Source organism: Chrysemys picta, chromosome 10 (genome assembly GCF_011386835.1).
Source record: "Chrysemys picta bellii isolate R12L10 chromosome 10, ASM1138683v2, whole genome shotgun sequence".
Classification (NCBI taxonomy): domain Eukaryota; kingdom Metazoa; phylum Chordata; order Testudines; family Emydidae; genus Chrysemys; species Chrysemys picta.
The window spans coordinates 6,110,319-6,254,497 of NC_088800.1; the positions used below are offsets into that span (position 1 = coordinate 6,110,319).

General features: G+C 41.7%; 3 protein-coding genes across 6 annotated transcripts; 2 read left to right on the top strand and 1 right to left on the bottom strand.

Annotated features, from left to right (window-relative positions):
• The first annotated feature begins 12,337 nt into the window (after positions 1-12,337).
• On the top strand, positions 12,338-96,444 carry DENND4A (DENN domain containing 4A). The gene is made up of 30 exons (XM_065559023.1): positions 12,338-12,576; positions 31,908-32,237; positions 33,190-33,439; positions 37,662-37,731; positions 39,635-39,804; positions 40,592-40,833; positions 43,900-43,966; positions 48,305-48,363; positions 53,663-53,807; positions 54,417-54,592; positions 57,458-57,558; positions 60,416-60,634; positions 61,016-61,161; positions 69,306-69,439; positions 70,295-70,430; positions 75,347-75,553; positions 75,640-75,768; positions 76,062-76,241; positions 80,943-81,210; positions 84,165-85,249; positions 86,734-86,950; positions 88,771-88,865; positions 90,953-91,128; positions 91,228-91,374; positions 91,965-92,175; positions 92,442-92,696; positions 93,345-93,462; positions 94,196-94,358; positions 95,408-95,472; positions 96,167-96,444. The coding sequence occupies exons 2-30, from the start codon at positions 31,930-31,932 to the stop codon at positions 96,301-96,303; spliced, it is 5,676 nt and encodes a 1,891-aa protein (XP_065415095.1). The 5' UTR covers positions 12,338-12,576; positions 31,908-31,929; the 3' UTR covers positions 96,304-96,444.
• Positions 96,445-102,028: 5,584 nt separating this feature from the next.
• Positions 102,029-121,804, bottom strand: SLC24A1 (solute carrier family 24 member 1). Its single transcript, XM_065559192.1, has 9 exons — positions 121,676-121,804; positions 118,891-119,983; positions 116,719-116,781; positions 115,843-115,951; positions 109,586-109,698; positions 108,454-108,654; positions 107,024-107,113; positions 105,645-105,811; positions 102,029-102,463 (listed from the first exon to the last, which is right to left on the bottom strand). Exons 2-9 carry the CDS (start codon positions 119,893-119,895, stop codon positions 102,214-102,216), a joined length of 1,998 nt encoding a protein of 665 aa, XP_065415264.1. The 5' UTR covers positions 119,896-119,983; positions 121,676-121,804; the 3' UTR covers positions 102,029-102,213.
• Positions 121,805-126,924: 5,120 nt separating this feature from the next.
• On the top strand, positions 126,925-144,077 carry INTS14 (integrator complex subunit 14). Of its 4 annotated transcripts, none has more exons than XM_065559194.1 (12): positions 126,927-127,151; positions 129,231-129,465; positions 131,437-131,544; positions 133,417-133,572; positions 134,863-134,981; positions 135,589-135,731; positions 139,038-139,130; positions 140,708-140,852; positions 141,101-141,234; positions 141,332-141,450; positions 141,822-141,887; positions 143,047-144,077. In XM_065559194.1, the coding sequence occupies exons 1-12, from the start codon at positions 126,952-126,954 to the stop codon at positions 143,296-143,298; spliced, it is 1,770 nt and encodes a 589-aa protein (XP_065415266.1). In that variant the 5' UTR covers positions 126,927-126,951; the 3' UTR covers positions 143,299-144,077. The 4 variants fall into 4 exon arrangements, with proteins under 4 accessions (XP_065415267.1, XP_065415266.1, XP_065415268.1 ...); XM_065559196.1 differs by having other exon boundaries at positions 126,948-127,151; positions 129,206-129,465; XM_065559195.1 differs by lacking the exon at positions 131,437-131,544 and having other exon boundaries at positions 126,925-127,151.
• The last annotated feature ends 102 nt before the right edge of the window (positions 144,078-144,179 follow it).

Below are 144,179 nucleotides of genomic sequence, written 5' to 3' on the forward strand. Positions count from 1 at the left end.
TTTAGAAAAGACTTTACATATTATTTTTAAGTTACAATTTTGCACATATGCTGTTCAACAGCTGCTAGTATTAAAGTCCAAGCAAGGGGTATCAGGAATGCAGGATCTGAAGGTTTTCAGCAGTTGCTGAAGGCAAAACCTCCTGAAATGGTAACAGATGTTGCTTACTTCCTGTATACTTATCAACCACTGTAAAAATGTTTCTCCTTTGTAGTTGTTATGTTGAGCATAACTATGGAGATTCAACACAGTCTATGCAACACTGACACATTGAGTGATTTACTGTATATTTGGTTTTGAATAGTCAACCAAAGAATTGTTCTTACTAGAATCTCCCTGAACACTTTGAGGAAGTTCATTAGTCACTGGACTTGAAATCTAATGACAATCAAATGACAGTACAGGAAATAAGTCAAATGTTACTACTATATTCAGTAAAGATGGGTTTAAATATCGCAGATTTACTGTTGCTTACTGCACCTACAATGGAATCCTTTTAACTGAAGACCTGATAAGTAAGTAACACGCCCATTTCATTCGGACAATTGCCAGAGCAGAGTCAGGGTAATGCAACTTCATGATACTAAACAATTGGTAAATGGCATGGCTAGTCTGTTTAAATGGTGTTAATTGCAAGCTTGTAATTAAAAGATGTGAACTAGCATTTGCTTGCATAAATTTCCTGCTGTGCAACCCATTATTAACTTCAGCCTGCTTGCCTGCACTTTTATGGTCACCAAATGTGTTAGTTTGGTCTTAATGTGTTAATTCTTTGTATATTGCTTCTTGCATGCTGAAATAAACAGCAATATATCCCAGACCAGTGTGTTCTTCTGAGGCCTTGTCTATACTAGAAAAGAGCATCCATTTAACTAAATCAATTGAAAAATCAATTTAGTTACACCAGCACTAGCCCCTAATGTAGATGCACTTAAACCGGTATAATCCTTGCTTATGTGGATTTAGCTTCCATTCATAAATTACAAGTTTAATTTAAATTGATATAAGCAAGGATTAACCAAGTGCATCTATATTAGGGGCTTGTATCAGTTTACCTAAATTGATTTTTAAACTGACTTAGTAAAACCAAGGCATGTTCCTAGCATGTGATAATCAGGCTGCAGATAATCAGGACAACCACTTCACAAACACTTTTCTTTTCCCTCTCAGAAGTATCTGCCATAACTTTCTGCTGCAATGTTTTTTGCTTTGAGATTTTAAAAGTTAAGTTCAAAAATAGTTTTGGAGTGGTTCCTCTGGCTCTGTAGACAGAGGTTGATGTTGGAGATCAAAAATAACATCTTGTATCTGGCATGACTGTCTGAGACATGATTATACACTGTCCATGGGAAATGAGAGGTTTCGGAGCAACTGCTGCTCCATAGGTGTTTATAGTGTTACACGTGATGTTATCAGGAGAAAGGGCACAATTCATTTCACTTTTGCAACCTTCCTAGCAGCTGGGGCATTGGACTGCAGCCTTGAAGAAGAGTTCTTGCATTGACTGTCACTGTAGGTATATAGACATCTATTGATGAAATTATTATTATATGTTTTATTTCTATAGAACTATAAAGTTACATGGCACTTTACAAACATGGGCCCTAATCCTGCAAAATTATACCAGTAATGCTTACTACCTTGAAGCTAATGGGACTGTTCATGGTAATAAGCCTGGGAGTAGGTGCTTAAATGTCTGAGGATCTGGGCCTAAGAGCATGTTGGCTCAGACCTATAGATAACCCACATTCATTGCCCTGAAGAGACAAGTTAAGCATGTACAAGACAAGACAAGCATTGAGAAGAGGGAGGTTGTGGAGATGAGTGGTGAGGAGGAGAAGAGATAGGGGACCATTTGAAGAGGAAGGATTTTCAGGGGAGTGAGGACACTTGCTGGATGTGGACAAGGAGACTGTTTCAGACATAATGGAAAACACCATAAAAGGTGGGAAAAGCGGAAGGCTTAGGAAGAGCTGTATAGTAGGTGGGACAAAATTCTGGTGAGGAATCAGAGCTAGACTATAATGCATGCAAGTAGCCCTCTTCCTCTGCTGTGGTTAGAGTCCTTGCTTTAGTGAATGACTGGTACATCTAACTCATATGGGGCTCAATCCTGAAAGGTGCTAAGCACTCTAGCCCCAAAACCAGCAAAGCCCTTAAGCACTTACTTAACTTTAAGCATGTGAGTAGTCTCATTGACTCAAGTGTTTTGCTGGATCAAGACCAGCGTGATCAGCACCGTGCATGGTAGAACCTTGGTTTGCACAAGAACAGTCCTATAGGAGTCACTGAAATCTAGTCTATTTCAATTGGGAGTATGTCTAATGGTTAGAGCAGTGGACTCCTAGCTCCTGTTCTGTTCTTCTGGGGTTTGTTCTTTCACTGACTTCGTTCTTGACTTTTTGCAAGGCCTGTGTTAACACCCTGTAACACAGTCTAACCCATTTGTAAAATGGAGATAACAATATCCATTTTGCACACATGGGAGTCTTAAGGATTCAAGGCATGCTATAAGTGCAAAGAAATGTTAGTATGAATGGTAATGATAATGAATATCTGTACATAACTGATAGTTTAAACTAGATATTAATACTTAGACTGGACAAACCATTAGTAAATGTACAATAGGAGATAGTCTTGCACTGTCTGAGAGACAAACTAGATGGTCTAAGAGGGCTTCATTTTACCAAAAAGGATTTAGGTTTAATAATTAATTCTATTTTAATAATAATTAATTCTATTTTAAATGGGCTTTACTCTGCATGCTTCAAATTTTGGAAAAGCTGCTATTCCCTAGCCCCATTGTTAGTGTTTTAGCAGCTGTTTTCCATTGTTTTCTCAGTAAGAAAAATACATATCACTAACAGGAACTATCAGCAGCGTGAAACAAGCTGACTTGCCAAGAACATTTCCCCCACTATTGTTATTTATAGTTAATTTTTTTTTTTTGTACAGCAAGTCAGACTGTGATTCAAGGAATTTGCCAGATTTCAGGGCAATTTTGTGCCACAAACGGATGGGTGTGTTTCACACACAAGCCACAGTTTTCCATTAATCTTCACCCAGATAGAAGTATAGTTTATATAGCTCCTTCAGTGTGCAAGGTATCCCATAATGCTACAGGGTCCTGATTCACAAAAGCATCTCTATTCAGAACACTTGCCTGCATGCCCAAGTGCTTTCCTGAATCAGGGGGCATACTAATACTCAGGGGTTATTTCAGCCAATTGTACATGTTTGAGGAAGTGTACAAGCATTCACTAATCAATCCATAACACCCCTGTCTGTCTGTGCTATTACATGATGCTCAAAACTGTGGTATCTGAGTGCCTCCCAAAATTAAGAAGTGTCCACATCTTCTCCCAGTGCTTCGTTTGTAATGAAAGAGGTACCAGGGCTCAAGCAATTTTTTTTACATTCATAACTGATGCAGCAAGCCCAGTGGTGCTAGAGCTATGAACTGCCAGAGGTACCAGGGCTCAGCCCTGCAAACCCTGGCACAAAGTAAGCACTGCCCTCCTACAGTTAGCAGGGACTGGATTTTGAGGATACTTTGGTTGGGTTTTTCTAGGGACGAGCTAGCAAGGAAGTTATGGTGTTATTTTGGTTGGATAACTGGGTTACATTTTATTCTGAAGAGGCATTTTCTTGGAAATCATCCATGACAATTAGTCAGAAGAGGCATCCAGTGTTTTCTCGCCATAGAAAATAATTGTTATGCTCAGTGATGTCATTTGGATGGAGTGCTCTTTGTGTTTCCAATGAGGTGTCCTGTTCAAGCTTGTTTGGAAGAAAATAAAAGGCTTCTTATCTGTGTGAACAGTTATAAACAGGGGTCGCACATCAAAACCCAGCAACAAATCTCCTGGTTGTATCTTAACAGCTCTCAGTCTGATTTTTAGGTGTCCTGAGTTTATAATTGTCAGGTTATACCCCCCAGATATGTACAGAAATGGGGTGCTTTATACTCTGAATAATTAATAAATTAGAGACGAGTCATGATGTGTTGTGTCTTTGAGTTGATTTAGTTAGTTGATTTTGAGTTCTGTATTATTTTAACATGCCATACATGTGGTGGAGACTGTTTTATAGATTAAAGAAAATATGTTCTTTAAGTGTATCGATCAAGGCAGAACAACAGAAGGTTACTATCATAACATACCACATAGCAGTAGTAGTAAATGGAGACCTGGTTCTCAGTATAGTTTTAAGATTGCTCAGCCAAAAACAGTTTTACATCTCACTTTTCCCCATGCCAAGATATTAGCCTATTATTCATAAACAGGAGATTGTAAATTAATAATGATACTTCTATAGTGGCTTTCTTCTGGGGATTTCAACATGTTCTACAAACACTAATTAATTAAGCCTCATAAAATCTCTAAGAAGTAGGTAAGTGACACATATAATTCAGTTAACCCACTGTGATATATAGTAGTCTCTGGAATGCAGCAGCTATTTAAAAAGTTATTAAAGCTAATGTTAAAAAATTATGTAATACATAGGTTGGGAAAAGAATGTCTGTACATCTAGGTATAGTGCTTATCATCCACAAATATAAAGTTAGTTTTTAAAAGTCATATGTTACACAGAGTACATAATCAGCAATAACCCACATTTAGGTGAATAGATTTAACAATACAGTTTAGATATTAGAATCCAAATACTCGGGTACATCACTCATGAAAAGTTGTACAGAGATTTGGTTGTGGAAAGCAAAATATAACAATGAGTGGAGATTGCCCCTCAGTAATTGAGAATTAGGTAGGTTGTCCATTTAAAAAATACAGTCCATGAGGAAAGTATTTCAGTCTAACATTGCACAAAAGTTTAGGATGGAAAATGACTATCTTGACCAATGGAAATTGCATGGAAAGTTTAGATATAGAGTGTAATTACATGGACTGGGATCTGGCCATGATTCTGGAGAGAAGACTTATTCTTCCAAGAAGTAAAAGCATGAGATCTTTAGTGAGCAAAGGTGCTCATAACCCTTGTTTTGTATCTCCTCTCTAAAGGATGGTATCTCCCGCATGGTGGTACCTCCTAGCACTGTTCTGGGCAGGAGGTTCTCTACTGACTCAGAGAAAAGAATGCCACCTGATGAATCACCTACATGCCTTCCCAGAGCACACAGTTCTGAACAGTTTTCCACCTCAATACTGATTTGGCCTTTCTTGTGTGAGTTGACAGGAGCACAGCAAAGATGGTGTGGATGCAGGCTGCTATTACATATGCTTCATTCTCGTGGAAGGTCTCCCCTTATCACTGACATTGAAGGGGCCATTCAATTAGTATGGTCCAGCTGTAGGTATTTATAGGCCAACAGCAACAAGAAGTGAAGATGTATGGCATCCAGTAGGCTCAGTGTCACATTAGCCCAATGTCCTATCATAGCCACAAAGCTAAGCACAATGGCAAAACTGGCCCCTGTTTCCCTCCCATTAGTGCACACATCCTGCCAGTGTATTTGGACCTCCTGACATTTGCATGGAGAATGTTGCAAAGCTGGAGCAGTTTGCAAATAGTTCTAACATTAGTGGAGAATAATTTCCTGGTGCTCGCTCTAAAAGTCTGAGGACATAAACCCTCACTGTACAATGCAACAAGAGTGAGTTTTTATCAGACTCTTGTTTATAGAAAAGACAGAAAGAAATTTAGGTCACTTCTTTAGAGATATTTTCCTTGTTGTTTGTGTTTCCCAGTCCTTCTGCATGTCTGCGTCTGTGGCCTCCTTTACTGGCTGAAGTCCTGCATCAGTACTCCACAGAAAGCCTTGCCAAGGCAATCTGCTCACGAGGGGACATGTCTGCTCATTTTACTCAAGCAAGCACAACCACTGAGTTCAATGACTGGAGGGCCAAACCCTGACAAACTAAATGGTGGAGCAGGCCTTGTGTTCTGCAGTGACACGGCATGGTTGTCCGCTCCTGGCTTCCTGCAGAAATGGCTCCGACGACACCTCCACTTTATTACCACTGATGTGTACCTTATTTGTGTTATATCAGCCACCACCCTTTTACATTTCAATGCAACAAGGCTATTTACAGTGACATATAATTATTATCCCCTTTTACCAGAGAGGAGAAATCCATCCATGCAAAGATCTCTCCTGATTAGCTACGTGCTCCCTACTCTCCTGTGTTCATCCTTCCTGTGTTCCTTTTCTACTCATCTAGTTAAGGGGCTAATTATCTCCTTAGATCCCCCTAGCTCAGGCTGATCTAGGCCCTCTTGGGATGCAGGGGGGTGGGACTAATTGAATGTACAGTGACCAGAGTGCTGCTTCAGCTGCTGGTTCTCATTATTCTAGCCCACATCCCTGTGCAGTAGGGTGGTTGTCATCCTTGCTCATTTGGGGCAATATTCTGCACTGTTATTTGCACTGCAATCAGGGGCAAGAGACGTATCACTGAAGGCAGAAATTTGTGCTTTTGTGAATCAACTGGTTCATGTCATAAATGGCCTTAACCATACGGACGTGATCCAAAGCCCATTGAAATCAATGGGCGACTTTCCATTGACTTCAGTGGTTTTTGGATCAGGCCCTGTGTTTGATTAATTTATTCACATTTTTCGCTGCCGTAGCACTTTCCAAGTTTCCATATCTGGAGAAGTGTTTGAAATCTTTTTTTTGTTTTTTTTTTTGTTTTTGTTTTTGCATGCACAATAGTCTGTAGCCTCTTTTATAATTTATAGGCAGTGAGTGTCCCTGCAGTTTAAAAGCCTTTCTGAAAAACACTGCATTGAGAGCAACCAAGTGAAGGGTGATTGCACCAGTTTACTGCCACATCATAACATTTTAATACTCTATTTTGTCCCTCCTGCTAAAGTTTAATCATTCCAGCCAGGGAAAGTCAAAAGGGATCAATGCCAAATTTTCAAACAGGCTTATTTTTTAAAAATTCCTCATGAAATTGCTGCCCAATTTTCAGTATGAATATAGTTTGCCAAAACCTCCATTTCAGTGCATAACCCTCAAGATATAGATACATTATTGTATTGCAAGTGGATTACTGGCGAGAATAAGGTAATTTATCATCTGAAATGCAGAGTCTTGTTTTGTCAGTTACAAGTTTTATAATTACCCATTATCATTATCTTTATAGTTATTTTTTCCAAGGTTATGGATATGTCACATCTTTTAAAAAGATGTTCTGTCAGGTTTTTGTTTGTTTCAACATATTGAAATCTGATTCTCCTTTCACATCAATGTATATCAGGAGTATATACACCAGAACCAATTGAGTTCCACAGGAGTAAAACCAGTGTGAGTGTCACCAGAATAAGGCCCCAAAGTTCCAGGTTAAAAAAACCTGTCATGCCAGTGAAAAAAACAATTTCTATAGGGAAGTAATAATAGTAGTAATAATAATGTGCATTCTTAGCACCTTTTAAACCCATCACAAAGATTAAGGAGTTAAGCCTCACAACATTGGGATAAAAATTTTTAAAGCAGGGTACTGGGACGCACGAATTCTCGGTTGTATTCTTGGCTCTTCCACTGACCATCTGCCACTTAACCTCTGTCTCGCTTCAGTTTACCCATGTGTAAAATTCACTTAAAATAAAATCCATGCTCTGAAAATGACTTTAAAACCACAAGTTAGAAATTTTGGTTTGCAGCATGGACAAGAAACGGTTCTGTGGCTGCTGGCTCGTCGAAATTCCCTGGCTGCCCTGTTGAGAAGGCTAAATATGATTGATGAGGCTCCACCCAGTATTTCAGACTCTGAAATGCTAGGCTGTGGAATCATAGAATCGTAGGACTGGAAGGGACCTCGAGAGGTCATCTAGTCCGGTCCCCTGCACCCGTGGCAGGACTAAGTATTACAGTACCACTTTAAAAACAACAAGGAGTCTGGTGGCACCTTAAAGACTAACAGATTTATTTAGGCATAAGCTTTCGTGGGTAAAAACCTCACTTCTTCAGATGTATAGAGTGAAAGTTCATCTGAAGAAGTGAGGTTTTTACCCATGAAAGCTTATGCCCAAATAAATCTATTAGTCTTTAAGGTGCCACCAGACTCCTTGTTGTTTTTGTAGATACAGACTAACACGGCTACCCCCCTGATACTTAGTACCACTTTAGGCACTCATGTTTCCAGCCCACTTATGTGGCAATTGTTCCCAATTTACTTACTATGCACAGTAAGAATGTAATCCAAAACTCACTGGAATAAGTGGGAAGGTACCTAATGACTCAGTTAACTTTGAATCAGATTTCATGTGGGGGCAAGATCTGTCTAGAGGAAATTCCAGGAGTTTTCCCTAGAGTTCTCTAATGTTCTGTTGAAGGGAAGGGCTTTGCACAACTGACTAACAAATCACTTCTGTGTAATGAGCCTGCAAGAGCACTCTACTCACTGGTTCTGATTATCATTGTTACAAATACAGTATTATACTCATTGTCTTCACATGTGGCATTACACAAGGCTTTGTAGAGAAAGTAAATGACAAGCCAAACAGAAAAGTTTTTAAGGCTCGTTTTAAAGTGGGAGAGATGGCTTGATGGCTCAGAGGAAGGGAGAATATTCTGAGTACCTGGGACTGTATGAGTAAAAGACTAAATCTTTGTAGCAAAGAGCTTGGGGCAGATCTGAGGGTACCCTGACTGACCAAGAAGTGAGAGTGGTACGTGGGTCAAAGTCAGAGAGCAGGTTGGAGCTGAGTGGGGTGATCAGTGTACACTGTATTTGTATGCTGCCTACCACAACGGGGTCCTGCTCCATGCAGCGGGGGGCTCCAAGATGTATAAGAACATAAGAATGGCCATACTAGGTTAGACTAAAGATCTATCTAGCCCACTATTCTGTCTTCCACAATGGCCAATGCCAGGTGTGCCAGAGGGAACGAACAGAGCAGATAATCATCAAGTGATCCATCCCCTGTTGCCCATTTCCAGCTTCTGGCAAACAGAGGCTAGGGACACCATTGTATTCCATGACAACAAAATTAGCCATAGACTCTTCCCCTTGCTAAATAATTGTCTTCAGAATCTCAGCTTTCATTACAAATATAAATTTCTACTCCTAGTGATGGAGTGTTGTGGAGACAACCTCAAAGAGCTGATCCAGTTGTGAATCAATGCAGAGATGGTCTGCATGAATGCAGAAAGCCTGGAACAATAGCTCTGAGAGGTGTGAAATGCTCCATTAATCCCAATCAGGTGTTAACTGAAACCTGAAGATGACACTAAATTGAAAACTCAGCATGTGCAGATAGGATAAAATATTCTGAATGTATTATCAAAATAAATAACATAGGTAATTGCATAGATTGTGTTATTCATGTTCATATTTAATTAAATAAAAATTTCTATTAAAATATATCTTGAGCCACTACAGAATTTTGAAGAATTTTCACCAGAGCACTGCACAGTCTGAGGACATTGCTGCAGAATGTTCATCCAGTTTGCAGCAAACTACAAGAGGCTTTGGATATAGATGTCTTGTTTATCCCATTGGCCCAGATCCTCAGAGGTATGTAGGCTCCTAACTTCTATTGACTCCGTGCCTGGAACATTGTGTCTAGAAGAGGCCCTAAAAGGTCTTTGTGGTGAGGCTGTGCAGGTAGCTGGTGTTTTGTATTCCTTGCTCAAAACAAGGATTTATTATAATCTTTAGCACTGAACAATGTCAGTGCCTATTCTTTTATACTTTTGATGTTACAACCTGATGTGGGCTGTTAAGACTGCATAAGGTTCTCTGGCTGCTTGTTCATGTGTATTGAAGATAGCTGACTCCTGATTAGGTGCTAATTGGTTTCACCATATTCAGGTGAGTTCAGAAGCCACAATAAACTTCTAGGGTTAGAGATAAAAAGAACAGGAGTACTTGTGGCACTTTAGAGACTAACAAATTTATTAGAGCATAAGCTTTTGTGGACTACAGCCCACTTCTTCGGATGCATACCGAAGGGTTAGAGATGAGTTTATTAGATCTCTTATGCAAAAGAAGCAGCTGTCTACATGTGGGCTTAGAAATAGGAATCAGGGAAATTATCAATAAGTCATATTTTAAATTTTATCATGTATTTTTCTTAAGGTATAGTTGCAAGTCTGCTGACTTGGAAGGGGCTTGGTGAAGGAAACTGCTTGGACAGTGAGGAGTCCTATACAATATTTGTGTTGTTCAGGGGCTTAGAATAAGAATTAGGATTGGTTTTGTGTTGGAAAGAACATATGTAAAACTTCAGAATATAGTCAGCTGTGTTGCTATCTATCTGAATCACTTGATCCTGAAAACCTGTTCCCACAGGGGAGAGACTGTTGGTTTTTTTTCTGCCCCAGGCCTTGCTGCAATTGTGTTGAGAAAGCATTTGCAATTCCATTGGGGACTAACCAGAAGAACTACTACTAGTTCTGTTGGTGTTCCTGATAACAGGGGCAGGAATTGAGAAAGTTGTGTTGAAGTTGAGTGAGGTATGCTTCTATCAAGAAACTTTCCCTACCTTTGATCTTCAAGAACTATAAATAGAGGGAGGGCAATGAGAAAAACATCTTGTCTTACTATAGCACTTATGACTACTATGTTAAAGCTTCCTCAAACCCATTTGACGGTACAGCACTGTAGAATTCTAGTTGTCAGTGTACACAAAGTATCCTGCTGGGGTGAAATTTCAGGGAATAATTGTCCTGACTTCTCTCTTGTAAGTGAGCTGGGTCAGAAGGGAGGTTACTTGTCCCTGAGCCATTAATATCTGGTCTGTGGGTACCAGAAGCCTTGGCTTTTATTGTTGATGTGTTCAGCTGTAGGAAGGTCCTACTAATCTAATGATACAGATAGTGTAATGGCTAGGAAAGGGTGGGATGCTTTTAAAGGTGAAGTAAGTCTAGGGTGAATTTAAGATTGATTCTTATCTCCTTCTCCTGGTCCCTGCCCCATGTACTCTTAAACCCAGAAATGTGTAAAAACTAGCCAGTATTTCTACAGAGCGCAGACCAAGTGGGCATAGTCTCTTCAAGGAGCAGGCAGTATACAGAGAAGTGGTAGGTAGCTGAAGACTAGACTCTACAACTGATGAGAATAGGGAACAGCACGGACCAACCTTGTGTAACTACAAGGAGAGGGAAAGCATGGACTGTTCTTGTACAAACCATTCTGTCTCCAGAGGGGATGGGGATTGTCTCTCTAGAAGCTGGGTGAAGCTATACTGCCCATCTGGGTGTGAGCTGGTTTCAAATAGTTTGTAACAGGCAGGTCTGATTGGGAGGGGGCATTAAGGGGAGAGACAAGTGCACCTGTGCCTGAGCTCAGGGGACACCCATCCCAAAGTCTGTAATCCTGTAAATAATGTAAAATGGTGGGGAGTGGGGCCCTAAAGTTCTTTGGAGGGGCCTGGTAACAAGCCAGGGGCTCTTACTGAATCAGCTAGGCCAGTGATTCTCCGACTGGGGCACCTGAACTGCAAGTATCAGAGGGGTAGCCGTGTTAGTCTGAATCTGTGAAAAGCAACAGAGGGTCCTGTGGCACCTTTTGAGACTAACAGAAGTAGTACTACTAAGTACTTCTGTTAGTCTCAAAGGTGCCACAGGACCCTCTGTTGCTTTTGAGCTGCAAGTGGCTCTTTAAAGCAGTGATTCTCAAACTTTTGTACTGGTGACCCCGTTCACATAGCAAGCCTCTGAGTGCAACCCTCCCCCCCCTTATAAATTAAAAATGCTTTTAAATATATTTAACACCATTATAAATGCTGGAAGCAAATCGGGGTTTGGGGTGGAGGCTGACAGCTTGCAACCCCCCACATTATAACCTCACGACCCCCTGAAGGGTCCTGACCCCCAGTTTGAGAACCCCTGCTTTAAGGTCTCCTGTAGTTCTTTGCAGCATACCGTATTAAAACACTGTGTGATTTAATTATTAGCCACTCCGGATGTTTTATTAGGTTACTAACCAACTGTAGTTGATACAGTTGACTGGCCAAATATTATTGTAAGACTAATATACATGTATATAAAAACTCAATAGTTCCCCTGGCTTGGTGTTTAAAGCAGACTATATAGTCCTAGTGTTTCATTTAGTATGAAGTCCAGGACTGTGCCTCTTTTGGGTACTGTTGACTGTTGGGTACTGGTTTCTGAGGCTCCCGGAGCTAGGAGAGGTGTCGGTCTGTGGAGGCGGGTGCTGCGGGGAGCGGCAGGGGGCACAGCTTGCCCTGGAGGTAGCGGGGAGAGGGGCACTCCTCGCGGGGAGAGGGAAGCGGTTGGGGGCGCTGCTGGCCCCCACCTGAACCCGGCTCTCGCCCCGTGCGCGGGAGGGGAGCCGAGGGCGGCCCCTACGGCCACATCCGGCGGGCCCAGCCCGAGCGCTGGTCTCGCTCCCCTCAGGGCGGCCGTCCCCCTCCAGCCAGGCAAGATGGCGGCGGCAGGAGGCGGTGCTGAGGGGAGGGGGGATCCCGCCTGAGACACCCACGCGGGCGGGCGGGGGAGGAGGCAGCGGCGGCGGCTCGGGCTCCCGTTAGGATGAGATAAGGGCGCCGGGGCCGGCTCGCGACGCGCTCGCTCTCTCCATCGCGCAGGGCGGGCGGAGGAGGATCCAGCAGCCGCCCCCATGGGGAGCGCAGCCCCGGCCTGAGGTGAGCAGCGCCGGCCGGGTGCGGAGCTGTCACCGCCGGAGGGGAGGGGTGTCTCCGCCGCCGTGGGGCGCTAGCCCAGGGCCGGGGCAGCGGGGGCCGTGTCGGTGAGGCGGGCAGGAACCCCTGAGGGAGCCGGCCTGGCGATGACGACCGGGGGGGGAGGCGACATGACTCGGCTGCAGCCCTCGAGCAGGCGGCGATACGCGAATATATCCTGCCCCCTGCCTGTCGTTGGGGCTAGCGATTGGGGGGGGGGCGATCCGGGGGTTCCCGAGCGTGCATGGGGCGGGGGCGGCTTGGAAGCGTGTGTGTGTATCCCGCGCCCGACTGAAGGCAAGCGGTGCCCGCCCGTTAGCTGCCGGGGATTTGGTGCACCCAGCGAGGCGTTCCTTCGCCAGTCCTGTCCCCTGGGCCGTTCCCGGCAAGATCGTGCCAACGTGGGGTGGGCGCTCCGGCGAGCGGGGGTCTGGCTGCACGGCAGCAGCCGCAGCGCTGTCTGATGCGGACAGACGTGTGACTTCCCCAAAGGGGCGTTAAAATGGCCCTGGTGTAACGCCGCTGTGTAGACGTGAGGGCCTCGCAGCGTGCAGGGGCAGCGATCCCCTGCTGCGAGAGATCGCGTGTGCACGGTGAGTTGGAGCGCCTGCTGCCCTGCCATGTTCCACACGCAGGGCAGGACCGGGAGAGCTGGCTTGGGCAGCTGCAGGGGAAGAAACGGGTTGAGATTTCCGTTCACGGAATCTGTAAATTCCCATTCACTTTACTAGATAGCTAATGGGGATTACAAGCACAGATCTATGCTATCCCCTCCTCCCCCATGATTTTCCCTTGGCTCCATACAGGTTACTGCAATTTTGTTGAATTAGTGTAACATCCAGCATCATGGTAAAAAAAAGTAGTGTCTAGAGCCCTGAGATTTTTATGCTGTCTTAATGTCAGAATTTACTACAGACTCAGTGGGCCACATGCTAATAATGTTTAATGGATTGTTATTTATTTTGATGGCTTTGAGCCACTGCTAATCTCAAATTCTATTTAAAGAATGCATTCGGTCCCAGCACCCCAATACGGGTCTGTTTACAATGGAAATTAGGAGATGTAGACTTGGCAGTTAGATCTGATGTTTAATGTTTGAATTAAACTGATCAGAAGAATAATGTTTTGGACAGCTTTTTACTTCATTTCACAATTTCTTCTTGAACTGTTGCTCAGCCAGTGTTTTCTGTCAAACAATAAAATGTACTATACATAATCTTTCACTTTCAGAAAGATTAAATATTTCTGTGTTTAATCATGTTATTAGGTACTCTGGTTTAGGGAAACTATTTGAATCAGTCTAGCCAAGAAAGGGGTCGAGGCGTACATAGGTGAACTTTGGTTTGTGCTGGATGTGCAAGCCCAGCTTTGCAACAATCTTTTAACCGATAGGTGTTCAGAATCATGCTGCTGAAAATGAATCAACTAGTAGGGATCTTGAGTATAGTTTTATTGTAAAATGAATGTGAAAACCGAACTGTTTCCTTGACAGCTTAATCCCTCTAAACACATTCAGGTTTCATTGGGCTGTTCATGATTCCTGGCATTGACTTCCTATTTATTTATAGGAAATAGAGCCTTAAAGCTTTTGTGGTCAGTTCTTGCAAAGACTCACATAGTCTGCAAAGAGATACAAAGGACAAAAAAGGATAATGACCTACAGCCTTTGCATGGTTTCTGATTATTAGATTTTTATTATGCACATCTTTTAATCAGAATTGATTTTTAAATAATGTAGTCTGAAATTTAAGGGCCCACTGATGTGAGGAGTCTCCTGCAAAGGTGCTGAGGAGCTTCCATCCCTTTGAAGCAAGTTTTATCTAAGAGTCTAATCAGGTCAGGAGAGTGTCCACTTACTGGAAACTAGTGTGGACAAGGTTTTCCGGCTTATTGTAGGACCAGAACTCTTTGTGGTTTTCTTGTTCAGTATTCATTCAAAAGTAACAATTATCTATTGATAAATACTTCTATATTAAGAAGATTCATATACTGGAGTTCTTGGATTATTTTTGTATCAGTATCAGCCACACTTTAACATTCTTGCAGACTACTTGCTTTTCATTTGTGATTATAAAACATCTCTGGGGCAATTTCTGTCTGTGTGGAGGTAATTCTATATCTGAGCAGACTTAGCTTTTGACACTTTTATCCTTGTCACAGGTGACAGAGCCTTGTCTCCACTAGGGCTCCCATTGGTGTAGCTGCTCTAGTGATAGCATTGGGGGACAATTTTTCTGTTCTAAAATAATTGCTAGGCAGCAAACACACAAGTCTGGCCAACCATTCTTTCTTTTTTTTGGAGAGGATGGGGCCCCAGTTCATTCTTGTTACTGTGGTGGATATATTAAAGGTACATCAGGGAAAATTCTACATGCTGCCACCCCACATCACTTTTCTACTGGGAACTGTGGCCACCATTTTGACACGAGCTGCCACAATTAAATACATTAAACAATTTATTTACTGTAGCATGAATTTGTGCTACAGGGTCAGATGAATAGTTTATCACTGAATCATCTATATGCACATTTTCTAGTCTGAATGTTGTCATCTGGTTAATTTGAATAACTGTAATTGGATTAATAGGTTTCTAAAGTTGAAATCTGAAGTTATGACAAACAAATATTATACTTAAAATATAGAAAATCTCTCCTCTTCCATTCCCTTTACATATATTTGTTGAGAATTGGAACTTCTTTTGCAAGTCAGGACAGGTTGTAGTACTTCATAAAACAATAGCTACAGAAGCCAGTGTAATCATGGAGAAAGTTAAATTGGTATGTTTCAGAAAGAACGATTCTGAAAGGACTTCTGCTAACTAGTGAAACTAATACTTACAGAAAATCTTCTGTTTTGTTAGATTACCATTTATTCACTCTGCTGTGAACATATTTATAAGCACAGTGGCAGCATGCTTTTGAAAAGTTGGAGGTTAAAGCAAGTTGCACAACTTAAGTCAGGTCTAATAAAAAAGAAAAATATGATGTAATATGTGTTCAGAAACAATGGCTTAGCTCCCAGTAGCAAAATAGCAGTTTCCTAATATCTTCCTGTTTGACATAGGAGGGAATTTAAGTACCCTAGAATAAATTCTACTGCCTTGTGAACAAAGCCTTAGAGGGGAAGCATGCCATTGCTCATACAGATCTAATAAACATGCTCTTCTGGTCAAGTCTACACTTCCACTTTCAGCACTAAAACTTTAGTCATTCAGGGGTGTGAAACTCCCCCCCCCCCCCCCCAAAGTGCCAGTTTAAACAGCGGGTGGTTTGGTGTTTTGTTTTGTTTTTTTTAATTGCCAGAGAGAGCTCTCCCCCAGTGATAAAGCGTGTCTACACTGCCCACTTCACAGCGCTGCTAAAAATAACCCAGCAGTAAGTGTAAGGCATGAAATTGATTAATTTGTAGGCAAATAAAAAAAAAAGTCCGAGGGAAAGCCCCTTTTGCTAAAGCAAGCTTATACAAGTAAGCAGAAAATGACTGTTGGGTCAGATTCTGATTTTGGTCACGCTTCTGTAACTTCAGAATGAGCTCATTACCTTCAGTGGAATTATTGTGAAAATACAGTTGTGTGACTGGGCCAGATTCTGAGCTGTCCGGTTACAAAAGTAGGTAGCTTTGGCTGTATAATTGCATAAACTTAGTGAAAAAAACCCAACTCCTTTCAAATGCTGCAAGTGCAAAAGTAATTAGATCCCTACTACAGTCATGCTAACCAAACCTATATGTAGAAACAAAGTGTGCACTCCTGTAGTCAGACTGCATACTTGAGCTCTTACTCAGGCAGGGAAGGAAACCTCTACAGAAAGACTATTTCCTTGTGATTTTTCCACCAATTTCCTACCATTGGATCACTTTTAAAGAACGCACTCAGAAGATCACTATTCTTGGCCAAAGATGGAGAATGGTGAAAGGATACTTAGTTAAATTTTAGGCAGTGTGTTCACATTCATTAGGTGTTTGGAGGGTGAGTTTCTCACTACAGCTTTGGCCTGGACATTGCGTATTTTTTCCTTGCTGTACATGTTTACTTCTGCTTCTGGCTAGAAGGTGTTGAGTGAATTTAAGTTCTGGGCAATGCACATGTTTTTTATCTTCTGTATTTTTAAACGTACAACTTTTTGTACATAACTGAGCTACTAAACTGAAAATAAGAGATGGGTCAAAACAGACTTTGTATTTTAAGCCTCACATGCACTTCCCGATAGAGCTGGGTGGAAAATGGTAGATGTTTTCAAGTCTTTTTGCCCCTCCCCCCCCCCCCCAAAAAGTGTGTTCTACAGGATTAGAACATTGAAAACATTGAGAGCTCTTAGTTCTGAAAACTTGGAGTATGGGCAAAAAGAAGAACAGGAGTACTTGTGGCACCTTAGAGACTAACAAATTTATTAGAGCATAAGCTTTCGTGGACTACAGCCCACTTCTTCGGATGCTACTCTGAAACTTGGAGTATGGGGGATTTCATCCTTTTCCTTGCTCGCATCTTCTTTTTCTCTGTTATCCATTTTGCCCAAAAAAAAGGGACTAAAAGGAAAACCAAAAAATACAAAGCTTTTCTTCCCTTCTTTAATTTTTTTTAACAAATTTTCATTTGAAAAATGTTAACCAGCTTTATCTTTGAACTTTGGTTTGGATTAAGTCGCACTTGGATCTGAACTCACCTTATGTGACATTCAAGCATGCAGGCCACCTTTCACACATTCCCACAGCCTGGACTCTTATGTACTCTGCTGGGGTGCAGAAATGTCCTACAGAGCTGCACAAAACTTGACATGTAGGCTTGCCAATCTACTCACTGGCTCTTTGTATACTAATGTGTTTCTTAAAACTTCCCGCAGTTGTTCCACCTCCAGTTCAGCATTGGGGAAGAGGGAGCTTAGTCTAGGCTGGCCCCCTGCTCAGAGGAGACCTATACCGTGTAGTGGTTTAAAATCAAACAGTGACCATCTGAGCTCTCTCTGTGTTGGTACTTCTCCCTATTGCTACCATTTGTGGAGCTGCAGCAGCTTAGTCCAACTGTAGGAAATTTTAAGAAAAAAAGCAAATGTAGACAGTGCATAGTGAAAGGGTGTTGGGTACATAAGGAATTCAGGGACAAGCTATCTGGAGCATAGGGGTGAAAATAAGGCATTGGGGTGGAGAAGGATGGCAATCCGAATTCGTTGTTAGCCTACCTGATAAGGTGAAAGCCACCTACTCAAGATAGTTAAGTCCAAAGCAGACTGCGAAGAGCTGTATGTATAACTTCCTCAGAGTTGGGCTTCAGCAGGCATATTTTGCTGTTTGTAACTAGCTGTCATGGGATAAGAGGGAAGGTCCTCTCATGGATCAGTAACTGGTTAAAAGATAGGAAACAAAGGGTAAGAATCAATTATCTGTTCTCAGAATGGAGAAAGGTAAATAATGGTGTCCCCCAGGGGTCTGTACTAGGACCAGTACTATTCAACATATTCATAAATGATCTGGAAAAAGGGTAAACAGTGAGGTGGCAAAATTTGTAGATGATACAAAACTACTCAAGATAGTTTAAGTCCAAAGCAGATTGCGAAGAGTTACAAAGGGATCTCGCAAAACTGGGTGACTGGGCAACAAAATGGCAGATGAAATTCAGTTTTGATAAATGCAAAATAATGCACATTGGAAAACATAATCCCAACTATACATATAAAATGATGGGGTCTAAATTATTCGTTACCACTAAAGAAAGAGATCGTGGAGTCATTGTGGATAGTTTTCTGAAAACATCCAATTAATGTGTTGCGGCTGTCAAAAATCTAACAGAATGTTGGGCATCATTAAGAAAGGGATAGATAATAAGAGAAAGTATCATATTACCTCTATATAAATCCATGATATGCCCACATCTTGAATACTGTGTGCAGATGTGGTCGCCCCATCTCAAAAAAGATATATTGGAATTGGAAAAGGTTAAGTAAAGGGCAACAAAAATGATTAGGAGTATGGAACAGCTTTTGTATGAGGAGAGATTGATTAAGATTGGAACTTTTCAGCTTGGAAAAGAGATGACTAAGGAGGGGGGATATGATAGGTCTGTAAAATCATGATGGGTGTGGAAAAAGTAAATAAGGAAGTGTTAGTTACTCCTCATAACACAGAAACTAGGGGTCACCAAATCAAATTAATATGCAGCAGGTTTTAAACAAACAAAAGGAAATATTTCTTCACACAACACAGTCAACCTGTGGAACTCCTTGCCAGAGGATGTTGTGAAGGCCAAGACTATAACAGGGTTCAAAAAAGAACTAGATAAATTCATGGAGGATAGGTCCATCAATGGCTGTTAGCCAGGATGGGCAGGGGGGCTTGTGTCCCTAGTCTCTGTTTTGCCAGAAACTGGGAATGGGCGACAGGGGATGGATCACTTGATGATTACCTGTACTCCCTCTGAAGCACCTGGCATTGGCCACTGTCGGAAGACAGGATACTGGGCTAGATGGGCCTTTGGTCTGACCCAGTCTGGCCGTTCTTATGTTATGTATAGGACACAGCAGTACATTTCTCTGGTTTTGGTTGTTGTGGTCCTATTACCCTGGCTTCTCTACCCTGCAGGCTCCTGCTGTTTTCAGAGCCTTCAATGGGAAGGGCTAGGGGTTTGAACCATCCAACATATCAAAGCTCCAGGAGGCTGTTTGCACTCTGACACCACACATTTCTTAAGGCTGCTGCAGATGATAACGCTTTTGCTTAATTATTCCCTAAAGTGTGGTTTCTCTCATCTTATTGGACACTTATATCACCTCCCTTCCCATTTTTAATAGACATGTGGGGCATAATGGGGTCTGAGAATCTGGCCGTAACATGTATGTTTATTGTGATTGCACATGCAGTTGTGGAAAGAGCACAAATTAGCAGTTACGCATATAATTGGCCATTTGCATATGCAGTTACCAAAACTGCCTGTAGTTACATTTAGTGTGCATACATTCATTCTGAAAAATAGGGTCCGTCACTTAAAATGCATCTTGATTACCATTGGCCCCTATGCGGTACTCCATCCTCCGTTTTATAATTATGCCACATTTGTTTATCTTTTAAATACCCATCTGTTTAAATTGCATTTTAACTGTTCAGTACCCCACATGCCTCAGAGTGGGGGACTTGATGCACATAACTGAGCTCTTATTGGCCCTCTGTTACTGGATGCAGAGATGATCTGGATCAAGTGCATCTCAGTGCAGAATATTGTAGTGGCTGCTTCGCGTGCTTCTCCTTCCCTCAGTCCTGCGAAGGAGGCTTTTGTAGATATACCCTGGGGTCAGTGCCCTACCAACCAAGGTGGAGTGGGCATTACCTTACACTAGTTGTGTGTTAGTCATGAAAATTCCTTTGCGGTGTTGGGGGCAGTGCACTGAGCCTTGTTTTCCCACAAGTGAAGTAGTGGTCTGGAAGCTTTGTGTAGTCACTGTTCTTTGCAAGTGTCCTGAAAACTTCATGTCTGGATGGCAGAACTCTTTACTCATTCCTTAGGCAGGGCAAATTACTCCTTAATGGAAGGATTGAGTTGAAACACACAAAGAATTTCTTCCTACAGTTTTCTGCTCTCACTAGCCTTGTCTATGTTAGACTAGTTTCCTCAATTCTTCCACCTATGCAGCTCCACCAGTGGTAGCAATGATAGAAATGCTAGTATAGATAAGATGCTGGTCAGTGCCATCTTTTTAACCGCAGTGTTGTCTAGACCAATTCTGGTCAAGTACACAGTGGCTAAAATGCTGATGACCAGTTGACACTGGATCTTCTGCTGTTACCACTGAAGGAACTGTACCCTTGGTAGCAATGGTAAGATGAGCAGGGCAAATCTAGAGTAAATATAGCCAGTGGCCTTCATTCATAGGGAGAGGTTGGCCCTCTGTATTATTTATTCTTCTAATGACTAAGTAAAATTGTTGCTTATTTCATCCAGTGTAGAAATAGGAAAGTGAAATAGTTTCCTTCTGTAGTAGTGAGATGTTGCAAAGTAATTGGAAGTAATTTCTGTAGTGAGTATTTGGAGAATATATTTAAAATCATAATTTGTTTACCTAGCACTGACAGGCATTACGTTTAAACTACAGCTACTTATTTGGAAGAGGCCATTCCTAGCAAGGACATGGTTATGCACATCTATGAGATAAGTCAGCTGGAAATGAATTGCTAATCGAGGGAATATTTTATAAAATGTAATTACATGGTTTGAGGGGTCTGCCTTTTTCCTAAAGCACTGAACTGTTTTCTTAGGAATGAACACTTAATTTGGAGACACGGTAATGACAAAAACTGGGCTGAAGTCAGATGATGCACAACATGGAAACTTACTAGTAAGTAGAAATCTAAATGGATTAGGGCCAACACAAGTAGTTTACATTTCAAAAACTTATTCATGTGTATGCATTTTTTTAAGTACAGTGAAATCTGTCATTAACTCTGCAAGTGACCCCACCCCCACCCCCTCCAAATAAAATCAGTTTCCTGGCTCAGGCAGGTTTATCACTAGAAATGTCCCAAAAGCTTAGGGATACTTTAGAGTGGCATTCTCAATCTTGGATCCATGGAGCATTTCTGTTTGTCCACAGAAAGAAACATTTTGAGAACTAAGCAGTGGAGGATGAAAGCCTCTGAGTATGTCTCTTATGAAGTGGTCTTCAGAATAGCAATGCTGTAGAATTACTGCCTTGAGGCATTTACATATAACAGAGGGTTGCCTGTTGGAGGTGACCTTTCATGCATGTTTCATTGTAAAATAAAAGTTAACACTTATTCAGTGAATGTGTCTAATCAACTCAATCTTTAAATATATCAGAAGAGATCATTGAGAGGACAGTGAGATAAATAGTCTAGAATAGAAGAACAGGAGTACTTGTGGCACCTTAGAGACTAACAGATTTATTAGAGCATAAGCTTTCGTGGACTACAGCCCACTTCTTCGGCTGTAGTCCACGAAAGCTTATGCTCTAATAAATTTGTTAGTCTCTAAGGTGCCACAAGTACTCCTGTTCTTCTTTTTGCGGATACAGACTAACACGGCTGCTACTCTGAAACCAGTCTAGAATAGAAATATGCAGACCAGAAGAAGAGCTCTGTGGGGCTTGAAAGCTTCTCTCTCACCAACTGAAGTTGGTCCAATAAAAGATAGTACCTCACCCACCTTGTCTCTCTAGATTAGAAATAGTTAGACTGTACCACATCTGAAGAACAACTAATCCCATCTGTATAATAATAATGGCAAATGGGCAGGAAGCATAAAAGTACTAAACTAGGGGCAGACTAGAGGATAGAGAATGTGTATTGCTAACAGGATGGAGGGATGAGATGAATCTGCTGGAATATCAAGATCTTGAAAAGAGAAATGACATTGTAAAGTAAACCTCAAAAGAATATTAACCCAAGCCCAAAACACACTTTCATTTTAAAATAAGTGCAAAAAAAAACACTTCAGAGAGGAAGATAGAAAATTCCCAAATAGGATGAAAGAGCATTTGGGATATCAGAAGACAGTGAAAGAAGTGAAATCAAATTACAGTTATGTCTACACAGCAGAAGTTGTGCATGGGCTAGCCTACTCAAATGAGCTTGAATCCACCAAGCATGGATAACAATAGCAGTGAAGACAGCACAGTGTGTGAGAGCATTGCTAGAAAACAGAATAGGTAGCCAGACAGGAGAGGTTGATGATATTTCTATCACATTGCTATTCTGGTTCCTGGATAACATTGGTCCCTGGATAACACTGGCTAATAAGTTTGAAGCTCCACTTCTTCTGTAACTTTTTGGGGGGGGGGCAGCAAGTGAGGAGAGTCTCTGATACGCATTTTTTCCAAAAAGAATGAGGAGTACTTGTGGCACCTTAAAGACTAACAAATTTATTTGAGCATAAGCTTTTGTGGGCTAAAACACACTTCATCATATGCATGCTGTGGAAAATACAGTAGGAAGATGTATATACACAGAGGACATGAAAAATGGGTGTTGCCATGCTTACTATAACAAGAGTAATCCGTTATCAGCAGGAGGGGAAAAAAAACTTTTGTAGTGATAATCAGGATGGCCCATTTCCAACAGTTGAGTAACAGTAGGGGGAAGAGGGGGGAAAAATAGCCTGGGGAAATAGGTTTTACTTTGTGTAATGACCCGTCCACTCCCAGAATCTTATGGCTGCTGATAGGGATTATTTGTATGGGGCCTCTAGTACTCTACCTCTCACTCGGTGTCTCTTTTTTGCCACAGGAGAGTTGGGGTCCTTTGCTTTGAATAACTGGAGTTCCTCATAGTTTCACCAAGTTGCAGTGCATAGTGACATGATTCATGACAATGTTACTTCCCATAAATAGTTCTGAATGGCCACAGTGAAACTGACCAGTTCTTGTTAATTTCACTCTCCTGCTGCTTGGCAAAGTTATCAGCAGCAGTAAAGGCCCTGAAGTATTCTGTTTACATGCTTAGGAAGGAAATATTGCATTTGGTTCCTCTTTGGAGGGCTCGAGAGCTACTAGAAGCTTGCAGACAAATTTCCAAAAGCAGCCACTGCCTTCTTTTGTGTTTTTCAATTTTTGGGTATCCAAATTGAAGATTTTTTTTCTTTTTTAAGACTGCAGTATTAGTGAATATGCCTGAGAACTTTGGCCTTAAAATTGTTTGTGTGGTTTGTTTGTTTTTTTGCTAAATTAAAGTGTAAATTATGTAGAAACTGACGATGTAGTTTTCCATGTTTTGCAGAGAAAGTTTCCTACTTGCTAATGGAGATTTTTATTCCCTGTTCTTTGGTAGAGCATCACTCTGCAGCTAGGCAAACAAAGAAAACCTCTTCTACTTCAGACATATTTAGCAGAGACAAATACCACTTGGCCCCTAACAGGAAAATTTAGTTAATAACAAGCTGTTGAATATTCTCAAAGGAAAATGCAGGCAGGAAGGGGAATCAGGACAGAAAGATTAAAAGATGATCTTGCAAGATCAGTGGGATCACTTAAACTATTAAATATGTTTGTTACTGAAGATCGATTAGTTGGTGAACATTTTTCTTAATTTCTTACTTGAGAATGTACATAAACTGGTTTGAGGGCCAGCATGCTGTCTAGATACCCACTAATTCAACTGTTTTGTTTGTGATTTTTCTTTTCATTTTGTTTGAATGGAAGCTGCAAACAGTTCTAAAAAACAACAGAAAACCACATCTTGCCTTTATTGGAAGTGTAATGGTGAAACTAGTATGTGTGCAGTACATTGTAATCCCAGTGATATTTCACTTGTCTTAAAAGGGTCAGCTTTTTCTGTATGATAGGTATTGTAGTAGTGTATTGCCATTTGCCATTCTTTTCTGGCAGCTTCTGAAACTACATGATTTTTTTTAAAATTACTTTTTCCAGTTGTTAAGTTCCTCGTCATTAAGGCTGAAAAAGTGTGTCTATTGTGCTGTCCTACGCCTCTAAGCATCTGTTTATAACCTCAGAATGTTTCACGCCATACACATGGTAGCCTGGTTTCTTTATTCAGCACTAAAATAAGATGCATACATTTAATGAGTCTTAAAATGTCTTATCTTTTCAAGACTCTTCCTTTTGCGTAATTGCCATCAGGTCCATAATAATATTGCTGCTTTTTGTTTGAGAAATAGTGTTTGCTTTTTAACTATAAAATAAAAAAAATTCTTTATGCGTTAATCTAAAAATAGATTACTTTAAAAAGTAAAGCAGGGTATTAAGCACTAGGGAATATCGCCTTTTGTTGTTCTCACCTGTCACAATTAGTGTTTCCTTACCTTAAAAAGAAGCTATATCGGTACACTCTTAGGTATATGTGTCGAACCTCTGATAGGGCTCTATTCTTTTAAAAAAAAATTAAAAAGGAAAATATCCCAAATCTGTATAATTTAAGGCCTGTTTTCAAGCTTTAGAGGCTACATGAATGGAGTGGAAACCCATAGTTACCTCCAGAGAGCTCTGTAACAGGTTACATTAAGACCATATGGCTTTCTTCATAAGAGCTTTGTCTCAATGTGCTCATATCCACAAGTGTTGTGCAGTGTGGTGTGCTGTACCTTGTTTCTTCCCTCCATGGGATCTACTTGCAGAATGGTATCGTATGTATATAGTTATGAAGTACTTTGGAGTCATTTGGCATGAAAGTTGCTATAGAAATGTTTATTACTCTGTTAGCTATATTGTTACAGTTGTTCAGATTAATCTGTGTGTGTACTATATTTGCCCAAGGACTGTTTACTCTGCATTACCTGAGTATTACCCTTTTCTCTCCCCTTTTTGAGGACTGAAGTGTACAATTCATGTAATCTCATCACATCAAAAACTGCATTTGAATCCTTCTCAGCAAATCTATAAGTATAAGAATCTGTTTGAATAATCAACCACTGAATTAACTTTTGACCTATTTTTTGTTTTATCATATATTTAATAGCTGCAAGGCTTTGTATCAAGAAAAATAAAGATCTTAAGGGGAGCGGTAGCATCACTTAGACTTATTTTTTTAATTTTCCAAAAGTTGCAATTAAATGACAGAAGTAGCATATAAGAATCATCGAGACTTGTGCTGACCTGGGGAAATAAATTCAGGCTATACTAGGCATACAGTATGTGTGTGGGGAGGGTTAAGATAAGCCTTGACATGGAAAAGATTTATATAGAAAATGTGTATTATAAATGGGTAGCTGTTTGCCTCTGCCTTTTTGAATCTGTCTGTCTGGGATTAAATGTATGCTACTAATTTGGTTAGGGGATTCTTAGATTTTGGGCAGAGCATCAATAAAATAGAAAGAGATGTTTAGCTTCACAGATGTGTTAAGACGTAATTTATAATGAACCTAGTGTTCAGTGAGTAGGAGCGCAATTAATTTGATCACATATTTATATGGAACATCTCATTGCCAGCACCTCTCCTTGGAGCTGATAGTTTTTTGAATATAACATAGTGCTGAAATGACTCTACAGAAGGATCTTAAGTGAAATAAATGTGATGCTTAGATGTTAGAAGGGGATATCTACAACACATTACCATCTGTACATGCGTATTCTGTGTATGTGTATGGTTTCTTATTTGTAGTTTTAACAATCATAGTGTGTATGTTATTTGATATGATAAAGCAACATTTCAATACTTCCACTATAAATGAGCACTACAAATTGCTATTGAAGGTGACAGAAGAAGGCCATAAAATAATGTAAATGTAAAATTTGCAGAACTCAGAAATCTAGCTCTCTAGCAAGCATTACATTTCAGTTCAAAATCTAGTTTTGTGCTAGTTTTATTCAGTCTCCTGAAGTACATCTTCAGCATTCCTTTCTGCTCGCCCCAAAAATGGTTGTATGGTGCGGGGTCACTATCCTTCCCAACTTCGTAAAAACAAAATATGAATGAAAAATATCCCTAACATTTACGAAGATCCACAATTTTCAATTTGGCCACTAGGTTCAGTGGTAGCAGCTAAAGTCTCAAAGGTCTCACTTGTGCAGGGAAGGATCCCACCCAATTTAGGGGGCACCCCCACAGCCTTAATTTTCCAAAAGTTGCAGATAAATTACAGCCGTCTCAATGAGTCTTATATGCTACTTGTTCTGAATGGGAGAAATAAATTCACACTATACTAGGTGTAGGTAGGGGAGGGGGGAGATAAGCCTTGGCATGGAAAACTGTTGAGAGGAACCAGACAGAGACTCCAGCTTACATGGGCAGAAGAAGCCAAAGCATGTACTGTTGGGCTAGAGGCAGAGGGGATAAAATGCGGCTCTGCCAGGGCCACCCCTCTGGACCCAGAACTTTGCAGCAGAGACTTTGAGTTTGCAAGCACTAGGACCCAGGTGGTGGCTTCCCAAAAATGTGGCTTTGTGGGGGAAAACTGTGGCAAGGAGCCAGACATAGACTCCAGCCAGTAGGGGCAGCAGCAGGCAGAGAACACCTTTTGGTCTTAGATATGGAGAACTTTCTTCAGTTTTGACTGGGCTGTGTCTGCCCAATGCTGATTGGCTGTCTGCTGCAACGCTTCCACTCCTCTTCCCTCAGAGTCTCTTCACCTCACCTTCACTCCAACCTGCCCCTTCATCCTCTTCTCTCCTGCCTTGTCCCTCTCTCTCCCTTCCTTTCAATGTCCTCTCTCTCCCTTCACTTTTCTTTCCATTTAGCTGATCTCCTCTTATCTAACCTCACTTCCCCCCAAAAATTGTTGCACTAACATGCCATTTTCCATCACACATTGTTTACTTTACTTGTGTGGTATAGCCCTTCCCCCCCACCCTGTGTCTCTCTTATCTAGTTAGATTGTAAGCTCTTCAGGGCATGGGTCTCTCTTACTCTGTACAGTGTCTAACGGGGACCCATTCTTGGTTGGCCTTTAGGCACTACCATAAGAAACATGATTAATAAAATATTCTCTTGGAACAACCTGCATCCCAAGTGACAATGACCATAGGTGTGATCTTCACAGCATCCTCTTATGAGGCCTAACTTCCCTCACTTGAATCCTTGGTTTGACTCCTGCAAGTACCAACAGCATTCTAGGGGGATGCTCTGGTTGAGAATTTCAATGGCTGTAGAATGCTCAGAGAGATGCTCTAGGCAAGAACCCCCTGCATGCTAAATGGCAATATAAATATAGAGTCAAGCATAGGTAGGAGAACATTGATAAATAAATGTCTGTGTCTTAAATGTACATTTAAAAAACAACAACAAAAAAACCCTTATATAAGACAGGCCCACATCCTCAGGTCAGTGCTTTGACCACGCTTACCACCACATTTTCATAAAATCCTTGGGAAGTGCTATTTCAATTCTGTTTTGCATTGATAATAGCTTGAGTGACACTTCCCAGCCTATCCAAATTAAAGACCTTTCACAAACGTATATACTACTTTCAACTAAAAATTGACTCTTTTTTATTAAACTGATGATCATAGTAGAAAGTGTCCTCCACTTTTCTGCTTAACTGATTATTCAACACAGCAGCTATGCTAATTTTATACTACATTTAAGTGTTGATTGAGCTTAAAGAATAACATTTATTTCTGTATTCTTTATTGAATTTTAAAAAATGCTTTATAATATACATTGCAGGAAAAACAGTCATTTGTATTATTTAATGAGCATGTGTGAATGTGTGTGTCCTGGATAGCAGCCACTTCCCCCTTCTCTCCTCATGCGCTTTTGCCTGTTTGACAACTACCTGTTCTCCCATCTTCACACAGCCATCCTGCAGTTTTCCTTTCTGGATAGCCACACTCCTGCACAGTGTAGGAGTCTTGCATCTGGGGAAGCAGCCTGCCAGAATTCTATGCACGCTGGAATATAAATTCAGGGAGATGTTCTTTGCTACGTAACCTAAGTCTAATGTGTTGCCTATGAGGTGCGATGTAGCTTCATTCTAGTCTATCCAGCAACACCAATTTACTGTGACATGCTGATGAGATTTTATTGGCTTATTAATAGCCTGGTATAGCATACATATCATTTAGCACCTTAAATCTCAAAATGCATTACAAACTATGTGTAATATTACACACACAACCCCCCCCCCCCCAAAAAAATGTTAAAAGGCTGTTAAGGTTGCAAAGTCAAGCACTCAAAAGGTAGAAAATGCCAGAATTAAGTCCTGTGCAACCTTAAATATGTCCCCTTTGTGCGTATGCATTAATTACATGATCACATTACTTACATTAATTCATGATCACATACTATTTTTTCCACCCACAGGGCCCCTGCCTCATTCAGTGTAACCCTTTTGCTCTTCTTTGTTCTTCAAGAAATCCTTTCTATTATTTACCTGGTGGACTCTTTGACCACTATTACTTTGTGATCTCCATTATGAAGCATGCATTTTCCTCTTGATGCGTTTCTCAGTGCACTCTCAAAAATGATTTGATATTTTTAGGCAACTGCATAAGCTCTTTTGTATGTTTTTATGCTGATAGTAACAGATGTTTGTGTACTGTATCCTAAAAAATGTTGTGATCATTCATTCATTGGTTCAGAGTGGCAGCTGCTTGGTAAAAGGAGAAAGTTTTCTTCTCTGTTAATATTTAATATACAGTAGGGAAGTTTTATAGAGGATGATAGTATCACAATATGTACAGTACTTTATTTGAATTTGCATAACTGCAAAATATTAGTGTTTGGAATTAAATTAGGTTAGAGACACTGTGTTAAATCGCCTTATCTCTCTAAGTACTGTAGCTAGCCTGTGCTGGTTTTATCGAGGGCATCAGATACAGCACATATTACATTATTATTGAACTTGTAAGTCCTCAGATGTATTCCTTCAGCATCAGGTTCTGACTGAGTTTATAGAGTCATTACTTTCATATATATCTTGTTAGCAATACCTTCTCTCTTATTCTCCTGATTCTATTATTTATACCAGAACCCTGATTTATTTTGATCAAATTAGTCCTGAAGGTTGAACTAAATAAAAAAGATGTTTATTCTCTGATATAGGTCAATATCTGTCTAGGTACTTTAAGGCTTAGTTAGATGTAACTATTGCACTCTATTACGAGTGCCGTATCTCAAGATTCTTTATTGCACTTGTGGGCATTAGTTTCTCAGTAACCATGCGTGACTTTAAACTCTTTTACTTCATTTACTCAGTATACAGGAAAAATTGCAAGTTACAGCCAACTTTGTTTCACAACCCTCATCTTAAACTATGGAAATTACAACCAAAAGATTAGAGAGAGAAAGTGGGTGAAGTAGTATCTTTCACGCTTATGCAGAGCTCTTCCAACATGGCTACAACAACATTGCATACAACCAAAAGATTCTCAGTTTACGTGCAACTTTATAAATAGGTCAAGTCATTTGCTCCACCCGAACGCGGAAAAGATGATGGGAGAAGGAAAACAAAATTTGAATTTCTCTTCTGGTCAGGTGGATGATGGGGGTGGTTTTCCTGTTATGGTTCTTTCCTCTAGTCGTCTGAAGTCAGGTTGGAAAAGCTGGATCAAAGGTACAGTCTCCACTTTGGACAGAGTCGTCTCACTTCTCTCTCCTCTCTCCCTCCTTTCCAATGCTAGATGACCAAGCAAAACAAATTTAGGACTAGCTAAGGTTTGTGAGTAAGACTCAATAAATATCATGATGTGAGGCTTGATACCCGTAACCTGGAGCAGAAAATAATGAAAAGCAAAAGAAAAAACAGCCACAAAGCAATCAAAACAAAACTGACAGAAATAAACAGAAGACCAATGCTGTTCCATGGTCTACTGCTAGGTTCTTCACAGCAGTCCCTTACAGGGTCTTCCAGTGCTATTTCTGACACAGATAGCTCAAAAACAAGAGGACCTTGAGTAATTTCAGAACATGCCTCCCCTCACAGCCCCAGAACAAAGTGACAGATGTCTAGTTCTTGAAACAAGCTTTGGCAAGGTTTCAGCATGGATTGGGTGGTTTCTAGTGTGCCTTTGATAAATGATTTTTAGGCAGCTTTCCAAAGGTTTATGCTAATAGTCCATAATGACCCATTACACCAGGGGTCGGCAACGTTTGGCACACGGCTCGCCAGGGTAAGCACCCCAGTGAGAAGCCGCAGCCAGCACATCGCTCGCCCGCACCGCTTCTCGCCGCCCCCATTGGCCCGGGACGGCGAATCGCAGCCAGTGGGGGCCGCGATCGGCCGAACCTGCCGCGTCAGCAGGTAAATAAAACTGGCCCGGCCCGCCAGGGTGCTTGCCCTGGTGAGCTGCTTGCCGACCCCTGCATTACACAGTATTATTATCTTTATTTTGCAGATAGAGACAACGAGACACTGAGAGGTTAGATGACTTGCCCAAGGTCATTTAGGAATCTATGGCATAAAGCTGGGAATAGAACCTAAATCTCTAGACCAGGAGTCGGCAACCTTTCAGAAGTGGTGTGCCGAGTCTTCATTTATTCACTCTAATTTAAGGTTTCGCGTGCCAGTAATACATTGTAACGTTTTTAGAAGGTTTCTTTCTATAAGTCTATAATATATAACTAAACTATTGTTGTATATAAAGTAAATAAGGTTTTTAAAATGTTTAAGAAGCTTCATTTAAAATTAAATTAAAATGCAGAGCGCCCCACCCCCCCACCCACCCCCCCGGACCGTGACCAGGACCCGGGCAGTGTGAGTGCCACTGAAAATCAGTTCGTGTGCCGCCTTCAGCACGCGTGCCATAGGTTGCCTACCCCTGCTCTAGACATCTAGTCCCCGGACTTAATTTCAAGGCTATCCTTTCATCTTGCAGGGATCACTTCATCCTGCACTAAAATTCACCCACCCTAGGGTAGAAAATGACAGCTATTTAAACACTGCACAATAATACTATGCAAAACAAATTAGGATTGGATGTGAAGATTTCCTTATTCAATTGATATAATGGGGTAGTTTAGGTAGATAGACTATAATTTCCCAAACTGGGATCTGGCCAGAACAGCAGGATTAGCATCCCCCACTGTTACGAAAAATTCCATGTGATTTTTTTTCTTTCTATACTGATCATTTGATTGTTGAAGGGACTAGATGTTCAGGTTCTTGGTTTTACATGTCATCCAAAGGCTCACCTCTCCAGCTGCACAGTAAATCTAGTTGTATTCTGGATACTCTGTGTGAATACAGGGAGCTGTATCATTTATTGAATTGGTACCAGTTATTAGGACACCAAAATATTCCTTGCAGGTCTGGCCTTAATCCTGGTTATGTTGTAAGATCTGATGAGCTCATTGTGCAAGGTGATATGACTTCAAACATAATATAACCTACTGTGTTTAGAATATGGAGGACATTTCCTGCCCATGTGTATATATATTTAAAAAGTAAATTAATTGACGAAGATTATACAAAAATAAATCCACTTTTGTGATACATATTGAAATATGTGAGCATATGCTAAATATGTGAGCACTGACATTTGGCTCTGCAGCGAGATTTAACTAACGAGCTATTCCCAAACTGCACATTCTTGCTTTCGCTGATGATGCTGATACACTAGTATGTAAATAACAAAAGGAGGCCATATGAGTTCTCCTTTCCTTTAGAAAGATAAAAATCTGTGTCAAATTGTATTGATTTTTGGCTCATACTCACAAAATGTGAGAATTCTTAAGTGTTGCAAACTGGTAATTAGAAATGAAAAATGTTACAGCAGTTAATTTTAGGTGTGGGTGTCTCTTTTTAGTATACTCCATATTGTGGCTTGTAGTTCATATTATGAAGCAAACTTTTTGATTTTTTTTTAACTATATAGTTATAGTGATGGTTTTTATTGCTTAATGTGCTTTTCTTACATATTTGAGAATTTTCTATTTCCAAAAACATATCTATATTTATTACTTACCAGATATAACTTTCTGTGATGGAAGATGGAAGACAAAGGCGCTCGTGTTGCTGACTACTTTGTTGTAGCAGGATTGACAGATATTTCAAAACCACTAGAAGAAGAAATCCACTTCAATGATGCTTGCCATAAAATAGCTAAACCAAAAGAACCCATCACTGACGTGACAGTAATTATTAAATCTCTGGGGGAGGAAGTGCCTCAGGGATATAAATGCATAGATGTTACTCCATCAGGACTATCAGCAGATCTCAACAATGGGAGTCTTGTGGGTCCACAGATATTCCTTTGCTACAGGAGAGGAAGGGACAAGCCTCCACTTACTGATCTGGGGTGAGTAATTTTTTTATTAGTGCTATTGATTCGAGTAATTTTAAGTGGTACCAACGATTAACAAACATAGTACATGTTTTACAAAAATACATGCAATACTAAGAACTTGATGTATTTACACATATAGGACCCGATCCAATGCCCTCAAAGGAAGGGATCCTGTTGACTTCAGTTGGGTTTAGATCTGGCCTCTATTGTAGAAGAACATCATACTTAGTAAATGTTGGATCCTAGGCCTTGTCTGTGTGGCAAGTTAGTGTGCAGCAAGCTGAGGTGTGAATCTACCGTGCACCAGCTTGCTGTGTACTAACTCACTGTGTGACCCTGCTACAGTTCAGTAAAAGTCTGGCGCTGGTGTCAAAAAGCCCTTAGTTAATGACAGCAATACTCCTCTACACTTTTGGGGGGACTTGCAGCATTTTACAAAATTAAGCTTCACAACATGTTCTTTAGATAGGTAAACATCATATCTCATTTTCTACATGAATGAGGCACAAGCTAAGTGATGTGCCCAGGATATCACATAAAGCAGTAATAGAGTTGAAAATAGAACCAAAGAAGTCTTGACACCCGTGTGCAAACCACTGGGCGATGGTTCCCTCCCATATGTCAGGAATAGTGATCTGTTGAATTATGAGCACAGTTACAATAATGAGAGCTTTAGCTACAGCTTAGGAGGCTTTTAGTGGTTGAAAACTGCATGTGAATACACATTAAAGAGTAATTATACACAAAGAAAATGGGAATCTAGCATCAGAATGGAAGTTTCCTGTTGAAACATGTTTTTATATAATGTGAACTGAAGTAGCTTTACTTTTCTGTGAAAATATATTCTGATCAGAGGCACGACAGGATTTGTTCTTAAACATATAGTCTTAAATTACAGTTCTGGATCAGTCTTCACTGTGTTTAAACAATTACTTTTGCCCTTTGATATTTTTTTTTAATATAGGGTTTTATATGATGGGAAAGAGAGATTAATACAGGGCTGTGAAATCATTCAAGCCACTCCATCTGGTCGTCCTGCAAACATTAGTGGCAGTGCCTCATCACAAAGAGTATACATCACTTACCGAAGAGCCTCCGAAAATATGACCCAAAACACCTTGGCTGTCACAGATATATGTATAATTATACCGAGTAAGGGAGAGAGCCCTCCACATACATTCTGCAAGGTTGACAAGAATCTTAATAACAGTATGGTAAGATTACATGTCTGGATTTGTTCAGTTAACATTTAACGCTTTAATGTTTATAGAGAATTTATACCAAGAATCTTTGAGAGACACTGGTGAATAATTGAACTGATTTACCTCTAGCAAGTAATTAAAAGGTGTTTTTGGAAGGGGGTAACATTTCCTTTGTCCCTATGTGGGAATGTCTAAAAATGCTGGATTATATACACCTTTACCTCGATATAACACTGTCCTCGGGAGCCAAAAATCTTACCGTGTTATAGGTGAAACTGCATTATATCAAACTTGCTTTGATCCACCAGGGTGCGCAGCCCCGCCCTCCCGGAGCGCTGCTTTACCGCGTTATATCCGAATTCGTGTTATATCGGGTCGCGTTATATCGGGGTAGAGGAGTATGTTGATTTCAGTAGGCTTTAGGTCAGGCCTTAGAGTACAGTCATGTACAACTGTATAGCCATGTGCAGACATGGAGGTATGTAGTGAGTTTTCCAACACAGTTACCCACCCTCAAAGTAGAATGGGATTTCTAACTCTGAGAACTGTGCTTCTCTAGCAGTTTCACTAGCACTATGCTCAGAAGAAAATCTTGTTCCACATAGTTCCATGTTAGACTACTGCTAGCAATAACCGTGTTGGAAAATTTTTATTAGCAGTTTTGATCCCCATTTGGGTAGAGGCTCTGTTTAATTACCTAAATAAGACAGGATTCATTAATCAATTCAAGAACTGAATTGAGTCTTTATTTCTGCCAGTTTACAAATATTTAAGAAGAAAAAAGTCACTAGCTGAATTAAAAAAAAGGAGATTATGTATTATATATTCATGGTTCTGGTCATGGATGCCAGCCACCTTTCTCTATAGGTGCTAACTGATGTCTAAGTCTGGCATAATGTTGGTGAGCACGCCAATATTATGGTTATATTTTAATTTAATATTTAAACTGCAGCTTGGCAAAATTAAAAAAGCTGCCTTAGTTGTTCAGTAAATCTTCTGTTCCTGAGATGAGTGAAAATTTGACAGTGTCTTCATAAAAGAATGCCAAAGTTTGTGACTGTGTGGATAAAGCGAGTGGTGAATGTGGAACACTTGTAAAGGGATGAAAGCATACTGCTTCTATATCTATTAATCTCTGTTACTCAGCTAAACAGCTGCATACTTTTTTTATTTAACTTGCAGACTGAATACTGTTTGGTATATGTTACTATTAAGTTCTTATTATTGTTAGTTTATTGTGCAGAAAGGCACTCAGACACCACAGTGATATGCATGGTGTAAAGATAGCTGTTGATATATTTATTTATAATTATTTTGATTTGAGGGGGGGGGATCTTGTATGTGGTGTATGTTCTGGATAGTAGTAAAGAGAAAAAACAATTTCATGGACTTTACAAAAAAGAAAAATAGGTTATTCTGGGCGTACCAACTTTGACAGTGTCTCTTTAATAAAAGATGAGCTTATTTATTGCTTAATGTTGCAGAGGTAAACTCTCTCTGAGCAGTGTTTGATCCTTTTTGGGGCAGCTGCTTCAAAGAATGACACTCAGTTTCTGGATTAGAAGAGAAACACTGCTGTTATGATAGTTGATAACTATTTGAAGCTTAAATTAATAAACTGTCAGCAGACTGTTAACTTTCTGAGTCTAAGTCATTATGCTGCTTAGTCTACTGTTTCATGTTGTGGCTTGTGGTCAGGCAATTTTCCTTCTTTTTTTTCCACGTGAGAACTTTCTAATGGCTTGTCTACACTGCGCCAGGCATCTGATTTGTAGTGTGTTGGTCTCTAACTGCCCCGTGTAGACTTTGCTGGTGCCTTCTAAAAGATACCTAGTTCGTGTTCACGTAGTCCCATTTCAAACAGGACATTAACAGAAACTAAGTGGCTTTTAGAGCGTGCCAGCAGGGTGTACACGAGGCAATTAGAGTGCAGTGCGGTAGTGCGTTTTACAAATCACAACCCTCTATCACACTTTGCTGGGCCATGTAAACAAGCCCTCAGGCTTCATGTAGGTTGATCCTGCTCCCATCAGTGGACATTTTGTCATTCGTTTCAATTGGGCATAGGCTCAGTCCCTTAAATAGTAGCTAACAGTGCAGAAACAGCTCCAGCAGGTGTGTAAGAGCCAAACATACTGGGTTTTGTTGTATGCTGTATCCACTCTTTACTCTGAAGACAGAATGCTGTGATCAGGTTTTCAAAAATGTTTTAAAATTATGCCTCCAAATTTTGCATATATGAAAATCCATGTTTGAGCATGCAGATTGGATAGGCACATAAAGATGGGGTTTCATGTGCTGAAAGGCTTTTTATTATTTTTAAATGTGACCTTTGTTTCACATTGTGATCCTGCTGTTGCCCTGCATGATATATGTTGGTATGACAGCAAAGAAATACTTAAAAGCAGTTGATTCTGAAAGAGCTGATGGTTACACATCTGTGTAAGACCGGACTTTCCACTCCTATTAGAGGAAGTGAGTATTAGTTTCTTGATTGAGGAAATACTGGGTACCAGCGCCCATATTACAGATACAATATTACAGTCTTAAACATGGACCAATGAATATGTAACAGGAAAGATGACTGCTAAAATTTGAGTATAATGTGGCTTTCTTTGTGTTGTGAATAATCAGCATGTAGGGTCAAGTAATAATGGCGGAAAACATGCATACAGGTCTGTCGCATCTTACGCGCATTTAACATGCACGATTTCAACTTTACGTGGTCGGCAAAAACAAAAAATAAGAGAAAAATAACAATTTTAATACTATACCTGTAGTGCGTGCAATTCCGCCCGCCATTGAACTCAATGGAATTTTGACTATAAACAGTTTTCGTTTTACACGCTAACCGCGGAACGGAACCCCTGCATAAGAGGAGACAGACCTGTACTTGGTATTAAAGGGACACTGTCAACTTGAAATCTTGTCAGTTTCGAGTTTAAAAGTAGTTTCTCTGAGCCCATTGCCAATTTTTGTGGTTTTACCGACATTTCCTGTTCCTTTTTGTTTGGTTTTTTTTGTTTTTTTCAGTTTCTCTTCTCTACTGCTGTTTGGGGGGGGAAAACCCACACAAACAGGCAAATAATATTGACTCTGTACACTGAATGTTATCATATGCAAAAAAAACCCTGAAAAATCAGACACTTTCTCTGATCTCTGTGCTAAAGTAATTTATTGGTATTACTTTTAACAGTAGCAGATTTTTAAAAACATTACTTCTGGGTTTTTTTTAATTGATTGTCCCTTTAATTCTCAATGTTGCCTTATCGACTGAAATTTATTAAAGAACAGATATTTTAAAATTGCTCCTTTAGTTCTACCAAAGTCACTCTGTCGACTTTGCGTAGTTGACACTTAAATGTCCAGTGAGCTAACTTGCATGCGTCCTCCCTTTCCTCCCTGGAAGATTTTCTATGTTCTGCATACATTCATTAGCAGACCTGGCTCTTATTTCTAAGGCCTTCCCATTTAGGAGTTGGGGCACGAAAACACTTTCCTTTAAGTGAAAAGTTATAATTATTGTGGCTTAAAAATCACTACCAACAAGAGAACTAGTGTTGTTTGAAAATTGTAAAATATTATGACATTTGTGCTGAAAATGTTTCACAGAGTGTGAAATTACAGGTTAAGTGGAGCAAGCCTGTTAAGACTATGCGTCAACATGATTAGTGGAAAAGCTAGCAGAGAAAAATCTATTACTTTATGGGTCAAATCATGCTATTATACTGACTCATGTGAGTAGTTCCCACTGAAATCAGCATGACTGTCAGTGTGAGTAAAATAGCATAATTGAAGCCAAGAGTTTAGCAAAAGGGATCAGACCTGCGTCTGGGTACCAAGAATATCTAGAGTTTTATAGTTAATGCTAAACAAAATTAGGAAGGGGTATTAAACCTCATGCTTTGACCCTTAAGCCAATTTCTAACTATAAGAGATAGGAGGAGACCTAAAATGAGGGGCAAATTCTCTCACATGTGCTCCTGTGTGGTCCTTACACCTTCCTCTAAATTGTCTGCTACTGGCCACTGTCAGAAATGGAATACTTGATTAGATGGACCTTGGGTCTGATCTAATATGGTAATTCCTGTGTTCCTAGCACTACTCTATGAAAGATAACGAGTTGTGAGGAGTCCTTCCCTAAACTAGTTCTTTTCTCTGTTTCATTTCTTTTTTTTACACCTTGTCAAGTAAATCAATAAGAATGTGTTGACTTTTGTGTTGTTTTTTACAGTGGGGCTCAGCAGTATACCTATGTTACAAAAAGTCTGTGGCAAAAACCAATACCATATCATATAAAGCTGGTGAGTAATTATTTTATAGCTTTGTTGCTCTCTTAAGTTACTGATATGTACACTCAGCCATACCTTCATCTTGACAGAGTTTTGTGTGGGAATTATTTATCTAAATACAGGCATTGTCTTTGGCACTGTAAAAAATATAATAAGCCTCTGACCCAAAGAGCTTTCTAATAATAATAAAAAAAAAAAATCCAGAGTACTGTCTTGTACCATTATGTCTTTCATTTTAAAAAAATCTGTATTTAAATATAGGCTTAGTCATCTTTGTGTGTGTTTCTTTTTAATTCATTGTAGTGCTCTGTCTTACTGTAAATTCCCATTTCTATTGCAGAATATGGCAAAGGTACTGTAATTACCTTTTGGGTTTAAAACCAGGCCCCATGGAAATCAATGGCAAAACTCCCATTGACTTCAATGAGGTCAAGATTTCACCTGATGTTTTGTAATAGTCTTGTAATTTTATTTAATAAAACATAGTTGATTTTTCATTTTGTCATGAACCCCTCCTACTGTAACCCTGAGTGCATATACCAAGACTTTTTGACCATATCAGAATAAATGAACTCAATTCTGAAATATTTCTTTCACATTCACACTGCCTGTGGCAGAAGTTGAAGGGAATAGAAGAGGCTTATGTAGTGCCCTAAAGGTCAGCTGGCTTGTGATCTGTTTAATTATACCGTATTTTGAAACTTCCTGTTTTGGGGAGGAAATATAATTCACTGAGGGCCTGATGATGCATGGGGATAAGCATCCTTGTTTCCCACTGAAGTCAGCATTAGATGGGAGTGATTTTCACCATGCAGAACTAGGTCTTAAATGCATTTGTGTTTTTACCGGGATGTGGTAAGAATATGCCCCACGTATGCTAGTGTAGGTTAGGGCTCTGGCTAATAGGTACTTACTAATGTAAAAAAAAAAGATACATTTTTGTGCCTCTAGTAATAAATTTACACAGATTTTTTGTATATATAAAACACAAATGCTTTCCTGTTAAATTTGATTGAAGGAAAATATTCTTTGCTAATTTACAGTGCATTATACTTCCTGAGACTAGCCTTGTATTATAGGGTTTCATGTTTCTCTAGAACACCAGTTCTCAATTGTTTCCTGTGACCCCCAAACGCTCCCAACTGTCTAGTAATAGGGAAAGGACAGGTGGTTGCAACTCCCTGACACCTGTTCAGAACCCCCAGGCTGAAAAACCTTTGCTCTAGAACTTGATGTATTTTGAAGTTGTAGCTAGAAATAAAAATGGTTAGTCTCATATATCTTAAAAACTTAGAGTGAGATCCTCAGCTACTGTAGATCAGCATGACTTTATTGAAGTCAATGGAGCTATTCCCATTTATGTCCCCTGAAGAGCTCTCTGGCTTTTAATTACCATTAAAGTTTATATAAAGTTAATATAATTACCATTAAAGTTTTTTTCCCTATATATTTTTTAAACACATTGTTAAATCTTACTAGAAGACTAACTTTTATTCAGACTTATTACCTTTATTCATCACATTCAGTTTTTTTTTTCTTTGTGGATCTGAAATTTAATTTGTTCATTGATATTTGTGATAAAAATTGTATAATATTCATAGATGAAAATGTACTTAAGCCTGTAGGTATGGAAAAATAAATTAATAAGATTGTTTACTGTGTAGTACCTAGAGACTCAAATAATTCATAATATTGTGCTTAGCCATGTGATTCCTGTTCTTTGGAATTGTGCTGTTAACCTGATAATCATACGGTAGGCCTGACATTTTGAAACTTCTTCTAGATCTCCTGACGTGAATTTGTACTTTTATATAATTAATGTGTTAATGTGAAATCCGTTCATATATACACACACTCACACACTTCTAACATAGGATTTGTTCTGTAACTGCCTTTTTAACAATTGCTTTAATAGGTTTAATATGCAGATATCCTGAAGAAGACTACGAGTCATTCCCATTACCAGAATCAGTGCCTCTTTTTTGTCTACCCATGGGTGCATCTATTGAGTGTTGGCCATCTAACAGTAAATACCCCCTTCCAGTTTTTTCTACATTTGTACTAACTGGAGCTTCGGCTGAAAAGGTATTGGAAAAAACTTAACAAATATTAAATTTTGTGATTTTTTTTTTTATAACCTTGAATAGTTAATGTTCAGAAAAGTAACCGATCATAAGCACAAGAAAACTACATCAGTAAAACATTTTGTTACACAATTTGACATTTGTTAGAGTGATAATAAAAGACACTCACCCAGATAACTAAAAAAACCTTGAATCCTGTTCTTTAAGAGCTTGACTGAAAGACTATTAAAGACAACAATGGGTCTTTCTGTTGACTTCAATGGGTTCTGGATCAGCCCCTAAAACAAAATTCCCTTCCTCCCCCTTTTTCAATTACATTAGTGTGTGAAAACAGAAATCTAAAAGAGAGTAAAGTAAATTTGCATGGATGCAGCCAGGATTTTCATATTGTATGTGTCACATAATATAAGATGGATTTCAGGAGAGCTTTATTGAAGAGTTGTGTCTACTACTTTGAGTTGCTTATAGAGCAGCCCAAAAGGTAGCTTAAATGTCAGTGACAGAGACAGCTGTACTCTGTATCATTATTTCCTTGTCTACCCTAAGAACAGTTTTTAACTTTGCCTTTTCATATATGGCTTTATATTTGTTTTTTTAAATTCATTTAAAAGGGTCTGGTTCATATGTGATCATAAGAATATTTTTAAAGAAATTTCAGAAGATACATATGTCCAATTTATCACACTATAGAATACTCTTGATTTGCTTGCAACTTTAGGATATGTTGGCTTGCTTTAAAGATTTAGGCAGATGTACGTAGCTGTAATCAAATATATTATTTTTTGCAGGTATATGGTGCTGCTATTCAATTCTATGAACCATATCCTGAGGAGAATCTCACAGAAAAACAGAAATCTCAGTTAGGGTTAGCAACTACTGGAGATGGAAAGTCAGATAATTCCAAAACAGTTCAGACTAACAAATGCATTTGTCTGCTCTCTCACTGGCCTTTTTTTGATGCTTTCAAGAAGTTTCTTACCTTTCTTTATCGTTATTCCATCTCTGGTCCTCATGTCCTCCCTATTGAGAAGTAAGTTATTTCACAGAAGAATTCTTGCTGATAATTCAAGTTGTTGTGAATTTTCCATGTTTCTTCGATAATTGATTAGACTTTTTGTTATATTAAAGTATTTTGTGTTTAATTCTCAATTCTGCTATTATAGTGAATCAAATGCTCATTTTTCCCATGGATAAACGTATCTCTTTGATGTACTCTTTCTTTAAAAACCTCTTTTTTGTTTTTAAAATGTATTTTATCTCCTATCTACGTACCACTTAAGCCATTCATTTCTTTTTAAGATTGTCTAAGTGGCTCCAGGATCTTTAAACATTTTGTTTAGGAGAACAAAGATTATAAACCCTTTGTGCTATTGTCAGATACAATTGGTCAAAAAGATTATAAAAATGCTTATTCACATGTGCATGTTTAGGAGGATAAAGGAGTTCGTTTTATAATATCTTTGGCCCTTTGGAGTGAGTAATCTGTCAAACTCAATTCTAACACAAATGAGAATAATCCTTAGCTGTTTAAAGTGTGATATGACTCCCTATACCTAATAATAGTAATATCTATAATCTGAATGAAGATTAAGCCTTGATCTACACTTAAGTTATGTTACTGTAGCCGCATTGGTAATTGGTGTGAAAAAACCACCCTTGACTGACATAACAGTTCTGACAATCTCCAGTGTAGACATGTCTATGTCGATGGCAGGAGGGCTTCTTTTGATGTAGCTAATATCTTTTGGGGAGGTGGTGTTCCTACACTGACAGAAAAACTCCTGTCAGTGCAGGCTGCATCGCAGTAGGGAGCTATGCCAGCATGGCTATGCTGACATAGCCATCATAGGCTAACATGGGCTCTATAGTGTAGGCATACCTGAAGGAGACACTTTTAGGCTAGGCAAAGTGTACAGCACAACAGAAAATATTGAAGCTGAGATCTTCTTTGTTCTTTTAAATGGAGTGTAGTTGTAGCCATGTGAGTGCTAGGATATTAGACAGACAAGGTGGGTGAGGTAATCTCTTTTATTGGACCAAGCTTTCAAGAACTTGTCTCTCTCACCAAGAGAAGTAGGTCCAATAAAAGAGATTACCTCACCTGCCTTGTGTCTCAGATTTTTTAAAGGTATTTAGACGCTGTTCCTCTCAGCATTGCAACATCCAACTGACTTAAGTTCTTAAGTTCTATTTTCAAAAGTGACTTAGGCACTCAAGTCTCTTCAGCTTCTAACTGCGTAAGTCGGTTTTGAAAATAGAACTTATGAGCCCCTCAGTCAGTTGGGTGTTGCAATGCTGAGCAGAGCAATTCAGGTATCTTTAAAATCTGTGCCTGTGCCTGTATATGCACCATTTTTTTCAATTAAACTTCAATGTAATTTTATAAAATTATTAATGTAAATATATTTCTCACAGTTTAGGGTAACTGCACCTGTATTCCCCCTCCGTGGTTCCTTGAGGGCACCCACTTGGGTGGTTTCTGTCTTGGGTGGAGACCCACGTCTCTCCCCTTCCTGACTGGGGCTTTTAAGGATGCACAGCTCCATGTCTACACTGTGATATCCCCAGCAAGCCAGTTTACCTATAGGCCAGTACCTGTGCTTCGCTTTCTCTAAGAGCGCTATTAACAGTTTTGCCAGCTCTTACAAGTTACCACTCAGCTCTTTCTAAGCAAATACATTTATTCTTAAAGTAAAATCATTACAGAGAAAATATAATAACAAACAGATTTAAATACACACTAAACCTAACAGGAGTCACCCATCAGTCTTATGGGACCCTAGTAGCTAAAGTATTTCCAACTGTTCTGCAAAGGTCGGGACCCCTCTTGGACAGAAGGTCCTGCCCTGTGGCAGTTTAAATGCAGCCTTTTTATGCCAAAATCCATTTATTTGTGTTAGCCTCTGAGAATAACACCGATGAAGCTCTCCCATTGCTAATAATAGGAAATCTCAGTACAGTATATGCGTTAGTTTCATGTGCAATATGGAGACAAATGAATATGAAAATTCCAAGTATTTTTGTGAAATACATAAAACTCTTACAAGCTCTTTCAGAATTTTCTATTTCCATTTTGAACAATTTCCAGGATTTCAAAGTTTAAAAAAAATTTACAGTTTAAAAAAATTAATAGATTTATAGTCATGCATTTGACAAGACAATGTCCTACTTTTTTTTTTTTTGCCTGTCACTGATCTTTAGGTACAGTTTGTGTCTGAAAGCTTGAAAATAAGCAGAAGTTCATTAACCTCATGGTTTTACCTAATGTTATTGTGCAAGAATAATTTGCAAATGGTTTTAACAAAGTAAACAGACTAAAACTATGACACTGAAATCTAGCTAGTCTCTAGGGTTGCCAGTTTTGGTTGGACGTATTCCTGGAGGTTTCATCACATGACATCTTTAATTAAAGATTAATCTTAATTCCTGGAGATTCCAGGACAGTCCTGGAAAGTTGGCAACTCTACGATAGTCTCTGAAAAGTGACGGTATAAAAATGATGATATAGATTTCAAGATCAAATATTTTTAGTTTACAAATGGAAAGATTTTTGTAACTGCCAGCTTGCAAACTCAATCCTGGAGTCTGAAAGATGCCCTGAGTTGCTGTCATCTTGCACACTAACATCAGCAATATAGGTTCTGAAGGCCAAATTACACCCTCTGTGATGCTTGTGTAATCCCATTGCCTTCAGTGGGCTTGCACAAGTGTAAGAGAGTGGTTCTTTGGTTGGAATTTTATAACCAGGTGAGTTGATTCACAAGAAGGAATTAATACAAGAGTTTTCATTGCATAAAGGTGTTCAAATACCTCAATGATCAGGATATAAGAACCTAAATTGAATCTACTTCACTCTGTTGGCTCTGTAGTACTAACAAGAGTAATAAATATCAACAATTTATGTTCGTCATTCAAATAAGCAAATATGACTGAATATGTTCAGGGAGCCAATGTACTGAGCAAGATTGTGCCATTTTATATGGCCACTTTTCATGTTGCCTGCAGTAAGCGCTTGAAGTGATGTACAGCATTTCACAAAGAGTTTTCAAATAGTGATTTCTATTATGTTTAAAGTTAGTATTTTCTTTTTCTTCAGACATATTTCACATTTTATGCACAAAGTTCCTTTTCCATCCCCTCAGAGACCAAGAATTTTAGTTCAGGTAAGTTTAAAATCTTTCTTGCCTATCTACAGTATCGGTCATTTTATACGGCTGCTTGTATGTGGAAAATATAGTACAGTTTTCTTTAAATATTCATATAAAAAAGAAGCAACATCTACAGCCAAATTCACAAATATTTCACACTTAGAAATAATTGATGTTGCATGTTTCCAGTTTAATTTAGGACTATAATAAAATATTTTCTTAGGCATTATATTTCATGAGGCATATTTGATTTTGTACTTTAAAAAAACAAAAAAACCCTATGTGCTAGTTAAGGGATAAATTGCAGAAAGCCAGGACGGCTATGCGAGTCTCTCATAGTTCTTGAAATATTTTCTTCTTTTTATTTTATTCAGCTTAAACAAAAGTGAGATCTGTAGGCTAGACCTCTGGAGTATGTTCTTCATGACTACTTTTTTTTCAAAGGGCCTTATTCTGCCCCCTGCATGTGTATGGTTCCCACTGATGCATACAAGAGTTATGCACATTCAAGAGGCACAATTTATGAAACTTACGACTATGGCTACGTTTTAGTCATGGATATTTTTTAGTAAAAGTCATGGACAGGTCACGGGCAGTAAACAAAAATTCATGGCCCGTGACCTGTCCATAACTTTTACTATATACCCCTGACTAAAACTTGGGGGGTAGGGCTCCATGGGTGCTGGGAGGGGGGCGGGACTGGGGCAGACCTGGGGCAGACTCCTTACCTGGCTCCTGGGAAGCGGCGACCTCCAGCTCCTAGCTCCATGTGCTGCCTCCACTCCACCCCAAACTCCGTCAGCACCATCAAAGGGAAAGCTTGAATCTGAAGTTGGCATCTCAGGTTGGCACCTAGGTTACCAAACCCTGGAGCTGTACTATTTCACTTCTAGGTGTTTCTATCCAGGGTTACCTTGAGATCCTGCAGCTGGAATCAGATCAGGCAGGTGGCCAGGGAGTCCCTTGGACCCGACACCTGCCCAGTGGCCTTTTGGAAGCTATGGAGATTCCTCTTAGTTTCCAGGTCCTACACAAGTTATTCCTGCTCTGTGTCCTAGGGGAGACATGGGGACTATACTCACCAGGTGCCATCCGTTTGTGAGTCCGGTACTGGGCCTGGCACTGAGCAGGAAGAAGTGGTTCAGGAGGAGCCTGCTGAACAGTTAACAGAGGAAGGACAGCTTCAAACTGTGCTGACTTCATTGTCTTCCTCCCCTGTTGAGGCAGTTTCCTTGGGAGGCATCTCACCCCCTCCAGCCGATTGTGGAGCGCAACAAGAGCTATTGAAGAGGGTTGCCTCAGGTTTTGGGGATCCAGATGGAGGTGGTTAGGGAGTCTTCCCATTGCCTCATTGACATTTTGGCTACTACCAGGCCATTGCGGGTGACCTTACCAATTAATAAGGCAATTTTGGAGCCTGTTAAGTCAATATGGCAGACTCTTTCATCCCTTTCTCCCACCTTAAGAAGAGCTGAAGGTAAATATTATGTTCCTTCCCAGGTTTTTTCTCCATGAGAGGTCTTGAGGACTCCTGTTTTTTCCACCAATTTCCCTGGTCCTCAGATAATGTCAAGGATTCAGGAGACAAAGCTATGGTCATCATAAAAGTCCCTTGCTGACTGAGCAATTTTATCTGTTGGTCCGGCTGCAGCTCTCCACGCGACCTCTCCTTCACCTCCTGGCCTGCCCAGACATAATATCTCAGAATCAAATTCTGATCTCCTCATACAAAGCAGAAAATCCTCCACTAGGAAGACTTATGCTTAAAGTAGAAGAGATTTTTTCCCTTTGGGCATTTATCAAGGGAGGGAGGGAGTGTTTTGGTGTCCATGCCCAGCAATACCGCCTAGCAGTGAGAGTCTGTGTCCGTGTCATCCAGTGGCAAGGGTCAATGGCCAGGGGTAGGGGAACCCGGACCCTCCCTGCTCCACTGGGTTCTCATCCAGGGCCCAATGAAATGATGATTCAAAATGTGTGGCATAGGGGGTGGGCACCCCTATGCTTGCTCCCTGGGCTATTTCCTACTCTAGCTTTGGTTCCTCTGCTGGTACCATTGGTTTACTGCTGAGTTCCCTCCAAGTGTCCTCTCTGGTCGTGATCTGGAGGGTCTTCCTCTCTCAGTTGGGGTTCGTCATTGCCATCCTCCATGGTTGAAGGGCCTGTTGTGGCTTGGCAGTGGGGCCTGGCCCCTGCCATGTGGGGCCCCAGCAGTTTCTTGGCAGGAGCCTACATCACATAACTGCTCTCCTTCTCGGACCACCTAAACTGGGCTGAGCTGCTCCCCTTTGAGCTCAACCTCCATTGTGTGCATGCGCAGCAGGGGCGGCAGGGTGTGGCTTTCTGGGCCCAGAGCTGCCCCTTAACCCATCCCTCACCAGAGTGGGGCTTGTACATCCCATCACAGGAGCTCAGAATGATCTGGATCCAAATGAAAGCACTGCTATCAAAGATCCCGAATTATGTGCTACTCCTGAAACAAGCAGGCCTGGCATTCAATTACCTCAAGATCCACCTTACAGCAGTATCAACATGGTATGCACTCATGTGTTCTCAGTCTTTTCACACCCAGCGGTTAACAAAATTCCTTAAGGGCTGTCTCCATATTTTAATTAAGGTTTCTCATAAAACCTTAATATTGTCCTTCTGAAGCTCATAGAGCCTCCATTTGGGCCACTGTCCTATTGTTTCATATACCACCATACTATCAAGGTGGTCTTGTGGCCATCACCTTAGCTCAGTCGGTGAGCTCCAGGCTTTCATGGCAGAACTGTCTTATACATCCTTTCAGAGAGACAGTGGTGTTGAGACCACACCCCAGTTTTGTCTCCAAAGTGGTCTTGGATTTTTACCTGAACCAGGTGACTTCCTTGCTAACCTTCTTCTCACACTAGATGCCGGGAATGAAGAAACTGCATAACTTGGATGTATCCAGATCTTTGGTGTATGACCTTAAATGGACCAAGTTTTTCCATTAGTCTCTCTGCTCTTTGTTACCATTTCTGGTCCATTTAAAAGCCAACTCATCTCTTTACAGAGAATTTCCAAATGGATCACACAATACATTTCCACCTGCTACCAGCTGGGTGGCAAGCTTCTCCCTTCGAATATCAAGATACATAGTAGCACAGCACAATCTGCATCTACCGCCTGCCTCAAAAACATTCAGATCTCTGAGATCTGCAGGGCTGCCATGTGGAGTAAACCACTGGCTTGTGTGAAACCCCGTGCCCTTGACATGGGATGCCAAGTTTGGGAGAGCAGTACTTCAATCATTGTTTGACTGATTCAGCTGATATTCCTCATTCCCACCATCCAGAGGGGATATTGCTTGCCTGTCACCTACAGTGGGATCCACATTGACACATACTCGAAAAAGGAAAAATAGTTACTTGTCCTACAGTAACTGTGGTTCTTTGATATGTAGTCAGTGTGGATCTTGTGACCTGCCCCTCCTTTCCACTTTAGGAGTCCTTAGTTAGCCTTTGATTTGTGAAGGAACTGAGGCAAGGTCGCAGCTACTCTGCCCTTTATACTCTTGCATGAGGAGGCATAGAGCATGTGCCTGGCCCCAATGGACTGTGCTACACAAAACAAATTCTGATTTTGTTTGGATGTGCACCTACAGTGGGATCCACAGTGACTACAACATCGCGAAGATCTGCAGTTACTGTAGGTAAGTAATTGTTCTTTTCTGGCAGTGTAGTTCCTGAGTTTGATTACTGAAAGATACACTTCGTATTTTATATATAGGGTAATATAATAATGAAAATAATCTTCCTGTCTTCATTTTGAGTACATGTATGGTCTCTCTTGATGCCATCGTTGAAGTCTTTGAAAAGAGGATAAATGTATTAATAAATTCTTGGGTCAGATCCTCAGCTGGTGTAACCTGTCTTAGTTCCAATAAAATAAATGGAGTTGAACGGATTTACACTAGCTGGGGATCTGGTTCTCTTTTCTTATAGAGAAAATGATACTTTGAAAAAAGTCTTGTAGTATCTGAACTGTGGCTCCTCACTTATCCCAGAATATTAATGAATTGGAGCGTTAATAAACTTCCATTGAGTTGTTATGCAATGTTTTCATCCCTTTTTTAAGATAGGTAATATGATGGATCAGCTTTCTGTTTAAGTGCAGGAGGCAGAGAAAAAGTGTCACCTATGACTTATCTATAAATAAAACATAATGAATGATGATTTTGCATGTTACTGCTTCATTATTTTACATATGCCTGAGCTACATAATGTTTAATATAGACTTTTTTAAAAATGTTCAAATTATAATTGACTGTTGTACAATTTCTGTAAAATATTAAGGTCCAAAATAAAAAGTATATATGATTTTTTTTTTTAGCTATCGCCCCATGATAACCTGATTCTTAGTCAGCCAGTGTCATCACCTCTACCACTGAGGCAAGTAGAACAGCTCTGTTTAATTGTGAAACATACCTTGATCCATTAGTGACATGAAGCTTTAAAGCTTCGAAATTTGAAGTAATTTTAACAGTCTACTAAATTTTGTAATTGATGTATCTGGCAGTGATTTGATTTTTTTTTTTTCTTTAACCAATTGGCTGTTTTATAAAGCCATGAATCTTAAGTCTTCATATTTTATAACTGTATCTGAAGTATTGTAAGTCACTCTTGCAACAATAACAAAAAGGTGTATATGTATTTTGGTACTTCATATTTAATCCTTCTCTCAAGATAGTTTGCCTTATTTTTTTAAAATCTCACTTGCTACTGCAGAAACCTCATAGTCCATACAGCTTATGAAAATCGTATGTTTTTTTATATATATGGATAAAGTTCTTAAATGGGCTTTAATATCAGGCATAAGTTCCTGATTTAGTCAAAAAGTAGGTGGCCAATCAGTCTGAAAAGAACACAGAAGGTTAACTTTTTTGCACATTGAATTTTCTGTTCTGTTCTTGTTTGGTTTCTCTTTATAATATTTAATAGGGCCAAAATTCAAAAGTCTTCCTATCTGATGTGTCCATTGCAATCCTAGATTTTCATTTTTGACCAATAATCTCTTAAACATTTTACCTACACAAAACTTGCCCTAGAGAGCTGGATTCTGAGTGTTGCCTATGGGCTTTTGCTTTTATTTGGGCTTTGTTTTAATGTTGGCTTTAGAATCATTATTTAGCTATTCCCCATGTTGCTGTAACAGAAAGTTTATATGCTGTGTACTCAAACCTGAATGGTTGGGAGCCATAAAAACACAAGCCTGTTTGATAGGGAGTCAGACGCACCCAATACTTTTCTATCAGTAATTACTTTTCTGGCAGATTTTATCCTAAAATGAAAGTGGTTTTGTGCACAGTTGCTGACAAATGAAATAGTCTCCATCTGCTGCTGCATTTTGCCCCCTCTCCCCCCACTTGTATCAAATATCTCCAACCACTAGTGTGGGAGGAGTAATCTGGTGAACAGAAGGAGCAAAATGAAGTAGAGTTCAGGATGCAGAGAGAGATCTGTGTTGTAGCTGCAGTAATGGTAAAGGTGTTTGCTTGTGTGTGGAGTGTATGTACTCTTAGGTAGCTTAACTTTTCACTTCCTTGCTTTTGTGGGTTTATGTCAAGTAAGTGTGTGTGTGTGTTTGTGAACCCTAAGTGCTTCACAACAAAGTTATATGTATTTATTAATTCATATATTTATTTTATGTAAAATATATAATTTTTTCTAAATATTCATTTAAACAAAAATAGTCCATACTTTTTATATGACGAATAAACATGCTGTTAATATTGAATGTTAACTCACATGAAGAATGCATTTTTGACTGGGGGAGATAAAGATGTATATTGTTGTATAGTCCATGAAGAGCAGTTAGCAAGGTGAGAACTTTCTTTCTAGTAGAATAGCATTCACATAATAGCTATGTGATTGTAGCACAAACCTGAGGAACTGAGCATTTCCCATTATATTGAAGGGAAAATCACTAGACCCTCCGGCATTTGTTAGAGAATTACAGAACAGTTTCATAAATGTCACTGTGTCTGGGTATTAAAGTTTTCTTTCATGTCTGGGAAATATCAACACACTAATTCCAAGTATTCGTCACACATTTTAGAGTACTCTGTAATCTGAAGACATTGGTTAGATTCGTATTCCATTAAGTAAGACTATATTGTATGTAAAGCAGCTTTTATTATTTCAGCTTTTTAGTGAAATAATTTGACATCCTTTGAGTGTGTCAGTGTGGATCCCACTGTAGGTAGGCACGTGCCTCATGAGCATGAGATAAGAATCTTTTGAATAGCCCTGTGTGTCAGGGCCCACATTTGCCCTGTGTTTCATCATGTGCCCATGTCTAGGCATAAAAGGCAGTGCAGCCTTGACCCTCCTTCAGTTACCTCTTGCTGCCACTGGCAGAGATGGAACTTAGTGAATATTCAACCCGCTTGTCATTCATTCTGGCTAAGCTCTTCAGAAATCTTCCGCACTCTCATCTGTTTGCTCTAGGAAACAACAACAAACAAACATGACCCATCAGGACTTATTCTTGGCAGTTAGACCACCTCCCCTGTAGGGTAATGGTCTTAAGACCTATCCTGTCTGTGATGGACTAGCCCTGTTAACAGATGTACATATCAGATGTCTCTTCTGCTTGGTTGAGAGCCAGACAGATGCTTGGTATGCTAACACCTTTTTCCAAGATTCTCAAGTCATGCGAAGCTCAACTGAAGTGCTGCTTGCTAGAGCAGTCTATGAGAGGGTCTTCGGACCTTGAGGAGTCAGGTACCAGATCCAACCAGGTATTGGAGAAAATTACATCCATGAGTGCCCCCCTTCAATAGACATGCAGAGCTCAAAGCCAGCACTTTGCCTGTTGCCCCTGAACTCTGGCTAGGTCAGTGTACTCCCTGTCCAGACAGCACGTGAACAAGCGGTCACAGTCCCACCTCAAGTCCTGCAAAAGCTGAGATGGTGGCTAGATCCTGAGAAAGCATGAAAGGAGTTCCATTCTTGATTCCCTCTCTGAAAATGACTCGTCACAGACCCACCAGGAATGGCTTGGGGAGCCCACCTGAGCCATCTGCAGATGCAGGAGTCCTAGTCCCAGGACATCTTGAAACTCCATTTAAGCCTTGCAGAGCTCAGGGTTATCAAGACTGTTTTGTATGGCATTCCTGCTTGTTCTATGGAAGTCCAAGGTGCAGAGCTCAATTGACAATACATCTGCAATGCACTACATAAGCAAGCAGATGCTCAGTCATCACCCATCAGCCTATGGATATGGGCTCATCACCCTGGCATAGCCCCATTGACTCGGAACCTTCCAGGAGTCACAAATCGCCTAGCAGACTTGAGCAGACATTCAGTCACCAACTATGAGTGGTCCCTGCAGAAGTCATCATAGAAGGATCTTTGATCAGTGGAGGGAGTCCTGCAAAAGGCCTTTACTCCACCAAAGACAACAGCAACTATTTGAACTTCTGCTCCAGAGGCGGCATGAGCCTGAGTTTGTAGCCAGATGCCTTCCTGCTATAAGGGACTTAAGCCCTCCTTATATGCCTTTCCTCCCATCATCTAACCCCCAGGTTGATGTTCAAGATCATATGGGACAAAGGCCGTGTTGATCCTCAGTGTTCCTTACTGGCCAATGCGGTTTTGGCTGTTGTACCTACTTCAGGTGTTTGTTCAGCCCCCCCCCCCCCCCCCCCCCATTCATCTCACAGCCTGCTCATACTCAAAAGCTCAGAATCATGTCAGATACTGCAGCCAGACCCATAGTCATTGCATCTGGCTGCTTGGACTTTCATCAGTTAATCATTACCAAAAGAGACAGCTACTGATAAGCTCAGGAAATTCTCATACAAAACAGAAAGTTATAGAAACAGTTTTCCACATAGACAGCTCAGCACAATCCAAACCCAGCAGAAGCTCTGATACCAAAGACCCTTGTCTGCATGCTACACTTGAGGGATGTTGCCTAACATTTAGCTATCTGTTATTACTATCCAGTAATATTGGTGGGTCACACTCTGACACTGTTGTGTTTGGTCATCTCTCACCCAAAGATATCCAGGTCCCTTAATGGTCTTCTGCGTACCTACCCACCAGTTAGATATCTGACTCCTGCATGGGATCGCAACATCATCTTGTTCTTCCTACAGCTCATGGAGCCTCTTTTTGAACTGCTGTCAAATTGCCGTTTATACCATCTTATCCTGAAAGTAGTCTTTCTGGTTGCTATTGCCTCAGCCAGAAGGATCAGTGAACTCTATGCCCTCATGACCGGTCCTCCCTGTACCTCCTTTCACAGGGACATGATGGTGCTGTGACACCATCCCAAATTCATCCCTAAAGTGATTTCAGAATTCCACCGGAACCAGTTGATTGATCTGCTTTTCTTCGTCTATGTCAGGTGTGGTTACAAGAAGGTACAGAAGCTACACACACTGCATTTCCCCAGGCTCTACTCTATTACACTGACAGGACCAAGCCTTTCAGGCTGTTTCCTCATCTCTTTGTGGCCATTTCCAGCCTTGTAAAAGGTCAAGTTATCTTGTCACAGAGAATCTCTCTAAGTGGATCACATGATGTATTTTCACCTGTTATCAGACAGCTGGCAAATCTCTTCCTCCAAATTTTTAGGTGCATACCACCGGAACAGGCAGCAGGATCAGCCTGCTTCAGGACTGTGCCAGTATCTGAGCCCTGGTCTACACTAGGGGGGGATCGATCTAAGTTACGCAACTTCAGCTATGTGAATAACGTAGCTGAAGTCGATGTACTTAGATCGAATTACTGTGGTGTCTTCACCGCAGTGAGTCGACTGCTGCCACTCCCCCGTCAACTCTGCCTGCGCCTCTCGCAGCGCCGGAGTACAGGAGTTGACGGGCAAGTGCTCAGGGGTCGATTTATCGCGCCTATACTAGACGCGATAAATCAATCCCGGCTGGATCGATTGCTGCCCGCCAATCCGGCGGGTAGTGTAGACATACTCCCTGTTGCTGCCTTGCAGATCTCAGGGTAACCCACTAACCATAGTCAAACATTATGCCCTTGACTTAGTGGGTAGGACAGATGTCAAGTTTGGGATTGGGATAGTGGTGCTTCAATCATTATTAGAGTCAGCTGAAACTCCTCATGACCACCAGCCAGTGAGGATACTGCTTGCTAATCGCCTAGGTTGGGCTGCATGCTGACACATTTGAAAAAAGGACAGTTACTAACCCAACAACTGGTTTTTCAAGATGTTGTAGTCAGTGCGGATCCTCTGACCAGTCCTTCATCTCCACTTTGTGGAGTCCTTAGCAGAACAGCTTTGAATCCTGAGGGAACTGAGAGGGGCGTCATGGATGCCCCACCCTTTATGCCCTTCCATAGGAGCACAAGATGCATGTGTGGCCTTGACTGACACGAGAATTCAAAAGATTCCATTCTCCTCTGCTTGAAGTGTATGTACCGTTACAGTGGGATCCGCACTATGACTACAACATCTCAACCACAATTACTGTAGGATAAGTAGGTGTTTTTTTACTGGATAGTGAAACTAAATGAAATTGCCAAGTTTTTCTTATTAACAAGAATGCAAAAAATAGAAAAATGGAAAACTAAGTTTGCAATGTGTTTACAACACCCCAGCTTAAATTCAGTTATGAATTCTTTGTATTTGTTCATATTTTCAGTGCAGTATATTATAATATTTTTCTGCCTAATTGTTTGATATTCACCAATGTTTTATTTTTTGTAACAGTGGTGGCAAGTTTTCTACACTGCTTCAGAACCTAGGGCCCGAGAATGCAGTAACTCTACTTGTATTTGCTGTAACAGAACATAAAATTCTCATCCATTCCTTACGACCGTCTGTCCTTACTAGTGTGACAGAGGCATTAGTCTCGGTAAGTAGCATTATCTCTTCCTCATCATATTTTTTAGTGAGAGAGAATATTGTTCAAATAAACTGTAAAACAAATATATAGTACTACTTCTGGGTTTGTGTTGTTTAGAAAATAGGGACCAGATTTCCCCTCTGAGATACCACAGAAGTAATTGAGGTTAAATGAGTTGAGGGTAGAATTTAACCCTATCTTTAGCTTTTGCTTATTGCAATATTGTGCCAGTCACTATCATATGTAGGCACTAAATGCACAAATTCTTTAATTTCCTAAATGCCCCCCCGGTAGGCCTATAGTCTTTGTTTCTACCCTCAGAGGGCTTGTAGATGTATATTATTTTTATGTCCTTCTTCTCACAGACCAGTGTTAGTGCCTCTACTGAGAAATGGCTAGTATGCAGAAGATTTCTGTTTTTACAGATAAAGTAAACTAAAAATTAAGAAAAATTAAATTGCCTTTTTAATTGACAGCAGCTATTTAATATTAGAGTTTACAATTTCAATCATATGCTGTTACTTTTCATGTTAAATGTTTTTATAATGTGGAAAATATTCTGAGATTGTATCCTTCTATAAATGTTAGTTGAATATTATGTTTGTTTGTTTTTTAAAGATGATATTTCCTTTCCATTGGCCATGCCCATACATTCCTCTTTGCCCCTTGGCACTGGCAGCTGTGTTAAGCGCACCATGTCCATTCATAGTAGGAATTGATTCAAGATACTTTGATCTGTATGATCCCCCACCAGATGTTAGCTGTGTTGACCTAGATACCAACACCATTTCTCAGTAAGTATTTATTACTGATTTTCATGTATGGTTGTGATATTTGTTTTATTTCCTGTGGCAAAAACCTGAAAGATTCCATTTGAAGTTTGTTTTTTAGCCATTATGTTTCAATTGTGTAGCAGCATCTTAACACTATTTCTTCTATGATGGGTCTGCTTCTCTGGCCAGAAGCAACAGCTGATTGATATTTCTGTCCAATTCAGCAGAAAGGAGGCAGAGTCCTCATTTACCATCATCACTAGGCATCATCTATCGGTCTGTCTATATATAGCATAAGTAGTTAAATTCAAAACTCTGCTACACCCTAAAAATTATGGACTGAACACACAAACTGGATTTATGGCTTATTACAACAATCTGTAACACACTAACCCCTTCTTTTTTCCTATAACTGCAAAGGTCTTAATGGACCAGTTTGCCTTGAATGGTCCCTTAGACTATATGCTAACTATTTATGCTAAACCGTCTGTTCCACCTTCTAAAAACGTTAAACTGTATTACTGGCACACGAAACCTTAAATTAGAGTGAATAAATGAAGACTTGGCACACCACTTCTGAAAGGTTGCCGACCTCTGTTCTAGACATTTGCAGGCTAAATGGGGCCTGGACAGGCTAGAGAGAGAATTTGGATGTTGCTGAAACAAAAAATAGGTCTGTGTATCTTTGTGTATAAATCCAGTGTCCACGTATCGTCCACCAGTGAGAACTTTTGCACTGAAAAAATTAAGCTTGGTACAGTGCTCTGGGATAACCCATAAAGATGAGACACTCTATTTGAGCAATATTGTCCTAAGGATAAAATTTGAATAAAATGATTCAGAATTAGAATCCTAGAATATCAGTGTTGGAAAGGACCTCAGGAGGTCACCTAGTCCAACTCCCTTCTCAAAGCAAGACCAATCCCCAACAAAATCATCATTAAAACAAACTAATACTAAGTTACTCTAAAAAGACCTTTGGAACTATTGTGTACTTAATAAAGCTTTATATAACTTTATATAATACAAAAGTTTTAAGACAAAAATCAGAAGGAAGCAGTGTTCATCAAATATCAGTTAAATATATATGTATGTCATAAATTTTAAGAATAGTCATTTTTTTATACCAAAAGTCTGATCAAGTTTATTTTAATGTTATCCGACTGATAGCTTTTCTTGTCAGTATCATTCTCATTTATTCTTTAACTAAAGAAGCTGGTGAATTCATTAACCTTTCTTTGTTTTTAATTTATCATTAATAATTATGGAATGGTTATCTGTCTAATTTTGTCTAATTTTTTAGTGCAAATTTATGGCCACAATTAAAAAAAAATCGTTGTGAATAAAGATTGTTAAGGCACCTATGCTGATCTCAGAGATTTTGTACAACTCTCCTCTACTCTGCATTTTTGGCAGTCAATTGAGAACGGACTGTGATGATCTGTTTTTTGTTGTTTGGTTTTTTTTTTCTTTCCTTTTTTTCGGGGAAGGAAGGGTTCCATAGAAAGCAGCATTTCTTTCCCACTGCTGTCTTTTTATGTTAATATTTTAAGTTTTCTTTACTTTCAGGCTTGTTGATTCAGCCTCTTATCTTCTGTTTCTCAGTATTGCTGTCTTCATGCTTCTCCTGGCAATTACTAGTTTCAGATGCATTTTTTTTGAGCATGTGAAGTCTGTGGATATCATGTACATAAACTGTTTGGCAAAAAGCTGATGGACAAATGGTTGAGATTTTTGTGGTTTTGTGCCTTTGATATGGTCTAAAAGACTTGCCACTGCCCTCTGTTGACTGTGAAACAGTGCAACTTTTATATCACCTCAACAGCATGTTGTATGCGGTGAAGTGTGAAAAATCAGGACAGGAGCCTATATAAAGAAAAAGCTCCAAATATTGGGACTGTCCCTATAAAATCGGGACATCTGGTCACCCTAGCGGTCACGTCTACCTCAGCTCCCAGCAAAGTGGCTTTCACCTCATGTATTAATTTATCCAGGTCATTGCGTAATTTCAGTCATCGCATCATTCCAGTCATTTCCACCTTCCAAATCTAAGTCATCATAATTTAGAAAATAACATATATAGTTGCCATATTTCATAATATTTAAACCATTCCTGTTCTGTGCAGCAAAACCATTTTTAAACTTTATGAAATAGAAAGTCGATAAATACAGAGCACAATAAATAGTATGCAACCTTTTTACCTCTTTAAACTGCAAAGGTTGTGGCTACCAATAGGGCATGGCAATCAAGGTTTTTTCGTTCGTTTGGTTTTTTTGCCGTGGTTTCTGGGCGCAGTCCTTGAGCTAGATAGTTTGAAGTAAAATGTTTAAGCCCTACTGTGCATCATTGGCTGTGTGTACTACAATGACCTAGAAGTAAAATAACAAGAATATTGAGGTGCCCCAGTGGAAATTTCTGGGAAAATATATTTAATCTTTGCCGACACTATGGTTGGCATTAGGTATTGTTACTAATACTCTGTTTTCATGTGCTATAAATGCATTACTATTTCTATCTTTTTAAAGCATAATTTCTCCCATCACTCTTGGGTTTGGCTCAGAACGTGTGGATAACCAGTTGGATAACTATGTGACCACATCTCCATACAGTAAATGAAATGCCTACTTTTCCCTCCCTTGCTCAAAAGACCGTTCTTCATATAGTGAATTGTGAATGCACACTCATTTTTATTTATACATCTAGGATTACATCCTTCTGGATATGACCCTGTGCAGAAATACATTTTCCGTTATTATTTTTATTTATTTAGTTGTATTACCGTAGCACCTAGTCATGGACCAGGACCCTATTAAGCTAGTTGCTGTAGAAACATAGAACAAAAAGATGGTCTCTGAACATTAATACTTTTCTTCTTCCCTTTTTAGAACTGGAGATAAGAAAACTATTTCATGGAAGACCTTACCAAAGAAACCTTGCAAAAATCTAATGAACACTTTAAATAACTTGTATCAACAACTGGCAGAATGTGAGTGGGGGAAGTATAAAACAAGATTTTCACTAACTGTGGTACATTGTAGCTAATGTTAACAGATTGGTAGATTTTAGTTACAGTACAGTTTGCTGCAGGCATCCTTCACGATAAGTATCACAAAATGTTTTACAAAAAGGAGAAGTTTTGCATAAACGTAAAGATTAGAAATAATCACAGTAAAACCTCAGACTTGCAGACACCTCGGGAATGGAGGTTGTCCGTAACTCTGAAATATTCGTAACTCTGAACAAAGTACAGTTCGGGTTCCGGATCCAGCAGCTGACACTCCAAGCCAGGTTTCGGCAGCAGCTGAGCTCCTTACTCAGTGCTGGCATGAGTTTGCAAGACTATCCCCCTGGAGGGGGTGGGGGACAGAGAGAGAGAGAAAACAGCATGTTCCCCTCCTGGGAAATGGTTTTTTTTTTTAAAAAAAAAAAAACAGCCCATCCCCTTCCTTGGGAGGTGGGAGGGAAGGGGTGAAAGCGGTACAGACCCCAGTGCTGCTCCTACTCCAGCTGCCTTGGGCTGGCAGTTCTAGCGTCTTGCTGCAAGCGGCTGACCTGTATGTGCGGGTGGGGTGAGGTGAGGACAGGCAGCCCAGATGTGCCTACCTTTAAGATGCAATAGAGGTACAGTACAGATTTGCTTTTTTGGGGGTCACTGCTGCTGCTGCCTGATTGGTTACTTCCGGTTTCGCAAGGTGTCTGGTTGACCAGTCAGTCCATAACTCTGGTGTTCGTATCTTTGAGGTTCTACTGTAATTGGCTTTTGGGGTGGGGAAACATCAATAGGGCTGAAGCACTAGGGAAAGGACATCTCATAAGTGAAGAGTCATGAGGAGGGGAGACAGAAGAGCAAAAAGTTGGCCAAGACCTATAAAACTATTGACAGATTGCACATTACAGACCACCCAATTGTCCTCATGCCTTTATCTGACAGTTGAGGTAGTTTGGGGCACACAAGCTAATAGTGCTTACTATCCTGATTCTCCATTGTGCCATTCCTGCGCATAGTTTTATTGCGACAGTTACAATTTTTGTATTCTTGGGGCAGCTGCCCAGCCCCTGGTGTAGACAGGGCAGCCTGAGGGTTATGCTAGGGCTGCTGTTGTGAGGCTGATAGTGGTGGTGAAACTACAATAGCTGAAATCCAGTGTACACGGTTGCCACTCTTCTCCCTCACTCTCCTCCTGCCAAGGGCCATGAGTGGGACTGCGTAAAGCTTTGCTGCTGGGGTCTGTGGTAGCTATGTTATATACATTGAAAACTACCATTTTTAGAAGACTGATGTGCACAAGCAGGAGATGAGGTTAGAGCGGTAATATGGACCAAATCCATAGTTTTGAAAATCAGGAAGGAAATTTTTTAATGGAACTGTTAGGAAACCAGGTGATGTGATGGAGGATGGAGGTAATATGACCCTGTTCCATGAAGTGAGAGGGAAATCTTAGCAGCATTTTGAAGTTCCTGACAATTAAAACCAAATCCAGATCCCATTAAAGTCAATGGGAGTCTTTCAATTGACTTTAATGGGCTTTGGATGAGGGCCTTAAAAAGCAGAAGTGGCTGAAAGTCATACAAGACTAAATTGCACTGGCAGAGATAGCAAGATGGATTAGAATAGGAAGGGGATGGAGTCGGTCCAAAGCAGGCATGTTTAATATGTCGTAGAAGTTAATATACCTTAGCCAAAATCTTAAAAAATGGGCATCTAAAGTTAGGGTGGGTGTTCAGCACTTCTGAAAATCAGGCCACTTACTTTCGGGCCTAAATATATTAGGTTCCTAATTTTAGACACCCATTTTTAACAATTTTGACCATCGAGGATATCAGAAATTAATAATGTTTTCTATTGTTCAGAACGTACTAAAAACAGCATGCTGCATAAATGGCAGTACATATTATTTAAGATTAAACTATTGCGAAGATCATATAGTTTCCTAATGGTTACATATAACCTTACAGTCGGAAAAGGATTTTCTTAGCAATTTCTAAAATACTTATACGGTCTATATAATATAGAATAAAATGGATTCCTTCTTGAATTGTCACCAAAGTCTAAATTCATATAAGCATGGTTTCTAATAGAGACTATGGCTGCAACCATAATGTGTTGGAACAGTGGAATACAATATTGAAACCATATTTCTGTTCCATATGGGCACCATTGGTATGTTACCACTCTGTGTAAGTGGGGGAGAGAAAAGCAGAGAAGCCTTGGGAATCAGGGTCCTAATGGCTTTGTATGGACACTAAAGACCTAAAGGCACCTTTCATAAGAGTAGGGATTTGTGCTACTTTCCTTTACCAAAGTGCCCCCATTTCTCCCTATCCTCGTTGTGCACTGTACTGTGCTCCTGATGGTTGCCATATGCATTTCAATGGTTTTGTGTGTGTATATATAGTGTCAATAAAGCTCTTGCTGGCACTTTGGGAAAGAAGGCATTCTAAAATATATATGCATCCCACATGTGTGATTAACATATTCTTAAAAACTCATTTATTTTGCCAACTAATTGTATACATTTCAACGGATTCCATAAACTACCCTTTTTATTAGCATGTCACTCAACAGTGTCCATACCAATTCTGTCTTTGTTGCCATAGTAACTGTACTTACAAGGTAAATGTGTTTGTCTCTTTGCCTCTTGTAAAACCCACAGACTAGTGATTTGTGAGCTGTCACGCTGAATTAATCATCATACTTCACTATTCTATTTAAATCCGATATAGAATATTATAATATTAGATTCACTTATCACCCAATAAGATAAGAAGGAAATCATAACTTTGGTCAACTCTGAGAATTTTTATGATCTAGGAGAGTATTTTAACACTATTGTTGTTCACAGTGCAGCAAAGACCAAGAGAAGATGCGTTAATGGAATTAACAATGAATGACTATGATTTTAATTCGGGGAAGAAGTTGCATTTGTTAGATATGGAGATCCAGGAGGCATTTCTTTGTTTCATGGCTTCATTATTAAAAGGTTATAGGTCGTACCTAAGGCCAATAACACAGGCGCCTTCTGAGACAGCAACAGATGCAAGTTCCCTCTTTGAACTACAAGGTATAGATTCATATTCTTGATTTTTAATCATAAGCTAATAAAATATGCAAAAACTATTTTTCACTGGAGTGATGAAGAAGAAGAAAACATTTTCATGTTACTGTGCTGAATGGAAAAATCAAAAGACGATGTAATGGTAGTGGGCAAAAATGATATGTTGCCACTGGCAAAACAGTACTGAAAAGATTTTTTAAAAAGTATTGAAAAGGTGTCTAGTTGATAGTATTAGTTAACACAATAATAGAGACATTTCATAACAATTGCTAGTTTTTAAAGATAATTGTTGTAGAACTTCTGTAACCATTATCCTATTTGTTAGTGAAATACGTGCTGTTTCCTTTGCTTCAAAGTGTTCTTACATGCATATACTTTGTTTTATAGGGTTCTTAAAAAGTCGAGATCGATCACATCAAAAATTCTACACATCAATGACCAAAACTCAAATGTTTATTCGCTTCATTGAAGAATGTTCCTTTGTTAGTGACAAGGATGCAAGCCTTGCATTTTTTGACGATTGTGTAAATAAAGTAAGTGTGGTTTTAGTATGTTTGTAGTACTTGATTTATATTTTTTCCATTGCTCACTTCCACAGGTACTGTAGATAGCGTAATATGTTTGTATATAATTGTAATAAGCTTGATATAGCTTCATTATAAATTATTTCCATTTCTCCTTTTTCTTTTCTGTTCCACTTCTGTTTTCTGATGCCCTAGTGTAACTGTTACTCTAGGGTCACTTTCCACCGATGCTGAAGTGGAAATTCGGGTAAGTAAATAGCTAGATAGCCCAAGTATTCAAAAGTGCATCTGCAATGCTCTGTGCATGCATGCAGGTTGTGATTTGACCATGCACATACATAGACATTTTGAAAGTTTTGGCCCATATTAAGAAATATGATATTCCTAATAATTTGAAGAGTTGTTCTTCCTACAGTTCACCAGCACAGTACCACATTCCTTAAATAGTAGTTTAGTTTTCATAGGATGTATGATATTTTATATAATTGTTTGGAACTGAATAGTATCAATTAGTTACTTTTTATTTTTATACAGTAAACCTAAGATCCACTTGATCTTTGCTAACATTGGGTTGATTTCTTTTAATCAATTCTACCTCAGCACTTGCAGTTTTTCTAATTTATTAATTTTAAAAAGTTGTTTTAGTACAGACCCTCTGATGTATAATGAGAACATTTATCTGTATCTTTATTCTTTATACTCCTAGGCAATAACAATTATATATGGTTCCCATAAATCATAGGCCTCCTTCCTGTTGTAGCTGTTTTATATCTAATTCTTTTATTAATATTCTACTTTTACCTGTGGATATTTCTTAATAGGCTTACTATCAAATGTCTTGGATATCTTGAATGGAATTCTTCAGCTAGCACAATACATTATTATATATTTTGAAAAATCTTTATCAAGTTTTCTTATGACACTTTTGTGGGTAGCATTAATTTAGCATCATGGCTTCATGCTGCATTTAATGGAATGCTCTCTGCTGCTGTAGTTTCTTATTGCCAGGCTGTTCCCATATCTCTAACACACACAGAAGAGAAAAGATAATTCTGTCAAGGGCATGTGGGAGTTCTCCAGGATTGTGAGTGGTGTCTTTCAGCAGGTTATTGACCAGTAGCTATTGACCATAATAGAGACATTTCATAACAATTGCTAGTTTTTAAAAGATAACTTTTGTATAACTTCTGTAACCATTATCCTACTTGTTCGTGAAATACGTGCTGTTTCCTTTGCTTTTCTAATTTCTATTTTAATCCAAATCAACTCAAATTATTAATTTAAAGTGGATTAGTTAAACCACATTAAGCCCCTACGTGAAAATTCTTATTCAGAATTAAAGTAGCCTTAATTCAGTTTATCTTAATTTGTTTCCAAAGTGAATTAAACTAAACTGAATTAAGGGCTACTTTATGTGGACACTCTTATTCAGAATTAGATATTTAATGTGGTTTAATCAATCCACTTTAAATTCACACTTTTAGTTAATTTAGAGTCATTTTTCTGAGTTCCCCATGTAGACAAGCCCTAAGGTTAGCTTTTTGGAGAAGGTCTGAATGCTTTGCTGGATTTGGCTCATAGTGGCAGGTCGTTTTACAGCCAGAATGCTGAACTTCCCATGTCAAAGTAGGTTCAAGTTTACTGCGTCATTTGCAGAAGTAAATTTGTTTAGCCTAAGTACCACCTAGACATTAAGCCCAATCTCTGTTTTAGTGCATACGGTTGACAGTTCCCAAAATAGTACACATGCACTCAATTGCCATGTTATGGCTTTGGTACAGGCAAAACACTTATGTACGCGCTTTTACTGATGAAGTTAGTTCCATGTGCTAAAGTGGGTGGGCAAAATTGGCTTGATCCTGACTGAACAGTCGACCTCTTATTTTCTGCATTATGCTAGAAGAGTGTGTATCTGTTTAGGAAGGATTAAATTGCAACCCACAATTTTTAATATTATTTGGCCATAGTGTACTGTAACAAAAAGTTCCTGTTAATATTGTCGGAAATATAAGACCTGCTTGTTGTCTTGCTAGGTACCTGGAACATTCTGTTCTGGGACATTGATGTATAAGCAATGCATGCTGTTGTCTAGGATTTCCTGTAAAGTAGGTCACCTGCTGTTTGTTCCATGGGAATTAATGTTGAAGATTATTAGAATAGTTACTTGTTAGGGGGCAAAGCACAGTAAAGTCTGACTGAAGAATCCGTACTTTGAAAGAAAAAATCTGAGAACAGCTCTGACTTATTGTGCGGAAAAATTTGATTGGTATTTTATAAAGTGTTGTAATTTTGCATAATTCTGCTTTTCCAGCCTTAGGTCAGTTTTCAAAAACAAATTAATAAAAGAAAGCATAATTGTACATGTTTGTAGACCAGGGATTGATTTAATTAAACATTTATGTTAAACATTCAAGATATCTTCACAATTTAACAGCAAAAATCTTTAACGGCTTCCTAGTGAAGCATGTGACCCATGTTAAACTTTTTAAGAAAGGAAAATTGCAGACAGACAAGAATGTACTCTAGTGACTAACGCTGCTGAGCAGCATTCAGATCTCATTGCAGTGCGGACTAATTGTGTGTCTAATGTTAATTAGGGCTTTTATTCAAAATGAGATGATTATACAAATGCCAAGTTCACTCTGTTACATTTCATTTTATTTTATTGAATGGTTTCAGTGTGCATATAAATCAGTGTCTTAGCTAAAATTATTCTTTGTTCTGGGAGTTCAAACAATACTCTGAAGGAGGAACTCTTACGTTGATGCTGCCACTATACAATCAGCAAATAGTCTATGCAGGTCTTAAGACAAAGCAAGAGGTTCTACTTTTAGAAAATAAAATAAAAATCAGTGTGTTTGAGTATAAGGCTGGGAGCCTGGAACTCATTTATTCCTGTCCTAGTTCTTTCTCTGCTTCATTCTGTGGGCAACCTGTCTACAGTACGTCTGTTTCCAATCTCTAAAATTAGGATAATACTTACTGTCTCATCAGGAGGTTGTGAGAATAAAAGTCTTACACAGTGCTTTATAATCCTTGCATTGCGCTTTTTGTCCAAGAATCTCCATGAACTTTACAAAAGTGGGCAGCTACTTCTAAAGATAGGGAAACTGAGGCACAGAAAAATTGTATTACACACCTAGGATTTGCTGATCTCCATGGAGTAATTTCCCCCAGCCAGACCTTTCTCAATAGGATGACTAGATCCTCACAAAGGGATTTCTTCAACTTCAGAGCAATAGTAAGGACCTTTTACACTGTATTCCTGGGCCCCTGTACCCCTGATATTGGTTTTGGGTTTATGATATAAGGCTTACTAAAATTAAAAATGCAAGAACTATACTATAGGAAAATCAACAGTTAGCTGGGTTATTCTCCTCCTTCCCATCCGATAACCAGATATTTATATTGTCCATCTGTCCATGGCTGGAACAGTACAAAGGTACCTGTGTGGTTGTCTTTGAACACAACTGAATGATGAGGTTGCCTACCACCATCTTGTTCATCTTTAAGATAACCAATTTTATGGTATGTACAACTGGAACCAGTATGATGGCCCTGTTCCAAACCCCCACCATGGGAGCATCTCAAGTCAAGGCATAGTCTCTTATTCATCTCAATTTCCCCTACACAGAAGCAGTTCTTTATGGATTATCTATTTTGTATAATAAAAGGACATTGCTACTTAACTTGCAATATTGTGGCAATTATGAATTCCACTATATTAGGCTTCCACTGCACTTTTGACAATGGGAGCCCCAATATGTGCAGGGTTGACAGTGGGAGTCCCACGCAGCCAACCGCAGAAGACCCCACTCTCAGCCCCAGGCAGCCAACAGCAGAAATTCACAGAAAAGTAATAATGAACTTTATTATCACAAATAATAAGGTCCATTATTATTTTTCCGGAATTTTCCTTGGCTTGTCTGCAACTCAGCTGCAATTTTTGACTATTATCTCACAATTCAAGTAGGGCCTTAGACATTGCTAAATTGTTTCACAAGATCTCATTTTTCCTGAAACAATTCAGAAATACTTCAATCCATATAAATTACTGAGTTTAACATACTTTATTGCTGAAACCAAAAATAAAAACTTGTTTCTGTGGTTTCTTTAAATATTTCTAAAGATTTTAAATGATCAAGTAAAGTTTATTTCTGCTTTTTAAAGAGCCATATGTTATTGCTGTTCACATGATTAAATAGCTAATCCTCTCAATCTGTCTCATGCAGTAAAATGCATAATTAAGAGCATCTCTAAGTACCAAAAAAAGCTGTTTTATCAAATTTTAAATGTTTTCAAGGATCCTTTCGAAACTATATTATATATGTATCTGTTACACAGTAAAGAGAGAAACTGTGAAATTATTTTAATTTTATGTTGCTGGAGTAATCAGCTTTTTCTGTACCTGAATCTACATGTACAGACTTCCAGGAATCGACAGTGTCAATTTGTAGGTTTCATAGTTTAAGTTCAGCAAAGTATTTTTCTATAGAAAAAATGCCTTTTGCTAAGCTTTTAAAAAACAGGCATTGTAGTCAGTGACAGTTTAGCACAAAAAAAGCCCGGGTTCAGAGCGTATCATTTTCCTAGTGTTGTATGTTTAGGATGGTACAAGGAGTTTTGACTTGCAGGATGCATGGACAAATTGTTTGTTTCAGTGATCTCCAGTTGAAATCTAGCTCAGGCTAGTAATTGACAGCCTGCGTGAAGTGACTCAGTAAGTTGTTTTATTGGTATTATGGTGTTGACCACAATATATAGGAAGACAAAAACCGTACCAAATTGTAAATTCATCAGAATAGTATCTGAGTCCAGTTTCTAGGGGACATATTACCTGTTCAGTCTCCATTCCTATTGACTCATTAGCTTCCTTGCAGAGAATAGACTGCCTACTCATCCCTTGGAGAGGTCCCTCGAGGTCAGGCATGCAGCAGCTTAGGGAAGCCTATACTGCTGCTGCTCATGGTATGCTTGTGTGCATAAACAGAAGACTTCAGTCTGTAGGCTCTTCAGTTTGGCACTTTTGACCAGCACTACATTTTTGGCTTTAAATGTACTTTTAAAATATATTAATTATAATTAGTGTGAATCGTCCTGAATTTTAGTGCAGGTTTTATTTATTTAAAATCTGTATAAGCATAGTGCAACCAGCTGCTGTTGATACATGTTTAAACTTGAGATTCCTTTTTTAGGGGAGCTAACGGAGAAAAACATTTGCACTTTGTTTCAGCCAAGTACAGCTCTGAATCCGGATTAGATAACGTGCCCTTGCAATTTCTGATATGATGATGCTTAAAGTGGGCTGGAAGACGATGACGTTTACTCTTCCAAAAGAGAGCAAGATCACATTTTTAGATCATTGCATTGAATGTGAAGTAGGTGTCATGGTATCTGAGTTGAACACAGCAGCTGCAAAAATTGAGCATTTTCCATGTCCTAGGAAGGAGGCAGACTTCCCTCTAATGTCAGTTCATCGATGTTGGAGAGGTGCATCACGTTACCAACAGAAAAAACGTTGCAAGGACAGAAAGCCAGGGTAACTAATTTTTACAAAAGAGACAGTAGCAGAGGTTGTTGATCTGACCAGTCAGCATTTCTTGCAAGAGAGAGCTTGCCATCCAAACACAGTAAAAGTGCAGTTCCCTTCTATGTCTGTGATAGGTAGGGCCCTACCAAATTCACAGCCGTGAAAAACGCATGAAATCTGGTCTCCCCTTGTGAAATCTGGTCTTCTGTATAATTTTACCCTATACTATACAGATTTAATGGGGAAGACCAGTGTTTCTCAAACTGGGGGTCCTGACCCAAAATGGGGTATCAAGGGGGTTGCAAGGTTATTGTAGGGGGCGTCACTGTATTGCCACCCTTACTTCTGTGCTGCCTTCTGAGTTAGGTGGCCAGAGAGCGGCAGCTGCTGGCCAGGCGCCCAGCTCGGAAGGCAGCACCCTACCACCAGCAGCCCGGAAGTAAAGGTGGCAATACCCTACCATACCACCCTTACTTCTGTGCTGCTGCCTTTGGAACTGGGTGGCTGGAGAATGGCAGCTGCTGGCTGAGGTCCCAGCTCTGAAGGCAGCAGCACAGAAGTAAGAGTGGCAATACTTTGACCTACCTACAATAACCTTGTGACAGCCCACCCCCCCTAAAGTCCCATTTTGGGTCAGGACCCCTACAGTTAACAACACCCTGAAATTTCAGATTTAAATACCTGAAATCATGAAATTTTACAATTTTTAAAAATCCTATGAATGTAAAATTGACCAAAATGGACCGTGAATTTGTTAGGGCCCTAGTGATAGGATTGAAGACTTTGTAAGTGTTACAGTTTATTAGTTGCTGGTGTTATGCCTTCAAAGTGCAGTCAGACTCATTTCAGATGAGTTGTTGGTGCTTTTATCCCCAGTGTATTTCTTCCAGTTTCCCTTTCAACGTTCTGTGGTGTGTTTTGTGTAAACACAACGCACTTGGCCATTAGGATCCTGACTGCAAACGGTATGAATTTCAGAGGTGCTGCTGAGCATCTGTAGCTCCCATTGACTGTAATGGGAGTTGGGGGTGCCGAGCGCACCTGAAAGTCAGGCATAGTGACTTAATGAAGCTTTTGTCTCTCCTTGAAGTGGATAGATTTACCATCCTTCTTGTGCAGTATTCATAGAGAAATGCATGTTTAAAGGAAAAGTATATATCGTCCTACAGATCCGGTATGTGTAATAAGCTTATTAAAAGCAGCTGAAAGCTCACACAGTAGGAGGCTAAGTTTAGGTATGTGCTCAATCACTGTCTTTGAAGGAGAAAAGACTGAGGGTAAAAATCCAGTACATTGTCTTACAGCCAAGGGAGCCTGCCATATACTTGACATACATGATGAAGGTATATGGCATGACTAGTCCCCTTCTTGTTCTTATCGCAGTAGTTCGTTTCACAGCCACACAGCCATTCATGTAATTTAAATGTTGGTGTTGGGCTAATAAAATGTGTCCCGGGTGAGAAATAGTAATTGAGTAGCTTGTTTTGAGAACCATCTGAAATTCTACAGTTTCCAGCACAACTGCTGCTGACGCACACAAATGATTCAAACTGTAATGCCAAGAAGATCTGTTGGTATGTGGTAAAAATTCTTTTTTTTTATTCTTCTTCTCTTCTCTCCAGTGGAACAACCACACTTCCTTGTAAGAATGTTTCTGTGGCTCAAGGAATGGAAAGAAAAGCTTTCAGTAATATTGCTAAGCCACCTCTGCTTCCTTTTGGTTCTTGAGGAAAACAGCGACTTTTGTTTTGCCTAATTGAATGTTACAACTGAGTCCATTTCTTCCTGTCTAACAAGGAGCAGAAAGTTTGAGCAACATCCGTTACTTTGGATAGGTCAGATGCCTTAAATCTGGCATCTCTTTAAATATGTGTACGCTAAGCAGACAGAAAGATTTGCTAGTTTATATCAATTACAGAAGTTAATTACTATGTAAGGAACTAAAATTGCTGTGCAGAGCTGTCTGTTCTCACTAAATTACACTATTTGGATCAGGTTTCTGTTACTAGTCCAGTTAGCGATCAAGTTGGAATAGAAGAATAGCTGTAGATTTTCATATTGGAAAATTAAATTGAAGCAATTTCTTCTGTTTGCACACACGTTTCGAGTGGCTTACCTCTGAAAGATGGTGTTCCTCACAAAACCAACTGCTCTGGACAGCTAAAGGGATCCATGAGGATACAAAATGGCTATGAGCTTATTATATTAATGAAAAATAAATTTGTCACTAAACAGATAAATGTTCTGAGATGGCTATCTCAAAGGTGACCATCAGGTCGGTGTTGGATGGTTTGTTTGTAACTATTTTTAGCACTTCAAGTGTCAAAAGGTGTTTTCTTAGCAGCATTCCTTCCCTGGTTTGGGGGCTGTCACATACATTTAGACTGGAAAAAGGCTTTAGCAAAAAGGCGCATCAACATGACCTAGCTAGTCCTCATTTAACCTCCCCCCAACAACTGTGCCTCTCAATCATCACCTTGCCAGGAGTTCCTAGCTCCCAAATACAACCCTTTGATGCTAACATTTCATACTGTTTGCCTGTGCTGTGCAATAGACTTACGTTAATTTCCTGTAACCAAATATAACTTTGACACACACTGTTCTTGTAATTAAATTTCTGCAGGTAGATATGGACAAGAGTGGTGAAACACGGCTTATAGAGCTGGATGAGTCCTACAAGAGTGAACACACAGTTTTCATAACACCACCTGAGATCCCTCACCTACCTAATGGCGAAGAGCACCCTTTGCAGTACAGGTACTCAAGGGAACAGCCTAAAATACTTGCAAACAACAAAAAAGTGCCCTGTTGCCTTTCTACAGCTAATGTATAGAGCTGTATTGTGATAGCTATAGAATACAACTTTTCCAGTCCCACAATTTTTCATTCTGTAAAAAAGCTTACATGTGAAAAGCCTGCTGTGCCAACTGAATTGAAGCTTTAATGACTTATTTGTGTGGACATCAAATTACTTTATTCAGTATTTTAATTTTAGTCACACTGTCTGTTAATATTGATATCTAAATTTTAAAACTGAACATTCAGGGTCAGAGTCTGCAATTTACAGAAGACCTCTTGTAAAATAGCGTCCATCAGCTCCCATTGATTTCAGTACAAGCTGAGGATGCTTATTTCTTTGCAGGAGACACTGTATCTCTCAGAATCAGGCCCTTGGGTGAAAACTGATGTTATTAATTTGTTTGTTACATTGCTCAATTAAAATGGACTTTTAGTAATCTAATTTTATCTTTCAGATGGGTTTGTAGTGCATATATTGATTTTTATGGGCCTCTGTGTTCTGCTTTGTTCATTAGAGACTAAATCAGCACATGAGTTTCTTCTACTAAGTACAGTCAATACTAATGCATTTGACTTGTGCTAATTTATTGGAATACTAATAAAGAAAAACTGTTACTTAAGAATCAAAATTGGTTAAGTGGATGAAACAAGTTAAGAGCTTGCGTGTTTATGCAAGTCATCCAGAACTTTCCGTAAAAACCTTTGTTCATCTTACCTGAGGAAAGTATGACTGCTTTTATCCACTGACATTCTTAGACTTCTGATTGAAACTGTGTTATAAAGGTTAGATTATGGCATATTTTTCTTTTTTAGCTATAATGGATTTCCTGTGCTGAAACTAGATTTGTTTGACCAACCTGAGGGGTTCCTGACTACACCAAATAATAAACTGTCTTCAAAAGCCAGTAGTCCCAACAGCCCATCCCCAATGTTCAGGAGAACAAAACAGGTACTTTGAAATATTTAAATTACTAGAGAAGTTTTAAAAGTTTATAAGGGCCTTCTGCTTCCAAGCTTAGTTATCAATACCCTTGGTTACCATGGTTGTAGATGCAACTAAAAATTATTTTTGTCACCAAGGGCTGGTCTACACTGGGGGGGGGGGGGGAAGGATCGATCTAAGATACGCAACTTCAGCTACGTGAATAGTGTAGCTGAAGTCGAAGTATCTTAGATGGATTTACCTTGGGTCCTCACGGCGCAGGATCGACGACCACGGCTCCCCCCGTCGACTCTGCTACCGCCGCTCACTCCGGTGGAGTTTCGGAGTCGACGGGGAGCGCATTCGGGGATCGATATATCACGTCTTAAAGAGACGCGATATATCGATCCCCGATATATCGATCCCCACCCGCCGATACGGCGGGTAGTCTGGACGTACCCCAAGAAACTTAACTTGGGCAACATTGATGATTCTTCTTCAAGTGCTTGTACACATATATTCTGTTGTCGTGTGAGTTTGGATTCTATTGGCCAGCCATGTCCACTGGGAGCTCTGAGCGTCCCTGTGCTCCCAGCTCAGGGCATAAATGGCGAGGTGATGCTAACAGTCTCTCAGGTCCTTCTCATCACCCATGGCTTCAGGTAGGAACTCTGCAGTGTCCAAACCTCTTTGCTCACTGTGTGGCCTTATCACCAATAGTTAGTAATAAAATTAGTGTAGATTTACCATTTTCCTTCCCCTTTTTTTATTTATTCCCTGATCTTGAGAATGGTTCCCCCAGAGATAGTCCAGTACTGTGTTCACCAAAAGTCTCCAGGATTCAAAATATGTCCCACCTGCAAGGCAGTAATGCCTCTTAATGATGGATACACCAGATGCCTTTTGTGTCAGGTACTTAAGTTGTTCTCAAAGACAACTTAAAAAGCTAGGAGGCACGCTTGAAAATATTTCTGATGGAGAAATCCATGTGTCCCTCCTCAAACCCTGTGGTCCCTAGGGCTGAAAATCTTCTCTGATGTGGATGTCGTCAGATAATAGCTCTCAAAGCAGAGGAAGAAAAGAGCATTCTGATTTTAAGTACTTTTTTTTTTTTAATCTCGCAGTTAATTGCGATTATTTTTTTTAATAATTTGACAGCCCTACCAGAAACCTTTCTGTTCAATGACATGTCCTCATGATTCTTGAAAGGATGAGTCCCACACTGAAAAGTAAAGAGGATTTCAGCCATCCTGGAGACATGACACTAGTATAGGAATCCCATATTTCCTTTTTTCCCCATGATATATACCAGTTGTAGCTCATAATTTCCTGTAGAGACTGCTAGACTTGGAGTTATCTCTAAATGATTCTCTTTTTCTACTTAAGGGCACAAGGACCTTTCTCACCTTCCTCTTCCATAGTTATTTAAGAAGGGGACATTTTTTTTCTGCCTTCTGTTTTGTGCCACCTGTGTCATCAAATCAGATGACCAAACAAACTTTTTACACTATTTTTAGGGCAATCTCCATTCTATTAGTATTCATTATTTCGATTGCTGTAGCACCGACAGATGGGTAGATTATCTTCCTGTGTGTTTGGAAATCCAGTTCCTCTCCCAAAGAGTGTACAGTCTACAAATACACAAACATAAATGAGAGGTTGTGGGAAAGAATTACAAGCAAAGTGATCAGGGTAGTAACAGGTACACATTTTTTAATTACATGTGTGTGTTCAAACTCACTAAATTCCCCTCCCTTTTTCTCTCTTCCCTACTTATCCTCCCCTTATTGCAATTCCAGTGATCGTACACACCCCTTTCTCCCATCTGTAAATCTCTTCCCTCCACATAAAGGAGCAGTCCAGTGATAAGATAAATAACTGAGATAACTAGATGTCTGTCAGCTAGTTTCTTGTAGGCCTGATAGTAGGGATTTCTCCTTAGAGGGTGGCAGTCTCAAGGACCAGCTCAGGAAGAGTGGGGTCAGTTTGTGGGGGATGAGGTTGTGGAGTTTCTCTTGGAGTTGTTTTGGGGAAGGATTTGATGATATCCTTAAATTCCTGGGTGGATTGGGGTGTGGGGTCATCTTTGTGTTCTTTATAGTAGGTGGTGACCATTTTCACAGCTTTATTGAAGTACCTTATTTCTTCTTCCCTCCCCAGCCATTGCTATAGATGACTCAACATTTCTTCTCTGGGCTTGTTCAGATACATCTGAAAAAGAAATGTCCAGGCCTTTTCAAATTGTAATACAAGTTTTTAAAAACAGATTTTCTCTAGTAGGTTTTACAGTCTGACAATATTGATAAATCACCTAATGTCACTTGTTTCTTGCTTTACAAATTACTGATGAGCACTAAATTGGAAGTACAGTGGCATGCACACATTGTGCTTAATTTAATTAATGAAAATTTCTTTTGAGTATATGATTGGTCATGTAATCAACTTTTGTTTAATGAGTGAGCACTTGCAATCATTACTGCTACAGAGCTCCCTTATCACTATTCAGTTCACTATGTCTTGATTTTTATGATCTGACGTGCCCCTGACTTAAACAAGTATTTTAAGTAGCTTATTTTCTCCTCTAATGGACAAGTGCTGAGAATTACATTTCAGATGAATATTTGCATTCTGTATATGTAGTAATGAAATGTCTTTTGAAATCATTAACATTTGGCAGTACAAATAGTTTACCCTTTAAAATGTAGAATTCTGACCCTACTGTATTTATCCATGTTTCTTTCCCACTTCTGGCTACAACATGCGGTTTCTTGAGATATAAAACAGTGCCAGGCCCCTAGACTTTTTATTTCCATGTCTTTTGCCTCTTTTTTTTTTGGTCCTAAAAATGCCTTAACAGAACAGCCTCCTTCTTAGCCTTGCTATATAATACTGTCCATTTTCTTCTACCTATAGACGGGATCCAAAGATAACATTGTGTTCCAAATTTTCAGTTTGTAGCTGGTTGATAGTCTCTTTTCACAGAGATCTAGTTGATATTATTGGTAACAAAAAACAGTTTGCTGGGCCTTTCACCAGTATCATAAGCTATGACATCTTGAAGAACCAAACCTCTGCAATGGTTTGGTCTTAAAATCACAGTGAGTGCTAGATCATAATGCATCCAGAGTGTAAAAAAGCTGAAAGTATCTGTGCTTTCACTGGTCTTCATAGTATTCTTCTACAAAGCTTGGTTGTCTTGTCAAATAAAAGGAATTACTGTTTTGTCCCCATGTTTCCTGATCTTAATCATTAAGAAAGTGAGAATTAATCAAACTGGAATATTCAAGATCATTGCTAATAAGAACTCAGGTTGTATTAGGAATCTTTCATCTTTGGAACCCATTTCTGATCTTTCACCTAATTTAGCATGTAGAGGTTTTAAAATTATTCCAGGCTGGCTTTCATGAATTTGCCGAGAAACTGTATAAAAACAGGGTTTCCTTCCCTCTTGTTCCTGGTGACTGAAACCTAATGGACACAAAACAAAACAAAACAAAAAATTTAAAAAAACCACCACCAACAAAAAAACATTGTGATAAGATTCTGTACTTCTACAGTATCTTCCCTCTGAGTACTTCAAAGCACTTTACTGTGGGAGTATTAGTAATTAAAGTCACAATATAAGGATCTCTGGTGCAGAGTATGCTGTTCTAACAACGTAAATAGTATGTGGCAATACCTCATGGTAGTTTGATAGTAAGTAAAGAATGCGGTATACAACTGTGAAAGTGCCTGGGGGTAGTAAGTAGGCAGAATATAATACCTGAGTTGTAATCTGGCAAGAAAGCACCCTAGGATCTATAATAACCACAAGTGGACAGAACTTAGGTTCTATATTTCCTTTGAAAGAAGTCACCATTTGTGGTATGGTGCTCTTTGACCATGCTGGGTGTTTTGGCTCAGTGCTGATTCAGAAAAATATCTTGTGTCAATTTGATAGTGCTATTTCCTAGGATCCAGATAAACCAGCTAAATGGTCTTTTGAGACCTCCTTCCAAATTTAGACCTAGTCTAATTATGCTTAGTTCATGAAATCTGACAAGATCATAGCAAAATGACATGGCTGCCGGCCATACCCCATCCACCTAACTTTTGAGTGTGCAAACATCCACAAAATATAATGGGTGTTTGAAACTTGTTTGGAAAGAAGCACAAGATTTAGGATCTTCTGGTTGGTTTTTGTTTTCTTTACTTTGAATGTTGTCACGATTTGGAATTGGACAGTTCCTCTTTGGTATCTGTCAGTATTATGAATTAGTCTCGCAAATGTATGTTAATATTTGATTATAAATCAGATGCTTTTGATTAGAATCATGAGAGTACCTTTCCATGACACTACACAAATGATAAAGGTAGAAATGAGGGGGAGGGAAAGAGAAACTATCATTGTATAGAGGATTACTTTTTTATTTATTTTGTCTGAATGGACAAAGAAAAACAATTGAAAACTGAGTTGACTTGGAGGCCTGTGCTGACAACTGAGTAATTTCCAAGACCTAATATACAATATATTTATATAAGGACAGCTAATCACCTTGAATCACATTCTCAGTTATTCTCACCGTGTGTGTGTGTGTGTGTGTGAGAGAGAGAGCGAGATGGGGGAGAGTCTATTTGTTTATGCAAGCAAAAGGCTTCAGTAATTTAGTATAAAGTCTTTTGAGAAGTAAGTCGCTTTTTTTGTGTGCAGTTATTAAGTCCACAAGAGCTGATTCTACAAGACACATCTCTGCTTATCTCAGATAAGAACTGAGCCCCTTGTGTGGTGATGCTTCTCCTGCCTGTCAGTCCAGCTTCTGGCTTCAATTTCAGTGTGTCTAAACTTCTTCTGCCCATAAAGATCTCAAAGCACTCATGCAAGGTCTCACTTTTATGAGCAACTGATTCATTTCTAAAAAATCAAATATGTATATTAAAGATCCTAACTGAATACCTCTTTACAGGAAATAAAGTCAGCCCATAAGATAGCTAAGAGGTACTCCTCCATTCCTCAGATGTGGTCCAGGTGTTTGCTGCGTCACTGCTATGGCCTATGGTTCATCTGCCTTCCTGCGTATGTGAAAGTGTGCCATTCAAAAGTCAGGGCTCTGAGAACTGCATATGACGTGCTGCGAAAAATGCATACCAAAAAGATAGATCCCCCTGATGAGGTAAAAAAGTGAATCCTGGGTTTTTTGTTTTGAATTTTGTGTAAATTCGGTTTATAAAATAAAACACTAAAAATGTCTGTTTTCAGGTATGTTACCGGGTGCTTATGCAGCTATGTGGGCAATATGGCCAGCCTGTGCTTGCAGTGAGAGTCCTTTTTGAAATGAAAAAAGCCGGTATTGACCCTAATGCCATTACATATGGTTACTATAATAAGGTAAGTGTTTTGGGCAAGGACAGGAAGAAGGCTGATATATTCTTATCATTGTACATAATTAAATAGCAAACAAATTACTGAAGGAATCATTTTTATAGAAATAAGTTAGAAAATTGCGCTTTTTTTTTTACATTCTAAGATTTACTTTATTAATGCAGCGTGGTTCTTGCCAGTTTGATTTAAGTCAATGAACCACTGTTTGAACATCCTTGCATTTGAATATCTTAAGCAAATCTGTAACAGAAAGCAAAGACTTCTTACAATCATTTAATCTGACTTTATTCATTGAACAGGCTGTTTTGGAAAGCACCTGGCCTTCAAGTAGTAGAAGTGGCTATTTCCTATGGACGAAGATCAGAAATGTTGTATTAGGAATAGTGCAGTTTAAAAAAGCTTTAAAAAAACTACCTGCCAACACACCACAAGCAGCTCTTTCCGGTAGAGTATTCATACATTTTTATATACACTTACATTGATGAGCAAATTGCATTTAAAAAAGAAATCTGTCAAAGGATTGAATTACTTCTATATTATTAGTTATTTAATAAAAATTACATTAGCGTTAATATTTTTAAATAAAAACATTTGTTTTCTGTCTTACAACTAAAATGCCAAATGCTCATCTGTCTACTTCATTCATGTATCAGAGGGGTAGCCCGTGTTAGTCTGAATCTGTAAAAAGCAACAGAGGGTCTGTGGCATCTTTGAGACTAACAGAAGTACTGGGAGCATAAGCTTTCGTGGGTAAGAACCTCACTTCTTCAGAAGTGAAGAACTTCTCCCAGTACTTCTGTTAGTCTCAAAGGTGCCACAGGACCCTCTGTTGCTTTTTACTTCATTCATGTTACTAGGACACTTCTCAATGCAGCATGTATTTTATTATGTGACTGACTTTTTTTTAGTCAAAGTATCACTGCTGATAACTGTGGTATAGATTTGTGTGTATAATAGATATTGTATATAAGGTTATGCTAATACATGCTTTCTTTGTACTTTATTTCATCTGACATGGTGTCTTATTTACTATTGTTTTGCTTTTAACTTTATACATTACCTAGTAGAGGGGAATTACACTGTTAAATCCAGTATGAGTATTTGGATTATATTAAATGTAAAATGTGTTGTTTTAACTAAGTATTGAAGAGTCATTAAAGCAGTTATATTTTACAGTTCTGTACCTTAACTTTTCAAAATGCATGAATCATTAGTTACTGCCTACAACTCTAAGTAAAAAAAGACAACAGCTCTGCAAGTAGCATGTGATGTTAGAAAACCATAGCACTTGGATAACGTTTCCAGGAATCAGTTCTTTTTCTTATTAGTCACTGGTCCAGGACCATTGCTTTGAAAAGTCTGTCACAGAGCTTCTAGCCCTAGAGGGTGATGTATTTGATTTGAGCCTTGATGGTCCATGAGACTCCTCATTTTAAATGTTATGGGCCCCACTCTCTACCTTGGACCAGTATTTCAGGGTCTCTGTGCTACTGAAACTGTCACATTCATTTCATTTGATGTCTGACCTTGACATTTATGGGACTGATTATTGTAATGAAAGAATTATGGATGAAGGCACACGTTAAAATTAAGATTTATTTTTAATAACTAGATTTTCATTGTGTCTTATTATATTTAGTATATGGCATCTCTTTCCATAAGTAAGACACACAAAAATGGGTGAGATAATATCTTTTATTGGACCAACTACTGTTGGTGAAAGACAAGCTTTCTGGCGGTAGAAGAACTGTGTTGAAATGTTATCCCTTGTTTGTTTTTTTAACTCATTCAGCCAGAGCTATACTAGTCATCCTCCTGTCAGTGATGCCTATCAAGAATTGCCAAGTAACTCTGTGGGCTTTCACATGATTTTACTGGGTATTGCTGATTAAAGACTTTTCATGTAAAGAAGATCTCAATTGATTCTGCATTATTTTAAAAAACAAAACCAGGATACTTTTACATTTCATCTTTAAAAAAAAAATTACTATTCTTCGAGTGCTTGCTCATATCAATTCCAATGTAGGTATGCGCGATCCCATGTGCGTAGTTGTTGGAGACTTTTGCCTTAGCGGTATCCATGGGGACAGCCAGGGCGCCCCCTGGGGTGCCATGCTCATGGTGTGGTATATCAGGCGCCACCATCCCTGCACCCTCTCAGTTCCTTCTTACCACCCATGGTGGTTAGTCAGAGTGCCTCTCTCCCTTACTTCGCAAGTGGTTAGCGGTTGCTCTTGCTTCGTTAAGAGCTCTTCAGCCTTGGGTTTTAATTGTTTCTTGTAGTAAGATAGTTGTAGTTAGTTGATAGAGTACCTAGTGAGACTTTGCCCAAGGAAGGGCATGTCCCAATCCCTTGGGTTCAAACCTTGCACGGACTGTAGCAGGTCTATTCTTGTTAGTGATCCCCACGGCAGCTGTCTCAAGTTCTTGGGCGAATTGCATGTCAAGGAGGAGTGCCGTAGTTGTAAGCACTTTCAGCCATGAACTCAGAAAGAGCTGGATATTAGACTCTAAGCCCTTCTCATGGAGTCGGCCCTTTGCCCGGCGTCCAAGCCCTGCCACCAGGAGTCGGCGAGTACCTCGGCATCCGTGCATAGCGCACCCCCAGCAACGGGCTCTGCCCAGCACCATTCAAATTCCCCGGTGCCTAAGAAGGCCCTGAACCACGGCTCACCGGCACCAGGCAAAAAGGCCCGAGGGCGTTTGGACAAAGAACCTGGTTCGGCCCGCCCAGCCACCCCGGAGCCGTGAGGGCGCACCTCTCCGGCGGAAATTCTGAGCCCCTCAAAAGGTCCATCACCGACTCAAGAGAGCGGTTTGGGACCCAAGCTTCCATTATCCCCGGCGCCTGCCCAAGCCTTCCCAGTGCAAAGGGAGCAGAGACCTCCACCAGTACCATGGCGCAGCTGGGGCAACAGGAAGTGGCAAAGACTCCCCAGGAAGGCAAGCCAGCTGCTGTGGCTTCGGGGGGAATAGCAGAGAATACGGTTGATCCTAGGAGGCGAAACAGCGCTCTGATGCAGCAGCACCAGTGACACCGGGGATACCAATGGCACCAGGCTCAGTGCGTGACGATCGCTCGGAGGCTGGGGTTGAGGAAGCAGTATCTACCCCGAAACCTACCTCCCTCTGGGGGGAAGAAGCCATGGACCTCGCTCCAGTAACTCGGGCATCCTCGTCATCCCCAGACGAAGCAGAGATGGGTCCTTCAAGGGCTAGCCTGCCTAATGATTTTAAGGAGCATCAGGCTCTGCTCCGGAAGCTGGCAGACAATCTGGGCTTAGAGAAGGAGGAGATGGCCGAGCAGATGGACTCATTGTTCAATGTCCTCTCCTCTTCCACCCCGGCTCGCCTGGCCTTGCCAGTCCACAAAGGAGTCTGAAAGATTGCCAATGCCCTGTGGCAAACCCCCTTGTCTGTCCCTCCCACTTCCAAAAGGGGGGAGAAAAAATACTTTGTTCCAGCTAAAGAGTTCAAGTATTTATATATCCACCTGCCCCCGGGCTTGTTGGTCGTCTCCACGGCCAACGAAAAGGACAAACAGCTCCATACCTCCTCCACTCCTAAGAATAAAGAAGCCAAAAGGCTGCATCTCTTTGGGAGATGTATTCAACTGCCAGCCTACAATTCCGGGTGGCAAACCACCAAGCTCTCCTGGGAAGTTACAACTTTAATTTGTGAGATACCCTCTGCAGGTTCCAGGAGTCCCTCCCACAGGGGTTAGCCCAGGAATTCAGCACCCTGGTTGAGGAAGGCACGGCGGTAGCCATGTGCTCCCTACAAATGCAGCAAACTCTGCGGCGCGGGTAGTTGTGTCAGCAGTGGTGATGAGGTATGTAGCTTGTGGCTACAAACGGCGGGCCTCGCAGGAGATGCAGACTTCAATCCAAGACCTCCCTTTCGACGTGGTCCGTCTTTTCTCCAAGCAGACGGATGCCAGGCTGTATGGGGTGAAGGATACGAAGACCACCCTTCGTTGGCATACATATGCCGCAGCCTGCTCGGAAGCCCTTCCGGCTGTCCCCGCCACCAGGACCTTGGCAGCCCCGCCAAGGTTCTGTAAGAAGAAGGAACAGTAGCTTCAGTCAGCGTTGCCCCTCTTCTTCCCACTCACCTACACAGCCTGGACCCTCTAAACACCCTGGGGGCCAGAATTTTTATGTACATTTGGTGGCACCAGTGTTGTATTAAATTAATCTATTCTTGTCCTGGCATTCTATGGCAATTTTTATGTGGTAAAGTGTTCAATATACCGTTACTACCCTCATTAGCTAGATTAAAGCTAGTGTGGGTAGGCCTACCTACACCACAGTCACATCTTAATTTGTGGTGTAGACATGCCCTTTTAGTGGTGATTAAACCTCTGTAGCTCCCTTTGACTTAAATTTGGATTGTAGGTGCTCAGGAGTTCTGAAAATCAGGCCCTAATGCTCTTACAACTAAATATATTTTGGACAAATATATTGTTAACTACTGCTTTTAGTGGAAATGTTCACTGAATTATTATCAGTTGCCCTAGGTTAATAGGTGTTTTCCTGTTTTTGCAGAGTGAGGTCGTATTGGAACCTCTTTTGTATTTGTTTTCCTTGAAACAAAATGCGAGTTAGTTTAAATTAAGCATTACTTAATAGTATATGTAATTGGTTCCACTGAGATGAAACATGTAATATTGCAGCATTCAAATGTAAGTTGCAAGTTCAATAAATCTGACATCAAAATTTTATTGCTGTTGTGAGATCTAATGTTCTAAAAGTTTGTTGTTCTTTTTAAAAAAACAGCAACACTCATTTAGAAAATTGTATAAAATTATATTTAGAAAGAGAGACTGTAGTTGGTCACTAGAAAGTCTCATTTCATATTCATAGATCTTAAGGCCATAAGGGACCATTCTGATCGTCTAGTCTGACCTCCTGCCTAACACAAGCCATAGAGTTTCTCCTAGTAGCATTATAATATCGTTGCATTTTGGAATCTTGAAGATTACAAATTTATATTTGGATGCTGTTTTCTCCACTGAGCTCTTCTAGAAGTGTATCATTTAACAATTCAGTTAGCCATTCTTTGGTGCAGTAATCTTTGCTAATATTGCCACGGGGGATGTCTCAGACTAGAACATCTCAGCTTACTTTTGGTATAATTGATCAGTATCACCACATGCTGTCATTCAGTTTCTTAACTAATCCTGTAAAAAAAGATTGCCTATAGATAATGGGAATTTGAAACTTGTTCTACGTGTTACCTCAGTCCTAATGAAATTTTTCATGTATTCTTTTATGCACACAGTGTCTGAAACAGAGAGTGCAAAAGGAAGTGGTGACTGTCTTCCCAAGCTAAATTATCAAAATTCAAGTAGTACTTCAATTCAAGTAGCAAAAGCCACTTCTAACATAGTACGACTCAATGGTACCATTGATAATGCTGACAGTACAGCTGGGGAAGTCAGCACTGGTGAGTTAATAGTTGTACTTCATCTTTATTTAACGGTAATTGGGGTTTTTGTTTTGTTTTTTTAAATCAGAGCATAACTTGCATTATTTGTCATGGAGCTGCGTCTCTGCTAGGTTTTAGTTTTTGTGTACGCCAATATGGTGATAGGGAGAAAACTATTGGCGCTTAAACAATTCTCTTTTCTCTGGGCCAGCTTTTTATGTTTGTGCTGGTTTTAGTTTCTGTTTCCTTTTTTTCTCCCCTTAACCACCAAAGTTGCTGGCTGCTATTACAGCAACTGACTTGTACATAATTGTATACTGCTCTCCAAAGTCACGATAATGCTGCTTTGGGCTTGGACCATGAGGGTCTTTGTTTCGTCTACACATCACCTATGTTACCGTCATGACACGTGTATTCTTCGTTAGTCTGAAAAGTAAAAGTGCTGGGTTTGTACCTGAACTCTTGTCTTGAATCATAGCAGCAACTCTGCAGCCTCCACCACTTGTATTTAAAAAAAAAAAAAATGGCAGATGATGTAAATGAAACTCTTTTCAGTAATGTCAGTATGAGTTAGATTGGGTCTATCGTCTGTAAGTGCTTGTATCAAGGAGACAACTTTGTGAATATTGTGGCTGGATTTCCAGAATTTTCTTTTCTTGACTTTTCTGTTCGTGTTTCTGCATGTGCTCCCAAACACCCAAAACTCTACATGTGGCATTTTCTTCTGTCTCTCACATGTGACCTCCTGCAAGTATCAAATTCCTGCAGGTCATAGTAGAGGTGTCAAACCAGTATAATTAAATGACGCTTCCAACTGTTTTTACATGCCCTTTAGTAATGTGAAGTCTAATTATTCTAACACTGTCAGCTATGGTTGAAATAGTGTGATGTGTCATGTTTTCAGGTCTGTGGATTCTAATGTAGTGACAAAACTAAGGAGTCTGCTCTTACATTCAGACTTCTTTCTTTGGCTCTAGTTAATCACATTAAAAAATGTTGGTTTTTGTCCTCAGAAACGGTTCTGTTTGTTGACCCCGGCTATTACACCTCTTATTAGTGAATAACCATTTCCGTAAAATGGGAACCTAATTTAACGAGCCTGAAATTTCTTGCTGCTGCTTTCAGAATACGCTTGGATGCTGTGACTTAGAGGCCCTCTGACAGATGCTGCTGTTTTTCTAAAAATCATTTTATGGGCATCCCTCTTTCAGTTCAGATTTCAATCCCTTTTACGGTGTATTGACATCCAGGGGTTAGAGAGTATGAGGGAAGCTGTGTGCGTTCTTCTGGGGAGCATAACTCCTTCCCTTCCTCTTCCTGCTAAAATTAGAGGGAGAGCTCCCCTTTTCTCCCCTTCACAGATTCCAAGGCCAGAAGGGGGGACCATTGTAACCATCCGGTCTGACTTCCAGTATAACACAGGCTATAGAATTTCCCCCCAAAAATTCCTAGAGCAGATCTTTTAGAAAAACATTGTCTTGATTTTAAAATTGTGAGTAATGGAGACTCCACCACAATCCTTAGTAAATCGTTCCAGTGGTTAATTACTCACCCTTAAAAATTCATGCCTTTTTTTTCCAGTCAGCATTTGCCAAGTTTCAACTTTGAGCCATTGGATCATGTTATACATTTTCTCTGCTAGATTGAAGAGCCTATTTGTTTCCCATGTAGATACTGTAAGCCCTTAACCTTCTCTTTGTGAAGCTAAATAGACTGAGGTCTGTGAGTCTATTACTATGAGACATATTTTCTAATCCTTTAATCATTCTCATGACTCTTCTCTGAGCCTTCTCCAATTTATCAACATTCTTCTTGAACTGTGGGCACCAAAACTGGACCCAGTATTCCTGCAGCATTCGGACCGTTGCCAAATATAGAAGTAAAATACCTCTCTACTTCCCCTCTTAATGCACCCCAGGATCACATTAGGTCTTCTGGGCAAAGGGTCACCCTGGGAGCTCATGTTCAGCTGAGTATCCACCACAACCCCCAAAACTTTTTGGCAGTCACCACTTGCCAGGATAGAGTCCCCCTTCCAGTAAGTACAGCCTACATTCTTTGTTCCCACATGTATCTACCTTTACATTTAGGTGTATTAAAAAGCATATTGTTTGCTTGTGCAGTTTACCAAGCAGTCAAGATCATTCTGAATCAGTAACCTGTCTTCATTATTTACCATTTCCCCCAATTTTTGTGTCATCTGCAAAATTATCAGTGAAGATTTTATGTTTTCATCCAGGTCATTGGTAAAAATGTTGAATGTCATAGGGCCCCACTGGACAACATACCCACTCAATGACAATTCCCCGTTTACAATGACATTTTGAGACCTATCAGTTAGCCAGTTTTTAATCCAGTTAATGTGTGCATGTCAATTTTATATTATTCTAGCTTTTTAATCAAAATTTTGTATTATACCAAGTCTTAGAGAAATCTAAATCGATTACATCAATACTACTACCTTTATCAACCAAAATGGTAATCTCATCCAAAAATATAACGAGTTTGTTTGACAGGATCTAGTTTCCATAAACCCATGTTGATTTTGCATTAATTACAGTACCCTCCTTTAATTCTTTAATAATCAAGTACCATATTAGCCACTCCATGATTTTGCTTCCCTTCCCTCATTCCCCAATATCCCCTAACTTAGAGGGGAGGGATTGTTGTTCGAAGGGAGGCAATGGCTGTACAACACCTGAAGGAGCCTTATTGCCAAGTGGGGGGAAGCCCAGGCAGTGGCACAAAGAAGCTGACCACCACATGGGTGTACCCAGTGATGTGCAGGATTTCCCTGAATATCTCTGGACATCTGTGCAGTCAAGCCAACCCAGCTGTAGTATCCACAAGCTGATACTATTACCAGTTTGAAAGATTAAGCAGATCTACATTCTAGTTTTTTTGCTAATGGTGACTTTTTTTTTATTTCTTGTTGTTTGACAAAAGTAAAATAACTCATTTTTGTTTTTCAGAAAGCCCAGCAGGGCTGCTTTTCACATCCGCTTTTGAGGATACCAATGAAGCAGGAGTTCTGCAAAGTAAAACCTTAAGAAAGAGACATAAAAGTGCTGTGGAACCTGACCTAAAACAGATGGCATGGGGAAGCAGGAGCCGTAATCTGAGTGGAGATGCCCTGATGGGGCTCATGATAAATAGAATTAACCAGAATGCAAGCCCTGGAGACATTGTGGAAAAATTAGGAGCTGATGCAAAAATACTGTCTAATGTATTCCAGAAGAGCATAAGGCCGAATAGTCTTGACATCAGGAAGTCATCTTTAGGGTCTAAGAGAGAGAGTATGGAGAAGGAATCTAGTGATGAAGATGCACCTTTCTATGGCAGTTTTGTAGATAAAACAGAGTCTCCTGTTATCTTTGATTTAGAAGACTTAGATGCTGAACCTGACACAGCTAAAACAGTAAAGTCGTCTAATGAAAAGCCTAAGATGTTACAGCGTAATAGCAGCTTTCTAATAAAACCAGTTGAAAAAACAGATGTGGAAACTGGATTTGATCCCCTCTCGCTGCTGGTTGCTGAGACAGAACAACGGAAAGAAGATGATGAAGACGATGATGACAAAAGTGTTTCAACGCCATCTGCAAGGCGAGATTTAGCTGAAGAAATAGTGATGTACATGAACAACATGAGCAGCCCTTTGACAAGCCGTGCACCAAGCATTGACTTGCAAAAAACATACGATGACAGAAATGTTAGTAAAAAGAGTCCAACAGTCACCCAGCCATGCAGAAGATCCAGCCTTCCCCCATATTCCCCCAGGCCAGTGAGTCTTATCAAATCCAAAAGTTATCACATAAAAAATGAAGAAAGGCCAAGGGACAGGCTTTGGTCCTCTCCATCTTACAGTCCAGCGAGGGAACAGTCGCAGGACATGGCTGGTGCATTAACTCTAGTGTCTTCACCTTCGTTCAACTTAGATACACTATTAACACCTACATTTGATGTTCTGAAAAGCAGCATGTTTTCTGCTGGGAAAGGCGTTGCAGAGAAGGCTAGCAAGTGGTATTCAAAGTTTACTATGTATGCTGCATCCTCAAAGGTAAACTTTCACAATTACTTTGAGATTTTTCAAAAGATACATTTCTATGAAGAAAGGACATAATTCTGTAGAGCCTGAAACACTGAATCTTGTGTATGGAAAAGGTCTAGTTGGCTGACATACATCAAGGCAGAGTATATGCACAACATCCATTAGTGATGAAATGGGATTTGCCAGAACCTGATTTATTGTACTGGATCAGACCATTATTCAATTAAATGCAGTGATTGACATTTTCAAAGCAATTGAAGGTCCTAGAAAGTTTGACAAGAAAGTCAACAGCAACTACAGATTCAGTGTGTATTCAAGTAATTATAGTATTAGCAGTACTAGTTTCTCACTTCCTGCACCAGAAGTTTCTGGGGATGCAATACAGATAGCATGTTGCGCCCTGGAGCAGGAGCAGATTAGATAACTCTTGTCAATTAGGAAGCAAGACTGATGGATTTGGAAGGGCATCTTATTCGTTCAGCTACCAGCATGGTGTCTTTAAGTGGGTTGCTTGGCATATGAGGGGGAATGTAATGTGAAGAATAATAGAGGATTCTTGAGCATTTTCAGTTAGGCTTAGCTGGCACAAGCACAGAAAAATTCTTGGTGGTTATTGCTCCCAACAGATATTTTTCCTCTGTAGTGTAAATCTTTTACTAATGATATTTGGGAACTAGATGTGTGTGTTTTCCAGTACCAGACTAGAATACATGCAGCTTTTATTTAACATATGTCTTTATGGAGCAGAATAGTGGTTACTCAGACTAGGAAAAGATTCTTTGGTCTTCACTTTAGAGAAGTAAATGAAAGCTTGTCCATCATAAGCGAGAAATACTCAGATAAATGCAACTTAACTTTGAAATGTACATTTCGTGTATGTACAGTATTACAGCTACTAGACCCTTTCCTTTTTATATAAACTATCTGAACTATTGTGCCCTTGGGAAAATGTTTTTTCAAATAGTCTGAATGATGCAGTATTTTTTGTGTAGCAAATATCTTTTTGTATATGTCCGTTTAACAGACACTTCTGTCTGTCTTTAAAGAGAAACAATTTGAAGAAAAATTGTTCCAGCGTTAATTTGAAAAATGGAAGTCCTCTTATATTCAGTGATTAGCTGATCTAAAGCTGTGTCTGCATTAGAATTGTTTTGTTTGAATTCCCACCGACGCTGCCACTGGTTCAACTTGTATCAGTCATAGAAACAGTGGAAATGCTAGTGTAGACAGGCTCCCAGTGCATGTTGGGGATCTAAACCAAGGAATTTTTAAAAAGGAGCCCATAGAGATCTACTGAATAAAGACTGACTTATCTTTTATACAGATACAGGTTCTCAATACAAATCTGAGGTGAATTGTCTATCAGGGAGAAATACTTGGGTGTCCAACTTCTCATAATAAAATAAAAATAACATTTTTATCTTTCAGAAATATTTCCATTTGCCTGTAATTTTCTGAGCATAGAAAATAACAATATCACTGTTTCTTTGTAGGATCAAAATTCAGACCGAGCAAGTGTTTCATCTCTTGGAATTCTGGATTCAGAATCTACCTCTCTAACTGATGAAGATGTCTGCAATGACTTTGAAGGTACTTCTTCTCCTCAAGAGAACAATGACACCTCGGTAATTAAGGGAATTGGTCTAAGTAGGACAAGCCTAGAAAGTTCAGCTTCTCATGATGGCTCATCCAAGCAATTCTATCACTGTGGTAAGAGGTTTTTTTATATTTTCATTAAATTTGCAATCCCTTGCTCAAAACTATAGTGTTGAAAGCTGTGGCATCTCTTCATAATTTTAGTTCATAATTTGGGATCACAATAGATACATTAGCCCTTTTTGTGAGGGGAAGCAAACGCATGCAGCGAGGTAGTAATTTGCATACATGTCCTCACCCGTGTGTGTATTCGTACTGCAGCTCCTTGGGAAAGGGACCATCTTTTTGTTCCGTGTTTACGCAGCCCCTAGTACAATGGGGTTCTGATCCATGACTGGGGAGTACAAATAGTAATAATAATAATGATATTCTCAGGAACCTCTGTATTCCATCTCATTGTTCCTGGAGTTGATCTTGTATGGCTCCAATATCTTCAATGGCTAACAGAGACAACTGCACTTTTCGGCTAAGAGAGGGTTATATAACCTGCAAATGTCTTTAACAAGGCTTGTTGTTTGGTAGCTCATTTTATTGTTCCTGGCTTTTTTGTTTTTCTTCTTAATAGCAATAATACAAATTCTTAATAAAAGTAACGTGTTTCCGTGTAGAGAGCAAGACAGGCATTTTACTGAATTGTCTCTAATCTTTAGAGGAGATTAAATGGTTGGTTTTTTGTGTTGCATACAGATTTCTGCATAAATATCATGATAGAGTACCCATTTTAACCACAACCAAATTGAGAGGAAGCATGGTTTAGTGAGGAAAGTATGGGACTGGGAGTCTGGAGAGCTAGTTCTCTTTGGGGCCATGCCACAGACTGTCTGATGTTGAGCAAATCATTTAGTATTACCATTTTTTTTCCTGCAAAAAACAAATTCCATTCATTTAACCCCTTCTGGTGAGAAATGTCTGTGTGTCTCTGGAGAGCAGACAGTAGGAGAACTTCAAATATCTTTCACGGACCCCTGCTGCTGGTTTCACAGGAATGGACCCAGGGGACAGAATTTCAGTTCTGCTGCTGGAGTGGGAGTGTTTCTGGAGTGGTGGTGTGTGAATATGGGGCAAGTTAGGGGACTGGAGCATGGAAGGGAAATGGGTTTATAGCAAGAATTAATTTCTTGTTTAAGAGGGAAGGAGTTCAGCACGGTAACTGTTTGTTTGGAGTAGAGTCTGTGCATGGAGGACAGGCATACCAAGGCTGGGGGAGGTGAAAGCTGTATGGCATACTCTGAGGGGTTATTTGAGTTCTATTAGGGGTGACCGTGCTGGGCTTTTTTAGTAAGAATTGAAAGAAAATGCATTTGGACCAAAACAATTGAAACCTCTTCCCACTCTCTCTTTCCTGTATGTGCACGTGAAAGCATGCACACGTACATTGTCATTAGTAATTGTCAAGTTATCCCTTAGTGAATTATCAGTATTTTTTTTCCCCGTTTGTTTGGTATGAGAGAGATTTTAACCACCTGTACTTCATTTTTCCCCATCTATAATGGTGGTTCTGTCTAGCTGCTTCTGTAGCAGAATCTTTCATCCCTCCTTAGCTTTGATTCATGCAGGAACCATATGAATTGCTTCATCAGAACCTGTTCCTAGCTATAAGCATGCTCCTTGCACAGAATCTACATATACTGGGTTTCCATGCTTGGCAGCTCACTGCTATCCCTGTTGTTGGCACCAGGCAGCAGCCTTAGGCCCTGTCTTAGCAACTCATTCTGTTCCAGGGCATCTCCAGCATAACAACTGACCTGCTGTAACTCCCTAAATATACTTTACTCTGTAAAGTCACTTGGTCAAAGACCAATCTAGATTCTACTGTAAATTTATATTCTGTAGTAACAAATACTTCCTTTTATTTGTTTATCATCAATTAATAGGTTCCCTTTCAAAGTTCCCCTTGCCTGACAAATCAGAGTTGATGTCTTCTTGCAGCACAAGTAGCACCAGTGTGTTTCAGAACTATGCTATGGAGGTATAGTATGATATGTCTTGCTATAGCATCTTCGTTTGGATAGAAAAGAAATAATTTCTTCATGTATTTCTTAAACATATTCCAAATAAAGACCAAAGAACATATTCCAAGTAACAATGAAATGCCACTTTAAACTCAGTTAAAACTGCAAGTTAAAAAGTCAGTATAGTAGAAATCAGTAAATAGGTAAATGCTCCTGCTCTAAAACTGTCTTGATTATTCTTGCAATCCCTTAGTTTAGAATAAGGCTGGGATTTTCAACGGATCCTGAGGAAATTCGTTGCCATGGGATTTGGAAATCTACAAGAAATAGTAACACATCTTAAGCAACTCTGTCAATTTAAAAATTATACTTTTTTTTTTAAATGGTAACTGTGATTAATTTTAGTTTCTTCCTTGGGTCTTTGTCCACACAGAACCTGCTGTGGGTGTGTAGGCCCCATGCACATGAGCCTGGAACCTTTTAGCCAGCAGTGCCTATTGGAGCTGCACACACATCCTTCCCACCCTCGCACATCCTGTAGGAAGGGTATGAAGGCGAATTCGGCCATTCGGTTCCTTTTCGCTGCCCATGGTAGTTTGTCACCACCCACTGCCCAAAGTGTCTAAGATTTCCTACTCATTCACACCTCCTTCCTCTTGAGTTAGGGCACGCTTTACTGGGGCTCAGTTGACATCTGTAGCTTGCTTTAGGGGAGACCCTATTTCTCAGATCTGTGGGATGACTACTTGGAATTTAGTTCATACATTTACCAAACACTGATCCATTGTGTCAGCTTCTAGATCTATTTGGCAGGGTTGTCCTAAAGTTGTTATTTAGATAGGACTCCTGTCACCCACCTCTCTGAGAGGTAACTGCTAGTCAGTCACTTACCATGCGATCTTTGTGGACAGATGCTCAAAGAAGATAGTTACTTCCCTTACAGTAACTGAAGTTCTTTGAGAGGCTTTTAGTCTGTGCAGATTTCACAACCCACCCACCCTCCTTCCCCACTGATATGGGGCCTTTATTTGGATTTCTGTATGAGTGAAGGAACTGAGTGGTAATTAAGGCTGATGCACCATTTATACCTTGGGGCACAAGGATGTGCAGAGAGCAAGTGCAGCCCCCACATACTCTGCTGGCTAAAATGTTCCAGGTTTGTACAGATGTGTGCACACACGTACAGTAGGATCCACGTGGCCAATAATCCCTTCAGTAACTGGAGTTCTTTGAGATCAGTAACTTCTCCTTATTGATGTTGAAAGAATATTTAAGATGTGATTTATTTTTACCTCTAATGCTGTTTATGTACTTTTTGCATTTTACTGAATTTGGACAATGAAACTAGGCTAGTTCCTTTTCTCTGTTCAATTAGATTTTAGTTCTCCTGGACTAACCATCATTACAGAGGAGTGCTTAAATTCAAGCAATTATTTATTTTGTTTAAATTAATTAAAATAACTTGTCTACTATTAGGGTGTTTGGGTTTCTGGTTTGGTTAACAAATCCTACCTTTTAGGCCTAAACAACTTACAATGTCCCTTTGGCAAACTGATGATAAAGCCCACATTATTATTCTAGATACATCAGTGTTTGTAAGGTTTGAGCTATCCTGGTAGACCAGTCAGAAGGGAAGCCAACCAATTCAGCTACAATGTATTTGTGTACTGCATGAGCAAATTAATTCAGTCCCTAATCTGTTTATATTAGCCCCTGATCTGTTTACATTACAGTAGATCTGAGTCTTCACAAACTCATTCTTGCAGGTAATTAATTCCTCTGAGAGATCTCATTCTCTCCATCATTCACTTCTGTTTCACCCTATGACACGGATGGGTCCATGGAAGCATCGACTAAACACTAATGTACTTTGGATTGAAGCTTACTATTGATGTATTGAAATACATAAATTCAGGCCAAAAAGTTCAATCTTGAGTGCTTAAAGTTAGGCAATTACTTTATTTAGGTACTAAGCTTTTTGGCACCTAAGCATGAACATCTTGGCCTTAGTCTGTTGTTCTCGTCTATGCATTTTCTTTGTAACAAAGAGCAAAGAGGTTCTGAAGCCCCTATAGAACTCCTCTTAATTAAGTACTATATACAGGTACTCATCTCAAGCTGTTCGCGATGTCGAACTTGTGACTGTCTGGTTCATGATGAAGAAATCATGGCAGGATGGACTGCAGATGATTCAAATCTCAATACCACATGTCCCTTCTGTGGCAACCTATTCCTGCCCTTTTTGAATATTGAAATCCGAGATCTGCGGCGACCTGGGCGGTAATTTATTATATGATTTCTCGCTCAAGGTTTTATATGCTCAAATTTTAATTTTTTTAAGACTTTCTTACATTACATTAACCCTTCATTTCCTCATAGGTACTTTCTGAAGTCCAGTCCATCTACAGAGAATATGCAGCTTCCCTCACCTTTTTCAAATCAGACAGGAAAGTCCTGTATCTCTACTCCCACATCATGTCTTGCTACATCTGTAATGCCTGTTCAAGATGATTTTATTTCAAAATGGTAAATGTGCATTTTCTATTGACTGATACTTTACCTGAGATAATTCGGGGGCATGTATAAGTTCATAACTAATGGAAAGATATTGCATTACAAAGATTAAAATGTGAAAAGATATAAGAAAAGACTGTTTAACATGAAGACCTCCGTACTATTCCTCGCTGCCCCGTGCGAGCTGGACATTTGGCAGATTAGCTGGGTTAACTGTTTCCATTCCCTCCCTATAGCAGAAAGTCACTGACAACACATCCATAATCCTGCAGCATTGGCTGTAGTCCCTGACTGGGGCCCGTGTCCATCATGGTTTTCTCACACCATGTTGCTGTACAAAAAGCATATTTCTTCTTATGGTGTTTCTGTTCTTTGCAAGGAGAGAGTCTCTTCCCTGTGACATGGGCAGTGTGGTTGGCTGGGTGGAGTCTGAGGTGCCACTTTGGGCCTGGGGTTCTCAGTCATAATGAGGGTCAAGATCCAATGACTAGTGGGCCAGTTAGGTTTTTGTTTTACATCTTTGCCTATTTAACTCCCAGTCTGTATGAACACTCAAAGAACAATGTGAAAGCTGGTCTTGTTTGTAACTATATCTTTTCCAGCAAATCTAAGCAGCAGGACAACTCTTGTGCCAGAAGTATCCAAATCCCTTCAGGAAGAAGACAAAATATTGCTGGGTCAGAGTGTCCCAGTCACGCTGTAGCAAGAAGTGTCAGTACTTACGGACCACTGGAAGAGGATGAGAAGGGAAGCCGGAAGCTCAGCCATATTGTTCCCACTGGCAGCCTGCCCACCACTTTGCAAGGAACAATGGTGTGTAGTGGTTTGTTTCTAATTTAAGCAACAGTGTTTTAAATATGCAGTAGACTTCAGCATGCACAATAGTAGTAATGTCATCTGAAATCACCTTCCCAAGTTAAAAGCAGAAATAGATCTCATGATTTTAATTTGAACTAAAATTAATTTCAGCATGTAGACGTTGGTATTGCTGGAAGGGAACAGTTAACATTCACAAGATTTATTTTTTTTATAAAGTGCTACATTTCATATAATTTATTTTCTTCCTTTTTTTACAATAGGATTCTTTGGGACTAGAATGGCGTTTATGTAGTCCTGACCCAATCACTGTCCCTTACCTAAGTCCTCTAGTGGTATGGAAAGAGCTTGAAAGCTTGCTTGAAAATGAAGGGGATCGTGTGATAACAGTGGCAGATTTTGTAGACCATCATCCTATCGTGTTTTGGAATTTGGTGTGGTATTTCAGGCGTCTGGACTTGCCCAGTAACTTACCAGGACTAATACTTTCTTCTGAACACTGTAATAAAAACTCAAAGGTATGAAAAAAGATAGGGCAGTATTGAATGATGAGGCCTTGAATGTTTGTCTTTCAGTGATTAATCTGATTCTACAGTCCTTATGTGAAAATAGCTCTTGTGCAAGTGTTTACAACTAACTGGGCCCAATCCTCAGCTAGTGTAAATTGTTATCGCTCCATTTACTTTAATTGAGCCAGTGTATTTCCATACCTTCACTCTTGAACTTTGACCCAGTGGTGCCTGTGCTGGTGTAGTGCACTACTGGTGGCAGCTTCAATGAAATTTGGTGTGCTGTTCCAACTACAAGGGACTTCACAACTCACATTTTTGACTTTATTATTTCATGGCCAAAAAAAACCAAAACAAAAGGCAGCAGCTGACTGGACTAGAGGGTGTGTAGGTGTTTGATTGTGGAAAGATGAGGAGGGGAAGACCCTTTAGGCCTTGTTTTCAGAGCCCTGGGCTTTCATCATTACCAGGATCCAGACTACAATGGGAAATAGTGGTTTTGCTATGAACAGCCCAATTTACAGTGGCTTAGGTTAAAGCTGTTATCCTCTAACCTACTGGTCTGATGTATATCAGTTAAACTGTGAAAGTCAGCTGTTGTAACAGTCATAAACTATCGCTGTATTCAAAGGCTTATGTATTAATCTTCCTATTCAGATTCCACGAAACTGTATGTCAGAGGACAGTAAATACGTTCTCATTCAGATGCTATGGGACAATATGAAGTTGCATCAGGATCCAGGACAGCCTCTCTATATTCTGTGGAATGCACAGAGTAAGTTGTCTATTTGAAAACCAAAGTAGCTTGGATTTTCAGCAACTAAAAAACATATTTTGAAAAGAGATCTTTTTTCATTTTAGTTATCCTATATAGATTTACAATTGATTTTTGATCAAACCACTTTCTTTGTCTTGCAGGTCAAAATCGTACTCTTTTGTTTGAGAGTGAGTGTTATGTTTGTTGCTATTGCTAACTTTTTTGTGATATTTATTTATTTGGTGTGTGTGTCTGTGTGTGTGTTTTACAAGTAGATTTTAGCTTCCAGCATACTGCTGCAACAAGTTTTGTTTTCTGGTATAAGTAGGCCACCATTTCTTGTCAGTGTTTTCTTTATGGGAGAGAAAGGAATAGTAGGATTGTGCTTGGTGATTCACAAAACTTATACAGTAGTTTGTACAAAACATTTCAATAAATCCATCCATTTAGCCTATTTTCTTATTTTAGAGGGTTTTTTTTAAAAACTAAGTACTTGATTGCTACTAAAAGACCTGCAAATGGTCAGTAGGCCCATTTATGGCTGTTTATTTGTGCTTGTCTCATATATTCCTGTTCTCTTTCTTTACCCTGATGCTGTTCTGACTTGACGCTTATTTCTTTATTATTATTTTTTTTGGTAATGTATTGAGTGTATCCACATTTTTATAGCCTTCCATTGTTTTTGGTTTTCTCATACCATGCTGCTTACAAAAAGCACACTTCTTCTTATGGTGTTTCTGTTCTTTGGCAGCCCAAAAGTATCCAGTGGTCCATTTATTGCAAAAAGATGACGACTCCTTTAACCAGGAGCTCTTGAGAAGCATGGTGAAAAGTATTAAGATGAATGATGTCTATGGACCAATGAGTCAAATCTTAGAGCGACTGAACAAATGGCCACAGATTAAAAGACAGAGGTAGGAATACTCATGTATCAAATTGAAGCAAGCTTTTGCAATGAGCATGGTATCGCAGTATGAATAGTATGTTCAGAGGTTCACAACCTTTTCAAGATGTTCAGCAATGTTCTCCCAAGAGTATCTACTAAATATGGTCAATGTTTTTAAAAAAAATACTATTGCAAAAGCTTTATTTTAAAAACCCTTCGTTTTCTTAACTTCATTCCAAATTTTACAGTAATTTGTTGGCTGGTTGGGTTATGGTTTTGTTTGTTTGTTTTTGTTTGGGGGGGGGTTGGGGTGTTTTTTGACAAAATTCAAGAGTTTTTGCTTTGATTGTTGTTTTCATTTTGGGGTGGGGTTTTCCTCACTTTCTTTTATTCCCCTCCCCCCTTCTATTATTTATTTATTAATTACTTTTCTTCCCATTTTTTATACTCGTAAGGTGTATAGAGGTAGGAGTCTGAAGAAGGGAGAAAAATGTTACTTAATTTCACCTTTTAAACTTTTTGCCTTCACTTTTCCAGTGGAAAAAGGGGGGAAAGGTAAAAAAGTGAGAGAAGAGGAAAGGGGGGGAAAAAAGAAATGAGATTTTGTTTTATTTAGAAAAAATGTGGACATTCCTAGAGAATCAAAATGTTTCCATGGAAAATCTTTAATTCTCTCAAAAAATCACTTTTCTTCAGAAAAGTTCGTGACAACAAATTTTTTTTACCGTCTCTAATATCTTTTATCGCTGGAATATTTTGTGTCTGTCCCATGTCTGCATGTTCCAGTTAGAGTCTGATCCAGACTCCAGTGACTTCACTGGGAGTTGGATCAGGCCCTTAGCCTATAAACTCCTAGGTAAAGGGACATTGTCATTTTCCATGTTTGAGCACCAAACACAGATCAGGGGCTCAATAAATAATTTTCAAGGTGGCATTTTTTTCAACAATGTGTTTAAGAGAAGTCCTGTTTGTTTACTTATGTTTTGCCATGATTTTGAATTGTCTGTAGTATTGATTACAAATGCTACCATCTTTCAGAATGAAAATTAATGGCTTTTTTTTTTTTTACATTTTTAGGAGCCTCTATAGAGAAATATTATTTCTTTCCCTTGTTGCTCTAGGGAGAGAGAACATTGATATAGGTAAGTTATAAACTGTATTAAGGTAAATGTAGATTAATGGTTTATACAAACCATTATTTCAGCTTTCAAGGAGAAAATATCTATTTTGGTGTATTTGAATGTGCGCAGTGTTAATGAAAACTGCTGATAATATGCTTTCCTAGTATGTGTCTTTTACATTTTTATACACATTAAAGTATGGTTACAAGGACTCTTCAGCTGTTTCATGAAAATAGGCACAACTATACTATTGGCATAGGGTTGCCACCGGTCCAGGTTTTACCCAGGCAGTCCAGTTTTTGGCTTCCGTGTCTGGGTGTGATTTAGGGTTGCCAGGTGCCTGGTTTTCTACCAGAAAGTCCAGTCAGAAAGGGGACCTGGCAACTCTAAATAGTACCCAAACCAAAAGTCCAGTTACCACGGGGCATGGGGATGCGCTGGGTCATTAACCCATGCCGGCCCCTGCTCAGCTGGGACCGCCTCCCACCTGCAGGCAGGCTCCTTGAGAGGAGGCAGCAAGTGACAGGGAATGAGGAGAAAAAAGAGAGAGAGATGGGGCAGGGAGGAGCAAGCGATGGGGCGAGGCCTTGGGGAGGAGACGGAGCAGGGGTGGGGCCTAAGGGATCTGGTTACCAGCAACTAGAAAGGTGGTAACCCTATTTTAGCATCTGTATAAGTATGGTACAATACATAGATTTTCTTTTTATTTCTGCAGATGCTTTTGACAGAGAGTACAAAATGGCCTATGATCGTCTCACAGCTAATCAGGTCAAGAGCACTCACAACTGCGATAGACCGCCAAGTACTGGAGTGATGGAATGCCGAAAGATTTTTGGAGAACCATATCTTTAAAATATATATATATATATATATTTATTTTAATGAATTGTATACATGTGTAAAGTCACAAAGAACATCTCGGTCTTCAGTGTTTGAAAACATATTTACAAATGTACTGTGTCAGAAGACTGGAAAAAATTGGGCCTATGTAGGTACAAAAATGGACAATGAGCAAAGAAGGGGCCAAATACTACTTTCCTCTCCTTGCTTCTCTCTGCAAATCATTTTGTGGAGTAGGCGACCGTAAACTAAATCAGTTCTCTAACAAGGGACAACATTTTACAGTCCTTTAAAGAAAACTTGGGAGAGGCAGACAAAAATGATGCACTGAAACGAGCAAGAGTGAAGTAAATTCTGCAAATCTGTTTACATAGAATATTCAAAATATTATGAAGCGCATACAAAGTTGTATTATACATATTTTAAATTGTTTATAGTAAGTTGATATTTTTTTTAATTTTTTAAATTACTCTAGTGAATTTTAATGAACTTATTGCATAAGCAATACAGTGCTCATTTTTTTCTGCTATTTATAGTAACTGGTCCAATTAGGATTTGAAAAAATCATTTGTTTTTGAAGTGGTCTATAATTTCAGCACTGTCCTAGGTAACATTCTGGGGCCAGTATTTCTCTTGCACACACAGAATTATGTACCACCACTGGAATCAGATGAAAAGTATGGCAAACTTGTGTAAAAATATGGTTATTAACACTCTGACTCTATAGTATCTTTCTCTCTGTAGAAGTCCCCCACAAAATTCTGTAATACATTGAAGGATCCCACAGTTTACTTTAAGGAGATCCAACGCTTTTTAGCTGTTGGCATTTACTAATTTAATATATCTATGGGTATATATTACAAGATGTATAGCAAATAGCTTACAAAAATAGTTCCACATAAAATGTATAGTGTACAGTCCTGTATATGGAGGTGTAGGTATGTTTGTAAATGCCCTAAACATGGCACTTAATTCATTGTGGTCCAAAGTTACACTCTTTTTTTAAATAAGTAAATATGCTACATGAAATATATAGGGAATTTAGTCCATTGGGATATGCTGTACGTAATAAGGTATATTTGTAATGACTGATCCTGTATTTCCCAGGCAACACAGTAACTTCGGCTCTGTAAAGAAAATAGTGCTGCATAACTCTCCACCTTGGAGTCATGACTTCTGGCTCATGCTTTGAAGTTCTAGAAATTTCAGAAAATGTTACGCACTCATTCACAGCAGCTACACACCAGAAAGCAGGTTTTATGTATAAAATATCAGAGGTTCTATGTGCATGTTCTTTTTCCTACCACCCTGCAGCATTGGAGATGGAGAAGATACTCTTTCAATCTTTGAGAGACAGCTTTGGGTTTGCTTGCCTGCAGACATCTCTCAACCTTTCTAATTTCCAAGAGCAATCCTACTGTGATATTTACCTAGATGGAAAAGCTAAATATACCTTTTTATGGGAGTTTTCTGCATAGCCCCAGACACTCGCACCTGCCATCTTGTCAGAGTTAACGAGGGGCAGTGAGGACTCCATCCTGTTTCCACTGAAGTAAATTGAAAGATTCTAGTGACGCCATTATTATTATTTAATGGAAATATGATTAGACCTTTAGAGGGTTATTTTAAAGCACCTACCAATTACTCTTCAAAAGAGTAAGGGGATGCTGCCCTAAGCAGACTGTTTTAAAATGTCAAGAGCTGCAGTTTACTCTTAATGTTACATGCAAAATACATCTTGACCCACGTTTGGTCTTTTTGGATATAGCTTTCATTGAACAATGCCTCTTTTCTAAGATGCTGCTAACTGTGTAGGTTTTTTTTTCTTTAGGTGGAGATAGTAACGTTACATTTCCCACCAGTTTTCACATGCTTAATTATTTTAAACATTTGTGATGCTTTATTTTGTAGTGCCCACATTTTCTAAAAAGTATTCCTCCCTGATGTTGTAAAACTACCATACGAATCATGATAAATACGCTGCCAACATGCTCAACTCAGTCATCAAAACCAGCGTGCGGAATACATGGTCATTACTTTTGAGCTTACTCATTGTAAATACCTAGTGACATGTATGCATGCTCTGTTGTAGTTACATTGTATTTACCAAGTAAAAGTTACCTACAATAGTTGCCATGTATGTAAATAACTACCTACATATTTGTGCTGTGTATAATGCAGTGTTATACCACTTCCTTTAAATCCTATTTCCTATTACAGTTACTACTACTTGATAATCACCATTCTATAGTACCTAATAGCCATGAAGGAGAACAAGCTGTTTCTCCAGAGCTGTCATTGGTGTTCTAGAGGTACTTGGAAAGCTATGAGGCAGGCTTCATGTTTTAGATTGAGCAGTTAACCTGTACTGGCACAAGTATCTGAGTCTGGTCTCCACACCAAGTCTCATTTGATGACATTATGTTGCAACTATGCACTTGTGCCAGCACAGAATATCAACATATTTAATCCATAGCCCAATCCTTTAACCCAGCTTGCTTATGAGTACTTTCTACCACCTTAATTGTAGAAGACCAAACAAGTTCGCCAGCTTCTGCAGATATGAAAAGTCCCTTCAGTATTATATCGAAAGCACATAATGTACCATAAAAATCTTGTATATGTCTCATTATTTCAGGCAAGCAATCTTAGTGTGCCCTTGCCCTCTTAAGACTGCATTTCTTAAAGGTTGCTGATGTTTAGTTGTGCTTGCTTTACATTAATATACCATGTAGTTTTTATTTATCAAATTAAATCATTATACACTTAACTTTTAAATACTCCTTTGGCAAAACCTGTTGCAAGTCAGTCAACTATAGAAACATTATAACATAAGAATGGCCATACTGGGTTAGACCAATGGTCCATCTAGCCAAGTATGCTGTCTTCCGACAGTGGCCAATGCCAGATGTTTCAAAAGCAATACACAGAACAGGGCAATTATAAAGTGATCCATCCCCTGTCATTCAGCCCCAGTTTATGGCAGTCAAAGACTTAGGGACATCCAGTGTTGCTTCCCTGACCATCTTGGCTAATAGGTCCATTAATGGCTATCTTCCATGAACTTATCCGATTCTTTTTTTTTTTTTAGTCCAGTTATAGTTTTAACTTCTGGCCATCACAATATACCCTGGCAACAAGTTCTATAGGTTGACTGTGTGTTGTGTGAAGAAGTACTTCCTTTTGTTTGTTTTCAACCTGCTGTCTATTAATTTTATTAGATGACCCCGGGTTCTTGTGTTTTATGTGAAGGGGTAAATAACACTTCCTTATTCATTTTCTCCACCCCATTCATGATTTTATAGCCCTCTATCAGATCCCCCTTAGTCATCTCTTTTTTTCCCAACCTGAAGAGTCCCAGAGTTTTTCATCTCGCCTCCTATGGAAGCTGTTTCATACCCTTAATCATTTTTGTTGCCCTTCTCTTTTTTTTCTTTTCCATTCCTAATACATCTTTTTGAGCTGGGATGACCAGAACTGCATGCAGTATTCAGGGTGTGGGCATACCATGGATTTATATAGTGGCATTATGATATTTTTATCTTATTATCTATCCCTTTCCTAATGGTTCCTAATGTTAGTTTTTTCAATTGCTTCTCACATTGAGTAGATGTTTTTAGAGAATGATCCATAATGACTCCAAGATCTCTTTCTTGAGTGGATAACAGCTAATTTAGACCCCATCATTTTATATGTAAAGTTGGGATTATGTTTTCCAGTGCATTACTTTGCAATTAGCAACACTGAATTTCATCTGCCATTTTGTTCCCAGTCACCCAGTTTTGTGAGATCCCTTTGTAACTCTTTGCAGTCTGCTTTGGACTTAACTATCTTGAGTAATTTTGTATCCTCTACAAACCTTGCCACCTCATTATTTATCCCTTTTTCCAGATCGTTTGTGAAATATAAAATGATATCTGAGAAACTGATATATTTTTAGATGAATGAGAAATTCTCCTCATTCAGATTGTTATAATGTGGTGGTCAGAATGCAGATCCTGAAGGTGGAAAGTTTTTAAGCATCATACAATCCAATATTGAAATAATTTTCAGCCTTCACTGTCCTTTATTAAAAAAGCATTTTGATTATGTTTTCCAGTACTGCTAGGATGAATGTTTTCTAGTACTTCTGGAATATATTTTCAATTTTAAAAATTGTAAAATATTGTGTGTGCTATATAGTGCTTCTTTCCATTAACTTTAAATAAGTGTTTTACATTTCAGTGCAATATATACCATGCTTTTCTCTTGTTCCACCATAGCAGCAGGGGGTGGGGGAAATACTGTTAGGAATGGAATAATGAGATGCTATTAGAAGTGGAAATTTTTCTCTGTGACTGTTAAATACTGCCCACTGCCATTAGGTTTGCTCTTGGTACAGTTATGATAAAATGATTTCTTAAATTTCCACGGACAAATGAAATGATTTCTACCCCAAAGAAAGAAAGGCAAAGATTTTGCATGCAGAAATTGTTTATAACAAATGGAAGGTACAAATTTTAATTTCAGAGAGGGGGTATTTCTAGATATAATAATATTCTCATCTGGATTTTAAAATGGTACTTTGTTAGTTTGCAAACAGCACTTTTTAAATGAATGGTTGTAGATTTGTAAATATGTAACGTTTAAATTTTATTTACCAAAAAGAACATCAGTTTGTTGGATGTTTATTTTGTTTTGTAATTCATTTAAAATATATAGGTCACTGTTCACAATGATAAACTTTTTGTCTCATCCAAAAGAATAAAAGTTCAAAGTTTTACAAGTAAATAAAAAGCTAAAGTTCTCAGTATGGTTATACTCATTTAAATTTTATTAAATGGTTTAAGAATGACAGAAGCATCTATAGTTTCTCATCACTTTGCTGGTTTAATTGAGGCATTGGTAACTTTAAACCATACATGCTAATTGATAATGGTGGATGGCAATTAGCATTTCTTCATATGACACAATTATGCAAAACACATTAGTGCTAACAGGAGTTGAATACAGTCACTTTCAGGGGGTGAAAAGCAATATAAGATCATTTCAGCTTCCTCTTTTTATAACAGTTTCACTTCGTGTTCTCTTTATCTTTTACTGGTTTGCAGTGTGCTCTCCTAGTCCCTGAATCCTGCAAAGCAAACTGTACCAATGGACTCTTAGATCCACATGGAGTCCCTCTAGTTTATGTAGGACTTCACCATGAGTTTAGGGATCACATTGCAGAATTAGATGCTTAATTATAATGTGGCAAAGTGCATATTCTTCAGGATTGCTGTGTAACTGGTAAATGCTTTTCCCACTGAGCACAGAAATCAGTTTATTGCTCTTTCTCCAAAGAGTTTAGGGTGAAATTTCCCTCTGTTTAGAGGGACCAACTCAAGGCCTGTTCTACACTTACATCCCACTTAAGCCCTATTTTGGGGATGTAAGAAGATCAACACTGGCTCTCTCCACAGGGCTAAATTTCACCATCAGGGTCTGATCCCACACCCATTGACAAAGCTCCACTGACTTCAGTGGATTTAGGATCAGGCCCTTTCATTAATAATTTAGACCCTGATTCCGCAAAAGACTAATAATACTCTGACTCCTGCAAAAATTGCCTGGGATCTTTAATGACTACAAGTGGGCAGAGCCTCGGTCTTGAATTAATAAAATGAAACAGGACTACTTGCCGTGCATAACATTTTAAACACCTGTGTGGGTCTTTGCAGGATTGGGGCCTAAATATATATTAATGCATATAAATATATTAATAGAAATCTTTATTTGAATTTAAGTTTCACTAAGCTTAGTTTTTACAGTTTTCAATAAGCTTACAATTGGTTTAAGTAAGTAAAATATAACTACCTTAAACCCATTTTCAAGTTCATTTACACATACTGTATATGGGATCACATCGTCTTGTGCGGCCCAAATGGTAGTTACACCCAAGCCTCAGACAGATATTGGGCAGGATATGATTCTCTCTTCTAGCATCACACTGATGATCAAAAATACAAAGTAAAGAGCAAACATGGTGAGCCCTAATAGTTTGTTCATTTTCCATTTAGAGAGAGCAATTGAGATGATCACAAACAAGAGCATGAGAAAAAGCAGAACAATTGCACAAAACAAACCATTACTACTGACAGCAACTGAGCTGAGTCCATTGAAGACCGAATAAAGGAACCAAGGAACTGGCAAGCTGTAAGTAAGGGAAAAGCAGTTTAAAGGAATGCTTAGAGGAGTTCATGTAAAATTGAATTTTATACATAGATCTAAAGCGATTGGTATCAAGATCCATGCAGAAAAACGTCATGTGCAATCTTCATTCAGTTGTTTTATCTAAAACTGACTTATCTTGCTTTCTACCCTAGGAATTGAGTTTTGGGCTAGTACTCTGGACTGCTTTCATCCCTTTCAGGAATCCAGGCTTGGAGCTTGTCTTGAGTAGAGTCACACTGGAAGCCTGTGACAGATGGGACAAAACTTGGATCTCCTACCTCCAAATGCTGAGCATTAGGCTAAGAGATCTTTGTTTCTCTTCTGAAAAACTGCTACTGGATGATCCCAGTGTAGCCTAGGGAGGGGCATGCTCAAACTTCTTCAGAGCATGGGCTGCATCTTAATAACCTTCCACAGACCACTTTTCCTCCTATGAATGGACCACTTTCCCTCCCATGTCTATCACAAAACATCCCTGCTGCAGCAACACTAGCTGCTAACATAACTGAAATGCAATACATGTGATCTGCCCTGCTTTGGGGAGTGAAACCTGATCCCACCATCTTCTCTTGCCACTCATTTCATCTCTGCTCTCTTTCTACTGTCCATCTCTGACTCCTACTCCCATACATGTGCTTCTCTAGGGCAGGGGTCTCCAACTTCATTGCACCACGACCCTCTTTGGACAATAAAAATTACTACGTGACCCCAGCAAGGGGGACTGAAGTCTGAGCCCCTGGTCGGGGAGGGGGGCAAAGCTGAAGCCATGAAGCCCAAGGACTTCAGCCCCAGGCAGGGGGCCTGTAACCTGAGTCCCGATGCCCAGGGCTCCTGGGCCCCAGCAAGTCTAAGCCAGCCCTGGTGCCCCCATTAAAATGGGGTCATGACCCACTTTGGGGTCCCCGACCCACAGTTTGAGAACTGCTGTTCTAGTGCTTGGTCTCAGGTGTCTCTTCCTCTCCGTATGCTTTCCTGCTGACCTGTACTCTTCCAGCCTTGCATGTGCTGCCCAGCCACCTAGTTTCCCAATACGTCTGCTCTTAATGACAGGTCAGGGCCCACTGGCAACTGGTGTTTCCTGTCCTGCGGCTGGCTTTGCTCCTGTTTCTGCAGTCCAGCGGCCCCCACGTTTCTGCTACATAGGGGCTATTCCCTTCCTGTCGGCAGTTCAAAGCTGTAGCACAGCCTGTATCTGGCCTGCTGCCAGTTCTGTGTCCCCGGGGCAATCAGAGGTGGGCCTCTGGGCTCCTGACCTTTTCTTTGCCTTTTGCGGGGTTTGTTCTAGGGCAGTCGGTAGCAGCCTGCTTTGTTCTCTCTTCCTCTTGGACCAGGTATTTAGCAGCATGTGGCTCAAGCACCTCTGCCAGCTTTCAGGGATGGCAGAGCAGCCGCGCAAGCTCCCAGCGGACCCCAAAAGGGGCTCCATCTTGTGAGGCAGCTTCAGGGCCGGCTCCAGGCACAGCTTAACAAGCAGGTGCTTGGGGCAGCCAAGGGAGAGGGGCGGCACCTGCAGCAATTCAGGGCTGGCAGGTCCCTCACTCCCTCTAGGAGCGAAGGACCTGCCTCTGAACTGCCGCCGCCGATCGTGGCTTTTTTTTTTTTCCAATTGCCGCCGCCGATCGCGACTTTTTTTTCTTTTTTGCTGCTTGGGGCGGCAGAAATGCTGGAGCCAGCCCTGGGCAGCTTTAACAGGCTCTACAGAGGGCAAATTATGCCCTGCCTGTTGTCAGCCAGCTGACCCTAGGGCTGCTAGGGCACGGAGCTTGGGGTCGGACAGGCAGCTTGGGACCTGTATCCCCCCAGGAAGCTGCGACTCCACCACAGAAAAGCATGACCAGGAGACATGGAACAGAACAGGGAGCGGCTCTAAGGACTTCATTCAGCCAGCCTGGAGGATGGGGAGTCCTGGGGCAATTCAGGACCTTAAGGACAAGGCTTCTGGCCCCACCCCACATCCTGACATGGGTCCAAAGTGCCTTGGGGATAGAAGCAGAGCTCACAATCAGCACCCCTTCCTCACAGCTTGAGGCAGGAAACTGGCAGTGAATCCCCATCCCCTGGCCTGCGGAAGTGTGAGCCTACAAGAGACTAATCAAAAGGAGAAATTTCTAGGGGGCTCAAAGCCCTGTGCAAGGCTAGCCGCAAAAGGGCCTGTCATAGATGGTATCTGTCCTTTGACTCGGACACCTCCTCCTCTGCTGCGGAAGGAGAGCTAGCAGACTGATTCTGAGCAGGACATGGACAAAATGCAACACAGGTTTTTTTCCCACTGGGAAGTTTGTAACCACGTGCAAAGAGGTTATCTCCACACTTGAGATCCAGCCTGAGCAGGCCCTTGAGCACAAGCCTCAGAGCAAATACCTCACTGCCAAATCCTCCCTGGAGGCAGTGATTTCCCTGCACCCTCCTTTTCCAGTCGTGTTTTCAGACTTTTCTCTAAAGAAGAGCTAGTAAAACATATTGATCAAAAACTATCGCTGGGCTGTGTCATGCTCTAAACTACACTAAATGCGCAAGCCCCTTTAATTTTTTTTAAATGACAGAACTATTTAATTTTGGAAAAACAGCGACTCAGTGGGTCCCACAGTATGTCTGATTTTAAAATTAGCAATATCAGCTGCGTGCAGCAGATCTCTAGATCTTATAATATAAAAATGCATCAAACTGTAACAGGATCAATGCAAGTCCCATTACCCTAAACCATTAAACACAAATTAAATTTTAAAAGAGGTCAGTTAAGAAAGGGAAACATTCTCAGTTAAAGGAGGGACATTGTCACTGTCTCTCACACCTTGGTGCTGAAAGATTAAATGTTTTTGAGGCACGCTGAGATCTTCAGCTAAAGCTGCTGCTGTTTATTTTAAACCACGTACTCATGTTCAGTGGCACTACAGCCGTTTAGACTAAAAACTTATACCACTTAAAAAGTCTTGAGTTATCACCATACTGCAGTACCTGGCATTGGGTTTTAGTTATAAACTCTCTCTTTAGGTCAGGTTAACTAAAGAAATCTGTTCAAATGAATGTGTGTCACTAATTGTCCAGCTGTCCTTTAATTTGGTTTGTACCCAACACGAAAGTAACGAGTCCGATTTAGACTGGAATAGAAATGCAGCATTTTCTACTTCAAACATGACTCTTAACATGTGGCTAGTACTTACCCAACAGTGATGTCAAAGATGTTGCTGCCCACAGAGCTGGAGACAGCCATGTCACCCAGGCCTTTACGTGCAACAATAACGCTTGTGATGAGGTCAGGGATTGAAGTCCCTGCTGCCAGGATTGTTAAACCCATAATTTCCTCCGAAATCCCAATTGTTTCTCCAACCTAATAAACAGCAACAATGGTCCTTAGTTTTGAAACAAAGAATGTAATTAACCCTTTTCATTCCTGAAGGCTTGATGCTGTATTTGGGTTATGGTTTTATTTGAAATCCCCTTAAAGGCTGCAGCCTATTTCTGCTTTTCAAGATACAGGATGGCCTAATTCTAAAGCTTATTTTGATATGAAATATTTTCTTTAATGGAAATCTATTTCCTTTATCCCCTTCTAACTGCAGAATTGTGCCTCAGAGACAAGACCAAGTGGGAGCGTGTTCAGTTGCAGCACAGCCCACCTCTGTCTTGGAACATCTCCAGAAGATGTGGCGTTATCTTTCCTCTCCAAATTTTAAAACTGGCCCAAATCATGATAAATTCTTTATCTGAGTGGTCTTCCTAGTTAGACACACAGTCCCATTTGCTGATTGACATCTGTACTGTGGTTTGGTGTCCACAATTTCTGTTGATTTGTGGTTTGATTAACTATAAGATAGATGTACAGTATATCACCAAATACATATTGTAGTCCCCAGTCCTGCAAGGGGCTGAGAACCTTTCACCTCTCCTTGAATAGCAAATTGATATTAAGGCAAGGGGCATTAAGGGCACTCAGCACCATGCTATATCAGACCCTATATTCTTAGAAATTTAATTAGATAAGGTTCAAACACTTATGTCCCCCATAGAAATATGCATTGATAAAAAGACGATGAAGATAATTGTCAACTTGACATTTCTTCCACTGATGCACAAACTCCCTTAGAAACTGGGGGTGGGGGCAAGAATTAATCTTTGTCAAATGAAAAAGGATGAAATTGAATATTCTCACTTGGGTTCTCCCAGAACAAAATGTCTGGCGTTAATTGGATGGCAGTATCTGTAATGTCATTGGAAACAAAGGGTAATATCTATACTACAAAAGCACATCTGTGCTGCTGCCACTGTAGTATAGACGCTTCCTACATCGACAGAAAGAGTTCTTCCGTCAATGTAATCCACCTCTCCAAAAGGTGGAAGGTAGGTCAGTGGAACAATTCATAGGCTGACCTAATTGTGTCACACGGGGTGCAAAATTTTTCACAGCCCTAGCCATGTCGCTAGGTCTATTTAATTTGTAGGTGTAGACCAGGCCAAAGGTGTCTGCCACAGTGGGGCATTTTCCCCCTCTACTTGTTTTTTGAACCACTCTTTGTTTCTAGATAGAAAAAGAACCTCTTACCTGATGTGCCCACCACACCATGAGGTAGGAAAATGCTGCAATCCAGATGATGGCTCCTAGAAATGTGATGGCAAAGAAGTTTCTAGACCTCTGTTCAAAGCAAGTTTGAAAACGATTAGGAGTCTGATCTTCCCAACAGCCTGATCCACCCTCCATCACTTCACCTCAGGCAATTATTTTAACATGGCCCATAGTCTCTGGTATCATTTTGTTTGATTTTTCACACCTCTACTAGGTGCCCAGTTTTTGCTGATACCTTGGGTGGCTGCTTAAAACAAGCTGCACTGTGCTTAGTTTTCAGTCCACGCTATTTTATTGCGTTTCATCCCACTGCCAGTATTTTTTGCAGAGGCCCTTGCGTCCTGTCACGTCACTGTTCAGTGGACAGACTTCACCCTCATTGCTAATGGCCTGCAGCCATGTAGTAGAGCAGCGGTTCTCAAACTGTGGGTCGGGACCCCAAAGTGGGTCGCGACCCTGTTTTAATGGGGTCGCCAAGGCTGGTGGCTCAGGTTACAGGCCTGGGGTTGAAGCCCTTGGGCTTCAGCTTTGCCCCCACCCTGCCAGGGGCGGGGCTCGGGTTTCAGTCCCCCCGCATGAGGTGGTGGGATTCGAGCGGGCTCCTGGGGCCGTGTAGTAATTTTTGTTGTCAGAAGGGGGTGGCAGATGCAGTGAAGTTTGAGAACCGCTTTAGTAGAGAAATGTTTGATGTAACCAATGCCACTAGGTGCTATGACTAAACGCTGCTAATGAAATGCCCTGGATCTAGACAGCAGTAGTGTGTAGTAAGTCAGTCTCCTATCGGTTAATGTACTCTATGGCCAGTGCTACACAGGCACACAAACAATTTTTGTTTATTTCTTCTTTACATTTTTCAGTGTTTGCTTTAAAAAAAAAAAAAGTGCTGACGTGGGGCGGGACGTTTTCTAGCTCTGAACAGGTATAACGAACGCAGCACCAGTGCAAAGCAGCCCACGCTTCCCTGCCAATCTGCCTCCCTCGCAACATGAACAAACTCCTTGGCGAGGACAGAGGGTAGCTCAGGCTCTGGGCTCGTTCTGTTGTTAGCCTCTCTTCTGCCTCTGCTAGCTGAGAGTCCCAGCTGCAGTGGTGTTTCTGTCCTATCAAATCTGGGACTGACACAGCCGCTGCGGTTTCCTAGAGGAGTCTCTGCTACTCGCTATTAGCCATTGCCGGCTGGTTTTGCCTTGTAAAATTCAGGGCAAGGTAAAGAAGAATACCTGCTTTCTGTTACTTCTCACCTTTGAGAGCAACCCCCGTCCCAGAACAGGGGCTCCAGCTCCCACCACCATCAGTGGGAAGTAGGTACGTAGAGGCCCGAGCAATCTATGGGGAAAATAGAGACCCCGTGGCTCTGTTGCTAATAAAGCTTTATCCATCGCAGTGGCATAAAGAAAGTAAAATCTTACTGGGTTCCTAACGTCGGGCACAGTGAGCCAGAGAGGGAACACCACGGGCAGCAGGAAAAGGTAAAGAGCTTGTTTTCTCCGGGTCTCTGGCCATTCGAGGGATAACGGTTCATCATTTTCTTCCCCCTCATCTTCATCCTCACTCTCCTCATCACAATCTTCCTCCTCCTCAGAGCTGCTGCCTTGTATATCCGGAGAGAGCTGTGACCCAAAAAAACAACCAACCCCCCCAAACACATTTTGAAACAACTGCATTAGAAGGCTGCATTGACGCGTGTGTGTGTGTGTGTGTGTGTGTGTGTGTGTGTGTGTGTGTGTGTGTGTGTGTGTGTGTGTGTGTGCATTCACACACACACAGCTGTGGATGACTGTGTGTTCCTGTCCCCCAGGGCAGAGATCTAGTTTTTGATGATCCCATTTGTAAATATTTGCAGAACAGTCCGTCCCCCAGGTCACTATTACGTGACCACATTGTGAACGATCCTATCTCAGTGCAGGCGCCCAGCGAGGCTGCAGTCAGACTCCTGAATATCTTAAGTATGTGTTTTGCAGTAGTGCCCAGAGGCCCTGGTCACGGATCAGGACCCCATTGTGTTGGGCACTGGACACACACAGACAATACATGTTATCTGGCTTTCAAACCACCAGGTCTTCAACACAGCAAACTATCCTCATCTCTTTAAAGGGGCCACCATCCCTTCCCTGGGTCAGGGCACATATCATTAAAACAAAAAGAACTGCCAGAGAGGACGACACAGTCTTTGCTCTAACCAGTTTACACAGATCGTGATACCCTCATTTCCACTTACTCCTAGAGCAGTCTCACCGAAATCCATGGGACAACTTGAGGAGTAAAGCAGTATACTACGTAAGGCTACCACAGTCCGCTGCTGTAGTACCTCTGAGCCTGGATTTGACTAGAAGGAGCATTTTGGGGTCTTAGCTGACTGGGTCTAACTAGTTACTCGTGTTAGCGCTCTCTGTTGCCACTCAAGATAACTTGTTACTACAAGGACGGTCTATTTAGAGTGGCTAATGACTTGAGTTGGGTTGTGCCCTCTTTCACTGGACACGGCACTGAGGGTTTGGCCTGGGCTGAGCTCTTGTTCCACGTGGCTGCAATTCACAATACCTGCCCGCCAGGCGGTGTGTCCACATTGTGTTCATCCTCCACCACGCTGAGGTTGGAGTCGCTGGCAGGCGTTACTTGAACGGTGGTTGCTAATTCTGCTTCCGCTTTGTTCTCTGCTTGAAAGGATAAGAGAGAGCGCTGGGCCCAGCAGTAAGAGATGACCTCCCCGCATCAGCAGGGAGCTTGAGAGTGCGAAACATTTACGTTTCTGACCCCATAAACTGGAGCAGTGCAAAGCAAGCTCTTCTGAAGGGTTGGAAGGTCAATCTATTGTTTGTTCCCCCTGATTATCCTACAGCTACACCCCAGTTATAGAGTCTGGCCAGCAAAAGCAGGGCACAATCAGACCCGCTCACCTTAGACGTAAGGTTGTTGCAGCAGCTTTGCCTCGCGTCTTTGTGCTGGGGCATCACTTATGTAATCCCCACGTGGCTAAAGGCAGATCTAGCGAGGGGACGGAGTGCTGATTGGCTGATCGCTAATGGACACAGAGTTTGAGAATTCTATTAAAGCCAGCCTCAACAACCAGGCAGGAGGCAGGGCTCTGTTTCCTTCTTTCCACCATGACGGGGGCATTCTCTAGGGGCTGGTGGTGTTCAAGTTTTCTCAGAAACGACTGTTCTGTCTGCCAGACTTTAATCCCTAATCACCGGGCACATGTCCAAAGAGAAAAGTGCTGACACCCGATACCACAAAGGAAAAAATCCCCAGACTCCTCTGTGCTGGTCCCTCCAGGAACGTAATTAACCCCTGTAACCGAAAGCAAGAGAAACCTGAAAACAGCCGCTCCGAACAGTGCTGGACCATGGATACTGGATAGTGGCGGGAAGAGGGGCGTTGAGTCAGAGAGAATAGGATCTTGACATGCTGCTGTAATGTGGCTTAGCAAATACGGGCCCATCTATATAGCCAAATCTCCCAGGTCAGGGGATCATGTTATAACAGGATCATACCTAGACTAGTATTGTAGGATGGTTTGGCCTGAGCTGTGCAGGCTGAACCTAATTCCCTTATAATAGTCATAGTGAGCCTGTTTTTACAACCTTGTACAAATGTGAGGTCAGGTTTTCAGAAGCTCTCCTTGGCATGTGCTATTTGGGGGGTTGCATAATGTGATGCACAGAAGTGGGACTTCGAAAACATCTGGCCCGAGGATATAGCACAGTTTGGTAACATGGAGAGGATGTAGCCTAGGCCCATCTATACAGGAAAGATCCTGTAGGGGGCAGCGCCTCACCTGGGGTAAGTCAGTGGAACTATGACAATTTGCTGAGGATATGTTCCCAGATCTTCATTTAGGGCTTTACCACAGCTTGGTCCTCATCTACACAGACAAGACCAAACTATGTTATTACATGGTCAGGGCACTCTAGTGGTATAGCACTGTGCCTGCGGAGATGGGCACTTCAGTGTGAATTTTACCCATCCACTTTCAGATGGCTCCAGCCCCACGAATAGCACAGATCCATGTTGCAGCGCTGGACAGCGACCTCCTCTACAAGTCTTAGCTCAAGCAGCCTACGAATCACTACTGAAATACACCTCTACCTCGATAGAACACTGTCCTTGGCAGCCAAAAAAGCTGACCGTGGTATAGGTGAAACCGCGTTATATCGAACCTGCTTTGATCCACCGGAGTGCGCAGCTCCGCCCCCCCCGGAGCACTGCTTTACCGCCTTATATCCGAATTCGTGTTATATCAGGTCGCGTTCTATCGGGGTAGAGGTGTAGCTAAAGCCAGCAACTATTCAGAAGACAATCGCACGGGACATTTCTTACTGTGTGCCCCCTCAGTCACGCTGCCATGTGCCAGTCGAGGAGTCAGACCCAGCTCCCAGGCTAAGGCTCTTTTGTTCGTTTTAAAGAACAAATCCCATTTGCAGCCCCTCCACCCCCACCGGTGTCTTAGTGACGCGACAGCATCCAGCTGCTGAATGTAATGGCACACTCTGCCCTTCTGATTGAATAGCCCGTCTCATCCCGGCCATTTCCATTTGGATGCTTATTTCACTAATGCACTCCCAGGGCTCGGCAGGAATTAACTTGCTTGCCAGCTCTTGGTGCCGGTCTATATCCCGAGCGTTTGCGGCTGCTTTTGCACAGACAGCTGCATGTGATCAGTGCTCACGGCGTGGAAACGTGTGTTGCACGGCTACGTTTCATGGGCAGCCCCGGACCTGCAGCGCTGGTGGGGTGAGCAAGTACAGTGCAAAGCAAAAGGACTCTACAGGCAAAGGGCGCAGCTTGCCTTGAGCTCACCTTCCGGTTTCACTCCTTGTCTGACCTGAGAACCTAGTTTGCCCGTGGCCAAGTTGCTCATGATGTCAAGCTTGTCTTTAAACTTTGCTGTGAATGAAAAGAGGGACAGGCCTGTCATCAGGTGTAAGGAATTAACTCCCACCCAATGAGCCTTGTAGTATGGGCTGCAGCCAAACCTGAGACCCAAGGAGTTTTCAGCTCTAGAGCATAGCTAGCTGACCAGGATTGTTATACTGTAGTCTCCAGGCAGTTAGCACTTCAGTAATTATCCCTGAGCTCTTAAAGCGTGGTTTGCTTGAAATCTAAAATAACCAGCTTTGAAAGAAAGTCTAGATAAGACGTGTGGGGGGAAAGGGAGCACGGCGTTCCTTCCAGTGCATCAGCATGGCCGATATTCCGCATCCGCTCGCTCTGCAGCATTGAAGGAAGGCATTTTGAGGTAAGATGCTGTTGTTACCTGAGTAGTGCTGACTTTGCTCAGTTTTTGATTACATGAAAACTAAAGCAGCTCCTCCTCCTGTCATGTGACTGGAGATGAGGTTTGGCCAGTGTGCCTGTAGCCTGGCAAACCCAGGGCCTGGGATGAAAAATGCTCTTTACATTTCATTGATCACAAAGACGACAAACTCCTCTGAGTCCCTGTTAGGCCCCTCGTCACTGCAGTGTTAACTCGTGTCATTGGCTTGTGGATTGGCCTGGCCCAGTTGTGAGCAGCCACACCACAAAGCCTCCTCCTTGAGTTACCGTGTGCTCACGGGCACTGCGCTCCCCCGTGTGGTGCTAGGGTGGCTGGGGGTACAGCCCCGGGTTCTTTGCAGTAAGCTGAGCTGCTCTATAATTCTTTCCCCATGAATTGTGGGAGAACCTGGCTGTCCTTCCGGGCACACTGGGCATTGTGGGAAGGCATTGGAGGACTATCAGCATTTGAGTGGTTTACCAAAGTGGGGAGGTTACTAGCCCCAGTGAGAGCAGCACGTGGGATCTAGGCTAGATCCCAGGATGGGGCAGCCAGCCTGGGTTGAAAGCACCACTAAGTTCCGGTGAGAGGTTTTGAGGGTGGAGGGGACTGATTAACATTTCAGGTTGTTGTGCAGGGGATGGTGAGAGGATAGGGTTGCTCACATGCTCATCCGATATTATCTCTCACTACTGATCACAAATACAGAAGGGTTTCCTAAGGGTGAGTGTTGTGAACAGTCATTTTAATAATACTGGGCCTAATCTTGGGACAAGAACCTATCTGAGTGTTAACTGGGAATTCTGAAGTAATCAGTATAATTAATACAGAATCCATAAATCAGGCAACACTAGTGTCTCAGGCCACGATCTCATAGCACCTGACACAGGCAGCTGGATGTCAGAGTTGGTTGGGGCATTTTTAGCCAAATGATATTTCAATGAGAAATGGGATGGGGGGGGGGGGAGTTGGGAAAATTGAAGCCCTGTGTTTTTAGTTTTCCAACCCGCTCTAGCGCTCATCCCCCCGGTACAGATGGGGAAAGGATGAGTCAGAGCTCAGAGCCAGACTCCCTGCGGCCTTCCCCCTTGTATTGTCATTTAACCCTGTGCAGAGTGGGTATGGGAGGCTCCAAGACTGAGCTCCCCCATTGCTGTGCACAGATGCAAACAGCTGGGTGCTGTGGCAAATGCTCAGTCTTGCTCTCTAACCACTAGACCACCCTGTCTCCCTGACACTCTCCCGGCTGCTAGTGGAGATAAAGCACTTGCGTTGCAGAGGGGTTGGATCAGGGCAGCCAGGCCCCAGCCCTGAACGGGACTAAGCTGTTGGCTCCCTGCCCTTGCCTGAGCTAAAGCTATGGAGTCCTCTAGGAGTGGAATGTGAGGGCATCTCTCGATCAAGATAAACTCATTAGCTTCAGGCCTGACTGGCCACTGGCCAGTTTGCATGCGATCAGCCTCAGTGATTTGAAAGTGGGACATTAATTCTCCTGACATGCGTTCCAAGGGGGGGCTGTCATTGGCCGAGGAGGCTGCATCACCTGAAGGCTGGTGCAGGGAGAAAGGGTAGTTGTAGGTTAAGTCTCTGTCAGTGCTCTGGCTTATTCAGCAGCTTCGCTCCACCATCGCCTTGCCCCCATTTATCCTGGCAGTGCTGTTCACGCTGCCCGCGTTCAGGACTCCTCGCGGAGTTAAGGCTTTGGCAGTATTTGGGGGGGGGCAGGGAACACACTAATCGAGGTGGGCTATCAAGATACCTCACTAGGCCCTGAATAATCCAAAGTAACTGAACAGTGGGGGCCGGTTAAATTCAGTAAATCCTCCATAAACCCATAGTCCAATCCAGGAGCCTTACTTGTGAGAAAGACGCTGTTGGGAAAATACGGTGATCTTCACCTATGTTATTGATCCTTCCCAGACTGATTCCTCTCTGCTGATGGCTAGCGGTATGGTTTCCTATAGCAAAGCAATAAACCAACCCGCTGCAGAATGGTTTGTTTTCTCCATTCCAGGTGGCAGCTTCTTTCTTCCCTTCAGCACATGTGGCACTATTGTTTGCAAGTTACCCATGAATCTGAGCTTTGTCTCTCATGGAGAAGCTATCAGTTATACAAGGTGGCAGGTAACTTGTGTCAGCCTGTGCATTTCAGCAGCCTAACAACTACTAGAAGATCCATGTCAGCTATCCCGCCCTCCTGGTTTGTTAATTTCTTGTATATTTCTCTTTTGGAATTGGCTTCAAACATTCCACGCCAGGAGATCAGCATGGCCTACTGAGCCTATTGAAAAGAACTGGTAGCCCTGATTCTGGTGTTCTGCATCCTCCTCCTGCCTGGCTGTAATGCTCACAGGGCCAAATGCAGCTGCGGTGTAACAAGAGGAAAACCCCCTGAAGTCACTGGTGATCTCTTTCTCTTCAATTGCTAGTTTAATCTGTTTAGCTGCATTCTTTTTTCTATTGTGCCTGTGATTCTGACAGACCCATTCAGGTCAGAGCAACAGGCCAATTAACTTATGTGTGAATATCAAAGGAATGTTAAGTGTACTAATTCACTGGAGTGTTCATGGGGTCAAAGGAAATACGAATGATATTGTCTGCACTTATCTATTACCTGTTGATTGCCATCAATTTACATTATGTATATCCCTGTACTTAATTAACCCTAGATCAAAAGTGGGTGTTAGTATCACTTCTGATACTGTTTCATGAAGTTCACACATCAAGTAAATTCTCATCTTAATACTTTATGCATGCCAGATAGCTGCAATTATATATTAGAGGCAAAATTAGCTAGCACTTTAATTAACATTTTGAAACCATGCCTACAGCCACTGGGAATCCTGGGGCACTATGGTGCCACCTCCATAACATAAGGGGAGAGGCTGGCATCATATGGAAAACACCAGACGTTGCATGCTGGTTGGAAGCAAGTTGACCTCAGTAAGAACCGAAGGCCTCGGGTTAGGGTTGTAATTTTAAGAGAGTTGTGTGTTACCAAAGTAAGAGCGCTCAGCCTTCCAAAGCACATCGATGTCAGATTTACCCTCAGCAATCTCTACATTGCTTATTTTATAGCCTGGTGAAAAGAAAACATCTGGCTAAAATTCACGGCGCCATTAAACATCAGCTTGGAAAGGTGCATTTTTATGTGACCCGTCATCCTTCATCGGCTGGGGAAACTGTTCAGCGCCACAGCCACAACAGATCTGCTGAATTTGTCCTTGCTTGCCTCTTCCCAGGTATGTTTAATGAGTCTGGGTGGTTTTTGTTGTTTAATAACAGCTCCCCTAGCACATCAGAAATGGAGTGCCATTTCCCCCAGGCACAGGGCCCTGGATCAGAGAGAGGACTCCCGTTCTGAAATAATCATATGCACACTCTGCTGCGGCTCAGCTCCTCAGCTGCTGTAAACTGGAATAGCCAAACTGATTTGAATGGATTTTCCCCAGCCAAGGACCTGTGTCTATCGCCGTGAGCGTTGCCTGCATCCAGGCTACAGAACAGTGTCTAATCACACAGAGGTGGGGCATTAGCTCACCTTCGGCCAGGGGGTCCAGGGTGCGGATCATGAGCTGGAAGATGGTGGTGCGCATGTGGCTGTTGTGCAGAGAGGCCGAGCTGCCTCCTTGCGGTAAGGATGGCATGAGCTGTAGAACAGGGTGAACGTACAACACAGCCATTAATCCCAGGCCCCTTCGCTATTTCCCCACAGTCAGACTATTCCTGTCCTTCATTACTGTCTTTTAGTCCTGGTGAAAGCGGGATTGACGCCCCAGGAGACTGATGTCCCCGAGCCAATCAGCAGGGCCAGGACAGGCAGCAGCAATGCAGGTTTCCCAGCCCTGCCTCACTAATGTGTCTCAGCCAGCTCCAGGGAAGAGAGAGGAGTTCAGTCTCCAGAGCCTATCCATGGCCTCTCTCCAGAGACTGCCAACAAGGAGGTTCCTAAATTAGGCCCTGATCCAGCAAAGCATATGCTTAAAGTTGAGCACATGCTTAAGCTGTTGGCTGGCTTGGGGCCTTAGTTCCAGTTATGGTGGTTTATCTATTGTGGACTTTTGTCTGCTCGGAAGTGGACTGAGAATCTGACTAAGCCTGCCTCTCTGATCAAGTTCCCCGTATCCCCAAGAGTAGCATCAGATTACAGCACTGGGCTATCCTGAGACAACAAGCCAGTTTCTGCCTCAGTTTCCATTTGCTCAATGCCCATGGCTGCTCCTGTTCACAAAGGCAGGATTTGGTTCGTATTTCCTTACACCGAGAAGAGGACACATCCTGAAAGGAGTTTGTGTCCTTTCCTTTCCTGACCAACAGAATGGTTTCTGCTGGGTGCATCTATTTAAATTCAGGGCTGGTTCCAGTTGCAATACATCCAGATCCATATAGTGTTGCACAGACTATTATATCCACTTACCTCCAGTCTCTTGCTGTCGTCTGAGTGCTTTGCTCCATCCCTTGCAACTGACCCATTGCCTTGCTACATGGAAACAAGAATATAAAATTGTGGGAATGCCATTAGTTCTTCATCAACCTGCACGGACGCTGCCCTTGCATGGAAGTGTCTACAAATCTCTGTCTATGAGGTTTGCTCACAGAACTGGAGTCACACACTTGCCTCAATGGGAGGAACTCGCGGCCACATAGAGGAGTAGAGGGAGTGGCCTGGAAACCGTATAGATCCCCAGGGTCTGTGAGCAAGATAAAACACAGTCATATGGATCTTGTGCCAGACCCAGGATGGCCTCCCCTTCTGCAGTGCTTCCTGAGGAGTTGGATAACACTGTCTCTGTCCGCAGCATCTATGCCTTACCCATCTTCTGAGAGGGAGAGCCGGTGCAGAGGGGGTTAACCCTGCTCTGTGCAGCATTGCCTTCCACACATGGAGTCTGGGATCACATTTCTTGCTCATGGCTGGTTCCAGCACCTATACTGTTGTCTGCTGTCTCACAGCTAGAATTCTCCCTTAGTTCAAAGTGCAGGGGCCTGGGCCTTGGGTGCAGAAGACCCCATGTTTGATTCTTGCTGTTGACCATGGTGTGTGTATCGATGTATGCACGCAGCTGAGGTTCCATAGGGGTTTCCTATGGGAAATCTGCCATGTTCAGAGGGGAGCATAATTCATGGACTGGCAGCTCCTGGGCCCCACACTGACCCACCCTCAAACCATGGATCTCCAGCCCCCTCTTGCTCCCTTTGTTCAGCTTCTTTTAGGGGAGCAAGAGGGGCTTGGAGATCCACAGTTCAAGAAAGTGGCAAAACTCCTTAGAAAAACTCTGTTCCCCATTAGATCAGGTTGTCTTGCAGTATTTGCGCACATGTCTCCTGATTTACGTGGAGCGCTCTCTGTGCCACTCATCCCTTTCGGTATCATTCTTTGGTCCCTTTTCGAATTCTGTACAGAAAAGGTGCGATGACACCACAATTACACATAGCTTTCATATACCACAGGAGTCAGTAGCCTTGAGTGCTCAGCATCTAGCCCAGGGGAGGGCAAACTACAGCCCATCGGGGCTTCCAATCCGGCCCGTGGGATTGCCAGCCCCGTGGCGCAGTGGGGCTAAGGCAGACTCCCTGCCTGCCCTGGCCCCGCGCCACTCCCGGAAGCGCCCGGCACCACATTCCTGTGGCCCCTGGGGAGGCAGAGGGCTCCATGCGCTGCCCTCGCCTGCAGGCACCGTCCCACACAGCTCCCATTGGCCGGGAATGGGGAACTGTGGCCAATGGGAGCTTTGGGGGTGGTACCCGCAGGCGAGGGCAGCACGCGGCAAAGCCGCGAATGAACCACCTCCAGGAGCCACTGCCAGACATGCTGAACGCTTCCGGGAACGGCACAGGGCCAGGGCAGACAGCAAGCCTGCCTTAGCTCCACTGCACGCCGCTGCCACCCTGGAGCCACTTGAGGTAAGCGGCACCAGGCAGGAGCCTGCACCTCTCCTGCACCCCAACTCCCTGCCCTGAGGCCCCTGCCGCAACCTACACCCCTCCTGTACCCCAACCGCCTGCCCCAACCCTACATTCATGGCCCCGCATACAATTTCCCCACCCAGATGTGGCCCACCCCTGATCTAGCCTGATAGGTGAATGGGAAGGGTTGTGATCCTTATATTGTTTAGATTCAAACAACCAAAGAAATGCTCCTGTTAGCTCCTAGAATGCACATTTCAAGCCAATGTGTCTTCTATGGTTCCCGACTGCTAATGTAGGCCCTGAATCTCCACCACTGAATGGGACTGAATCATCTAGTTCCCACTAATGACAGCTGAGTGGAAAATCCCATACATCTCTCTGAAAATGCAGAGGTGCACCTAATGGATACAGTCTGAGTTGTTCTACAGTTGAGCCCCCTTTGAATGGATTATGGACTTTTCCTTGATTTCCCCCTCACTTCCTAATATTTAGATTACATTCCCTCACCTTTTAACAATCATCAGTAAGTAAAGCAATTGTCTTAACCAACCGTTGTAGTTTTGAAAGGATTGATTAGGTTGGTCTCATGCACCCTTTCCCAAGGAGGCTCAACCTTTCCTTGTGCTTTAAGTGAGAACAAATACTCCCAACGAGGCAACAAAACAACGAGGACACTAACCTTCTTTGTGTCTTCAGAAGCGGCTACCTTCACGGGATTTCTTGTCTTGTTCACCTGTTCCTTCACCCATTGTTCTAAGTGAACGTTCCATTTCATGGTGAGCACATAGAGGATGTAGGCACTCAACAAAAGGATGCTTTCCCACCAAACAATGAAGCTGTCTAAGAAAAACAGGATGAGCATCAGTAAGTCTAGAATGTAGAACGAGACGTCTCTAAACAAGGGCCACCAGGTCAGGTGGAGTATCTCCCTCGAGAAAAGGGCACAGGTGCCAATGACAAAAAGAATATTAAACACCGCTGAGCCTACAATGGTGCCAATGCCCACGTTGCTGTGTGAGATGAAGACACCTATGAGAGAGGTGAAGAGTTCTGGTGCTGATCCGCCTGCTGCCATGAAGGTGGCCCCTGCCACATCATCGGAGATCTGCAATTTCTCCGTGATTACATCCAAGGCGGGGACAAAATATTCATCACACACTATGGCCAAGGCCACAAACACATACATCATGCCAAAGATGTGAAGTATGACCCACCCTTTCCTGCGCTCCTCCAAGCTAAAAAGGTCTTCAGGGTATTCTCCGTGGGAGGGGGGTGTTGGGTAACTTCCCTCTTCATCCAGGTGGGTCAGATTGACACTTCCTAGGGGTGGGGTTGCATTTGCTGATGATGTGATGGGCATGGTTGGCGTAGGGTCCACATATACACAATGCCTTATCTTGGATGCTGTTGTTCCATTGTCCGCTGCAACGGCTTTGTTGCTGGAAAGGTCCCTGGTGGTCACTTTCACTTGGTCCTCAGGCTGAGATGCTGTCCAAGGTGCTGAATGAATTTTAGGGCCACAGAGAAGCTGATAGATGGAAAAAGCCAACACCATGGCCAATAGGAAAAGAACCCGATTCCTCTGAAGCCTTCTCCTCAGTGGTACATGCATTTCCCGAATGCTCACGAATCTGATCAATGTTCCTGGAGCCAATGGAGACTTCTCCTGGTCACCAAACTGCATTTACACCTATCATTGGGAGTTTCTTGCTGCTCCTAGATGTGGGGATCTCAACAGGACCGGAACTGCATGCTACAAAAAGTGTAGAATCCTAAAAAAGAAGAAGTTTTAATGTGAAACACATAGTGCAAGGATCTCCTGTCACCTAACTCAACTCAACCCATTATTAACTGGCATTATGTTTGCATTATACAAGATGGGCCCAAACTGGCAAATTCAGATCTAGATCCAGCTTTCAACCCCCTCATTTCCCAAAGTTTGGGGCTGTACAGATCTGGCATTTCGGTTTGGCTCATTACGGAGATGAGCCAGCCACAACATTCAGCTCTGTATCTGAATTCTGCTCTCCCCCATCACTTCGACCCACAAAGCTCAGGGTTCTTCAGATCTGGGTTTTGATTTGGGTCCAACGGATAGTTTGTAGCACTCTGCTCAGTGCTTTATAAGCATATAAGTCAACATGGTCCCTGCCCCAAGGAGCTTACTTACAGTCTAAATCACTATAGAAGATTAAGTACTAAGGAGGAACCCAACATGTTAAATCCACTCTACATACAGGCCAGTTACTTACCTATATAAGCTTGACACGTTGCTGGAAATGTACCTGGCAATTGCTCTAATATCTCCGAGCTAGTGCCACTCCACAGCTCCCCAATGTTTGCACTCTCACAAGATACAAACCAAGCAAAAGGTGATTTCTATGTTTGCTTTGTTTGAGAAAAGCAGAAGGCAAGGCCTGGCTATAGTAAAAACAAAAGTGCTGAACATTCATATGTTACTATGGCTACACCTCTTCAAACCTACTGTCCAAATTAGGACTGGCAAAGTGGAATAGTTATCACACTGTCTGTTTGGGGATAATTAGCGTATCTTCCGTACTTACAGAGGGAGCCAAATTGTAAATACCAAAGCAACAGAGACCTGGGCTATGGCAGTACAGAAACATTGATGTGGGGGTGAATAGCATTCACCTTGCGGTCTGGAGTTGGTGTATTGTATCATAAACTATTATTTTGAACACAGTATTTTCAGAATGGGATTATTATATTAAATGAGAAGAGGATATAAATAGAACACAACTCTAAGCCATTCACTAAGTTGTTCTTCAAGCCCACGTACTCTCATATTTAAAACGCCATAAGCTAATCAACTTAGATTTCTAACTAGGGGAAAGGAAGGGACAGGTGCAGATGTTGCTATCTCTGTTTTAAATACTTGGGAGGTGCTCAGAGACTCCAGTGATGGGGGACTACAGAGAGAGAGAGAGAGAGAGGTCGATCATATAAATCCTATTCCTGGTGTCTAAAAAGTACCCGTGCATGTGCATACCTTAACTATAGGCATGTAATGGTACAGTCAGCTGTATTCTTCAATAAAGTGTATAGAAGTAAAGGAAATTAAGTCACCCTTCATAACACAACAAAAAAAGCAAAATAAAAGAAAGAGAAGAAAAATAGAGAACAGAAAAAGATACATGAAATAAACCCTTATTTAAACACAACCATTTCCTTCTCCTCTCCAAAACGAGCTACCTAAACAACTTTTGCATGTAAAGGGCAGATCATCAGGTGATGGAAATTGTTACAGCTCAATGACTTTAATACGTTCTGAGGATCTAGCCCTTGTTTTTCCAGTCTCATTGACTGAACACCATTTTAATATTCTTTTATAAGCAGAGTATTTTCTCTTACCAGTATTATTCAAACCCATTCCTTTACCTTGTGATCAGACTGTCTTATCTAATAGAGATCTCTCAGGCAATCATATGAAGCTCCAAGCTTACCTTCAAAAATGATGTTCAAGAGGAACTGAGGTTCCATTGCTAACATGTAGTGCTGGAGGCTTCTTTGACATGTAGCACCCAGAAAGGAGATGAGTTATGGGTAGAAGCAGCAGAAAATTATCCCATTTTTGTTAGGTCTCTCCCAGCTGAATTCTGATAAGAGACAGGGTCAGGTGTGAAGGGCATATTGCTGGAGGAATAGACAATCCAGTTTAATACCTGCAGCCTGTAAGAAGATTAAATAGTATTTTATAGGTTCGGGACTATCTCTGAAGCAAATATCTTTGTCTTAGACTATGGGATGTTCTCAGTTTCAGAGCAGGAGATAATCCCCGCAATGAAACACACAATAACAGCAACAACCCTGAGATAGTAAGATGCTACCGATCTTTCCAATGGCAGACTTCTGGGGACAGAGCCTCGGTTGCCATAAACTGTCATAGTTCCCTTGGCTTCAAGGAAGCTATGATAATTTACACCAGTTGTGGATCTCCCTCTGAGGTACTTGCCATTAGCAGGTGGCTTTGTGCACAGTTTCATTTTAATGAAGCATTGCACATTGCTAGCAATTATTTCCCAAATCAGAATTTCTGTCAGCAAAAACACTGCTAGAAGCTAAAGTTCAATAACTAGCAGAGGAAAATGGGTCAGACCCTCCACCCCTTTTTTGCTACAAATTAAATCTGCTTTGCACCTGAAATGGCTAGTTGAGAATTCTGTCTGCCCTAGTGGCTCCTACAGAGCCACCTCCAGCATGGGGGTCATGGACAGACAGAAGGAGGCATGAATGGAATATCCCTATGCTCTGGCAATTCCTGGCTGCTGGAACAACCCCTGGGGGGGCAACATAATGTATTTAATGTGTGTGTGGGGGTCACTGGCACAGAATGGCTCCAGGATTGAGGGAGCATGAAAGCTCTGGTCAGATATTTCATTGTTCTGCATTAGGGTGAAATGCTAAATGCATTGCAATCCATCAGCAGCGTTGCTAAACGGAAATAAGTAAAAGGTGATTTGGGGGGCTTAAACTGTTTGTTTAAGGGGGGCATTGTTCTGTGCTAAATCTCTTCTCTGGAGCCCCTTTGTCTGTGTGGACAGAACCTGGGACATGCATGGAGCCCCAATGAGGCACCATGCAAGCAGCTCAGCTTGCATGAGTTGGGGCAAAGATTGTAAGATCTTTAGGGCAGATGTTTGTATCAAGTGCTACCCGGGCATGCAGGAAGACAATTTTGGCTGCTTTAGAAATAATAAGAATTGCTTGCCATGATCATCTCTCCTGGTACTAGGTCTTTACTGGTTGTTAAGGTCAGTGTTGGGATTTCTTACTTCATTCTCAAATCTGGATTTCTAAACTGTTCCCATAAATATGGCAGGTTTCAGAGCAGCAGCCGTGTTAGTCTGTATCCGCAAAAAGAACAGGAGTACTTGTGGCACCTTAGAGACTAACAAATTTATTAGAGCATAAGCTTTCGTGGACTACAGCCCACTTCTTCGGATGCATATAGAGTGGAATAAATATTGAGGAGATATATATACACACATACAGAGAGCATAAACAGGTGGGAGTTGTCTTACCAACTCTGAGAGGCCAATTCAGTAATAGAAAAAAAACTTTTGAAGTGATAATCAAGCTAGTCCAGTACAGACAGTTTGATAAGAAGTGTGAGAATACTTACAAGGGGAGATAGATTCAATGTTTGTAATGGCTCAGCCATTCCCAGTCCTTATTCAATCCTGAGTTGATTGTGTCTAGTTTGCATATCAATTCCAGCTCAGCAGTCTCTCGTTGGAGTCTGTTTTTGAAGTTTTTCTGTTGTAATATAGCCACCCGCTGGTCTGTCATTGAATGACCAGACAGGTTAAAGTGTTCTCCCACTGGTTTTTGAGTATTATGATTCCTGATATCAGATTTGTGTCCATTAATTCTTTTGCGTAGAGACTGTCCGGTTTGGCCAATGTACATGGCAGAGGGGCATTGCTGGCACATGATGGCATATATCACATTGGTAGATGTGCAGGTGAACGAGCCCCTGATGGTATGGCTGATGTGATTAGGTCCTATGATGATGTCACTTGAATAGATATGTGGACAGAGTTGGCATCGGGCTTTGTTACAAGGATAGGTTCCTGGGTCAGTGGTTTTAAGCACTCATCCCCTGAGTGTTTGTATGTAGCTTTTAAATTAAGCCAACTCCTGTTCTTTTTGCCCATCAATATGGCAGGTCACATTTTAACTGGGGTTTATATGGTGATGTGGCCTGCAGGGTGGCACTATGGGCATACTATACAGCTCCATGTTTATTAGGGAAGTGAGAACTTCTTTCTGCCTTTCCAAATGAATTTTTAGGAGTAGAGTCATCTTCAGACCACATTCCTTCTCTTTGCCTATGTGTGAGTCCAGTTCTTTAGTTCACAGCTCCTTTTAGAAGATTTCTCCTACTGCCTGTCCATGGCACAATATCAGGAGGCTAAGGTAATCCCTTGAATATTAATTGCCAAGAACATGATTGAAATGTATGAAGAGGATGCTGGGGGAAGGCACGGACTGCCTTGGGGAAGGAGAGACTGCCCAAGGTAGTTTTCTGTGGCTGCTGGAAAGGAGATGCTTATGTGATGACCACCATCTTGGCTGAGAACTGAACTGGGACCTCCATCCCTAAAAGCATAAATTGCTACAGCTTGAGCTATCCAGCCTGGTTTTATGATGGTGCTATAACAGACTCACACTCTTTTTGGCTCCAGCACAATGAGGGATTCATAACACACACTGACCAGTGGGTTACATCTACCCATCAGCTAGCGTAGAATCCCCATGATTTGTGACTCTTTGTGGTTCAGTAATAATAATACTCAGCTCTTATCTAGTGCTTTTCATTGGTAAGTCTCCAAGCATTTTACAAAGGAGGTCAGATCAATATCCCTATTTTACAGATAGGGAAACTAAGGTACATAGAGGGTGAAGCCAAGACTAGAACTGGGTTTTTTGAGGTCTGGTCCAGTCCTCCAGTGTAGGCTCCTTTTGTATGCACCAACCCCAAGAGTTTGAGCCTACTCTCCATTATCTGGGTGTAAATCACGATGTGGCTTGGCAAATCATGCATTGTACAGGTATGCACAAGCCCTGTAACCTCCTGGCCTGATCTGCCAAAGTGCTAAGCACCTACACAGCCCATTGACTTCAGTGAGCTTTGTTTGTGTTCTGCAGATCTGAAAAATCATGGCACGGTTCCAAGATGTACAAAGTTGTTCAGTATTAAATTGTAGAGCAGAAGGCATGTTGAGCTCCCTCTGCTGTGTGACAAGAGTTCTGTTGGAGTGGCACAGTTAAGGATAATGAAGAATTCACACATTACATCAACCACCAGCCCAATCCATACCAGACAGTAAAGCACACATATAGGGCCCCCCTAAAGTCAAAATACAAGTTTTGCCAGTGGCTTCAACCGGAGCAGAGTAGGAGCCAGTCCATAATATAAGTATGTAATGTGGCTAACCTGGTGTTCCAAATTTAAGTCAGGCTCCAAAAGATCATGAGATTTTAAAAACCAATAGATACACTTGGGGGCTTTCTATTTGCCTTCTGATTTCTGAGCCATGAGGATTTATTCAGGTCACATTTTCATGCTTTTCTCTGCTACTATGAGGGCTAGAAACTTGCTTTTTCAACTGAAAGCTGAGATTCTCATATAATCACAAGACCCCAGGAGCTAAGTGTGACAGATTTGGCAATTTCCAAAGCCAACTGTACTGAATTAAGTGTAAAGACCTTAGGAGTTCATTGTATTAGAAATGCAAAGGTGTGAATATTATTGTGGGATTGTATGTAACATCTCTGGGGGGAGACATAACCATTGTGAAACCTGGGAAGTGTTATGAGCTTCAAAGGACTATTTGAAACAATGCACCCCCAGCAGCCTACCTGTTGTCAAGCTTTTTGTAGGCATCGCAGAAAGGAGACTTTTAGGGAGGGATTTGAAAGAGGATAACGAGTTAAGTTTTGCAGATGTTTACATGGAGCTTCTCCACACAGCACTCTCCAACTCTCCCCACTGAGCTCCCCCCACAGCAACCCCACCTCTCCCCACTGAGCTCCCCACACAGCACCTCCCAGCTCCCCCCACAGCAACCCCACCTCTCCCCACTGAGCTCCCCACACAGCACCTCCCAGCTCCCCCCACAGCAACCCCACCTCTCTCCATTGAGCTCCCCACACAACACCCCCTCTCTCCCCACTGAGCTCCCCACACAGCACCTCCCAGCTCCCCCCACAGCAACCCCCCTCTCCCCACTGAGCTCCCCACACAGCACCTCCCAGCTCCCCCCACAGCAACCCCACCTCTCCCCACTGAGCTCCCCACACAGCACCTCCCAGCTCCCCCCACAGCAACCCCCTCTCTCCCCACTGAGCTCCCCACACAACACCCCCTCTCTCCCCACTGAGCTCCCCACACAGCACCTCCCAGCTCCCCCACAGCAACCCCCCTCTCCCCACTGAGCTCCCCACACAGCACCTCCCAGCTCCCCCCACAGCAACCCCACTTCTCCCCACACAGCACCTCCCAGCTCTCCCCATTGAGCTCCCCACACAGCACCTCCCAGCTCCCCCCACAGCAACCCCACCTCTCTCCATTGAGCTCCCCACACAACACCCCCTCTCTCCCCACTGAGCTCCCCACACAGCACCTCCCAGCTCCCCCCACAACAACCCCCCTCTCCCCACTGAGCTTCCCACACAGCACCTCCCAGCTCCCCCCACAGCAACCCCACTTCTCCCCACACAGCACCTCCCAGCTCTCCCCATTGAGCTCCCCACACAGCACCTCCCAGCTCCCCCCACAGCAACCCCCCCTCTCCCCACTGAGCTCCCCACACAGCACCTCCCAACCCCCCCTCTCCCCACTGAGCTCCCCACACAGCACCTCTCAGTTCCCCCCACAGCAACCCCCCCTCTCCCCACTGAGGTCCCCAAACAGCACCTCCCAGCTCCCCCCACAGCAACCCCCCCTCTCCCCATTAGCTCCCCCCCAGCACCTCCCCGCTCCCCCCACAGCAACCCCCCCTCTCCCCACTGAGCTCCCCACACAGCACCTCCCAGCTCCCCCCACAGCACCCCCACCTCTCCCCACTGAGCTCCCCCCCCGCACCTCCCAACTCCCCCCACAGCAACCCCCCCTCTCCCCACTGAGCTCCCCACACAGCACCTCCCAGCTCCCCCCACAGCAACCCCACCTCTCTCCATTAGCTCCCCCCCAGCACCTCCCCGCTCCCCATACATGCAGCTCCCCATGCCCGGTCGCCCCTGCCGGTGTAGCAGCACAAAACACAACTTCCCCGGGGCAGCAGGAGGCTGCGGCGGGACCGGGCCGCTCTGTGCCCGGCCCCTGAGTTCCGGCAGCCGCAGCGGGGGAAGGTTTCTGGGGCCGGACTCATGGAAGCGGCGGCGGAGCTGGGACTGCGGAGGCCTCGGGCCGGGGTGAGCGGGCCGGGCCGGGGGGAGCGGGCGGCGGAACCCCGAACTGCAGCGGTGGGGCGGGGAGCCCCCCAGACCCGGGACCTGCCCCCCAAGCGCCCCGGCTCCTGGCGCCCGCAGCCCTGGGTCCGGCCCTCTGCCGCCCAGGGACTTCGGATCCTGCCCCCTCAGTGCCCCACCGCCCCGACCCCTCACCCCTGCGGGCCCCTGTTCCCTCCAGCCCTGGGACCCCAGACCCTGCCCCCCCCGTGCCACCTGCCCCTAATCCCGCCCTGCACCAGTACTGAGACCCCTAAACTTACCACAGCACCCCCCACTAACCAAGGCCCCCACACCTGCCCCCCAGTGCTCCCTGATCCTGCCCCAGTGACCCCCGCCACCAAACTCAGTTTCCCCCACCTACTCCAAGACCTACTCCAAACCTGTGCCCCCTACTACCAAACCGCCACTGAACCCTGCTCCCCCACACCAACTCCCTAGGACCCTGAACCTTGTTTTCCCCTGCCCCAAACTGCTCCTCCCACCAGCTCCAAGATTCCCCCAAACCTGCCCCTTCAGCCACCAGCCCCTATCAGCTCCCCAGGACCCCAAATCCTCCCCCCCCACTAGCCCTGAAATTCTCCTAAACTTGCTCCATCACCATCTCTCAGCTCTCACAGCCCGTGGGACCCTCAGTCATCCCCCCCACAGACCTGGGACACCTCCAGAATCTGCCTGTCTTAGTCCCTGATCCCCTGCTGCTTCAGGATTCCTGAATCTTGTCCTCCTGTCCTGGGATACTGCCAAAATCTACCCTCCCTGGGTTCCCTCAAATCCTGACTCCTCGCCAAACCTGTCCCCTTCAGCCCTCCTTGCTCCCCCAACCCTCTGAATCCTGTTTTCCCTCAGCCATCCCTATTATCCCAGCTCTGGGACTCCTTGAATCCTACCCCACACTTCAGTCCCAGAACCCTGAAATTCTGCCCTTCCTGCTGTCCCTGTCCTGCCTTCCCAAAGCTGTATCTCTCTTTCTAGCTAACCACCTTCCTCCTTACGCACACACATTTATCTCCTTCAGAAAAGTCCAAATCCTTTCTTGCTGGGACCCTTTAAACACATAGCTCCAGGACATCACAAATCCTTACCCCACCAGCACCACCCATTATCCCATTCCTGTTCTCAGCCTCAGCCCTATGCAAACCCCTGCCCCTTGTCTATACCTGGAGTTATTCAGGAATATCTTGTCTGGAATAACTATTGCTAAATAACTCCACGTGTGGACACTCTTATTCTAGAATAGGAGTATCTTGTTCCAGTTTAGCTAAATCCTGTTTGACCCATGCTGATTTTGGGGTGTAGCTGGTTGTTTCCTTTGGAAGGAGAAATTGTTAATGTAGTCAGGTGCGTCTTTGATGCAATCCTGCTTACTTACAAGAATGTACACAATGTCCTGTTTCCCTGTACCCAGAAGGCCTCAAACAGCAGGAGACAGTTTCTTTGCTCACAGTTCCAAGCCTCTTACCAGCCATCGCTCTTCCCAAAAGCTCACTACAGGTGCATTTCTCTGGGGTATCCTTGCTGCCTTCTCTGGGTGCTTCTGTGGTGTGTTTCTGCTGCTGCTTTGCCGCCGCCTCCTCCTCCTCTCTTAGCTCTATCCAACAGTACTCAGCAGCCCGCTTTTCTAAACCCCTTGGACCACAAAGCCCAGTTTGAATTAAAGCTAAATTGGTGCAAGGCACTCTTGTTCTAGAATAAGTGTGTCCACACATGGAGTTATTCACAAATAGCCAATGCACTTTACATTCACACCTTTAATCCAAATTAAATTTAAAATATAGGCAAGCCCTTATTCCTGACCTCTAGCTACCCCTCTTATCCCAGTTTTAACCCTCTGCATCCCCTCATATCCCAGTCTTGGGGCACTTTACAGTTTTAAGCATGTAAAAGTCCTAATGTGTTGTTAGTGCTATGGCGTGACATGGCCTCATATAGGGCCACTCTGTAGGATTGGATGGGGCATATGTTTCTCTTTCAATTCTCTGGGATAATCACTCTGTAGAGCTTTTTCCCCTTTGCAGTGAATCTCTCCTCTTGGTAACATAGAGAAAGGATCATCATGCCGACTGTGGTGGTGATGGACGTGTCGCTCTCCATGACCCGGCCTGTTTCTGTGGAGGGCTCTGAAGAGTATCAACGGAAACACCTGGCTGTCCATGGATTGACCATGTTGTTTGAGCACATGGCCACCAATTACAAACTTGAGTTTACAGCCTTGGTGGTCTTCTCATCGCTTTGGGAACTGATGGTTCCCTTTACAAGAGATTACAACACGCTTCAGGTACACCTTATAAAGAACATACTGGGCTCAGCAAATCAATTCTTCAAAATATTCTGTGTGTTTCATGGCTGTAGTGAAACCTTAGCCTTCCTATCCGAGGATCTCATATCGCTTTATATACTGTTAATTAAGCCTCCCAACAACCCTATGAAGTGAGTGTTATCCCTATTTTACAAATATGGAAACTGAGGCAGGGGAAAGTTGTGTTTTATGATCAGACAAAAAAGTGATAGCGCTGCCTGTAATGCCGTCTGAGCATCCAAAAGTGTGCTGGGTAGTTTACAAAAACAAGTAAAGAGACACTTCCTGTCCTGAAGAGCTTACAGTCTAAATTCAGATGTCACCCAACAAGGCAGGGCTAATGAAGGCAAAGGTGGGGATGAAGAGAAGTTGTTCGGAGGGTTCCAGTAATGAGATCAGCGGGATACTTGAGGAGGTATGTCCATACACTGATGGTTTTGTGACTTCCCTTTTGTGTGAGTTTTGACGTGCTCTCCAGAGGTGACACAGCATAAGGGAGCTCCAGGAAGGGTTTTGAATATAGTGAACAGGTTTAGAGAAGGCGTTTTGTGCCTGGGGTAACATGGAAGCAGGAAGAGAGTGGGGCAAAGTGACTAAGGATGCTTCAGGCCTGACATGATTGGCAGAGTGGAGGGAGGCGGGGAGAACATGGAAAGGAGAGAAGATCTGAGAAGGAGCTTGGGGCTGAATGGTATGTGATGTGGAAAGCCTTTGACCTTCATGGGAGTTGTGTGGACTTATCTAAGGGTGGAATTTGGCTCTGAGTTTGAAAATTACAGAAGCTTCTCAGTGCTTTAAAAGAGACTGGACAAGGCACTCCAAGTTTCATGTTGCTTATGTTACATATGTTTTTTTTTGGCACCTATTGGAAATCTGGGATTGCTCCTGCCCACATCTAAAGGCCCCTTCCCCCAACCTAAGGGGAGGAGCTACCAGACCCAGATCTCATGTAAATATGGAGGACAGCTAATGACAAACAGGGACTGGAGTGAGGGTGACAGGGTCATAAGCAGGGAGCTGGGAATGCAGGGATGTTACATATATTGCTGAGAACAAATTCCCTTTGCTGTTTTCATTTTATCGTATGAATTCTCCCACATTCTCATTGCTGGTGTTTATTTTTTGAGGGGTGTCCTTGGGGAAATCTATCCAGGTCAAATGTCCAACCAAGTTGCTCTAGCTTGTACTTCTCTCTGTGTTTTGGAGCATCAGATACTTTATGTGGTGCTTTTCTGATCCTGTATAAAATTTTCCTTTTAGGGAGGAAGGATAGTTTTATGTTAAAGACGGGATATGAACGTAAGCGTCTTGGATTCTGTTACTTCCCCTGCCACTGACTTCCTGCATGGCAGGCTCTTAGGCAAGCGCTCTGTGGCTCAGTTTCCACATCTGTAAACTGGATATAAAATTACTGACCCACTTCACAGGCATGTTGTGAGGTTATATTACTTAAGGTCATATTGTGATACCAACAAATGGTACCTTTTAAAGCAGCAACCGTGTTCCCATTGACTTCACTGATTATTATTTCACATGTATTCCGGGGGGGTTGAAATATCAGAACAATTGGAGTAGATATTTTGTTTTACTTGAGGGAATAGCATTGTTTCAGGTTTTGACTGTACTGTTCTTAGTAGACCTGCAAAGGATTATTTTAAAAACAGGTTTGTACCCTTTGTGGACCAGAATTCCTTCCCTCTCAGCTTTTGCTTGCAGTTCGTGAGGTCAGAATTTCACTTGTTCCCCAGTCAATATGTGGTTTTTCAGGCTTTAATTTCTAATATAAAGGAAATCAGAAAAATACTTAACAAAACAAATCAAACCTCAGTTTTAAGACACAATGGGAAGGGAAGGTATTTATGAATTACTTCCTGATTTGTAATAAGCTGCATGTGCTCCCTGATAACAATGGTCCACTCAGGCAGGATAATGTGTAATTTTTCTTTCCAGGAAGCCCTAAGTAACATGGATGATTATGACAAAACGTGCTTAGAATCGGCACTGGTTGGGGTTTGTAATGTTGTGCAACAGGAATGGGGTGCTGCGATTCCCTGCCAGGTAATGATTGGTTGCCGCCTTTGACTGTTCTCAGACTCCAGCTTGCAGTATTTGCAGATTATCAGTTGAACATATTTGGTTGGCCACTATGTTCAACCCTTCCATAAAATAATCAGCAGCAACATTTGGGCTAATTTCTGCCATCTCTGGCCCAGCTGCAGTGTTGGGTAGAGAGAAAAACGTTTGAGGACCCCTTTCAACACTGATCCCCTCCCGCTCCTGATGCACCTACATCTTACAAAATAAAATAGTTCCCTAGAACTCTTAGAGCACTTCTGGAAGGCTTGGTTTATGCTCCTGCCTCCATTCCTCAGCCCCAGGGAGCCACAGTCAGCAGGTAAGGGTCATGGCCAATCACAAAGCTCTTTCCCCCACCATGCACCTGCTGGTGTCTGGGCTCAGCAGCGTCCTTTACTCTGAAGCAGTAGTGAGGACTGCTGCTGAATGTGTTCTGTCTTTGATCCCCAAGCCCTGCTGAGCCACTGTGCCTGCATCTGCCATGCTCAGCTAGAAGGACTCAGAACTTCCACTGGGCTGTTACAGCTTTGGGTCTGGTTTCCCCCCCGTGCGGTGCTCCTTGGGGGAAAAAGCCTCATTGTTGGTTGGGGTACGATTTGCATTTGCTGATTTTGCAGCTAGTAGATTGAGACCACCTGTAATATAGCCATAAAAGGCCTCTTGAAAAAACAGACATCAGAACCAAACAGTTAGAAAGATGTAAAAATCAAGCATATATCGGATCTTCAGTAGGGTGCTCTCTTATTTCCACCATAGGCCGTTGTGCTAGCACATCAGGTTACTGGAGGATGAAAGGCCATGGGAAATGTGCAAACTCTTGTTACAGTAAGGCAGGTTATTTTCAAGCATGAGAGCAAACACAAGCACTAATGAGACTATAAAAGTGACAGGTGTGTTGAGGAATAAAAAGTGTGCATTCTCTCACCTGTTAAAACCTGGATTTTAAATCTGGATGAAAAGAATAAATGCTTAATTTCAGCTGGATTTGGTATTTCTCACTTGCTGGCCAAAACTGTTGTTTTTTGGGACACAGCAACACCACACAGCTGCCATGTTCCAGCCCAGAAATGGCTGCATTTCAGTGGAGGGCAAACAAATCCAATGATTTTATTTAACCTTACAGTGCCATTTTTTTGTAAATAACTTTTGGGATCCATTTGGATGAAAAATATCACATTAGTGCCTTAGTGCTGCTGCTGAACCAGAAAGGGTTGAGACCTGCTGTAATAGTTAGCAAAGTACTGAGGAACTGACGTACCTGACCGATATTTGCTTTTTTATGGCCCATATTGGCTTCCGTGGGAATTGGGTTGGCCCCTGAGTTCTGTAGAGTGATTATAATAACTTGCACTCTTCTAGTATCTTTCCTCTGAGGCTCTCGAGTTGCCCAGCAGTTGAATGTCCTTGTGACAGCGTAGTTTCTATACTGAAAGGGTGTGTGGCTTTTTAAAACTGAAAAACATACTTCTAATTGTTACTCTGTGTTCATTAGTAGTAGGGTCTGATTATAGCTTATAAAAATAAATCCTAGCCATTATTTTCTTCATTAAATTTTAAAATATAGATATGTCTGTTTATTATGTAGAGCATCGAATTTGTAACGGTTAATTGCTTAAATATACAATTTACATGCAAACCTTACATGAGTAATCCTTATGTAATTAATTCATTGCGAGTCAGGACTGCTCATGTGAGTAGGGATTTTCAGGACTAAGCCCTGTGGTCCCAATGGGACTACGGACAGAAGTAAAGCTAAGCACAGGGGTAAGTGTTTGCAGGATTGGGGCAGATGAAGAAATGTGTTTAGGTGAAAATGCTAATGTATCCTTTTGTGTGTGTTTGTGTGTGCACTAGGTTGTTCTAGTAACCGACGGCTGTTTAGGGATTGGCAGAGGCTCTCTGCGGCACTCCTTAGCTACGTGCAACCAACGAAATGAAAGCAGCCGATTTCCACTGCCTTTTCCCTTCCCGTCCAAGTTATACATCATGTGCATGGCTAATCTAGAAGAGGTGACTCCTTTAACAAATTCTTGCTGGTTTTGTTCTACTGAGTGATTGTTTTTACAGAATCACATATTCTCCCCAAGATTTATTCTAACAATCTGGTGGTAAAGTGTTTGGTTTTAGTGATAATTGGGTCACATTCACCTGCAGTATATGTAAATTAATTGAGAGATGTAGATAAACTAACCTAAGCCCCGGTATAGCACTGCTAGGTCAATGGAAGACTTCTACCATCGACCTCGCTGCCACCTTTGGAGGGGTAGATTAACTACAGTGACAGGAAAACCCCTTCCATTGATGTAGCATGTGTCTATGCAATGTCACTAGAGCGGCACTGCATCTGTAGTGTAGATATAGCCTAAGTAATCCTCTGAGGAAAGGCACTATAGAAATAGAAAGTATTATGTTATCAAAGGCACTCATGCACTCTTGAAGACTGAGAACCTGTGAATTTATTTAGCTTAACAAAGAAAAGGTAAAGGGGTGATTTGATCACATTTTATAAGAACCATGGAGGGAAAACAAATATTTGAGAATGGGCTCTAGCAGACAAACAGATATAACATGATCCAACGGCTGGAAGTTGAGGCTAGACAAATTCAGACTGGAAATAAGATGTACATTTTTAATAGCGTAATTAACCACTGGAACAGTTTACCAAGGATTGTGGTGGATTTTCCATCAAGGGCAATTTTTACATCAAGATTTGATGTTTTTCTAAAAGATCTGCTCTAGAAATAATTTTGGGAAGTCCTATAGCCTGCGTTATACAGGAGGTCAGACTAGATGATCCCTTTTGGCTTTGGAATATATTAATATAAGAGCTGGAAGCTAGGTCTGACTTGGTGAAACAATGTATTACGAACCCCAGTAGGGGACAACCTTCTGGGCTAATAATAAATGTTACATTAGGAGTAAACCTCTTTTGGGAAGAAACATTGGCTTCCTTAAAAATTAGCAAGATAAGGTTGTTCTAATTTTTTTTAATTAACTTAGAGCTTGTCTACACGTAAAACACTGTCAGCGTAGGTAATCCACATCTCTTGAGAGGCAATAGCTAGGTCGACCTAACACTGCCTACATGGGGACATAGTTGATTTAATGCCGCTCAGGGATGTGGATTTTTCATATCCCTGACCAAGTAGTTAAACCAACCTAATTTTTTAGTGTAGATCAGGCCTTAGACTTTTACTCTCATTTTCATATATTTCCTTAAAAACAGTCTACTGCATCTTCTGTTCTTATGCTGGTTTTTGTTTTTTTTAAGGTATAATTTATTTTTTTGTGTGTGTGCAGCTCCAGAGCTCAGATTCTTTAGATTGTCTGGAAAGACTTGTAGATTTAAATAACGGGGAAGGACAGATTTTTACCATCGATGGACCTCTTTGCTTGAAGAATGTGCAGTCCATGTTTGGGTTAGTATTTTTGTAACTAACATGACTCTGTGAAATTAAGGTATGTAAAGAAAACAAAGAAGCATAAAACAAGAAATTGGATTTGTTTTGTTTTGATTCATAGGTTTCTTTTTCTTTCCTAGTCCAGTATGTTAACTACTATTGATTAATCCTTGACCTTCATTGGTTAAGGCTGTTCGTTTTGTTCACTCTTTATAGATATTGATGCTACTGTTTTTAATTAGATATTTTCCTTTTGTCAGTGATTGGGCAACTTGAAATGTTGATCAGGTCATAGGCTTTTCCTGCTGTTAATTTGCCATAAATGTCATAATGTATCACATATGCAGTATTTTGTAGCCATGTTGGTCCCGGGATATTAGAGAGACAAGATGTGGGCGGTACTATCTAATATCTAATAAAAGATATTACCTCCCCCACCTTGTCTCTGTAACATATCGTAGCATTTCGTAATTTGACAATGCTAGAACTACTGAGTTAACTCACGTTTTTTTTTTTTTAAAATCCATGTTGGGAGCTCAGTATAATGCACTTAAACAAGCTTGCAAAACTTATTTTCAACTGATTTGTATTACTTTTTCCCTAATAATAAACGATCCTGTTCTAGAAAACTAATAGACCTGGCTTATACACCATTCCATGCTGTTCTCAAATGTGGTCACTTAACATCTGATGTGCAAGTATTTCCCAGACCAGAACCTTTCATTATAGATGAGGAAATAGATCCCATCCCTAAAGCAATTAATACAGGTAACAAATGTTTGTTTGTTTTTTAAACTTGAGTCGTGTTAACTTTTTCTTTTTCTGTTGACATCCCCTACCCTGCATTGTGACTGTTCCCTCCACTTTCTCTCTGGTCTGAAGAAAAAGGAATACAATCTCCAATAACATTGCAATAGCCAGCTACATCTGCCATCAGAGGGTCAGAGTCTCACCCTATTTTGGCCCCTGTACACCTGGCAGATGGGCCAGCGTGGCGTAGAATGGTTTTAAAAACCCCAGCTGTGGCCAGCTGAGAATCCCCACAGTGCAGGAAGTGTGGAAGACAGCCGTGGGCTGTCTTCCACGGACTCCCTTGCAAGCCTGATGTAGAGGGCAGGAGGGGCAGGTTGGGACTAGGGTAGCAGTACATAATCCTGCTGAGATTCTGGTTGCCCAGAGACAGCCTAGGCACCACTCAGAGCTATCTAAGTGAGGAGTGGGAGGGTCCACAGGTGTCTTAAAGCCACCACAGCACCCTGGGCTGTGGGTTCTGGCTGTGTCTCTTAGAGGTAGGCTGGCTGCTTCAGGATATGGAGACTTTCACTTCTGGGAGACTAATCTGAAATCAGTCCAGCTTGGAGGCGAGCAGAAGTCTTTATCCTCTAATGCAGAGGCGGCCCACAGGACCCTCCTGCCCGACCCCTGAGCTCCTACCCCGGGAGGCTAGCCCCCGGCTCCTCCCATGCTGTTCCCCCTCCCCCGCAGTCTCGGCGCGCCCCGTCGCCGGCACAATGCTCTGGGTGGCGGGGCTGCAAGCTCTTGCCAGGCAGCGCAGCTCAGAGCTGCTGCCTGACTCAGTGCTCTGTGCTGCGTGGTGGCTGGCTCCAGCTGGGCGGTGTGGTAAGGGGGCAGGGAGCAGAGGGGGTTGGATAAAGGGCAGGGGAGTTCAGGGTGGTGGTTAGGGGTGGGGGTGTGGATGGGGTCAGGGCGGTCATAGGGCGCGGAACCGGGGGGTTGAATGGGGGCAGGGATCCACAGGGGGCAGTCAGGAATAAGAGGAGGGGTTGGATGGGGTGGCAGGGGGCAGTCAGGGGCAGGGGTTCCGGGGGCTGTCAGGGGACAGGGGGGGCTGGATGGGACAGGAGTCCCAGGGGGCCATCAGGGGGCGAGAAGCAGGGGGGGTCGGATAGCGGGCTGGGCCACACCTGACTGTTTGGGGACGCACAGCCTCCCCTAACCAGCCCTCCATACAATTTCGGAAACCCGATGCGGCCCTCAGGCCAAAAAGTTTGCCCGCCCCTGCTCTAATGGGTGCTCAGTGGCAAATGAGCTGGTGATGTCAGGGCAGTTCTTACTAGACTTGCCTACATCACAAACCCTCCCCCCTCCATCTCAGTTGGAACCAGTTGGCACCTTTGTTGGCAGCCTCAGCAGAGAAACCAAGGGTTGAATTCTATAGAGTCTGAACTACCCTCCAAAGGCTGATATTGAGACATTGGAACATGGAGGAAGCTTGCATTGCCCTTACTTATATCTTCATTCTCCAAGAGTTGTTAATTTGCTCCTCTCACCACCACTAAATTCACTGTAAAAACAATTGTGCAGAGTGCAACCTTCCTCATTCATCCCAGAGACCAAAGTTTCACCTGGGAAGAGGGGGTCTGTTCTGTCACTGAGGCATGCACACAATGCGTAAATAAGTGAATGCACCTCAAGGAGCGAATACGCTCTGCAATATTTGCAAATATGACCTTCCGCATGAAGGTTTACTTGTTATTAGTGCCTGATTTAAAGAATGTTGGAGTGCTATGCACTATGGAAATTGCAAGGCCCCCCACCTTCACTTAAATTTGCCTGACTGCCCCCCCATCATGACAGAATTGCAACCCCACATACCAGCTTGCACTCACTTAAATCCAGTGGGCAGGGCCCCCCTGTGCAAGTGCACAGAGTGTACATTGGTTAATCCAGGCCTGCTTATTATGCCAAAGTAAATTTCCCTTCTCAGCAGTGCACTTGGCCCTGTGTGCTTTTGTTTTTATGTTATTCTTTACAATTGGGCAGTAGAGTGCTATGGTAGGTTACTCTGTGTGATAACTTGCTTTCCCGAACCTGCTCTGTGACATGTCTTAAACAATATCTGGCTCTATTTGAGTCTTCATCAAAAAGTGTGTGGTTCGTTCCAAAAACTGATGGGTGCACAATTAAGGTTAAATTATTCTAATAAATGAAGTAGGAACTCTGAAATTAATGCCATTCAGGTTTCCTTGATTTTTCAGCTGCAAGAGAAATCCATTGGGAGCGGGGAACACAGTAATAACACTTTTTTTATTTGGATCTATACTGAATTTGGACTAGTATACATCACATTTTTAAATGAGTTAACTACTGGAAAACAGTGCAACTGAATGAAATCGGGGGCATGAAACTTATCCAAACAAGAGGACTTCTAATTGTATTTAATATATGTTGGTGGATCTCTGGTCATTTGAGATAAGGGAATTTGGTATAAATAAGATTCCATTCTACATCCATTAAAATACACCTTTCAACATATTCAGTCAACCATTGAATGCCTTTGTGAGTTTAATTAAGCAGTACATTACTTAGCTATGGAAAACATCCATGTTATCAGCCTTTGGGACGGATTCTTTGCAACAGACCAGAGGGCTGTCAGGTTCTCTGGTTCTTGGCCTCAGCACAAGTTAGAATAGCCTAAGAACTCCTCTAACTTGTGCCAGCTGGATATGGTCTTTGAAGGACCAGGTGCAAGCTGGGCATAATCAGAGAGCATCATGCTTTGGCCACTCCCCTTCCTTGCCCTCTGCACAGGAGCTCTGGCAACAGAGGTGTAGAAGGTGGCCATCCTGGCTTTATATCTGCTAGGGACTCCCCACACTGGGGCTATCCCGGGGTGGGGCATTTGTGCCACCTGAGCAGTGCAAAGGAGTGGATCAGGGCAGATAGTCTGCCTTTTTGTTCTTAAAGATGACTGGTTATCTCTCTCCTATGGGCAGAGTGTTAGGTACCAATGAACAAAAGCATGTTGTGTAGCAGCATATTTCATAGATCACTTCCATTAGACACACCAGGTTATAGTCTGTTATAGCTGCTTTTCAACTGCCCATCTTAAAGTTACTCAGAAATATTTACTATACAATAATATTATGGTGGCACCTAGAGGTCCCGATCAAGATTGGGGCCCCATTGTGTGAAGTGCTGTAGTTATATATGGTCCATGCTTCAAAAAGCTCACAGTGCAAGGAAGAGTATTCCTCTTTTGATGTTAAACTTAACATGAATGAATCCTTAGCTGTTTCCAGGGCTGACTTGTGACTGTTTGTTTCTTTGCAGATCTAGAAATAGTCGGTTTTATAGATATAGCTGATATTTCTAGCCCTCCTGTATTATCTAGACACTTGGTACTGCCCATTGCACTCAACAAAGGTGAGCCATTTTTGTTTCTAATAGTGAACATTGCACTGTTTGGAATTGACAAGGTTTTCCAAGGTTGCTGGTGGTAGATTAGAGCCAGACATTCCAAAGTTCTCTTAAAGGACAAGTGTCATGCCATTTGGAGAACACTTTTTGATGATCCCATTAAAATCTTAAACACAAGCTCTTTGCCTTTTTTTAAAAAAGGATTCTTAAAAGTGCATCTGTACATAAAACAGCACTGTTAATAAAAGGGACAGTGTCTCTTTAGTGACATAAATAGAACTTTCTGAACTTAGAGATACAAATAATTCTAGCTCAGGAATCAAGCTGAATGTTTAATGCACCTTTTTATCTGCTTGTAGTGATTGGGGTTTTTTTTTTTAATGGTCTTCAGAACAGAGCTTGTAAGCAGTGTAGTTGTAACCATGTTGGTCCCACGATATTAAAGAGACAAGGTAGATGAGGTAGTGTTTTATGGAACCAACTTCTGTTGGTGAGAGAGACAAGCTTGTGTCCAATAAAAGATATTACCTCAGCCACCTTGTGGGTGAGGTAATACAGAGCGTGGTATTTGTGCTTTGATTTATCCATTGTTATTCAGGAACGCTAGCTACTGCTCCTCTCTGTTAACATTTGTATCTGTGCCTGGGAGGCTGGTGGGAGTAGTAAGGAAGATTGGGTAAATCTCAAACTTTGCCTGCTGTGTACTTGTGGTTGCATTCAGAAGGGCTTCTGTTGCCATTTCAGTGTGGTTCCTAGTTACGCTTCCTCAAGTGGAGCAAAGAGGAAATATCGTGAGGTTTCTCTTGGGGAAAATTTGAAAGGACCAAATATGCAGTTAGTGGGTTTTGGCTCTGTGTATTTGCACTCTTTTGTGCCAAACCTTTCCTCCCTTTGGGAACCTCATGCTGATGGCTAAAGCACAGCTGTTTTTCACCTCCTAAAACTCAGTAAGTTGCTTGTGACAAAAAAGAATCATATGAAGGGAGGGGTTAAGGGTTCCCTTAAAAGGGGTCACTTGCAACCAGCACGGTGTTGGAACCTTGTATTTTAGTCTGGTTTTCCCAAAGATGAGATTTCACTTGAACTGAGGCCAGAGCAGGGCAGACATGGGGGTTCTCAAACTGAGGGTCGTGACTCCTCAGGGGGTCGCAAGGTGGTTACGTGAGGGTTGCGAGCTGTCAGCTCTGTGGGACTGATAGCCCCAACCCCCTGTTAAATTAAATTAAACTGCCTATTTTTGATTTGGGGGGGGTGTCACACTCAGAGGCTTGCTGTGTGAAAGAGGTCACCAATACAAAAATTTGAAAACCACTGCACTAGAACTATATGCCGTGCTGTGACTCATTAGCCACACCACCAGGCTTTGGAGAATTGGAGCCTTCCTAAAGAGAGAAGGTGCTGCATGCAAGGAAGGTTGCTCTGTTGAACTGCACTGTAGGGTGGTTTGCTTTGGGTTGACAAGAGGTGGCTGTTGCTGGGTGACTTGCCTGGCAGAGGTTTTAAGGTGTCAAACGTGATAGAAAACAAAGCAGCGTTAGTGAGTGTGAATCTCTCTTGGTTTTGTTTTGTTTTGTTTTGCACAGAAGGTGATGAGGTGGGACCGGGGATCACTGATGACACTGAGGATGAGAATTCAGCTAATCAAATTGCTGGCAAAATACCCAACTTCTGTGTACTGCTGCATGGGAGCCTGAAAGTGGAAGGCATGGTGGCCATTGTTCAGTTAGGGTATGGAGGTGCATTTCTCTTTGAAAAGTCCCTTTTCGTGGTGATGCTTTGGGACCAGTCATCTATGAAATACTGCACGCCAAGCTGTGAGCCCCAGGTGGCTTGACAAGAATGTTTAGTGTTACTGTGATTCTGCACTGGCAGGGTAAATAATGAAAGCCAGAGCCCCAAGGTAGCGAGGGTGGGAGGTGAATTTTAGGGGTGTGGAATGGGCGGTTTTGACCTTAGCAGTCTGCTCGTTTCTTTAGGCCTGAATGGCATGGAATGCTGTACTCCCAAGCTGATAGTAAGAAGAAATCAAACCTCATGATGTCTCTCTTTGAACCTGGTCCTGAGCCCTTGCCTTGGCTAGGGAAAATGGCACAGCTTGGACCTATTTCAGGTAGTAACCAAGATTTTAAAGTCTCCCGTGCATTTGATGGTTTCTGCGTTAATGCCCTTGCCACGTCTTATTCTTAAAAAGCTTTATTTTCTTTCAGATGCTAAAGAAAATCCTTATGGCGAAGATGACAATAAAAGCCCTTTCCCCTTACAGCCCAAAAACAAGCGCAGTTATGCGCAGAATGTCACTGTGTGGATCAAACCAAGCGGCCTCCAGGTAGCAACTCAGTACTTCGCTTTGGTGCTCTTGCACAGTTCAGGATCAATGCTTTGAAAGGGTCGTCTTACTCGGGCAGTAGAACGGTCTCTATACCTGTCACTTCCATCTAGTGTCATTTTTTTTTTCTTTAATTCATATTAAAGCTTCCTGTTTGAAGTGTCATAATTAAAACACCTTGGCACGTATCGTTTGTTTAATGAAAGCTTTGCCTGGTATCTGGTTTAGTGTAATAACCATTTGTATGTTAGCTTGTATGAGCTGCATAATCAGTGACTGATCACTGAGCCTGCGGGAATGATCAAGTGATTATTTATCAGTATAGCTGGGGATTCTTCCCCCCCAAAGTTATGGTATTTTTTTTTCTCCAGACAGATGTACAGAAGATCTTGAGAAATGCAAGAAAACTCCCTGAAAAAACTCAAACATTCTACAAAGTGAGTAGCATGTTGTGGGTTGCATGTAACATGTAACTGTACTGATACAAGTTTGATCTATAGAGCACGTTGACCGATGAGGTTAATAATTCTCCGTGTGGTCTATCCAAAGAGCTTGTAGTGCTTTGCAAATGTTAATTCTCAGCAGCCTTTGTGAGGGAGGGAGATACTTGACCAATTGTACAGATTGGTAAAGCTGTAACCTGCAATCCCCTGATCTAAGCTCCTCTGACAGGACAGCATATTGGGTTCAGTTGAAGGAGACCTAGGTCTAAGAGTGATCCCATGTATCCCAGAGGTGAGTCTGCACTGGTGGTGCAGATAATGAAAGCCAGAGCCCCAAGGTAGCAAGGGTGGGAGGTGAATTTTAGGGGTGAGGAACGGGCGGGTTTGACCTTAGCAGTCTGTTAAGGTCTTTGTGATTCCGTGTATCCCAGAGGTGGTGTACACATCTCCATGGGGAAGGGCAGAAATGGTGTGCACTCCAAACACCCCTTGCCAGCTGGACTCTGGAATGAATTGGAGAGCAGCAGGTACTACTAGTACTGAGGGATCAAAGGGCATCACAGAAGGAAATGAGAGCACCCGAGAGCATCCTATACTTGGGTAACAAAGTCAACTATCAGTGTGTGTTCCGCCTATGATGCAGAGGGCAAGAAATCCAATAAGCCAGATACAGTTAGCTACATTGTACCAGTCTATACCCATAATTCTTCCCTCAAGCCTAGCAGTGACACAAGCCCCCAGAGACCCCAACCAGGGTTCTGGTACGTGCTCTATAAACACAGACAAGGCTATGGTCTCTGCCCTAAGAGTTTACAATCTAAGAAAATCACGTTCTGTACATTCTGCTGGACAGATTGGCTGAAATCGAGCAGATAACAAAGCAAATTGCAGGGCTATCCACCAGAGCCATGGAGCTGGGGGCGAGAGCTGATGAGGCACGCTGGGAGGGTGTCGTGAGAAAGCCAACATGTTAGTGTGCTATATCTGCTGTCTCCAGTCTGGCACCAACACTAGAATTCACCCTTATGCTGTGAGCACTTGGGAAGCTTGCCAGAACTGTAGCCTAAGGGCCCCTTCCCCCAAATTTGCAATGAATAAAATATCCTTTCAGAAGAATCAAGATGACTTTAAATGGGGCTTTTCTCCCTTCCAGGAACTCAACCGTTTACGCAAGGCAGCCTTGGCTTTTGGATTTTTGGACCTTTTGAAAGGAGTGGCAGATATGCTGGAAAGGGAGTGTACATTGCTGCCTGATACAGCTCATCCCGATGCAGCGTTTCAGCTCACTCACGCTGCTCAGCAACTCAAAGCAGCAAGTAATGGGACCTCTGAATATGCCGCCTATGACCATAACATCACTCCCCTGCAGACAGACTTCTCCAGTAGCAGCACTGAAAGAATATGAGCTGCACTTCTTAGAACCTTCTCTACATTACTTTTAAGTCTCAAGTGGTCCAAATTTTCCTGTCATATTTGTTTCCTAGGACTGACTCAGATATCGTTTGAAGAACTTTATCAATGCAAACCGGTGCTCTAAAACAATCTAGTTTCTTAATCTGGGATTAATTCGTATAGCTCTTAGTGGATTTAGAGTTTTACCTGGAAATTGTATTTTTAAATGCCTCGTGAAAGTCTCACAACAAGAATGGAGGTTATATAGTATGATTATTAAGGTGTGTGAGAGGAGAGACGAGGAAAATGCTGTCATATGCAATGGACTGGTACCAGTGGCTTAGAACTGGCCCTCTTTCCCCCCTCCCAAAGAACCAGTCATCAGGTAACCCCACACATAACCCGTAACAATTAGATTGGTGCACAAAAGCACTGTGTAAAACTTTTCTCCAGAGAGAGGCAGGTGTTATCTATTAGGGCCTGGCTTTCAAAAACCTCAGCTATGCAACTGCATGCACTTGACTTACCCAGTCAAAGACTGAGCGTATGAATACTGCATGCGGTTAGATGCATAGCCGGTAAGTTTTGGATGCTGTCAGTAATTGCATTCCTGACTTTAAAGATTTAAGCCCTGCCTTTCAAAATGTAAAGTTACGAAAGTTTCAGGTATCTCATTTGCCTCAAGATATTCATATTTGAGAAAGTAACTTACATTCTAGCAAGAGGAAAGTTCATTTTTTAACAAAATTGTAAGATATCACATTAACAAATAAAGAGTAACTTTTTATGGAAGCTTTCAGTGGTTTTGGATCCAGTTTCGAAAGAACGGATGTGTGTGTTTAGCATTACGGAGGCTTAAACTTTCATCATGTCTTTCCATCATGAAGGTAAGGT

Excerpts from the sequence above, each read along its gene's own strand:
- DENND4A (XM_065559023.1), top strand. The coding sequence starts at position 31,930 with ATGGAAGACAAAGGCGCTCGTGTTGCTGACTACTTTGTTGTAGCAGGA. Across the intron at positions 57,559-60,415 it reads GTATCAACAACTGGCAGAAT|TGCAGCAAAGACCAAGAGAA; the intron begins GTGAGTGGGGGA and ends TGTTGTTCACAG. Across the intron at positions 69,440-70,294 it reads GAGCACCCTTTGCAGTACAG|CTATAATGGATTTCCTGTGC; the intron begins GTACTCAAGGGA and ends TTTCTTTTTTAG.
- SLC24A1 (XM_065559192.1), bottom strand. The coding sequence starts at position 119,895 with ATGCAGTTTGGTGACCAGGAGAAGTCTCCATTGGCTCCAGGAACATTG. Across the intron at positions 109,699-115,842 it reads CCTGGACCCCCTGGCCGAAG|AGAACAAAGCGGAAGCAGAA; the intron begins GTGAGCTAATGC and ends CCTTTCAAGCAG. Across the intron at positions 107,114-108,453 it reads TGCCCGACGTTAGGAACCCA|AGGTCTAGAAACTTCTTTGC; the intron begins GTAAGATTTTAC and ends TGCTTTGAACAG.
- INTS14 (XM_065559194.1), top strand. The coding sequence starts at position 126,952 with ATGCAGCTCCCCATGCCCGGTCGCCCCTGCCGGTGTAGCAGCACAAAA. Across the intron at positions 133,573-134,862 it reads GCATGGCTAATCTAGAAGAG|CTCCAGAGCTCAGATTCTTT; the intron begins GTGACTCCTTTA and ends GTGTGTGTGCAG. Across the intron at positions 139,131-140,707 it reads GCCCATTGCACTCAACAAAG|AAGGTGATGAGGTGGGACCG; the intron begins GTGAGCCATTTT and ends TGTTTTGCACAG.